This window comes from Procambarus clarkii, chromosome 82, assembly GCF_040958095.1.
Source record: "Procambarus clarkii isolate CNS0578487 chromosome 82, FALCON_Pclarkii_2.0, whole genome shotgun sequence".
NCBI classification, from domain to species: domain Eukaryota; kingdom Metazoa; phylum Arthropoda; class Malacostraca; order Decapoda; family Cambaridae; genus Procambarus; species Procambarus clarkii.
In genome coordinates, this window is record NC_091231.1 from 15,935,502 (window position 1) to 16,078,022 (window position 142,521).

The window sequence follows — 142,521 nt, forward strand, 5'->3', positions numbered from 1 at the left end:
TTTCGCCGCTAGCGGCCAAAAATCGGGCGATTTTTGCCGCTAACGGCCGAAAACCGCGGTATTTTGCGCAAAAACCATGCGATTTTCGCAGCTGGCGGGCAAAAATCGCGATTTTCGCCGCTACCGGCCAAAAATAGCGCGATTTTCGCCGCTAGCGGCCGGAAACCGTGCGATTTTCGCCGCTAGTGGCCAAAAACCATGCGATTTTCGCAGCTGGCGGGCAAAAATCGCGATTTTCGCCGCTACCGGCCAAAAATAGCGCGATTTTCGCCGCTAGCGGCCAAAAACCGTGCGATTTTCGCCGGTAGCGGCCAAAAATATCGCGATTTTCGCCGCTAGCGGCCAAAAACCATGCGATTTTTGCAGCTGGCGGGCAAAAATAGCGCTATTTTCGCCGCTACCGGCCAAAAACCGCGCGATTTTTGCTGCTACCGGCCAAAAATAGCGCGATTTTCGCCAATAGCGGCCAAAAACCGTGCTATTTTCGCGGCTAGCGGCCTAAAATCGGGCGATTTTTGCCGCTAACGGCCGAAAACCGCGCTATTTTGCGCAAAAACCATGCGATTTTTGCAGCTGGCGGGCAAAAATCGCGATTTTCGCCGCTACCGGCCAAAAATAGCGCGATTTTCGCCGCTAGCGGCCGGAAACCGTGCGATTTTCGCCGCTAGTGGCCAAAAACCATGCGATTTTCGCAGCTGGCGGGCAAAAATCGCGATTTTCGCCGCCGCTACCGGCCAAAAATAGCGCGATTTTCGCCGCTAGCGGCCAAAAACCGTGCGATTTTCGCCGGTAGCGGCCAAAAATATCGCGATTTTCGCCGCTAGCGGCCAAAAACCATGCGATTTTTGCAGCTGGCGGGCAAAAATAGCGCTATTTTCGCCGCTACCGGCCAAAAACCGCGCAATTTTCGCTGCTACCGGCCAAAAATAGCGCGATTTTCGCCAATAGCGGCCAAAAACCGTGCTATTTTCGCGGCTAGCGGCCTAAAATCGGGCGATTTTTGCCGCTAACGGCCGAAAACCGCGCTATTTTGCGCAAAAACCATGCGATTTTTGCAGCTGGCGGGCAAAAATCGCGATTTTCGCCGCTACCGGCCAAAAATAGCGCGATTTTCGCCGCTACCGGCCAAAAACTGCGCGATTTTCGTCGCTAGCGATCAAAAACCATGCGATTTTCGCAGCTGGCGGGCAAAAATCGCGATTTTCGCCGGTACCGGCCAAAAATAGCGCGATTTTCGCCGCTAGCAGCCAAAACCATGCGATTTTCGCAGCTGGCGGGCAAAAATTGCGATTTTCGCCGCTACCGGCCTAAAATAGCGTGATTTTCGCCGCTACCGGCAAAAAACCGCGCGATTTTGGCCGCTAGCGGCCAAAAAATATGCCATTTTCGCAGCTGGCGGGCAAAAATTGCGATATTTTCGCCGCTACCGGCCAAAAACCGCGCGATTTTCGCCGCTAGCGGCCAAAAACTATGCGATTTTCGCAGCTGGCGGGAAAAAATCGCGATTTTCGCCGCTACCGGCCAAAAATAGCGCAATTTTCGCCAATAGCGGCCAAAAACCGTGCGATTTTCGCCGCTAGCGGCCTAAAATCGGGCGATTTTTGCCGCTAACGGCCGATAACCGCGCTATTTTGCGCAAAAACAATGCAATTTTCGCAGCTGGCGAGCAAAAATCGCAATTTTCGCCGCTACCGGTCAAAAATAGTGCGATTTTCGCCGCTACCGGCCAAAAACTGCGCGATTTTCGCCGCTAGCGGCCAAAAAAAATGCGATTTTCGCAGCTAGCGGGCAAAAATCGCGATTTTTGCCGGTACCGGCCAAAAATAGCGCGATTTTCGCCGCTACCGGCCAAAAACCGCGCGATTTTCGCCGCTAGCAGCCAAAAACCATGCGATTTTCGCAGATGGCGGGCAAAAATCGCGATTTTCGCCGCTACCGGCCAAAAATAGCGCGATTTTCGCCGCTAGCGGCCAAAAATCGGGCGATTTTTGCCGCTAACGGCCGAAAACCGCGCTATTTTGCGCAAAAACCATGCGATTTTCGCAGCTGGCGGGCAAAAATCGCGATTTTCGCCGCTACCGGCCAAAAATAGCGCGATTTTCGCCGCTAGCGGCCAAAAATCGGGCGATTTTTGCCGCTAACGGCCGAAAACCGCGCTATTTTGCGCAAAAACCATGCGATTTTCGCAGCTGGCGGGCAAAAATCGCGATTTTCGCCGCTACCGGCCAAAAAAAGCGCGATTTTCGCCGCTACCGGCCAAAAACCGCGCGATTTTCGCTGCTAGCGGCCAAAAACTAAGCGATTTTCGCAGCTGGCGGGCAAAAATCGCGATTTTCGCCGCTACCGGCCAAAAATAGCGCGATTTTCGCAAATAGCGGCCAAAAACCGTGCGATTTTCGCCGCTAGCGGCCTAAAATCGGGCGATTTTTGCCGCTAACGGCCGAAAACCGCACTATTTTGCGCAAAAACCATGCGATTTTCGCAGCTGGCGTGCAAAAATCGCGATTTTCGCCGCTACCGGCCAAAAATAGCGCGATTTTCGCCGCTAGCGGCCAAAAACCATGCGATTTTCGCAGCTGGCGGGCAAAAATCGCGATTTTCGCCGCTACCGGCCAAAAATAGCGCGATTTTCGCCGCTACCGGCCAAAAATAGCGCGATTTTCGCCGCTAGCGGCCAAAAACCATGCGATTTTCGCAGCTGGCGGGCAAAAATTGCGATTTTCGCCGCTAGCGGCCAAAAACCATGCGATTTTTGCAGCTGGCGGGCAAATATAGCGCGATTTTCGCCGCTAGCGGCCAAAAACCATGCGATTTTTGCAGCTGGCGGGCAAATATAGCGCGATTTTCGCCGCTAGCGGCCAAAAACCATGCGATTTTCGCAGCTGGCGGGCAAAAATTGCGATTTTCGCCGCTAGCGGCCAAAAACCATGCGATTTTTGCAGCTGGCGGGCAAATATAGCGCGATTTTCGCCGCTAGCGGCCAAAAACCATGCGATTTTTGCAGCTGGCGGGCAAATATTGCGCTTTTTTTCGCCGCTACCGGCCAAAAAACGCGCGATTTTCGCCGCTAGCGGCCAAAAACTATGCGATTTTTGCAGCTGGCGGGCAAAAATCGCGATTTTCGCCGCTTCCGGCCAAAAATAGCGCGATTTTCGCCAATAGCGGCCAAAAACCGTGCGATTTTCGCCGCTAGCGGCCTAAAATCGGGCGATTTTTGCCGCTAACGGCCGAAAACCGCACTATTTTGCGCAAAAACCATGCGATTTTCGCAGCTGGCGGGCAAAAATTGCGATTTTCGCCGCTACCGGCCTAAAATAGCGTGATTTTCGCCGCTACCGGCAAAAAACCGCGCGATTTTGGCCGCTAGCGGCCAAAAAATATGCCATTTTCGCAGCTGGCGGGCAAAAATTGCGATATTTTCGCCGCTACCGGCCAAAAACCGCGCGATTTTCGCCGCTAGCGGCCAAAAACTATGCGATTTTCGCAGCTGGCGGGAAAAAATCGCGATTTTCGCCGCTACCGGCCAAAAATAGCGCAATTTTCGCCAATAGCGGCCAAAAACCGTGCGATTTTCGCCGCTAGCGGCCTAAAATCGGGCGATTTTTGCCGCTAACCGCGCTATTTTGCGCAAAAACAATGCAATTTTCGCAGCTGGCGAGCAAAAATCGCAATTTTCGCCGCTACCGGTCAAAAATAGTGCGATTTTCGCCGCTACCGGCCAAAAACTGCGCGATTTTCGCCGCTAGCGGCCAAAAAAAATGCGATTTTCGCAGCTAGCGGGCAAAAATCGCGATTTTTGCCGGTACCGGCCAAAAATAGCGCGATTTTCGCCGCTACCGGCCAAAAACCGCGCGATTTTCGCCGCTAGCAGCCAAAAACCATGCGATTTTCGCAGATGGCGGGCAAAAATCGCGATTTTCGCCGCTACCGGCCAAAAATAGCGCGATTTTCGCCGCTAGCGGCCAAAAATCGGGCGATTTTTGCCGCTAACGGCCGAAAACCGCGCTATTTTGCGCAAAAACCATGCGATTTTCGCAGCTGGCGGGCAAAAATCGCGATTTTCGCCGCTACCGGCCAAAAAAAGCGCGATTTTCGCCGCTACCGGCCAAAAACCGCGCGATTTTCGCTGCTAGCGGCCAAAAACTAAGCGATTTTCGCAGCTGGCGGGCAAAAATCGCGATTTTCGCCGCTACCGGCCAAAAATAGCGCGATTTTCGCAAATAGCGGCCAAAAACCGTGCGATTTTCGCCGCTAGCGGCCTAAAATCGGGCGATTTTTGCCGCTAACGGCCGAAAACCGCACTATTTTGCGCAAAAACCATGCGATTTTCGCAGCTGGCGTGCAAAAATCGCGATTTTCGCCGCTACCGGCCAAAAATAGCGCGATTTTCGCCGCTAGCGGCCAAAAACCATGCGATTTTCGCAGCTGGCGGGCAAAAATCGCTATTTTCGCCGCTACCGGCCAAAAATAGCGCGATTTTCGCCGCTAGCGGCCGGAAACCGTGCGATTTTCGCCGCTAGTGGCCAAAAACCATGCGATTTTCGCAGCTGGCGGGCAAAAATCGCGATTTTCGCCGCTACCGGCCAAAAATAGCGCGATTTTCGCCGCTAGCGGCCAAAAACCGTGCGATTTTCGCCGGTAGCGGCCAAAAATATCGCGATTTTCGCCGCTAGCGGCCAAAAACCATGCGATTTTTGCAGCTGGCGGGCAAAAATAGCGCTATTTTCGCCGCTACCGGCCAAAAACCGCGCGATTTTCGCTGCTACCGGCCAAAAATAGCGCGATTTTCGCGGCTAGCGGCCTAAAATCGGGCGATTTTTGCCGCTAACGGCCGAAAACCGCGCTATTTTGCGCAAAAACCATGCGATTTTTGCAGCTGGCGGGCAAAAATCGCGATTTTCGCCGCTACCGGCCAAAAATAGCGCGATTTTCGCCGCTACCGGCCAAAAACTGCGCGATTTTCGTCGCTAGCGATCAAAAACCATGCGATTTTCGCAGCTGGCGGGCAAAAATCGCGATTTTCGCCGGTACCGGCCAAAAATAGCGCGATTTTCGCCGCTAGCAGCCAAAAACCATGCGATTTTCGCAGCTGGCGGGCAAAAATTGCGATTTTCGCCGCTACCGGCCTAAAATAGCGTGATTTTCGCCCGCTACCGGCAAAAAACCGCGCGATTTTGGCCGCTAGCGGCCAAAAAATATGCCATTTTCGCAGCTGGCGGGCAAAAATTGCGATATTTTCGCCGCTACCGGCCAAAAACCGCGCGATTTTCGCCGCTAGCGGCCAAAAACTATGCGATTTTCGCAGCTGGCGGGAAAAAATCGCGATTTTCGCCGCTACCGGCCAAAAATAGCGCAATTTTCGCCAATAGCGGCCAAAAACCGTGCGATTTTCGCCGCTAGCGGCCTAAAATCGGGCGATTTTTGGCGCTAACGGCCGATAACCGCGCTATTTTGCGCAAAAACAATGCAATTTTTCGCAGCTGGCGAGCAAAAATCGCAATTTTCGCCGCTACCGGTCAAAAATAGTGCGATTTTCGCCGCTACCGGCCAAAAACTGCGCGATTTTCGCCGCTAGCGGCCAAAAAAAAATGCGATTTTAGCAGCTAGCGGGCAAAAATCGCGATTTTTTGCCGGTACCGGCCAAAAATAGCGCGATTTTCGCCGCTACCGGCCAAAAACCGCGCGATTTTCGCCGCTAGCAGCCAAAAACCATGCGATTTTCGCAGATGGCGGGCAAAAATCGCGATTTTCGCGCCGCTACCGGCCAAAAATAGCGCGATTTTCGCCGCTAGCGGCCAAAAATCGGGCGATTTTTGCCGCTAACGGCCGAAAACCGCGCTATTTTGCGCAAAAACCATGCGATTTTCGCAGCTGGCGGCAAAAATCGCGATTTTCGCCACTATCAGCCAAAAATAGCGCGATTTTTGCCGCTAGCGGCCCAAAATCGGGCGATTTTTGCCGCTAACGGCCGAAAACCGCGCTATTTTGCGCAAAACCATGCGATTTTCGCAGCTGGCGGGCAAAAATCGCGATTTTCGCCGCTACCGGCCAAAAAAAGCGCGATTTTCGCCGCTACCGGCCAAAAACCGCGCGATTTTCGCTGCTAGCGGCCAAAAACTAAGCGATTTTCGCATAGCTGGCGGGCCAAAAAATCGCGAATTTTCGCCGCTACGGCCAAAAATAGCGCGATTTTCGCAAATAGCGGCCAAAAACCGTGCGATTTTCGCCGCTAGCGGCCTAAAATCGGGCGATTTTTTGCCGCTAACGGCCGAAAACCGCACTATTTTGCGCAAAAACCATGCGATTTTCGCAGCTGGCGTGCAAAAATCGCGATTTTTTCGCCGCTACCGGCCAAAAAATAGCGCGGATTTTCGCCGCTAGCGGCCAAAAACCATGCGATTTTTTCGCAGCTGGCGGGCAAAAATCGCGATTTTTCGCCGCTACCGGCCAAAAATAGCGCGATTTTCGCCGCTACCGGCCAAAAATAGCGCGATTTTCGCCGCTAGCGGCCAAAAAACCATGCGATTTTTCGCAGCTGGCGGGCAAAAATTTCGGATTTTCGCCGCTAGCGTCCCAAAAACCATGCGATTTTTGCAGCTGGCGGGCCAAATATAGCGCGATTTTCGCCGCTAGCGGCCAAAAACCATGCGATTTTTTGCAGCTGGCGGGCAAATATAGCGCGATTTTCGCCGCTAGCGGCCAAAAAACCATGCGATTTTCGCAGCTGGCGGGCAAAAATTGCGATTTTTCGCCGCTAGCGGCCAAAAACCATGCGATTTTTGCAGCTGGCGGGCAAATATAGCGCGATTTTCGCCGCTAGCGGCCAAAAAACCATGCGATTTTTGCAGCTGGCGGGCAAATATAGCGCTTTTTTCGCCGCTACCGGCCAAAAAACGTGCGATTTTCGCCGCTAGCGGCCAAAAACTATGCGATTTTGCAGCTGGCGGGCAAAAATCGCGATTTTCCGCCGCTTCCGGCCAAAAATAGCCGCGATTTTCGCCAATAGCGGCCAAAAACCGTGCGATTTTCGCCGCTAGCGGCCAAAAAACCGTGCGATTTTCGCCGCTTGCGGCCAAAAAATCGGGCGATTTTTCGCAACTGGCGGGCAAAAATCGCGATTTTCGCCGCTACCGGCCAAAAATAGCGCGATTTTTGCCGCTAACGCGGCCGAAAACCGCGCTATTTTGCGCCAAAAACATGCGATTTTCGCAGCTGGCGTTCAAAAATCGCGATTTGCGCCGCTACCGGCCAAGAAACCCCCGCGATTTTCGCCGCTAGCGGCCAAAAACTATGCGATTTTCGCAGCTGGCGGGCAAAAATCGCGATTTTCGCCACAACCGGCCAAAATAGCGCGATTTTCGCCGCTACTTTGCCATAAACCGTGCGAATTTCGCCGCTACCTGCCAAAAACCGCGCGATTTTCACCGCTTGCGGCCAAAAACCATGCGATTTTCGCAGCTGGCGGGCAAAAATAGCGCGATTTTTGCCGCTACCGGCCAAAACCGCGCGACTTTTGCCGCTAGCGGCCAAAAACCATGCGATTTTTGCAGCTGGCGGGCAAAATAGGCGCTATTTTCGCCGCTACCGGCCAAAAACCGCGCGATTTTCGCCGCTAGCGGCCAAAAACTATGCGATTTTCGCAGCTGGCGGGCAAAAATCGCGATTTTCGCCGCTACCGGCCAAAATAGCGCGATTTTCGCCGCTAGCGGCCGAAAACCGTGCGATTTTCGCAGCTAGTGGCCAAAAATCGGGCGATTTTTGCCGGTAACGGCCGAAAACCGCGCTATTTTGCGCAAAAACCACGCGATTTTCGCAGCTGGCGGGCAAAAAATCGCGAATTTCGCAGCTAGCGGCCAAAATAGCGTGATTTTCGGCCGCTACCGGCCAAAAAAACGCGCGATTTTCGCCGCTAGCGGCCAAAAACCATGCGATTTTCGCAGCTGGCGGGCAAAAATCGCGATTTTCGCCGCTACCGGCCAAAAATAGCGCGATTTTCGCCGCTAGCACGCCAAGAACCGTGCGATTTTTCGCCGCTAGCGGCCAAAAAAATCGCGATTTTCGCCGCTAGCGGCCAAAAACCATGTGATTTTTTGCAGGCTGGCGGGCAAAAATAGCGCTATTTTCCGCCGTTACCCGGCCAAAAAACCGCGCAATTTTTCGCCGCTTACTACCCAAAAACTATGCGATTTTCGCAGCTGGCGGGCAAAAATCGCGATTTTCGCCGCTTCCGGCCAAAAATAGCGCGATTTTCGCCAATAGCCGCCAAAAACCGTGCGATTTTCGCCGCTAGCGGATTAAAATCGGGCGATTTTTGCCACTTAACGGCCGAAAACCGCGCTATTTTGCGCAGAAAACCATGCAATTTTCGCAGCTGGCGGGCAAAAATTGCGATTTTCCGCCGCTACCGGCCAAAAATAGCGCGATTTTCGCCGCTACCGGCAAAAAACCGCGCGATTTTCGCCGCTAGCGGCCCAAAAATCGGGCGATTTTTGCCGCTAACTGCCGAAAACTGCGCTATTTTCGACGCTAGCGGCCAGAAACCATGCGATTTTTGCCGCTACCGGCCAAAAACCTCGCGACTTTTGCCGCTAGCGGCCAAAAACCCATGCGATTTTGCAGCTGGCGGGCAAAAATAGCGCTATTTTCGCCGCTACCGGGCAAAAATCGACCGATTTTCGCCGCTAGCGGCCAAAAAAAGGGGCTATTTTCGCCGCAAGCGGCCAAAAATGGGGTGATTTTCGCCGCTATGGGCACAAAATCGTGCAAATTTCGCCGCTAGCGGCCAAAAACCAAGCGATTTTTGCAGCTGACGGGCAAAAATCGCGTGATTTTCGCCGCTACCGGCCAAAAACCGCGTGATTTTAGCCGCTAGCGGCCAAAAATCGTGCGATTTTTATAGCTGGCGGGCAAAAATCGCGCGATTTAAGCCGCTAGCGGCCAAAAACCATGCGATTTTCGCAGCTGGCGGGCAAAAATCGCGATTTCGCCGCTACCGGCCAAAAATAGCGCGATTTTCGCCGCTAGCAGCCAAAAACCGTGCGATTTCGCCGCTAGCGGCCAAAAAAATCGCGATTTTCGCCGCTAGCGGCCAAAAACCATGTGATTTTTGCAGCTGGCGGGCAAAAATAGCGCTATTTTCGCCGTTAACCGGCCAAAAACCGCGCAATTTTCGCCGCTACCCGAACCCAAAAAACTATGCGATTTTTCGCAGCTGGCGGGCAAAAAATCGCGATTTTCGCCGCTTCCGGCCAAAAATAGCGCGATTTCGCCATAGCTGCCAAAAACCGTGCGATTTCGCCGCTAGCGGATTAAAATCGGGCGATTTTGCCACTAAACGGCCGAAAACCGCGCTATTTTGCGCAGAAACCATGCAATTTTCGCAGCTGGCGGGCTAAAAAATCGCGATTTTCCGCCGCTACCGGCCAAAAATAGCGCGATTTTCGCCGCTACCGGCAAAAAAACCGCGCGATTTTCGGCCGCTAGCGGCCAAAAATCGGGCGATTTTTGCCGCTAACTGCCGAAAACTGCGCTATTTTCGACGCTAGCGGCCAGAAACCATGCGATTTTTGCCGCTACCGGCCAAAAACCTCGCGACTTTTGCGCTAGCGGCCAAAAACCATGCGATTTTGCAGCTGGCGGGCAAAAATAGCGCTATTTCGCCGCTACCGGGCAAAAATCGACCGATTTTCCGCCGCTAGCGGCCAAAAAAGGGGCTATTTTCGCCGCAAGCGGCCAAAAATGGGGTGATTTTCGCCGCTATGGGCACAAAATCGTGCAAATTTCGCCGCTAGCGGCCAAAAACCAAGCGATTTTTGCAGCTGACGGGCAAAAATCGCGTGATTTTCGCCGCTACCGGCCAAAAACCGCGTGATTTTAGCCGCTAGCGGCCAAAAATCGTGCGATTTTTATAGCTGGCGGGCAAAAAATCGCGCGATTTAAGCGCTAGCGGCCAAAAATCGTGCAAATTTCGCCGCTAGCGGCCAAAAAATCGTCCGAATTTCACCGCTAGCGGCCAAAAATCGCGCGATTTTCGCCGCTAGCGGCCAGAAACTATGCGATTTTTGCAGCTGGCGGGCAAAAATAGCGCGATTTTCGCCGCTACCGGCCAAAAAACCGCGCGATTTTCGCCGCTAGCGGCCAAAAAACCATGCGATTTTCGCAGCTGGCGGGCAAAAATCACGATTTCCGCCGCTGCCTGCCAAAAACCGCGCGATTTTCGCCGCTAGCGGCCAAAAACCATGCGATTTTCGCGGCTGGCGGGCAAAAATCAAGATTTTCGCCGCTAGCGGCCAAAAACTGTGCGATTTTCGCCGCTAGCGGCCAAAAATCGGGCGATTTTTGCCGCTAACGGCCGAAAACCGCGCTATTTTCGACCCTAGCGGCCAGAAACCATGCGATTTTTGCATCTGACGGGCAAAAATCGCGCGAATTTCGTCGCTACCTGCCAAAAATCGACCGATTTTCGCCGCTAGCGGCCAAAAAAGGGGCTATTTTCGCCGCTAGCGGCACAAAATCGTGCAAATTTCGCCACTAGCGGCCAAAAATCGTGCGAATTTCGCCGCTAGCGGCCAAAAAATAGCGCGATTTTCGCCTCTAGCGGCCAGAAACTATGCGGTTTTTGCAGCTGGCGGGCAAAAATAGCGCGATTTTCACCGCTACCGGCCAAAACCGCGCGATTTTCGCCGCTAGCGGCCAAAAACCATGCGATTTTCGCAGCTGGCGGGCAAAAATCGCGATTTTCGCCGCTACCGGCCAAAAATAGCGCGATTTTCGCCGCTAGCGGCCAAAAACCGTGCGATTTTCGCGCTTGCGGCCAAAAATCGGGCGATTTTCGCAACTGGCGGGCAAAAATCGCGATTTTCGCCGCTACCGGCCAAAATAGCGTGATTTTCGCCGCTAGCGGCCAAAAATCGGGCGATTTTTGCCGCTAACGGCCGAAAACCGCGCTATTTTGCGCAAAAAACATGCGATTTTCGCAGCTGGCGTTCAAAAATCGCGATTTGCGCCGCTACCCGGCCCAAAAACCCCGCGATTTTCGCCGCTAGCGGCCAAAAACCTATGCGATTTTCGCAGCTGGCGGGCAAAAATCGCGATTTTCGCCACAACCGGCCAAAAATAGCGCGATTTTCGCCGCTACTTGCCATAAACCGTGCGAATTTCGCCGCTACCTGCCAAAAACCGCGCGATTTTCACCGCTTGCGGCCAAAAACCATGCGATTTTCGCAGCTGGCGGGCAAAAATAGCGCGATTTTTGCCGCTAACGGCCAAAAACCGCGCGACATTTTGCCGCTAGCGGCCAAAAAACCATGCGATTTTTGCAGCTGGCGGGCAAAAATAGCGCTATTTTCGCCGCTACCGGCCAAAACCCGCGCGATTTTCGCCGCTAGCGGCCAAAAACTATGCGATTTTCGCAGCTGGCGGGCAAAAATCGCGATTTTCTCGCCGCTACCGGCCAAAAATAAGCGCGATTTTCCGCCGCTAGCGGGCCGGAAAAACCGTGCGATTTTCGCAGCTAGTGGCCAAAAATCGGGCGATTTTTGCCGGTAACGGCCGAAAACCGCGCTATTTTTGCGCAAAAACCACGCGATTTTCGCAGCTGGCGGGCAAAAATCGCGAATTTCGCAGCTAGCGCGCCAAAAATAGCGTGATTTTCGCCGCTACCGGCCAAAAAACGCGCGATTTTTCGCCGCTAGCGGCCAAAAACCATGCGATTTTCGCAGCTGGCGGGCAAAAATCGCGATTTTCGCCGCTACCGGCCAAAAATTGCGCGATTTTCGCCGCTAGCAGCCAAAAACCGTGCGATTTTCGCCGCTAGCGGCCAAAAAAATCGCGATTTTCGCCGCTAGCGGCCAAAAACCATGTGATTTTTGCAGCTGGCGGGCAAAAATAGCGCTATTTTCGCCGTTACCGGCCAAAAACCGCGCAATTTTCGCCGCTACCACCCAAAAACTATGCGATTTTCGCAGCTGGCGGGCAAAATCGCGATTTTCGCCGCTTCCGGCCAAAAATAGCGCGATTTTCGCCATAGCCGCCAAAAACCGTGCGATTTTCGCCGCTAGCGGATTAAATCGGGCGATTTTTGCCACTAACGGCCGAAAACCGCGCTATTTTGCGCAGAAACCATGCAATTTTCGCAGCTGGCGGGCAAAAATTGCGATTTTCGCCGCTACCGGCCAAAAATAGCGCGATTTTCGCCGCTACCGGCAAAAAACCGCGCGATTTTCGCCGCTAGCGGCCAAAAATCGGGCGATTTTTGCCGCTAACTGCCGAAAACTGCGCTATTTTCGACGCTAGCGGCCAGAAACCATGCGATTTTTGCCGCTACCGGCCAAAAACCTCGCGACTTTTGCCGCTAGCGGCCAAAAACCATGCGATTTTTGCAGCTGGCGGGCAAAAATAGCGCTATTTTCGCCGCTACCGGGCAAAAATCGACCGATTTTCGCCGCTAGCGGCCAAAAAAGGGGCTATTTTCGCCGCAAGCGGCCAAAAATGGGGTGATTTTCGCCGCTATGGGCACAAAATCGTGCAAATTTCGCCGCTAGCGGCCAAAAACCAAGCGATTTTTGCAGCTGACGGGCAAAATCGCGTGATTTTCGCCGCTACCGGCCAAAAACCGCGTGATTTTAGCCGCTAGCGGCCAAAAATCGTGCGATTTTTATAGCTGGCGGGCAAAAATCGCGCGATTTAAGCCGCTAGCGGCCAAAAACCATGCGATTTTCGCAGCTGGCGGGCAAAAATCGCGATTTTCGCCGCTACCGGCCAAAAATAGCGCGATTTTCGCCGCTAGCAGCCAAAAACCGTGCGATTTTCGCCCGCTAGCGGCCAAAAAAAATCGCGATTTTCGCCGCTAGCGGCCAAAAACCATGTGATTTTTGCAGCTGGCGGGCAAAAATAGCGCTATTTTCGCCGTTACCGGCCAAAAACCGCGCAATTTTCGCCGCTACCACCCAAAAACTATGCGATTTTCGCAGCTGGCGGGCAAAAATCGCGATTTTCGCCGCTTCCGGCCAAAAATAGCGCGATTTTCGCCAATAGCCGCCAAAAACCGTGCGATTTTCGCCGCTAGCGGATTAAAATCGGGCGATTTTTGCCACTAACGGCCGAAAACCGCGCTATTTTTGCGCAGAAACCATGCAATTTTCGCAGCTGGCGGGCAAAAATCGCGATTTTCGCCGCTACCGGCCAAAAATAGCGCGATTTTCGCCGCTACCGGCAAAAAACCGCGCGATTTTCGCCGCTAGCGGCCAAAAATCGGGCGATTTTTGCCGCTAACTGCCTGAAAACTGCGCTATTTTCGACGCTAGCGGCCAGAAACCATGCGATTTTTGCCGCTACCGGCCAAAAACCTCGCGACTTTTGCCGCTAGCGGCCAAAAACCATGCGATTTTTGCAGCTGGCGGGCAAAAATAGCGCTATTTTCGCCGCTACCGGGCAAAAATCGACCGATTTTTCGCCGCTAGCGGCCAAAAAAGGGGCTATTTTCGCCGCAAGCGGCCAAAAATGGGGTGATTTTCGCCGCTATGGGCACAAAATCGTGCAAATTTCGCCGCTACCGGCCAAAAACCGCGTGATTTTAGCCGCTAGCGGCCAAAAATCGTGCGATTTTTATAGCTAGCGGGCAAAAATCGCGCGATTTAAGCCGCTAGCGGCCAAAAATCTTGCAAATTTCGCCGCTAGCGGCCAAAAATCGTCCGAATTTCACCGCTAGCGGCCAAAAATCGCGCGATATTCGCCGCTAGCGGCCAGAAACTATGCGATTTTTGCAGCTGGCGGGCAAAAATAGCGCGATTTTCGCCCCTACCGGCCAAAAACCGCGCGATTTTCGCCGCTAGCGGCCAAAAACCATGCGATTTTCGCAGCTGGCGGGCAAAAATCACGATTTTCGCCGCTGCCTGCCAAAAACCGCGCGATTTTCGCCGCTAGCGGCCAAAAACCATGCGATTTTCGCGGCTGGCGGGCAAAAATCAAGATTTTCGCCGCTAGCGGCCAAAAACTGTGCGATTTTCGCCGCTAGCGGCCAAAAATCGGGCGATTTTTGCCGCTAACGGCCGAAAACCGCGCTATTTTCGACGCTAGCGGCCAGAAACCATGCGATTTTTGCATCTGACGGGCAAAAATCGCGCGAATTTCGTCGCTACCTGCCAAAAATCGACCGATTTTCGCCGCTAGCGGCCAAAAAAGGGGCTATTTTCGCCGCTAGCGGCACAAAATCGTGCAAATTTCGCCACTAGCGGCCAAAAATCGTGCGAATTTCGCCGCTAGCGGCCAAAAACCGTGAGATTTTCGCCGCTAGCGGCCAAAAATCGGGCGATTTTCGCCGCTAACGGCCGAAAACCGCGCTATTTTCGACGCTAGCGGCCAGAAACCATGCGATTTTTGCCGGTGGCGGGCAAAAATCGCGCGAATTTCGCCGCTACCTGCCAAAAATCGACCGATTTTCGCCGCTAGCGGCCAAAAAAGGGGCTATTTTCGCCGCAAGCGGCCAAAAATGGGGTGATTTTCGCCGCTACTTGCCATAAACCGTGCGAATTTCGCCGCTACCTGCCAAAAACCGCGCGATTTTCACCGCTTGCGGCCAAAAACCATGCGATTTTCGCAGCTGGCGGGCAAAAATAGCGCGATTTTTGCCGCTACCGGCCAAAAACCGCGCGACTTTTGCCGCTAGCGGCCAAAAACCATGCGATTTTTGCAGCTGGCGGGCAAAAATAGCGCTATTTTCGCCGCTACCGGCCAAAAACCGCGCGATTTTCGCCGCTAGCGGCCAAAAACTATGCGATTTTCGCAGCTGGCGGGCAAAAATCGCGATTTTCGCCGCTACCGGCCAAAAATAGCGCGATTTTCGCCGCTAGCGGCCGAAAACCGTGCGATTTTCGCAGCTAGTGGCCAAAAATCGGGCGATTTTTGCCGGTAACGGCCGAAAACCGCGCTATTTTGCGCAAAAAACCACGCGATTTTCGCAGCTGGCGGGCAAAAATCGCGAATTTCGCAGCTAGCGGCCAAAATAGCGTGATTTTCGCCGCTACCGGCCAAAAAAACGCGCGATTTTCGCCGCTAGCGGCCAAAAACCATGCGATTTTCGCAGCTGGCGGGCAAAAATCGCGATTTTCGCCGCTACCGGCCAAAAATAGCGCGATTTTCCGCCGCTAGCAGCCAAAAACCGTGCGATTTTCGCCGCTAGCGGCCAAAAAAATCGCGATTTTCGCCGCTAGCGGCCAAAAACCATGTGATTTTTGCAGCTGGCGGGCAAAAATAGCGCTATTTTCGCCGTTACCGGCCAAAAACCGCGCAATTTTCGCCGCTACTACCCAAAAACTATGCGATTTTCGCAGCTGGCGGGCAAAAATCGCGATTTTCGCCGCTTCCGGCCAAAAATAGCGCGATTTTCGCCAATAGCCGCCAAAAAACCGTGCGATTTTCGCCGCTAGCGGATTAAAATCGGGCGATTTTTGCCACTAACGGCCGAAAACCGCGCTATTTTGCGCAGAAAACCATGCAATTTTCGCAGCTGGCGGGCAAAAATTGCGATTTTCGCCGCTACCGGCCAAAAATAGCGCGATTTTCGCCGCTACCGGCAAAAAACCGCGCGATTTTCGCCGCTAGCGGCCAAAAATCGGGCGATTTTTGCCGCTAACTGCCGAAAACTGCGCTATTTTCGACGCTAGCGGCCAGAAACCATGCGATTTTTGCCGCTACCGGCCAAAAACCTCGCGACTTTTGCCGCTAGCGGCCAAAAACCATGCGATTTTTGCAGCTGGCGGGCAAAAATAGCGCTATTTTTCGCCGCTACCGGGCAAAAATCGACCGATTTTCGCCGCTAGCGGCCAAAAAAGGGGCTATTTTCGCCGCAAGCGGCCAAAAATGGGGTGATTTTCGCCGCTATGGGCACAAAATCGTGCAAATTTCGCCGCTAGCGGCCAAAAACCAAGCGATTTTTGCAGCTGACGGGCAAAAATCGCGTGATTTTCGCCGCTACCGGCCAAAAACCGCGTGATTTTAGCCGCTAGCGGCCAAAAATCGTGCGATTTTTATAGCTGGCGGGCAAAAATCGCGCGATTTAAGCCGCTAGCGGCCAAAAACCATGCGATTTTCGCAGCTGGCGGGCAAAAATCGCGATTTTCGCCGCTACCGGCCAAAAATAGCGCGATTTTCGCCGCTAGCAGCCAAAAACCGTGCGATTTTCGCCGCTAGCGGCCAAAAAAAATCGCGATTTTCGCCGCTAGCGGCCAAAAACCATGTGATTTTTGCAGCTGGCGGGCAAAAATAGCGCTATTTTCGCCGTTACCGGCCAAAAACCGCGCAATTTTCGCCGCTACCACCCAAAAACTATGCGATTTTCGCAGCTGGCGGGCAAAAATCGCGATTTTCGCCGCTTCCGGCCAAAAATAGCGCGATTTTCGCCAATAGCTGCCAAAAACCGTGCGATTTTCGCCGCTAGCGGATTAAAATCGGGCGATTTTTGCCACTAACGGCCGAAAACCGCGCTATTTTGCGCAGAAACCATGCAATTTTCGCAGCTGGCGGGCAAAAATCGCGATTTTCGCCGCTACCGGCCAAAAATAGCGCGATTTTCGCCGCTACCGGCAAAAAACCGCGCGATTTTCGCCGCTAGCGGCCAAAAATCGGGCGATTTTTGCCGCTAACTGCCGAAAACTGCGCTATTTTCGACGCTAGCGGCCAGAAACCATGCGATTTTTGCCGCTACCGGCCAAAAACCTCGCGACTTTTGCCGCTAGCGGCCAAAAAACCATGCGATTTTTGCAGCTGGCGGGCAAAAATAGCGCTATTTTCGCCGCTACCGGGCAAAAATCGACCGATTTTCGCCGCTAGCGGCCAAAAAAGGGGCTATTTTCGCCGCAAGCGGCCAAAAATGGGGTGATTTTCGCCGCTATGGGCACAAAATCGTGCAAATTTCGCCGCTAGCGGCCAAAAACCAAGCGATTTTTGCAGCTGACGGGCAAAAATCGCGTGATTTTCGCCGCTACCGGCCAAAAACCGCGTGATTTTAGCCGCTAGCGGCCAAAAATCGTGCGATTTTTATAGCTGGCGGGCAAAAATCGCGCGATTTAAGCCGCTAGCGGCCAAAAATCGTGCAAATTTCGCCGCTAGCGGCCAAAAATCGTCCGAATTTCACCGCTAGCGGCCAAAAATCGCGCGATTTTCGCCGCTAGCGGCCAGAAACTATGCGATTTTTGCAGCTGGCGGGCAAAAATAGCGCGATTTTCGCCGCTACCGGCCAAAAACCGCGCGATTTTCGCCGCTAGCGGCCAAAAACCATGCGATTTTCGCAGCTGGCGGGCAAAAATCACGATTTTCGCCGCTGCCTGCCAAAAACCGCGCGATTTTCGCCGCTAGCGGCCAAAAACCATGCGATTTTCGCGGCTGGCGGGCAAAAATCAAGATTTTCGCCGCTAGCGGCCAAAAACTGTGCGATTTTCGCCGCTAGCGGCCAAAAATCGGGCGATTTTTGCCGCTAACGGCCGAAAACCGCGCTATTTTCGACCCTAGCGGCCAGAAACCATGCGATTTTTGCATCTGACGGGCAAAAATCGCGCGAATTTCGTCGCTACCTGCCAAAAATCGACCGATTTTCGCCGCTAGCGGCCAAAAAAGGGGCTATTTTCGCCGCTAGCGGCACAAAATCGTGCAAATTTCGCCACTAGCGGCCAAAAATCGTGCGAATTTCGCCGCTAGCGGCCAAAAATAGCGCGATTTTCGCCGCTAGCGGCCAGAAACTATGCGGTTTTTGCAGCTGGCGGGCAAAAATAGCGCGATTTTCACCGCTACCGGCCAAAAACCGCGCGATTTTCGCCGCTAGCGGCCAAAAACCATGCGATTTTCGCAGCTGGCGGGCAAAAATCGCGATTTTCGCCGCTACCGGCCAAAAATAGCGCGATTTTCGCCGCTAGCGGCCAAAAACCGTGCGATTTTCGCCGCTTGCGGCCAAAAATCGGGCGATTTTCGCAACTGGCGGGCAAAAATCGCGATTTTCGCCGCTACCGGCCAAAAATAGCGTGATTTTCGCCGCTAGCGGCCAAAAATCGGGCGATTTTTGCCGCTAACGGCCGAAAACCGCGCTATTTTGCGCAAAAAACATGCGATTTTCGCAGCTGGCGTTCAAAAATCGCGATTTGCGCCGCTACCGGCCAAAAACCCCGCGATTTTCGCCGCTAGCGGCCAAAAACTATGCGATTTTCGCAGCTGGCGGGCAAAAATCGCGATTTTCGCCACAACCGGCCAAAAATAGCGCGATTTTCGCCGCTACTTGCCATAAACCGTGCGAATTTCGCCGCTACCTGCCAAAAACCGCGCGATTTTCACCGCTTGCGGCCAAAAACCATGCGATTTTCGCAGCTGGCGGGCAAAAATAGCGCGATTTTTGCCGCTACCGGCCAAAAACCGCGCGACTTTTGCCGCTAGCGGCCAAAAACCATGCGATTTTTGCAGCTGGCGGGCAAAAATAGCGCTATTTTCGCCGCTACCGGCCAAAAACCGCGCGATTTTCGCCGCTAGCGGCCAAAAACTATGCGATTTTCGCAGCTGGCGGGCAAAAATCGCGATTTTCGCCGCTACCGGCCAAAAATAGCGCGATTTTCGCCGCTAGCGGCCGAAAACCGTGCGATTTTCGCAGCTAGTGGCCAAAAATCGGGCGATTTTTGCCGGTAACGGCCGAAAACCGCGCTATTTTGCGCAAAAACCACGCGATTTTCGCAGCTGGCGGGCAAAAATCGCGAATTTCGCAGCTAGCGGCCAAAAATAGCGTGATTTTCGCCGCTACCGGCCAAAAAACGCGCGATTTTCGCCGCTAGCGGCCAAAAACCATGCGATTTTCGCAGCTGGCGGGCAAAAATCGCGATTTTCGCCGCTACCGGCCAAAAATTGCGCGATTTTCGCCGCTAGCAGCCAAAAACCGTGCGATTTTCGCCGCTAGCGGCCAAAAAAATCGCGATTTTCGCCGCTAGCGGCCAAAAACCATGTGATTTTTGCAGCTGGCGGGCAAAAATAGCGCTATTTTCGCCGTTACCGGCCAAAAACCGCGCAATTTTCGCCGCTACCACCCAAAAACTATGCGATTTTCGCAGCTGGCGGGCAAAAATCGCGATTTTCGCCGCTTCCGGCCAAAAATAGCGCGATTTTCGCCAATAGCCGCCAAAAACCGTGCGATTTTCGCCGCTAGCGGATTAAAATCGGGCGATTTTTGCCACTAACGGCCGAAAACCGCGCTATTTTGCGCAGAAACCATGCAATTTTCGCAGCTGGCGGGCAAAAATTGCGATTTTCGCCGCTACCGGCCAAAAATAGCGCGATTTTCGCCGCTACCGGCAAAAAACCGCGCGATTTTCGCCGCTAGCGGCCAAAAATCGGGCGATTTTTGCCGCTAACTGCCGAAAACTGCGCTATTTTCGACGCTAGCGGCCAGAAACCATGCGATTTTTGCCGCTACCGGCCAAAAACCTCGCGACTTTTGCCGCTAGCGGCCAAAAACCATGCGATTTTTGCAGCTGGCGGGCAAAAATAGCGCTATTTTCGCCGCTACCGGGCAAAAATCGACCGATTTTCGCCGCTAGCGGCCAAAAAAGGGGCTATTTTCGCCGCAAGCGGCCAAAAATGGGGTGATTTTCGCCGCTATGGGCACAAAATCGTGCAAATTTCGCCGCTAGCGGCCAAAAACCAAGCGATTTTTGCAGCTGACGGGCAAAAATCGCGTGATTTTCGCCGCTACCGGCCAAAAACCGCGTGATTTTAGCCGCTAGCGGCCAAAAATCGTGCGATTTTTATAGCTGGCGGGCAAAAATCGCGCGATTTAAGCCGCTAGCGGCCAAAAACCATGCGATTTTCGCAGCTGGCGGGCAAAAATCGCGATTTTCGCCGCTACCGGCCAAAAATAGCGCGATTTTCGCCGCTAGCAGCCAAAAACCGTGCGATTTTCGCCGCTAGCGGCCAAAAAAATCGCGATTTTCGCCGCTAGCGGCCAAAAACCATGTGATTTTTGCAGCTGGCGGGCAAAAATAGCGCTATTTTCGCCGTTACCGGCCAAAAACCGCGCAATTTTCGCCGCTACCACCCAAAAACTATGCGATTTTCGCAGCTGGCGGGCAAAAATCGCGATTTTCGCCGCTTCCGGCCAAAAATAGCGCGATTTTCGCCAATAGCCGCCAAAAACCGTGCGATTTTCGCCGCTAGCGGATTAAAATCGGGCGATTTTTGCCACTAACGGCCGAAAACCGCGCTATTTTGCGCAGAAACCATGCAATTTTCGCAGCTGGCGGGCAAAAATCGCGATTTTCGCCGCTACCGGCCAAAAATAGCGCGATTTTCGCCGCTACCGGCAAAAAACCGCGCGATTTTCGCCGCTAGCGGCCAAAAATCGGGCGATTTTTGCCGCTAACTGCCGAAAACTGCGCTATTTTCGACGCTAGCGGCCAGAAACCATGCGATTTTTGCCGCTACCGGCCAAAAACCTCGCGACTTTTGCCGCTAGCGGCCAAAAACCATGCGATTTTTGCAGCTGGCGGGCAAAAATAGCGCTATTTTCGCCGCTACCGGGCAAAAATCGACCGATTTTCGCCGCTAGCGGCCAAAAAAGGGGCTATTTTCGCCGCAAGCGGCCAAAAATGGGGTGATTTTCGCCGCTATGGGCACAAAATCGTGCAAATTTCGCCGCTACCGGCCAAAAACCGCGTGATTTTAGCCGCTAGCGGCCAAAAATCGTGCGATTTTTATAGCTAGCGGGCAAAAATCGCGCGATTTAAGCCGCTAGCGGCCAAAAATCTTGCAAATTTCGCCGCTAGCGGCCAAAAATCGTCCGAATTTCACCGCTAGCGGCCAAAAATCGCGCGATTTTCGCCGCTAGCGGCCAGAAACTATGCGATTTTTGCAGCTGGCGGGCAAAAATAGCGCGATTTTCGCCCCTACCGGCCAAAAACCGCGCGATTTTCGCCGCTAGCGGCCAAAAACCATGCGATTTTCGCAGCTGGCGGGCAAAAATCACGATTTTCGCCGCTGCCTGCCAAAAACCGCGCGATTTTCGCCGCTAGCGGCCAAAAACCATGCGATTTTCGCGGCTGGCGGGCAAAAATCAAGATTTTCGCCGCTAGCGGCCAAAAACTGTGCGATTTTCGCCGCTAGCGGCCAAAAATCGGGCGATTTTTGCCGCTAACGGCCGAAAACCGCGCTATTTTCGACGCTAGCGGCCAGAAACCATGCGATTTTTGCATCTGACGGGCAAAAATCGCGCGAATTTCGTCGCTACCTGCCAAAAATCGACCGATTTTCGCCGCTAGCGGCCAAAAAAGGGGCTATTTTCGCCGCTAGCGGCACAAAATCGTGCAAATTTCGCCACTAGCGGCCAAAAATCGTGCGAATTTCGCCGCTAGCGGCCAAAAACCGTGAGATTTTCGCCGCTAGCGGCCAAAAATCGGGCGATTTTCGCCGCTAACGGCCGAAAACCGCGCTATTTTCGACGCTAGCGGCCAGAAACCATGCGATTTTTGCCGGTGGCGGGCAAAAATCGCGCGAATTTCGCCGCTACCTGCCAAAAATCGACCGATTTTCGCCGCTAGCGGCCAAAAAAGGGGCTATTTTCGCCGCAAGCGGCCAAAAATGGGGTGATTTTCGCCGCTATGGGCACAAAATCGTGCAAAATTCGCCGCTAGCGGCCAAAAACCAAGCGATTTTTGCAGCTGACGGGCAAAAATCGCGTGATTTTCGCCGCTACCGGCGAAAATCGCGCGGTTTTTGGCCGGTAGCGGCGAAAATCGCGCTATATTTGCCCGCCAGCTGCAAAAATCGCATAGTTTCTCGCCGCTAGCGGCGAAAATCGCGCGATTTTTGACCGCTAGCGGCGAAAATCGCGCGATTTTTGGCCGCTAGCGGCGAAATTCGCACGATTTTTGGCCGCTAGCGGCGAAAATCGTGCGAATTTCGCCGCTAGCGGCCCAAAATCGCGCGATTTTCGCCGCTAGCGGTCAAAAATCGCGCGATTTTCGCCGCTAGCGGCCAGAAACTATGCGATTTTTGCAGCTGGCGGGCAAAAATAGCGCGATTTTCGCCGCTACCGGCCAAAAACCGCGCGATTTTCGCCGCTAGCGGCCAAAAACCATGCGATTTTCGCAGCTGGCGGGCAAAAATCGCGATTTTCGCCGCTTTCGGCCAAAAATAGCGCGATTTTCGCCGCTAGCGGCCAAAAACCATGTGATTTTTGCAGCTGGCGGGCAAAAATAGCGCTATTTTCGCCGTTACCGGCCAAAAACCGCGCAATTTTCGCCGCTACCACCCAAAAACTATGCGATTTTCGCAGCTGGCGGGCAAAAATCGCGATTTTCGCCGCTTCCGGCCAAAAATAGGGCGATTTTCGCCAATAGCCGCCAAAAACCGTGCGATTTTCGCCGCTAGCGGATTAAAATCGGGCGATTTTTGCCACTAACGGCCGAAAACCGCGCTATTTTGCGCAGAAACCATGCAATTTTCGCAGCTGGCGGGCAAAAATCGCGATTTTCGCCGCTACCGGCCAAAAATAGCGCGATTTTCGCCGCTACCGGCAAAAAACCGCGCGATTTTCGCCGCTAGCGGCCAAAAATCGGGCGATTTTTGCCGCTAACTGCCGAAAACTGCGCTATTTTCGACGCTAGCGGCCAGAAACCATGCGATTTTTGCCGCTACCGGCCAAAAACCTCGCGACTTTTGCCGCTAGCGGCCAAAAACCATGCGATTTTTGCAGCTGGCGGGCAAAAATAGCGCTATTTTCGCCGCTACCGGCCAAAAACCGCGCGATTTTCGCCGCTAGCGGCCAAAAACCATGCGATTTTCGCAGCTGGCGGGCAAAAATCACGATTTTCGCCGCTGCCTACCAAAAACCGCGCGATTTTCGCCGCTAGCGGCCAAAAACCATGCGATTTTCGCGGCTGGCGGGCAAAAATCAAGATTTTCGCCGCTAGCGGCCAAAAACTGTGCGATTTTCGCCGCTAGCGGCCAAAAATCGGGCGATTTTTGCCGCTAACGGCCGAAAACCGCGCTATTTTCGACCCTAGCGGCCAGAAACCATGCGATTTTTGCATCTGACGGGCAAAAATCGCGCGAATTTCGTCGCTACCTGCCAAAAATCGACCGATTTTCGCCGCTAGCGGCCAAAAAAGGGGCTATTTTCGCCGCTAGCGGCACAAAATCGTGCAAATTTCGCCACTAGCGGCCAAAAATCGTGCGAATTTCGCCGCTAGCGGCCAAAAATAGCGCGATTTTCGCCGCTAGCGGCCAGAAACTATGCGGTTTTTGCAGCTGGCGGGCAAAAATAGCGCGATTTTCACCGCTACCGGCCAAAAACCGCGCGATTTTCGCCGCTAGCGGCCAAAAACCATGCGATTTTCGCAGCTGGCGGGCAAAAATCGCAATTTTCGCCGCTACCGGCCAAAAATAGCGCGATTTTCGCCGCTAGCGGCCAAAAACCGTGCGATTTTCGCCGCTTGCGGCCAAAAATCGGGCGATTTTCGCAACTGGCGGGCAAAAATCGCGATTTTCGCCGCTACCGGCCAAAAATAGCGTGATTTTCGCCGCTAGCGGCCAAAAATCGGGCGATTTTTGCCGCTAACGGCCGAAAACCGCGCTATTTTGCGCAAAAAACATGCGATTTTCGCAGCTGGCGTTCAAAAATCGCGATTTGCGCCGCTACCGGCCAAAAACCCCGCGATTTTCGCCGCTAGCGGCCAAAAACTATGCGATTTTCGCAGCTGGCGGGCAAAAATCGCGATTTTCGCCACAACCGGCCAAAAATAGCGCGATTTTCGCCGCTACTTGCCATAAACCGTGCGAATTTCGCCGCTACCTGCCAAAAACCGCGCGATTTTCACCGCTTGCGGCCAAAAACCATGCGATTTTCGCAGCTGGCGGGCAAAAATAGCGCGATTTTTGCCGCTACCGGCCAAAAACCGCGCGACTTTTGCCGCTAGCGGCCAAAAACCATGCGATTTTTGCAGCTGGCGGGCAAAAATAGCGCTATTTTCGCCGCTACCGGCCAAAAACCGCGCGATTTTCGCCGCTAGCGGCCAAAAACTATGCGATTTTCGCAGCTGGCGGGCAAAAATCGCGATTTTCGCCGCTACCGGCCAAAAATAGCGCGATTTTCGCCGCTAGCGGCCGAAAACCGTGCGATTTTCGCAGCTAGTGGCCAAAAATCGGGCGATTTTTGCCGGTAACGGCCGAAAACCGCGCTATTTTGCGCAAAAACCACGCGATTTTCGCAGCTGGCGGGCAAAAATCGCGAATTTCGCAGCTAGCGGCCAAAAATAGCGTGATTTTCGCCGCTACCGGCCAAAAAAACGCGCGATTTTCGCCGCTAGCGGCCAAAAACCATGCGATTTTCGCAGCTGGCGGGCAAAAATCGCGATTTTCGCCGCTACCGGCCAAAAATAGCGCGATTTTCGCCGCTAGCAGCCAAAAACCGTGCGATTTTCGCCGCTAGCGGCCAAAAAAAATCGCGATTTTCGCCGCTAGCGGCCAAAAACCATGTGATTTTTGCAGCTGGCGGGCAAAAATAGCGCTATTTTCGCCGTTACCGGCCAAAAACCGCGCAATTTTCGCCGCTACCACCCAAAAACTATGCGATTTTCGCAGCTGGCGGGCAAAAATCGCGATTTTCGCCGCTTCCGGCCAAAAATAGCGCGATTTTCGCCAATAGCCGCCAAAAACCGTGCGATTTTCGCCGCTAGCGGATTAAAATCGGGCGATTTTTGCCACTAACGGCCGAAAACCGCGCTATTTTGCGCAGAAACCATGCAATTTTCGCAGCTGGCGGGCAAAAATTGCGATTTTCGCCGCTACCGGCCAAAAATAGCGCGATTTTCGCCGCTACCGGCCAAAAATAGCGCGATTTTCGCCGCTACCGGCAAAAAACCGCGCGATTTTCGCCGCTAGCGGCCAAAAATCGGGCGATTTTTGCCGCTAACTGCCGAAAACTGCGCTATTTTCGACGCTAGCGGCCAGAAACCATGCGATTTTTGCCGCTACCGGCCAAAAACCTCGCGACTTTTGCCGCTAGCGGCCAAAAACCATGCGATTTTTGCAGCTGGCGGGCAAAAATAGCGCTATTTTCGCCGCTACCGGGCAAAAATCGACCGATTTTCGCCGCTAGCGGCCAAAAAAGGGGCTATTTTCGCCGCAAGCGGCCAAAAATGGGGTGATTTTCGCCGCTATGGGCACAAAATCGTGCAAATTTCGCCGCTAGCGGCCAAAAACCAAGCGATTTTTGCAGCTGACGGGCAAAAATCGCGTGATTTTCGCCGCTACCGGCCAAAAACCGCGTGATTTTAGCCGCTAGCGGCCAAAAATCGTGCGATTTTTATAGCTGGCGGGCAAAAATCGCGCGATTTAAGCCGCTAGCGGCCAAAAACCATGCGATTTTCGCAGCTGGCGGGCAAAAATCGCGATTTTCGCCGCTACCGGCCAAAAATAGCGCGATTTTCGCCGCTAGCAGCCAAAAACCGTGCGATTTTCGCCGCTAGCGGCCAAAAAAATCGCGATTTTCGCCGCTAGCGGCCAAAAACCATGTGATTTTTGCAGCTGGCGGGCAAAAATAGCGCTATTTTCGCCGTTACCGGCCAAAAACCGCGCAATTTTCGCCGCTACCACCCAAAAACTATGCGATTTTCGCAGCTGGCGGGCAAAAATCGCGATTTTCGCCGCTTCCGGCCAAAAATAGCGCGATTTTCGCCAATAGCCGCCAAAAACCGTGCGATTTTCGCCGCTAGCGGATTAAAATCGGGCGATTTTTGCCACTAACGGCCGAAAACCGCGCTATTTTGCGCAGAAACCATGCAATTTTCGCAGCTGGCGGGCAAAAATCGCAATTTTCGCCGCTACCGGCCAAAAATAGCGCGATTTTCGCCGCTAGCGGCCAAAAACCGTGCGATTTTCGCCGCTTGCGGCCAAAAATCGGGCGATTTTCGCAACTGGCGGGCAAAAATCGCGATTTTCGCCGCTACCGGCCAAAAATAGCGTGATTTTCGCCGCTAGCGGCCAAAAATCGGGCGATTTTTGCCGCTAACGGCCGAAAACCGCGCTATTTTGCGCAAAAAAACATGCGATTTTCGCAGCTGGCGTTCAAAAATCGCGATTTGCGCCGCTACCGGCCAAAAACCCCGCGATTTTCGCCGCTAGCGGCCAAAAACTATGCGATTTTCGCAGCTGGCGGGCAAAAATCGCGATTTTCGCCACAACCGGCCAAAAATAGCGCGATTTTCGCCGCTACTTGCCATAAACCGTGCGAATTTCGCCGCTACCTGCCAAAAACCGCGCGATTTTCACCGCTTGCGGCCAAAAACCATGCGATTTTCGCAGCTGGCGGGCAAAAATAGCGCGATTTTTGCCGCTACCGGCCAAAAACCGCGCGACTTTTGCCGCTAGCGGCCAAAAACCATGCGATTTTTGCAGCTGGCGGGCAAAAATAGCGCTATTTTCGCCGCTACCGGCCAAAAACCGCGCGATTTTCGCCGCTAGCGGCCAAAAACTATGCGATTTTCGCAGCTGGCGGGCAAAAATCGCGATTTTCGCCGCTACCGGCCAAAAATAGCGCGATTTTCGCCGCTAGCGGCCGAAAACCGTGCGATTTTCGCAGCTAGTGGCCAAAAATCGGGCGATTTTTGCCGGTAACGGCCGAAAACCGCGCTATTTTGCGCAAAAACCACGCGATTTTCGCAGCTGGCGGGCAAAAATCGCGAATTTCGCAGCTAGCGGCCAAAAATAGCGTGATTTTCGCCGCTACCGGCCAAAAAACGCGCGATTTTCGCCGCTAGCGGCCAAAAACCATGCGATTTTCGCAGCTGGCGGGCAAAAATCGCGATTTTCGCCGCTACCGGCCAAAAATAGCGCGATTTTCGCCGCTAGCAGCCAAAAACCGTGCGATTTTCGCCGCTAGCGGCCAAAAAAATCGCGATTTTCGCCGCTAGCGGCCAAAAACCATGTGATTTTTGCAGCTGGCGGGCAAAAATAGCGCTATTTTCGCCGTTACCGGCCAAAAACCGCGCAATTTTCGCCGCTACCACCCAAAAACTATGCGATTTTCGCAGCTGGCGGGCAAAAATCGCGATTTTCGCCGCTTCCGGCCAAAAATAGCGCGATTTTCGCCAATAGCCGCCAAAAACCGTGCGATTTTCGCCGCTAGCGGATTAAAATCGGGCGATTTTTGCCACTAACGGCCGAAAACCGCGCTATTTTGCGCAGAAAACCATGCAATTTTCGCAGCTGGCGGGCAAAAATTGCGATTTTCGCCGCTACCGGCCAAAAATAGCGCGATTTTCGCCGCTACCGGCAAAAAACCGCGCGATTTTCGCCGCTAGCGGCCAAAAATCGGGCGATTTTTGCCGCTAACTGCCGAAAACTGCGCTATTTTCGACGCTAGCGGCCAGAAACCATGCGATTTTTGCCGCTACCGGCCAAAAACCTCGCGACTTTTGCCGCTAGCGGCCAAAAACCATGCGATTTTTGCAGCTGGCGGGCAAAAATAGCGCTATTTTCGCCGCTACCGGGCAAAAATCGACCGATTTTCGCCGCTAGCGGCCAAAAAAGGGGCTATTTTCGCCGCAAGCGGCCAAAAATGGGGTGATTTTCGCCGCTATGGGCACAAAATCGTGCAAATTTCGCCGCTAGCGGCCAAAAACCAAGCGATTTTTGCAGCTGACGGGCAAAAATCGCGTGATTTTCGCCGCTACCGGCCAAAAACCGCGTGATTTTAGCCGCTAGCGGCCAAAAATCGTGCGATTTTTATAGCTGGCGGGCAAAAATCGCGCGATTTAAGCCGCTAGCGGCCAAAAATCGTGCAAATTTCGCCGCTAGCGGCCAAAAATCGTCCGAATTTCACCGCTAGCGGCCAAAAATCGCGCGATTTTCGCCGCTAGCGGCCAGAAACTATGCGATTTTTGCAGCTGGCGGGCAAAAATAGCGCGATTTTCGCCGCTACCGGCCAAAAACCGCGCGATTTTCGCCGCTAGCGGCCAAAAACCATGCGATTTTCGCAGCTGGCGGGCAAAAATCACGATTTTCGCCGCTGCCTACCAAAAACCGCGCGATTTTCGCCGCTAGCGGCCAAAAACCATGCGATTTTTGCGGCTGGCGGGCAAAAATCAAGATTTTCGCCGCTAGCGGCCAAAAACTGTGCGATTTTCGCCGCTAGCGGCCAAAAATCGGGCGATTTTTGCCGCTAACGGCCGAAAACCGCGCTATTTTCGACCCTAGCGGCCAGAAACCATGCGATTTTTGCATCTGACGGGCAAAAATCGCGCGAATTTCGTCGCTACCTGCCAAAAATGGACCGATTTTCGCCGCTAGCGGCCAAAAAAGGGGCTATTTTCGCCGCTAGCGGCACAAAATCGTGCAAATTTCGCCACTAGCGGCCAAAAATCGTGCGAATTTCGCCGCTAGCGGCCAAAAATAGCGCGATTTTCGCCGCTAGCGGCCAGAAACTATGCGGTTTTTGCAGCTGGCGGGCAAAAATAGCGCGATTTTCACCGCTACCGGCCAAAAACCGCGCGATTTTCGCCGCTAGCGGCCAAAAACCATGCGATTTTCGCAGCTGGCGGGCAAAAATCGCGATTTTCGCCGCTACCAGCCAAAAATAGCGCGATTTTCGCCGCTAGCGGCCAAAAACCGTGCGATTTTCGCCGCTTGCGGCCAAAAATCGGGCGATTTTCGCAACTGGCGGGCAAAAATCGCGATTTTCGCCGCTACCGGCCAAAAATAGCGTGATTTTCGCCGCTAGCGGCCAAAAATCGGGCGATTTTTGCCGCTAACGGCCGAAAACCGCGCTATTTTGCGCAAAAAACATGCGATTTTCGCAGCTGGCGTTCAAAAATCGCGATTTGCGCCGCTACCAGCCAAAAACCCCGCGATTTTCGCCGCTAGCGGCCAAAAACTATGCGATTTTCGCAGCTGGCGGGCAAAAATCGCGATTTTCGCCACAACCGGCCAAAAATAGCGCGATTTTCGCCGCTACTTGCCATAAACCGTGCGAATTTCGCCGCTACCTGCCAAAAACCGCGCGATTTTCACCGCTTGCGGCCAAAAACCATGCGATTTTCGCAGCTGGCGGGCAAAAATAGCGCGATTTTTGCCGCTACCGGCCAAAAACCGCGCGACTTTTGCCGCTAGCGGCCAAAAACCATGCGATTTTTGCAGCTGGCGGGCAAAAATAGCGCTATTTTCGCCGCTACCGGCCAAAAACCGCGCGATTTTCGCCGCTAGCGGCCAAAAACTATGCGATTTTCGCAGCTGGCGGGCAAAAATCGCGATTTTCGCCGCTACCGGCCAAAAATAGCGCGATTTTCGCCGCTAGCGGCCGAAAACCGTGCGATTTTCGCAGCTAGTGGCCAAAAATCGGGCGATTTTTGCCGGTAACGGCCGAAAACCGCGCTATTTTGCGCAAAAACCACGCGATTTTCGCAGCTGGCGGGCAAAAATCGCGAATTTCGCAGCTAGCGGCCAAAAATAGCGTGATTTTCGCCGCTACCGGCCAAAAAACGCGCGATTTTCGCCGCTAGCGGCCAAAAACCATGCGATTTTCGCAGCTGGCGGGCAAAAATCGCGATTTTCGCCGCTACCGGCCAAAAATAGCGCGATTTTCGCCGCTAGCAGCCAAAAACCGTGCGATTTTCGCCGCTAGCGGCCAAAAAAAATCGCGATTTTCGCCGCTAGCGGCCAAAAACCATGTGATTTTTGCAGCTGGCGGGCAAAAATAGCGCTATTTTCGCCGTTACCGGCCAAAAACCGCGCAATTTTCGCCGCTACCACCCAAAAACTATGCGATTTTCGCAGCTGGCGGGCAAAAATCGCGATTTTCGCCGCTTCCGGCCAAAAATAGCGCGATTTTCGCCAATAGCCGCCAAAAACCGTGCGATTTTCGCCGCTAGCGGATTAAAATCGGGCGATTTTTGCCACTAACGGCCGAAAACCGCGCTATTTTGCGCAGAAACCATGCAATTTTCGCAGCTGGCGGGCAAAAATTGCGATTTTCGCCGCTACCGGCCAAAAATAGCGCGATTTTCGCCGCTACCGGCAAAAAACCGCGCGATTTTCGCCGCTAGCGGCCAAAAATCGGGCGATTTTTGCCGCTAACTGCCGAAAACTGCGCTATTTTCGACGCTAGCGGCCAGAAACCATGCGATTTTTGCCGCTACCGGCCAAAAACCTCGCGACTTTTGCCGCTAGCGGCCAAAAACCATGCGATTTTTGCAGCTGGCGGGCAAAAATAGCGCTATTTTCGCCGCTACCGGGCAAAAATCGACCGATTTTCGCCGCTAGCGGCCAAAAAAGGGGCTATTTTCGCCGCAAGCGGCCAAAAATGGGGTGATTTTCGCCGCTATGGGCTCAAAATCGTGCAAATTTCGCCGCTAGCGGCCAAAAACCAAGCGATTTTTGCAGCTGACGGGCAAAAATCGCGTGATTTTCGCCGCTACCGGCCAAAAACCGCGTGATTTTAGCCGCTAGCGGCCAAAAATCGTGCGATTTTTATAGCTGGCGGGCAAAAATCGCGCGATTTAAGCCGCTAGCGGCCAAAAACCATGCGATTTTCGCAGCTGGCGGGCAAAAATCGCGATTTTCGCCGCTACCGGCCAAAAATAGCGCGATTTTCGCCGCTAGCAGCCAAAAACCGTGCGATTTTCGCCGCTAGCGGCCAAAAAAATCGCGATTTTCGCCGCTAGCGGCCAAAAACCATGTGATTTTTGCAGCTGGCGGGCAAAAATAGCGCTATTTTCGCCGTTACCGGCCAAAAACCGCGCAATTTTCGCCGCTACCACCCAAAAACTATGCGATTTTCGCAGCTGGCGGGCAAAAATCGCGATTTTCGCCGCTTCCGGCCAAAAATAGCGCGATTTTCGCCAATAGCCGCCAAAAACCGTGCGATTTTCGCCGCTAGCGGATTAAAATCGGGCGATTTTTGCCACTAACGGCCGAAAACCGCGCTATTTTGCGCAGAAACCATGCAATTTTCGCAGCTGGCGGGCAAAAATCGCGATTTTCGCCGCTACCGGCCAAAAATAGCGCGATTTTCGCCGCTACCGGCAAAAAACCGCGCGATTTTCGCCGCTAGCGGCCAAAAATCGGGCGATTTTTGCCGCTAACTGCCGAAAACTGCGCTATTTTCGACGCTAGCGGCCAGAAACCATGCGATTTTTGCCGCTACCGGCCAAAAACCTCGCGACTTTTGCCGCTAGCGGCCAAAAACCATGCGATTTTTGCAGCTGGCGGGCAAAAATAGCGCTATTTTCGCCGCTACCGGGCAAAAATCGACCGATTTTCGCCGCTAGCGGCCAAAAAAGGGGCTATTTTCGCCGCAAGCGGCCAAAAATGGGGTGATTTTCGCCGCTATGGGCACAAAATCGTGCAAATTTCGCCGCTACCGGCCAAAAACCGCGTGATTTTAGCCGCTAGCGGCCAAAAATCGTGCGATTTTTATAGCTAGCGGGCAAAAATCGCGCGATTTAAGCCGCTAGCGGCCAAAAATCTTGCAAATTTCGCCGCTAGCGGCCAAAAATCGTCCGAATTTCACCGCTAGCGGCCAAAAATCGCGCGATTTTCGCCGCTAGCGGCCAGAAACTATGCGATTTTTGCAGCTGGCGGGCAAAAATAGCGCGATTTTCGCCCCTACCGGCCAAAAACCGCGCGATTTTCGCCGCTAGCGGCCAAAAACCATGCGATTTTCGCAGCTGGCGGGCAAAAATCACGATTTTCGCCGCTGCCTGCCAAAAACCGCGCGATTTTCGCCGCTAGCGGCCAAAAACCATGCGATTTTCGCGGCTGGCGGGCAAAAATCAAGATTTTCGCCGCTAGCGGCCAAAAACTGTGCGATTTTCGCCGCTAGCGGCCAAAAATCGGGCGATTTTTGCCGCTAACGGCCGAAAACCGCGCTATTTTCGACGCTAGCGGCCAGAAACCATGCGATTTTTGCATCTGACGGGCAAAAATCGCGCGAATTTCGTCGCTACCTGCCAAAAATCGACCGATTTTCGCCGCTAGCGGCCAAAAAAGGGGCTATTTTCGCCGCTAGCGGCACAAAATCGTGCAAATTTCGCCACTAGCGGCCAAAAATCGTGCGAATTTCGCTGCTAGCGGCCAAAAACCGTGAGATTTTCGCCGCTAGCGGCCAAAAATCGGGCGATTTTCGCCGCTAACGGCCGAAAACCGCGCTATTTTCGACGCTAGCGGCCAGAAACCATGCGATTTTTGCCGGTGGCGGGCAAAAATCGCGCGAATTTCGCCGCTACCTGCCAAAAATCGACCGATTTTCGCCGCTAGCGGCCAAAAAAGGGGCTATTTTCGCCGCAAGCGGCCAAAAATGGGGTGATTTTCGCCGCTATGGGCACAAAATCGTGCAAATTTCGCCGCTAGCGGCCAAAAACCAAGCGATTTTTGCAGCTGACGGGCAAAAATCGCGTGATTTTCGCCGCTACCGGCGAAAATCGCGCGGTTTTTGGCCGGTAGCGGCGAAAATCGCGCTATATTTGCCCGCCAGCTGCAAAAATCGCATAGTTTCTCGCCGCTAGCGGCGAAAATCGCGCGATTTTTGACCGCTAGCGGCGAAAATCGCGCGATTTTTGGCCGCTAGCGGCGAAATTCGCACGATTTTTGGCCGCTAGCGGCGAAAATCGTGCGAATTTCGCCGCTAGCGGCCCAAAATCGCGCGATTTTCGCCGCTAGCGGTCAAAAATCGCGCGATTTTCGCCGCTAGCGGCCAGAAACTATGCGATTTTTGCAGCTGGCGGGCAAAAATAGCGCGATTTTCGCCGCTACCGGCCAAAAACCGCGCGATTTTCGCCGCTAGCGGCCAAAAACCATGCGATTTTCGCAGCTGGCGGGCAAAAATCGCGATTTTCGCCGCTTTCGGCCAAAAATAGCGCGATTTTCGCCGCTAGCGGACAAAAACCGTGCGATTTTCGCCGCTTGCGGCCAAAAATCGGGCGATTTTTGCCGCTAACGGCCGAAAACTGTGCGATTTTCGCAGCTGGCGGGCAAAAATCGCGATTTTTGCCGCTACCGGCCAAAAATAGCGCGATTTTCGCCGCTAGCGGCCAAAAACCGTGAGATTTTCGCCGCTAGCGGCCAAAAATCGGGCGATTTTCGCCGCTAACGGCCGAAAACCGCGCTATTTTCGACGCTAGCGGCCAGAAACCATGCGATTTTTGCCGGTGGCGGGCAAAAATCGCGCGAATTTCGCCGCAACCTGCCAAAAATCGACCGATTTTCGCCGCTAGCGGCCAAAAAAGGGGCTATTTTCGCCGCAAGCGGCCAAAAATGGGGTGATTTTCGCCGCAATGGGCACAAAATCGTGCAAATTTCGCCGCTAGCGGCCAAAAACCAAGCGATTTTTGCAGCTGACGGGCAAAAATCGCGTGATTTTCGCCGCTATCGGCCAAAAACCGCGTGATTTTAGCCGCTAGCGGCCAAAAATCGTGCGATTTTTATAGCTGGCGGGCAAAAATCGCGCGATTTAAGCCGCTAGCGGCCAAAAATCGTGCAAATTTCGCCGCTAGCGGCCAAAAATCGCGCGATTTTCGCCGCTAGCGGCCAGAAACTATGCGATTTTTGCAGCTGGCGGGCAAAAATAGCGCGATTTTCGCCCCTACCGGCCAAAAACCGCGCGATTTTCGCCGCTAGCGGCCAAAAACCATGCGATTTTCGCAGCTGGCGGGCAAAAATCACGATTTTCGCCGCTGCCTGCCAAAAACCGCGCGATTTTCGCCGCTAGCGGCCAAAAACCATGCGATTTTCGCCGCTAGCGGCCAAAAACTGTGCGATTTTCGCCGCTAGCGGCCAAAAATCGGGCGATTTTTGCCGCTAACGGCCGAAAACCGCGCTATTTTCGACGCTAGCGGCCAGAAACCATGCGATTTTTGCATCTGACGGGCAAAAATCGCGCGAATTTCGTCGCTACCTGCCAAAAATCGACCGATTTTCGCCGCTAGCGGCCAAAAAAAGGGCTATTTTCGCCGCAAGCGGCACAAAATCGTGCAAATTTCGCCACTAGCGGCCAAAAATCGTGCGAATTTCGACGCTAGCGGCCAGAAACTATGCGGTTTTTGCAGCTGGCGGGCAAAAATAGCGCGATTTTCACGGCTACCGGCCAAAAACCGCGCGATTTTTGCCGCTAGCGGCCAAAAAGCATGCGATTTTCGCAGCTGGCGGGCAAAAATCGCGATTTTCGCCGTTACCGGCCAAAAATAGCGCGATTTTCGCCGCTAGCGGCCAAAAACCGTGCGATTTTCGCCGCTTGCGGCCAAAAATCGGGCGATTTTCGCAACTGGCGGGCAAAAATCGCGATTTTCGCCGCTACCGGCCAAAAATAGCGTGATTTTCGCCGCTAGCGGCCAAAAATCGGGCGATTTTCGCAACTGGCGGGCAAAAATCGCGATTTTCGCCGCTACCGGCCAAAAATAGCGTGATTTTCGCCGCTAACGGCCGAAAACCGCGCTATTTTGCGCAAAAACCATGCGATTTTCGCAGCTGGCGTTCAAAAATCGCGATTTGCGCCGCTACCGGCCAAAAACCCCGCGATTTTCGCCGCTAGCGGCCAAAAACCATGCGATTTTCGCAGCTGGCGGGCAAAAATCGCGATTTTCGCCACTACCGGCCAAAAATAGCGCGATTTTCGCCGCTACCTGCCATAAACCGTGCGAATTTCGCCGCTACCTGCCAAAAACCGCGCGATTTTCACCGCTTGCGGCCAAAAACCATGCGATTTTCGCAGCTGGCGGGCAAAAATAGCGCGATTTTTGCCGCTACCGGCCAAAAACCGCGCGACTTTTGCCGCTAGCGGCCAAAAACCATGCGATTTTTGCAGCTGGCGGGCAAAAATAGCGCTATTTTCGCCGCTACCGGCCAAAAACCGCGCGATTTTCGCCGCTAGCGGCCAAAAACCATGCGATTTTCGCAGCTGGCGGGCAAAAATCGCGATTTTCGCCGCTACCGGCCAAAAATAGCGCGATTTTCGCCGCTAGCGGCCAAAAACCGTGCGATTTTCGCAGCTAGTGGCCAAAAATCGGGCGATTTTTGCCGGTAACGGCCGAAAACCGCGCTATTTTGCGCAAAAACCACGCGATTTTCGCAGCTGGCGGGCAAAAATCGCGAATTTCGCAGCTAGCGGCCAAAAATAGCGTGATTTTCGCCGCTACCGGCCAAAAAACGCGCGATTTTCGCCGCTAGCGGCCAAAAACCATGCGATTTTCGCAGCTGGCGGGCAAAAATCGCGATTTTCGCCGCTACCGGCCAAAAATAGCGCGATTTTCGCCGCTAGCAGCCAAAAACCGTGCGATTTTCGCCGCTAGCGGCCAAAAAAATCGCGATTTTCGCCGCTAGCGGCCAAAAACCATGTGATTTTTGCAGCTGGCGGGCAAAAATAGCGCTATTTTCGCCGTTACCGGCCAAAAACCGCGCAATTTTCGCCGCTACCACCCAAAAACTATGCGATTTTCGCAGCTGGCGGGCAAAAATCGCGATTTTCGCCGCTTCCGGCCAAAAATAGCGCGATTTTCGCCAATAGCCGCCAAAAACCGTGCGATTTTCGCCGCTAGCGGATTAAAATCGGGCGATTTTTGCCACTAACGGCCGAAAACCGCGCTATTTTGCGCAGAAACCATGCAATTTTCGCAGCTGGCGGGCAAAAATTGCGATTTTCGCCGCTACCGGCCAAAAATAGCGCGATTTTCGCCGCTACCGGCAAAAAACCGCGCGATTTTCGCCGCTAGCGGCCAAAAATCGGGCGATTTTTGCCGCTAACTGCCGAAAACTGCGCTATTTTCGACGCTAGCGGCCAGAAACCATGCGATTTTTGCCGCTACCGGCCAAAAACCTCGCGACTTTTGCCGCTAGCGGCCAAAAACCATGCGATTTTTGCAGCTGGCGGGCAAAAATAGCGCTATTTTCGCCGCTACCGGGCAAAAATCGACCGATTTTCGCCGCTAGCGGCCAAAAAAGGGGCTATTTTCGCCGCAAGCGGCCAAAAATGGGGTGATTTTCGCCGCTATGGGCACAAAATCGTGCAAATTTCGCCGCTAGCGGCCAAAAACCAAGCGATTTTTGCAGCTGACGGGCAAAAATCGCGTGATTTTCGCCGCTACCGGCCAAAAACCGCGTGATTTTAGCCGCTAGCGGCCAAAAATCGTGCGATTTTTATAGCTGGCGGGCAAAAATCGCGCGATTTAAGCCGCTAGCGGCCAAAAACCATGCGATTTTCGCAGCTGGCGGGCAAAAATCGCGATTTTCGCCGCTACCGGCCAAAAATAGCGCGATTTTCGCCTCTAGCAGCCAAAAACCGTGCGATTTTCGCCGCTAGCGGCCAAAAAAATCGCGATTTTCGCCGCTAGCGGCCAAAAACCATGTGATTTTTGCAGCTGGCGGGCAAAAATAGCGCTATTTTCGCCGTTACCGGCCAAAAACCGCGCAATTTTCGCCGCTACCACCCAAAAACTATGCGATTTTCGCAGCTGGCGGGCAAAAATCGCGATTTTCGCCGCTTCCGGCCAAAAATAGCGCGATTTTCGCCAATAGCCGCCAAAAACCGTGCGATTTTCGCCGCTAGCGGATTAAAATCGGGCGATTTTTGCCACTAACGGCCGAAAACCGCGCTATTTTGCGCAGAAACCATGCAATTTTCGCAGCTGGCGGGCAAAAATCGCGATTTTCGCCGCTACCGGCCAAAAATAGCGCGATTTTCGCCGCTACCGGCAAAAAACCGCGCGATTTTCGCCGCTAGCGGCCAAAAATCGGGCGATTTTTGCCGCTAACTGCCGAAAACTGCGCTATTTTCGACGCTAGCGGCCAGAAACCATGCGATTTTTGCCGCTACCGGCCAAAAACCTCGCGACTTTTGCCGCTAGCGGCCAAAAACCATGCGATTTTTGCAGCTGGCGGGCAAAAATAGCGCTATTTTCGCCGCTACCGGGCAAAAATCGACCGATTTTCGCCGCTAGCGGCCAAAAAAGGGGCTATTTTCGCCGCAAGCGGCCAAAAATGGGGTGATTTTCGCCGCTATGGGCACAAAATCGTGCAAATTTCGCCGCTACCGGCCAAAAACCGCGTGATTTTAGCCGCTAGCGGCCAAAAATCGTGCGATTTTTATAGCTAGCGGGCAAAAATCGCGCGATTTAAGCCGCTAGCGGCCAAAAATCTTGCAAATTTCGCCGCTAGCGGCCAAAAATCGTCCGAATTTCACCGCTAGCGGCCAAAAATCGCGCGATTTTCGCCGCTAGCGGCCAGAAACTATGCGATTTTTGCAGCTGGCGGGCAAAAATAGCGCGATTTTCGCCCCTACCGGCCAAAAACCGCGCGATTTTCGCCGCTAGCGGCCAAAAACCATGCGATTTTCGCAGCTGGCGGGCAAAAATCACGATTTTCGCCGCTGCCTGCCAAAAACCGCGCGATTTTCGCCGCTAGCGGCCAAAAACCATGCGATTTTCGCGGCTGGCGGGCAAAAATCAAGATTTTCGCCGCTAGCGGCCAAAAACTGTGCGATTTTCGCCGCTAGCGGCCAAAAATCGGGCGATTTTTGCCGCTAACGGCCGAAAACCGCGCTATTTTCGACGCTAGCGGCCAGAAACCATGCGATTTTTGCATCTGACGGGCAAAAATCGCGCGAATTTCGTCGCTACCTGCCAAAAATCGACCGATTTTCGCCGCTAGCGGCCAAAAAAGGGGCTATTTTCGCCGCTAGCGGCACAAAATCGTGCAAATTTCGCCACTAGCGGCCAAAAATCGTGCGAATTTCGCTGCTAGCGGCCAAAAACCGTGAGATTTTCGCCGCTAGCGGCCAAAAATCGGGCGATTTTCGCCGCTAACGGCCGAAAACCGCGCTATTTTCGACGCTAGCGGCCAGAAACCATGCGATTTTTGCCGGTGGCGGGCAAAAATCGCGCGAATTTCGCCGCTACCTGCCAAAAATCGACCGATTTTCGCCGCTAGCGGCCAAAAAAGGGGCTATTTTCGCCGCAAGCGGCCAAAAATGGGGTGATTTTCGCCGCTATGGGCACAAAATCGTGCAAATTTCGCCGCTAGCGGCCAAAAACCAAGCGATTTTTGCAGCTGACGGGCAAAAATCGCGTGATTTTCGCCGCTACCGGCGAAAATCGCGCGGTTTTTGGCCGGTAGCGGCGAAAATCGCGCTATATTTGCCCGCCAGCTGCAAAAATCGCATAGTTTCTCGCCGCTAGCGGCGAAAATCGCGCGATTTTTGACCGCTAGCGGCGAAAATCGCGCGATTTTTGGCCGCTAGCGGCGAAATTCGCACGATTTTTGGCCGCTAGCGGCGAAAATCGTGCGAATTTCGCCGCTAGCGGCCCAAAATCGCGCGATTTTCGCCGCTAGCGGTCAAAAATCGCGCGATTTTCGCCGCTAGCGGCCAGAAACTATGCGATTTTTGCAGCTGGCGGGCAAAAATAGCGCGATTTTCGCCGCTACCGGCCAAAAACCGCGCGATTTTCGCCGCTAGCGGCCAAAAACCATGCGATTTTCGCAGCTGGCGGGCAAAAATCGCGATTTTCGCCGCTTTCGGCCAAAAATAGCGCGATTTTCGCCGCTAGCGGACAAAAACCGTGCGATTTTCGCCGCTTGCGGCCAAAAATCGGGCGATTTTTGCCGCTAACGGCCGAAAACTGTGCGATTTTCGCAGCTGGCGGGCAAAAATCGCGATTTTTGCCGCTACCGGCCAAAAATAGCGCGATTTTCGCCGCTAGCGGCCAAAAACCGTGAGATTTTCGCCGCTAGCGGCCAAAAATCGGGCGATTTTCGCCGCTAACGGCCGAAAACCGCGCTATTTTCGACGCTAGCGGCCAGAAACCATGCGATTTTTGCCGGTGGCGGGCAAAAATCGCGCGAATTTCGCCGCAACCTGCCAAAAATCGACCGATTTTCGCCGCTAGCGGCCAAAAAAGGGGCTATTTTCGCCGCAAGCGGCCAAAAATGGGGTGATTTTCGCCGCAATGGGCACAAAATCGTGCAAATTTCGCCGCTAGCGGCCAAAAACCAAGCGATTTATGCAGCTGACGGGCAAAAATCGCGTGATTTTCGCCGCTATCGGCCAAAAACCGCGTGATTTTAGCCGCTAGCGGCCAAAAATCGTGCGATTTTTATAGCTGGCGGGCAAAAATCGCGCGATTTAAGCCGCTAGCGGCCAAAAATCGTGCAAATTTCGCCGCTAGCGGCCAAAAATCGCGCGATTTTCGCCGCTAGCGGCCAGAAACTATGCGATTTTTGCAGCTGGCGGGCAAAAATAGCGCGATTTTCGCCCCTACCGGCCAAAAACCGCGCGATTTTCGCCGCTAGCGGCCAAAAACCATGCGATTTTCGCAGCTGGCGGGCAAAAATCACGATTTTCGCCGCTGCCTGCCAAAAACCGCGCGATTTTCGCCGCTAGCGGCCAAAAACCATGCGATTTTCGCCGCTAGCGGCCAAAAACTGTGCGATTTTCGCCGCTAGCGGCCAAAAATCGGGCGATTTTTGCCGCTAACGGCCGAAAACCGCGCTATTTTCGACGCTAGCGGCCAGAAACCATGCGATTTTTGCATCTGACGGGCAAAAATCGCGCGAATTTCGTCGCTACCTGCCAAAAATCGACCGATTTTCGCCGCTAGCGGCCAAAAAAAGGGCTATTTTCGCCGCAAGCGGCACAAAATCGTGCAAATTTCGCCACTAGCGGCCAAAAATCGTGCGAATTTCGACGCTAGCGGCCAGAAACTATGCGGTTTTTGCAGCTGGCGGGCAAAAATAGCGCGATTTTCACGGCTACCGGCCAAAAACCGCGCGATTTTTGCCGCTAGCGGCCAAAAAGCATGCGATTTTCGCAGCTGGCGGGCAAAAATCGCGATTTTCGCCGTTACCGGCCAAAAATAGCGCGATTTTCGCCGCTAGCGGCCAAAAACCGTGCGATTTTCGCCGCTTGCGGCCAAAAATCGGGCGATTTTCGCAACTGGCGGGCAAAAATCGCGATTTTCGCCGCTACCGGCCAAAAATAGCGTGATTTTCGCCGCTAGCGGCCAAAAATCGGGCGATTTTCGCAACTGGCGGGCAAAAATCGCGATTTTCGCCGCTACCGGCCAAAAATAGCGTGATTTTCGCCGCTAACGGCCGAAAACCGCGCTATTTTGCGCAAAAACCATGCGATTTTCGCAGCTGGCGTTCAAAAATCGCGATTTGCGCCGCTACCGGCCAAAAACCCCGCGATTTTCGCCGCTAGCGGCCAAAAAACCATGCGATTTTCGCAGCTGGCGGGCAAAAATCGCGATTTTCGCCACTACCGGCCAAAAATAGCGCGATTTTCGCCGCTACCTGCCATAAACCGTGCGAATTTCGCCGCTACCTGCCAAAAACCGCGCGATTTTCACCGCTTGCGGCCAAAAACCATGCGATTTTCGCAGCTGGCGGGCAAAAATAGCGCGATTTTTGCCGCTACCGGCCAAAAACCGCGCGACTTTTGCCGCTAGCGGCCAAAAACCATGCGATTTTTGCAGCTGGCGGGCAAAAATAGCGCTATTTTCGCCGCTACCGGCCAAAAACCGCGCGATTTTCGCCGCTAGCGGCCAAAAACCATGCGATTTTCGCAGCTGGCGGGCAAAAATCGCGATTTTCGCCGCAACCGGCCAAAAATAGCGCGATTTTCGCCGCTAGCGGCCAAAAAACCGTGCGATTTTCGCAGCTAGTGGCCAAAAATCGGGCGATTTTTGCCGGTAACGGCCGAAAACCGCGCTATTTTGCGCAAAAACCACGCGATTTTCGCAGCTGGCGGGCAAAAATCGCGAATTTCGCAGCTAGCGGCCAAAAATAGCGTGATTTTCGCCGCTAGCGGCGAAAAACCATGCGATTTTCGCAGCTGGCGGCCAAAAATCCCGATTTTCCGCCGCTAGCGGCCAAAAATCGGGCGATTTTTGCCGCTAACGGCCGAAAACCGCGCTATTTTCGACGCTAGCGGCCAGAAACCATGCGATTTTTGCATCTGACGGGCAAAAATCGCGCGAATTTCGTCGCTACCTGCCAAAAATCGACCGATTTTCGCCGCTAGCGGCCAAAAAAAGGGCTATTTTCGCCGCAAGCGGCACAAAATCGTGCAAATTTCGCCACTAGCGGCCAAAAATCGTGCGAATTTCGACGCTAGCGGCCAGAAACTATGCGGTTTTTGCAGCTGGCGGGCAAAAATAGCGCGATTTTCACGGCTACCGGCCAAAAACCGCGCGATTTTTGCCGCTAGCGGCCAAAAAGCATGCGATTTTCGCAGCTGGCGGGCAAAAATCGCGATTTTCGCCGTTACCGGCCAAAAATAGCGCGATTTTCGCCGCTAGCGGCCAAAAACCGTGCGATTTTCGCCGCTTGCGGCCAAAAATCGGGCGATTTTCGCAACTGGCGGGCAAAAATCGCGATTTTCGCCGCTACCGGCCAAAAATAGCGTGATTTTCGCCGCTAGCGGCCAAAAATCGGGCGATTTTCGCAACTGGCGGGCAAAAATCGCGATTTTCGCCGCTACCGGCCAAAAATAGCGTGATTTTCGCCGCTAACGGCCGAAAACCGCGCTATTTTGCGCAAAAACCATGCGATTTTCGCAGCTGGCGTTCAAAAATCGCGATTTGCGCCGCTACCGGCCAAAAACCCCGCGATTTTCGCCGCTAGCGGCCAAAAACCATGCGATTTTCGCAGCTGGCGGGCAAAAATCGCGATTTTCGCCACTACCGGCCAAAAATAGCGCGATTTTCGCCGCTACCTGCCATAAACCGTGCGAATTTCGCCGCTACCTGCCAAAAACCGCGCGATTTTCACCGCTTGCGGCCAAAAACCATGCGATTTTCGCAGCTGGCGGGCAAAAATAGCGCGATTTTTGCCGCTACCGGCCAAAAACCGCGCGACTTTTGCCGCTAGCGGCCAAAAACCATGCGATTTTTGCAGCTGGCGGGCAAAAATAGCGCTATTTTCGCCGCTACCGGCCAAAAACCGCGCGATTTTCGCCGCTAGCGGCCAAAAACCATGCGATTTTCGCAGCTGGCGGGCAAAAATCGCGATTTTCGCCGCAACCGGCCAAAAATAGCGCGATTTTCGCCGCTAGCGGCCAAAAACCGTGCGATTTTCGCAGCTAGTGGCCAAAAATCGGGCGATTTTTGCCGGTAACGGCCGAAAACCGCGCTATTTTGCGCAAAAAACCACGCGATTTTCGCAGCTGGCGGGCAAAAATCGCGAATTTCGCAGCTAGCGGCCAAAAATAGCGTGATTTTCGCCGCTAGCGGCGAAAAAACCATGCGATTTTCGCAGCTGGCGGCCAAAAATCCCGATTTTCGCCGCTAGCGGCCAAAAATCGGGCGATTTTTGCCGCTAACGGCCGAAAACCGCGCTATTTTCGACGCTAGCGGCCAGAAACCATGCGATTTTTGCATCTGACGGGCAAAAATCGCGCGAATTTCGTCGCTACCTGCCAAAAATCGACCGATTTTCGCCGCTAGCGGCCAAAAAAAGGGCTATTTTCGCCGCAAGCGGCACAAAATCGTGCAAATTTCGCCACTAGCGGCCAAAAATCGTGCGAATTTCGACGCTAGCGGCCAGAAACTATGCGGTTTTTGCAGCTGGCGGGCAAAAATAGCGCGATTTTCACGGCTACCGGCCAAAAACCGCGCGATTTTTGCCGCTAGCGGCCAAAAAGCATGCGATTTTCGCAGCTGGCGGGCAAAAATCGCGATTTTCGCCGTTACCGGCCAAAAATAGCGCGATTTTCGCCGCTAGCGGCCAAAAACCGTGCGATTTTCGCCGCTTGCGGCCAAAAATCGGGCGATTTTCGCAACTGGCGGGCAAAAATCGCGATTTTCGCCGCTACCGGCCAAAAATAGCGTGATTTTCGCCGCTAGCGGCCAAAAATCGGGCGATTTTCGCAACTGGCGGGCAAAAATCGCGATTTTCGCCGCTACCGGCCAAAAATAGCGTGATTTTCGCCGCTAACGGCCGAAAACCGCGCTATTTTGCGCAAAAACCATGCGATTTTCGCAGCTGGCGTTCAAAAATCGCGATTTGCGCCGCTACCGGCCAAAAACCCCGCGATTTTCGCCGCTAGCGGCCAAAAACCATGCGATTTTCGCAGCTGGCGGGCAAAAATCGCGATTTTCGCCACTACCGGCCAAAAATAGCGCGATTTTCGCCGCTACCTGCCATAAACCGTGCGAATTTCGCCGCTACCTGCCAAAAACCGCGCGATTTTCACCGCTTGCGGCCAAAAACCATGCGATTTTCGCAGCTGGCGGGCAAAAATAGCGCGATTTTTGCCGCTACCGGCCAAAAACCGCGCGACTTTTGCCGCTAGCGGCCAAAAACCATGCGATTTTTGCAGCTGGCGGGCAAAAATAGCGCTATTTTCGCCGCTACCGGCCAAAAACCGCGCGATTTTCGCCGCTAGCGGCCAAAAACCATGCGATTTTCGCAGCTGGCGGGCAAAAATCGCGATTTTCGCCGCAACCGGCCAAAAATAGCGCGATTTTCGCCGCTAGCGGCCAAAAACCGTGCGATTTTCGCAGCTAGTGGCCAAAAATCGGGCGATTTTTGCCGGTAACGGCCGAAAACCGCGCTATTTTGCGCAAAAACCACGCGATTTTCGCAGCTGGCGGGCAAAAATCGCGAATTTCGCAGCTAGCGGCCAAAAATAGCGTGATTTTCGCCGCTAGCGGCGAAAAACCATGCGATTTTCGCAGCTGGCGGCCAAAAATCCCGATTTTCGCCGCTACCGGCCAAAAAAAGCGCGATTTTCGCCGCTAGCAGCCAAAAACCGTGCGATTTTCGCCGCTAGCGGCCAAAAAAGTCGCGATTTTCGCCGCTAGCGGCCAAAAACCATGCGATTTTTGCAGCTGGAGGGCAAAAATAGCGCTATTTTCGCCGTTACCGGCCAAACACCGCGCAATTTTCGCCGCTAGCACCCAAAAACTATGCGATTTTCGCAGCTGGCGGGCAAAAATCGCGATTTTCGCCGCTACCGGCTAAAAATAGCGCGATTTTCGCCAATAGCCGCCAAAAACCGTGCGATTTTCGCCGCTAGCGGATTAAAATCGGGCGATTTTTGCCACTAACGGCCGAAAACCGCGCTATTTTGCGCAGAAACCATGCAATTTTCGCAGCTGGTGGGCAAAAATCGCGATTTTCGCCGCTACCGGCCAAAAATAGCGCGATTTTTGCCGCTACCGGCAAAAAACCGCGCGATTTTCGCCGCTAGCGGCCAAAAATCGGGCGATTTTTGCCGCTAACTGCCGAAAACCGCGCTATTTTCCACGCTAGCGGCCAGAAACCATGCGATTTTTGCTGCTACCGGCCAAAAACCTGGCGACTTTTGCCGCTAGCGGCCAAAAACCATGCGATTTTTGCAGCTGGCGGGCAAAAATAGCGCTATTTTCGCCGCTACCGGCCAAAAACCGCGCGATTTTCACCGCTAGCGGCCAAAAACTATGCGATTTTCGCAGCGGGCGGGCAAAAATCGCGATTTTCGCCGCTACCGGCCAAAAATAGCGCGATTTTCGCCAATAGCGGCCAAAAACCGTGCGATTTTCGCGGCTAGCGGCCTAAAATCGGGCGATTTTTGCCGCTAAGGGCCGAAAACCGCGCTATTTTGCGCAAAAACCATGCGATTTTTGCAGCTGGCGGGCAAAAATAGCGCGATTTTCGCCGCTACCGGCCAAAAACTGCGCGATTTTCGTCGCTAGCGATCAAAAACCATGCGATTTTCGCAGCTGGCGGGCAAAAATCGCGATTTTCGCCGGTACCGGCCGAAAATAGCGCGATTTTCGCCGCTAGCAGCCAAAAACCATGCGATTTTCGCAGATGGCGGGCAAAAATCGCGATTTTCGCCGCTACCGGCCAAAAATAGCGCGATTTTCGCCGCTAGCGGCCAAAAATCGGGCGATTTTTGCCGCTAACGGCCGAAAACCGCGCTATTTTGCGCAAAAACCATGCGATTTTCGCAGCTGGCGGGCAAAAATCGCGATTTTCGCCGCTACCGGCCAAAAATAGCGCGATTTTCGCCGCTAGCGGCCAAAAATCGGGCGATTTTTGCCGCTAACGGCCGAAAACCGCGCTATTTTGCGCAAAAAACCATGCGATTTTCGCAGCTGGCGGGCAAAAATCGCGATTTTCGCCGCTACCGGCCAAAAAAAGCGCGATTTTCGCCGCTACCGGCCAAAAACCGCGCGATTTACGCCGCTACCGGCCAAAAACCATGCGATTTTTGCAGCTGGCGGGCAAAAATAGCGATATTTTCGCCGCTACCGGCCAAAAACCGCGCGATTTTCGCTGCTAGCGGCCAAAAACTAAGCGATTTTCGCAGCTGGCGGGCAAAAATCGCGATTTTCGCCGCTACCGGCCAAAAATAGCGCGATTTTCGCAAATAGCGGCCAAAAACCGTGCGATTTTCGCCGCTAGCGGCCTAAAATCGGGCGATTTTTGCCGCTAACGGCCGAAAACCGCACTATTTTGCGCAAAAACCATGCGATTTTCGCAGCTGGCGTGCAAAAATCGCGATTTTCGCCGCTACCGGCCAAAAATAGCGCGATTTTCGCCGCTAGCGGCCAAAAACCATGCGATTTTCGCAGCTGGCGGGCAAAAATCGCGATTTTCGCCGCTACCGGCCAAAAATAGCGCGATTTTCGCCGCTACCGGCCAAAAATAGCGCGATTTTCGCCGCTAGCGGCCAAAAACCATGCGATTTTTGCAGCTGGCGGGCAAATATAGCGCGATTTTCGCCGCTAGCGGCCAAAAACCATGCGATTTTTGCAGCTGGCGGGCAAATATAGCGCGATTTTCGCCGCTAGCGGCCAAAAACCATGCGATTTTCGCAGCTGGCGGGCAAAAATTGCGATTTTCGCCGCTAGCGGCCAAAAACCATGCGATTTTTGCAGCTGGCGGGCAAATATAGCGCGATTTTCGCCGCTAGCGGCCAAAAACTATGCGATTTTTGCAGCTGGCGGGCAAAACGCGCGATTTTCGCCGCTAGCGGCCAAAAACTATGCGATTTTTGCAGCTGGCGGGCAAAAATCGCGATTTTCGCCGCTTCCGGCCAAAAATAGCGCGATTTTCGCCAATAGCGGCCAAAAACCGTGCGATTTTCGCCGCTAGCGGCCTAAAATCGGGCGATTTTTGCCGCTAACGGCCGAAAACCGCACTATTTTGCGCAAAAACCATGCGATTTTCGCAGCTGGCGGGCAAAAATTGCGATTTTCGCCGCTACCGGCCTAAAATAGCGTGATTTTCGCCGCTACCGGCAAAAAAACCGCGCGATTTTGGCCGCTAGCGGCCAAAAAATATGCCATTTTCGCAGCTGGCGGGCAAAAATTGCGATATTTTCGCCGCTACCGGCCAAAAACCGCGCGATTTTCGCCGCTAGCGGCCAAAAACTATGCGATTTTCGCAGCTGGCGGGAAAAAATCGCGATTTTCGCCGCTACCGGCCAAAAATAGCGCAATTTTCGCCAATTGCGGGCCAAAAACCGTGCGATTTTCGCCGCTAGCGGCCTAAAATCGGGCGATTTTTGCCGCTAACGGCCGATAACCGCGCTATTTTGGGCAAAAACAATGCAATTTTCGCAGCTGGCGAGCAAAAATCGCAATTTTCGCCCCTACCGGTCAAAAATAGTGCGATTTTCGCCGCTACCGGCCAAAAACTGCGCGATTTTCGCCGCTAGCGGCCAAAAAAAATGCGATTTTCGCAGCTAGCGGGCAAAAATCGCGATTTTTGCCGGTACCGGCCAAAAATAGCGCGATTTTCGCCGCTACCGGCCAAAAACCGCGCGATTTTCGCCGCTAGCGGCCGAAAACCATGCGATTTTCGCAGCTGGTGGGCAAAAATCGCGATTTTCGCCGTTACCTGCCAAAAATAGCGCGATTTTCGCCGCTAGGGGCCAAAAATCGGGCGATTTTTGCCGCTAACGGCCGAAAACCGCGTTATTTTGCGCAAAAACCATGCGATTTTCGAAGCTGGCGGGCAAAAATAGCGCAATTTTGGCCGCTAGCGGCCGAAAACTGTGCGATTTTCGCCGCTAGCGGCCAAAAATCGGGCGATTTTTGCCGCTAACGGCCGAAAACCGCGGTATTTTGCGCAAAAACCATGCGATTTTCGCAGCTGGCGGGCAAAAATCGCGATTTTCGCCGCTACCGGCCAAAAATAGCGCGATTTTCGCCGCTAGCGGCCGGAAACCGTGCGATTTTCGCCGCTAGTGGCCAAAAACCATGCGATTTTCGCAGCTGGCGGGCAAAAATCGCGATTTTCGCCGCTACCGGCCAAAAATAGCGCGATTTTCGCCGCTTGCGGCCAAAAACCGTGCGATTTTCGCCGGTAGCGGCCAAAAATATCGCGATTTTCGCCGCTAGCGGCCAAAAACCATGCGATTTTTGCAGCTGGCGGGCAAAAATAGCGCTATTTTCGCCGCTACCGGCCAAAAACCGCGCGATTTTCGCTGCTACCGGCCAAAAATAGCGCGATTTTCGCCAATAGCGGCCAAAAACCGTGCTATTTTCGCGGCTAGCGGCCTAAAATCGGGCGATTTTTGCCGCTAACGGCCGAAAACCGCGCTATTTTGCGCAAAAACCATGCGATTTTTGCAGCTGGCGGGCAAAAATCGCGATTTTCGCCGCTACCGGCCAAAAGTAGCGCGATTTTCGCCGCTACCGGCCAAAAACTGCGCGATTTTCGTCGCTAGCGATCAAAAACCATGCGATTTTCGCAGCTGGCGGGCAAAAATCGCGATTTTCGCCGGTACCGGCCAAAAATAGCGCGATTTTCGCCGCTAGCAGCCAAAAACCATGCGATTTTCGCAGCTGGCGGGCAAAAATTGCGATTTTCGCCGCTACCGGCCTAAAATAGCGTGATTTTCGCCGCTACCGGCAAAAAACCGCGCGATTTTGGCCGCTAGCGGCCAAAAAATATGCCATTTTCGCAGCTGGCGGGCAAAAATTGCGATATTTTCGCCGCTACCGGCCAAAAACCGCGCGATTTTCGCCGCTAGCGGCCAAAAACTATGCGATTTTCGCAGCTGGCGGGAAAAAAATCGCGATTTTCGCCGCTACCGGCCAAAAATAGCGCAATTTTCGCCAATAGCGGCCAAAAACCGTGCGATTTTCGCCGCTAGCGGCCTAAAATCGGGCGATTTTTGCCGCTAACGGCCGATAACCGCGCTATTTTGCGCAAAAACAATGCAATTTTCGCAGCTGGCGAGCAAAAATCGCAATTTTCGCCGCTACCGGTCAAAAATAGTGCGATTTTCGCCGCTACCGGCCAAAAACTGCGCGATTTTCGCCGCTAGCGGCCAAAAAAAATGCGATTTTCGCAGCTAGCGGGCAAAAATCGCGATTTTTGCCGGTACCGGCCAAAAATAGCGCGATTTTCGCCGCTACCGGCCAAAAACCGCGCGATTTCCGCCGCTAGCAGCCAAAAACCATGCGATTTTCGCAGATGGCGGGCAAAAATCGCGATTTTCGCCGCTACCGGCCAAAAATAGCGCGATTTTCGCCGCTAGCGGCCAAAAATCGGGCGATTTTTGCCGCTAACGGCCGATAACCGCGCTATTTTGCGCAAAAACCATGCGATTTTCGCAGCTGGCGGGCAAAAATCGCGATTTTCGCCGCTACCGGCCAAAAATAGCGCGATTTTCGCCGCTAGCGGCCAAAAATCGGGCGATTTTTGCCGCTAACGGCCGAAAACCGCGCTATTTTGCGCAAAAACCATGCGATTTTCGCAGCTGGCGGGCAAAAATCGCGATTTTCGCCGCTACCGGCCAAAAAAAGCGCGATTTTCGCCGCTACCGGCCAAAAACCGCGCGATTTTCGCTGCTAGCGGCCAAAAACTAAGCGATTTTCGCAGCTGGCGGGCAAAAATCGCGATTTTCGCCGCTACCGGCCAAAAATAGCGCGATTTTCGCAAATAGCGGCCAAAAACCGTGCGATTTTCGCCGCTAGCGGCCTAAAATCGGGCGATTTTTGCCGCTAACGGCCGAAAACCGCACTATTTTGCGCAAAAACCATGCGATTTTCGCAGCTGGCGTGCAAAAATCGCGATTTTCGCCGCTACCGGCCAAAAATAGCGCGATTTTCGCCGCTAGCGGCCAAAAACCATGCGATTTTCGCAGCTGGCGGGCAAAAATCGCGATTTTCGCCGCTACCGGCCAAAAATAGCGCGATTTTCGCCGCTACCGGCCAAAAATAGCGCGATTTTCGCCGCTAGCGGCCAAAAACCATGCGATTTTCGCAGCTGGCGGGCAAAAATTGCGATTTTCGCCGCTAGCGGCCAAAAACCATGCGATTTTTGCAGCTGGCGGGCAAATATAGCGCGATTTTCGCCGCTAGCGGCCAAAAACCATGCGATTTTTGCAGCTGGCGGGCAAATATAGCGCGATTTTCGCCGCTAGCGGCCAAAAACCATGCGATTTTCGCAGCTGGCGGGCAAAAATTGCGATTTTCGCCGCTAGCGGCCAAAAACCATGCGATTTTTGCAGCTGGCGGGCAAATATAGCGCGATTTTCGCCGCTAGCGGCCAAAAACCATGCGATTTTTGCAGCTGGCGGGCAAATATAGCGCTTTTTTTCGCCGCTACCGGCCAAAAAACGCGCGATTTTCGCCGCTAGCGGCCAAAAACTATGCGATTTTTGCAGCTGGCGGGCAAAAATCGCGATTTTCGCCGCTTCCGGCCAAAAATAGCGCGATTTTCGCCAATAGCGGCCAAAAACCGTGCGATTTTCGCCGCTAGCGGCCTAAAATCGGGCGATTTTTGCCGCTAACGGCCGAAAACCGCACTATTTTGCGCAAAAACCATGCGATTTTCGCAGCTGGCGGGCAAAAATTGCGATTTTCGCCGCTACCGGCCTAAAATAGCGTGATTTTCGCCGCTACCGGCAAAAAACCGCGCGATTTTGGCCGCTAGCGGCCAAAAAATATGCCATTTTCGCAGCTGGCGGGCAAAAATTGCGATATTTTCGCCGCTACCGGCCAAAAACCGCGCGATTTTCGCCGCTAGCGGCCAAAAACTATGCGATTTTCGCAGCTGGCGGGAAAAAAATCGCGATTTTCGCCGCTACCGGCCAAAAATAGCGCAATTTTCGCCAATAGCGGCCAAAAACCGTGCGATTTTCGCCGCTAGCGGCCTAAAATCGGGCGATTTTTGCCGCTAACGGCCGATAACCGCGCTATTTTGCGCAAAAACAATGCAATTTTCGCAGCTGGCGAGCAAAAATCGCAATTTTCGCCGCTACCGGTCAAAAATAGTGCGATTTTCGCCGCTACCGGCCAAAAACTGCGCGATTTTCGCCGCTAGCGGCCAAAAAAAATGCGATTTTCGCAGCTAGCGGGCAAAAATCGCGATTTTTGCCGGTACCGGCCAAAAATAGCGCGATTTTCGCCGCTACCGGCCAAAAACCGCGCGATTTTCGCCGCTAGCAGCCAAAAACCATGCGATTTTCGCAGATGGCGGGCAAAAATCGCGATTTTCGCCACTACCGGCCAAAAATAGCGCGATTTTCGCCGCTAGCGGCCAAAAATCGGGCGATTTTTGCCGCTAACGGCCGAAAACCGCGCTATTTTGCGCAAAAACCATGCGATTTTCGCAGCTGGCGGGCAAAAATCGCGATTTTCGCCGCTACCGGCCAAAAATAGCGCGATTTTCGCCGCTAGCGGCCAAAAATCGGGCGATTTTTGCCGCTAACGGCCGAAAACCGCGCTATTTTGCGCAAAAACCATGCGATTTTCGCAGCTGGCGGGCAAAAATCGCGATTTTCGCCGCTACCGGCCAAAAAAAGCGCGATTTTCGCCGCTACCGGCCAAAAACCGCGCGATTTTCGCTGCTAGCGGCCAAAAACTAAGCGATTTTTGCAGCTGGCGGGCAAAAATCGCGATTTTCGCCGCTACCGGCCAAAAATAGCGCGATTTTCGCAAATAGCGGCCAAAAACCGTGCGATTTTCGCCGCTAGCGGCCTAAAATCGGGCGATTTTTGCCGCTAACGGCCGAAAACCGCACTATTTTGCGCAAAAACCATGCGATTTTCGCAGCTGGCGTGCAAAAATCGCGATTTTCGCCGCTACCGGCCAAAAATAGCGCGATTTTCGCCGCTAGCGGCCAAAAACCATGCGATTTTCGCAGCTGGCGGGCAAAAATCGCTATTTTCGCCGCTACCGGCCAAAAATAGCGCGATTTTCGCCGCTAGCGGCCGGAAACCGTGCGATTTTCGCCGCTAGTGGCCAAAAACCATGCGATTTTCGCAGCTGGCGGGCAAAAATCGCGATTTTCGCCGCTACCGGCCAAAAATAGCGCGATTTTCGCCGCTAGCGGCCAAAAACCGTGCGATTTTCGCCGGTAGCGGCCAAAAATATCGCGATTTTCGCCGCTAGCGGCCAAAAACCATGCGATTTTTGCAGCTGGCGGGCAAAAATAGCGCTATTTTCGCCGCTACCGGCCAAAAACCGCGCGATTTTCGCTGCTACCGGCCAAAAATAGCGCGATTTTCGCCAATAGCGGCCAAAAACCGTGCTATTTTCGCGGCTAGCGGCCTAAAATCGGGCGATTTTTGCCGCTAACGGCCGAAAACCGCGCTATTTTGCGCAAAAACCATGCGATTTTTGCAGCTGGCGGGCAAAAATCGCGATTTTCGCCGCTACCGGCCAAAAATAGCGCGATTTTCGCCGCTACCGGCCAAAAACTGCGCGATTTTCGTCGCTAGCGATCAAAAACCATGCGATTTTCGCAGCTGGCGGGCAAAAATCGCGATTTTCGCCGGTACCGGCCAAAAATAGCGCGATTTTCGCCGCTAGCAGCCAAAAACCATGCGATTTTCGCAGCTGGCGGGCAAAAATTGCGATTTTCGCCGCTACCGGCCTAAAATAGCGTGATTTTCGCCGCTACCGGCAAAAAAACCGCGCGATTTTGGCTGCTAGCGGCCAAAAAATATGCCATTTTCGCAGCTGGCGGGCAAAAATTGCGATATTTTCGCCGCTACCGGCCAAAAACCGCGCGATTTTCGCCGCTAGCGGCCAAAAACTATGCGATTTTCGCAGCTGGCGGGAAAAAATCGCGATTTTCGCCGCTACCGGCCAAAAATAGCGCAATTTTCGCCAATAGCGGCCAAAAACCGTGCGATTTTCGCCGCTAGCGGCCTAAAATCGGGCGATTTTTGCCGCTAACGGCCGATAACCGCGCTATTTTGCGCAAAAACAATGCAATTTTCGCAGCTGGCGAGCAAAAATCGCAATTTTCGCCGCTACCGGTCAAAAATAGTGCGATTTTCGCCGCTACCGGCCAAAAACTGCGCGATTTTCGCCGCTAGCGGCCAAAAAAAATGCGATTTTAGCAGCTAGCGGGCAAAAATCGCGATTTTTGCCGGTACCGGCCAAAAATAGCGCGATTTTCGCCGCTACCGGGCAAAAACCGCGCGATTTTCGCCGCTAGCAGCCAAAAACCATGCGATTTTCGCAGATGGCGGGCAAAAATCGCGATTTTCGCCGCTACCGGCCAAAAATAGCGCGATTTTCGCCGCTAGCGGCCAAAAATCGGGCGATTTTTGCCGCTAACGGCCGAAAACCGCGCTATTTTGCGCAAAAACCATGCGATTTTCGCAGCTGGCGGGCAAAAATCGCGATTTTCGCCGCTACCGGCCAAAAATAGCGCGATTTTCGCCGCTAGCGGCCAAAAATCGGGCGATTTTTGCCGCTAACGGCCGAAAACCGCGCTATTTTGCGCAAAAACCATGCGATTTTCGCAGCTGGCGGGCAAAAATCGCGATTTTCGCCGCTACCGGCCAAAAAAAGCGCGATTTTCGCCGCTACCGGCCAAAAACCGCGCGATTTTCGCTGCTAGCGGCCAAAAACTAAGCGATTTTCGCAGCTGGCGGGCAAAAATCGCGATTTTCGCCGCTACCGGCCAAAAATAGCGCGATTTTCGCAAATAGCGGCCAAAAACCGTGCGATTTTCGCCGCTAGCGGCCTAAAATCGGGCGATTTTTGCCGCTAACGGCCGAAAACCGCACTATTTTGCGCAAAAACCATGCGATTTTCGCAGCTGGCGTGCAAAAATCGCGATTTTCGCCGCTACCGGCCAAAAATAGCGCGATTTTCGCCGCTAGCGGCCAAAAACCATGCGATTTTCGCAGCTGGCGGGCAAAAATCGCGATTTTCGCCGCTACCGGCCAAAAATAGCGCGATTTTCGCCGCTACCGGCCAAAAATAGCGCGATTTTCGCCGCTAGCGGCCAAAAACCATGCGATTTTCGCAGCTGGCGGGCAAAAATTGCGATTTTCGCCGCTAGCGGCCAAAAACCATGCGATTTTTGCAGCTGGCGGGCAAATATAGCGCGATTTTCGCCGCTAGCGGCCAAAAACCATGCGATTTTTGCAGCTGGCGGGCAAATATAGCGCGATTTTCGCCGCTAGCGGCCAAAAACCATGCGATTTTCGCAGCTGGCGGGCAAAAATTGCGATTTTCGCCGCTAGCGGCCAAAAACCATGCGTTTTTTTGCAGCTGGCGGGCAAATATAGCGCGATTTTCGCCGCTAGCGGCCAAAAACCATGCGATTTTTGCAGCTGGCGGGCAAATATAGCGCTTTTTTCGCCGCTACCGGCCAAAAAACGCGCGATTTTCGCCGCTAGCGGCCAAAAACTATGCGATTTTTGCAGCTGGCGGGCAAAAATCGCGATTTTCGCCGCTTCCGGCCAAAAATAGCGCGATTTTCGCCAATAGCGGCCAAAAACCGTGCGATTTTCGCCGCTAGCGGCCTAAAATCGGGCGATTTTTGCCGCTAACGGCCGAAAACCGCACTATTTTGCGCAAAAACCATGCGATTTTCGCAGCTGGCGGGCAAAAATTGCGATTTTCGCCGCTACCGGCCTAAAATAGCGTGATTTTCGCCGCTACCGGCAAAAAACCGCGCGATTTTGGCCGCTAGCGGCCAAAAAATATGCCATTTTCGCAGCTGGCGGGCAAAAATTGCGATATTTTCGCCGCTACCGGCCAAAAACCGCGCGATTTTCGCCGCTTGCGGCCAAAAACTATGCGATTTTCGCAGCTGGCGGGAAAAAATCGCGATTTTCGCCGCTACCGGCCAAAAATAGCGCAATTTTCGCCAATAGCGGCCAAAAACCGTGCGATTTTCGCCGCTAGCGGCCTAAAATCGGGCGATTTTTGCCGCTAACGGCCGATAACCGCGCTATTTTGCGCAAAAACAATGCAATTTTCGCAGCTGGCGAGCAAAAATCGCAATTTTCGCCGCTACCGGTCAAAAATAGTGCGATTTTCGCCGCTACCGGCCAAAAACTGCGCGTCTTTCGCCGCTAGCGGCCAAAAAAAATGCGATTTTCGCAGCTAGCGGGCAAAAATCGCGATTTTCGCCGCTACCGGCCAAAAATAGCGCGATTTTCGCCGCTACCGGCCAAAAATAGCGCGATTTTCGCCGCTAGCGGCCAAAAACCATGCGATTTTCGCAGCTGGCGGGCAAAAATTGCGATTTTCGCCGCTAGCGGCCAAAAACCATGCGATTTTTGCAGCTGGCGGGCAAATATAGCGCGATTTTCGCCGCTAGCGGCCAAAAACCATGCGATTTTTGCAGCTGGCGGGCAAATATAGCGCGATTTTCGCCGCTAGCGGCCAAAAACCATGCGATTTTCGCAGCTGGCGGGCAAAAATTGCGATTTTCGCCGCTAGCGGCCAAAAACCATGCGATTTTTGCAGCTGGCGGGCAAATATAGCGCGATTTTCGCCGCTAGCGGCCAAAAACCATGCGATTTTTGCAGCTGGCGGGCAAATATAGCGCTTTTTTCGCCGCTACCGGCCAAAAAACGCGCGATTTTCGCCGCTAGCGGCCAAAAACTATGCGATTTTTGCAGCTGGCGGGCAAAAATCGCGATTTTCGCCGCTTCCGGCCAAAAATAGCGCGATTTTCGCCAATAGCGGCCAAAAACCGTGCGATTTTCGCCGCTAGCGGCCTAAAATCGGGCGATTTTTGCCGCTAACGGCCGAAAACCGCACTATTTTGCGCAAAAACCATGCGATTTTCGCAGCTGGCGGGCAAAAATTGCGATTTTCGCCGCTACCGGCCTAAAATAGCGTGATTTTCGCCGCTACCGGCAAAAAACCGCGCGATTTTGGCCGCTAGCGGCCAAAAAATATGCCATTTTCGCAGCTGGCGGGCAAAAATTGCGATATTTTCGCCGCTACCGGCCAAAAACCGCGCGATTTTCGCCGCTAGCGGCCAAAAACTATGCGATTTTCGCAGCTGGCGGGAAAAAATCGCGATTTTCGCCGCTACCGGCCAAAAATAGCGCAATTTTCGCCAATAGCGGCCAAAAACCGTGCGATTTTCGCCGCTAGCGGCCTAAAATCGGGCGATTTTTGCCGCTAACGGCCGATAACCGCGCTATTTTGCGCAAAAACAATGCAATTTTCGCAGCTGGCGAGCAAAAATCGCAATTTTCGCCGCTACCGGTCAAAAATAGTGCGATTTTCGCCGCTACCGGCCAAAAACTGCGCGATTTTCGCCGCTAGCGGCCAAAAAAAATGCGATTTTCGCAGCTAGCGGGCAAAAATCGCGATTTTTGCCGGTACCGGCCAAAAATAGCGCGATTTTCGCCGCTACCGGCCAAAAACCGCGCGATTTTCGCCGCTAGCGGCCAAAAACCATGCGATTTTCGCAGCTGGTGGGCAAAAATCGCGATTTTCGCCGTTACCTGCCAAAAATAGCGCGATTTTCGCCGCTAGGGGCCAAAAATCGGGCGATTTTTGCCGCTAACGGCCGAAAACCGCGTTATTTTGCGCAAAAACCATGCGATTTTCGAAGCTGGCGGGCAAAAATAGCGCAATTTTGGCCGCTAGCGGCAGAAAACCGTGCGATTTTCGCCGCTAGCGGCCAAAAATCGGGCGATTTTTGCCGCTAACGGCCGAAAACCGCGGTATTTTGCGCAAAAACCATGCGATTTTCGCAGCTGGCGGGCAAAAATCGCGATTTTCGCCGCTACCGGCCAAAAATAGCGCGATTTTCGCCGCTAGCGGCCGGAAACCGTGCGATTTTCGCCGCTAGTGGCCAAAAACCATGCGATTTTCGCAGCTGGCGGGCAAAAATCGCGATTTTCGCCGCTACCGGCCAAAAATAGCGCGATTTTCGCCGCTAGCGGCCAAAAACCGTGCGATTTTCGCCGGTAGCGGCCAAAAATATCGCGATTTTCGCCGCTAGCGGCCAAAAACCATGCGATTTTTGCAGCTGGCGGGCAAAAATAGCGCTATTTTCGCCGCTACCGGCCAAAAACCGCGCGATTTTCGCTGCTACCGGCCAAAAATAGCGCGATTTTCGCCAATAGCGGCCAAAAACCGTGCTATTTTCGCGGCTAGCGGCCTAAAATCGGGCGATTTTTGCCGCTAACGGCCGAAAACCGCGCTATTTTGCGCAAAAACCATGCGATTTTCGCAGCTGGCGGGCAAAAATCGCGATTTTCGCCGCTACCGGCCAAAAATAGCGCGATTTTCGCCGCTAGCGGCCGGAAACCGTGCGATTTTCGCCGCTAGTGGCCAAAAACCATGCGATTTTCGCAGCTGGCGGGCAAAAATCGCGATTTTCGCCGCTACCGGCCAAAAATAGCGCGATTTTCGCCGCTAGCGGCCAAAAACCGTGCGATTTTCGCCGGTAGCGGCCAAAAATATCGCGATTTTCGCCGCTAGCGGCCAAAAACCATGCGATTTTTGCAGCTGGCGGGCAAAAATAGCGCTATTTTCGCCGCTACCGGCCAAAAACCGCGCGATTTTCGCTGCTACCGGCCAAAAATAGCGCGATTTTCGCCAATAGCGGCCAAAAACCGTGCTATTTTCGCGGCTAGCGGCCTAAAATCGGGCGATTTTTGCCGCTAACGGCCGAAAACCGCGCTATTTTGCGCAAAAACCATGCGATTTTTGCAGCTGGCGGGCAAAAATCGCGATTTTCGCCGCTACCGGCCAAAAATAGCGCGATTTTCGCCGCTACCGGCCAAAAACTGCGCGATTTTCGTCGCTAGCGATCAAAAACCATGCGATTTTCGCAGCTGGCGGGCAAAAATCGCGATTTTCGCCGGTACCGGCCAAAAATAGCGCGATTTTCGCCGCTAGCAGCCAAAAACCATGCGATTTTCGCAGCTGGCGGGCAAAAATTGCGATTTTCGCCGCTACCGGCCTAAAATAGCGTGATTTTCGCCGCTACCGGCAAAAAACCGCGCGATTTTGGCCGCTAGCGGCCAAAAAATATGCCATTTTCGCAGCTGGCGGGCAAAAATTGCGATATTTTCGCCGCTACCGGCCAAAAACCGCGCGATTTTCGCCGCTAGCGGCCAAAAACTATGCGATTTTCGCAGCTGGCGGGAAAAAATCGCGATTTTCGCCGCTACCGGCCAAAAATAGCGCGATTTTCGCAAATAGCGGCCAAAAACCGTGCGATTTTCGCCGCTAGCGGCCTAAAATCGGGCGATTTTTGCCGCTAACGGCCGAAAACCGCACTATTTTGCGCAAAAACCATGCGATTTTCGCAGCTGGCGTGCAAAAATCGCGATTTTCGCCGCTACCGGCCAAAAATAGCGCAATTTTCGCCAATAGCGGCCAAAAACCGTGCGATTTTCGCCGCTAGCGGCCTAAAATCGGGCGATTTTTGCCGCTAACGGCCGATAACCGCGCTATTTTGCGCAAAAACAATGCAATTTTCGCAGCTGGCGAGCAAAAATCGCAATTTTCGCCGCTACCGGTCAAAAATAGTGCGATTTTCGCCGCTACCGGCCAAAAACTGCGCGATTTTCGCCGCTAGCGGCCAAAAAAAATGCGATTTTCGCAGCTAGCGGGCAAAAATCGCGATTTTTGCCGGTACCGGCCAAAAATAGCGCGATTTTCGCCGCTACCGGCCAAAAACCGCGCGATTTTCGCCGCTAGCAGCCAAAAACCATGCGATTTTCGCAGATGGCGGGCAAAAATCGCGATTTTCGCCGCTACCGGCCAAAAATAGCGCGATTTTCGCCGCTAGCGGCCAAAAATCGGGCGATTTTTGCCGCTAACGGCCGAAAACCGCGCTATTTTGCGCAAAAACCATGCGATTTTCGCAGCTGGCGGGCAAAAATCGCGATTTTCGCCGCTACCGGCCAAAAATAGCGCGATTTTCGCCGCTAGCGGCCAAAAATCGGGCGATTTTTGCCGCTAACGGCCGAAAACCGCGCTATTTTGCGCAAAAACCATGCGATTTTCGCAGCTGGCGGGCAAAAATCGCGATTTTCGCCGCTACCGGCCAAAAAAAGCGCGATTTTCGCCGCTACCGGCCAAAAACCGCGCGATTTACGCCGCTACCGGCCAAAAACCATGCGATTTTTGCAGCTGGCGGGCAAAAATAGCGATATTTTCGCCGCTACCGGCCAAAAACCGCGCGATTTTCGCTGCTAGCGGCCAAAAACTAAGCGATTTTCGCAGCTGGCGGGCAAAAATCGCGATTTTCGCCGCTACCGGCCAAAAATAGCGCGATTTTCGCAAATAGCGGCCAAAAACCGTGCGATTTTCGCCGCTAGCGGCCTAAAATCGGGCGATTTTTGCCGCTAACGGCCGAAAACCGCACTATTTTGCGCAAAAACCATGCGATTTTCGCAGCTGGCGTGCAAAAATCGCGATTTTCGCCGCTACCGGCCAAAAATAGCGCGATTTTCGCCGCTAGCGGCCAAAAACCATGCGATTTTCGCAGCTGGCGGGCAAAAATCGCGATTTTCGCCGCTACCGGCCAAAAATAGCGCGATTTTCGCCGCTACCGGCCAAAAATAGCGCGATTTTCGCCGCTAGCGGCCAAAAACCATGCGATTTTCGCAGCTGGCGGGCAAAAATTGCGATTTTCGCCGCTAGCGGCCAAAAACCATGCGATTTTTGCAGCTGGCGGGCAAATATAGCGCGATTTTCGCCGCTACCGGCCAAAAATAGCGCGATTTTCGTTGCTAGCGGCCGGAAACCGTGCGATTTTCGCCGCTAGTGGCCAAAAACCATGCGATTTTCGCAGCTGGCGGGCAAAAATCGCGATTTTCGCCGCTACCGGCCAAAAATAGCGCGATTTTCGCCGCTAGCGGCCAAAAACCGTGCGATTTTCGCCGGTAGCGGCCAAAAATATCGCGATTTTCGCCGCTAGCGGCCAAAAACCATGCGATTTTTGCAGCTGGCGGGCAAAAATAGCGCTATTTTCGCCGCTACCGGCCAAAAACCGCGCGATTTTCGCTGCTACCGGCCAAAAATAGCGCGATTTTCGCCAATAGCGGCCAAAAACCGTGCTATTTTCGCGGCTAGCGGCCTAAAATCGGGCGATTTTTGCCGCTAACGGCCGAAAACCGCGCTATTTTGCGCAAAAACCATGCGATTTTTGCAGCTGGCGGGCAAAAATCGCGATTTTCGCCGCTACCGGCCAAAAATAGCGCGATTTTCGCCGCTACCGGCCAAAAACTGCGCGATTTTCGTCGCTAGCGATCAAAAACCATGCGATTTTCGCAGCTGGCGGGCAAAAATCGCGATTTTCGCCGGTACCGGCCAAAAATAGCGCGATTTTCGCCGCTAGCAGCCAAAAACCATGCGATTTTCGCAGCTGGCGGGCAAAAATTGCGATTTTCGCCGCTACCGGCCTAAAATAGCGTGATTTTCGCCGCTACCGGCAAAAAACCGCGCGATTTTGGCCGCTAGCGGCCAAAAAATATGCCATTTTCGCAGCTGGCGGGCAAAAATTGCGATATTTTCGCCGCTACCGGCCAAAAACCGCGCGATTTTCGCCGCTAGCGGCCAAAAACTATGCGATTTTCGCTGCTGGCGGGAAAAAATCGCGATTTTCGCCGCTACCGGCCAAAAATAGCGCAATTTTCGCCAATAGCGGCCAAAAACCGTGCGATTTTCGCCGCTAGCGGCCTAAAATCGGGCGATTTTTGCCGCTAACGGCCGATAACCGCGCTATTTTGCGCAAAAACAATGCAATTTTCGCAGCTGGCGAGCAAAAATCGCAATTTTCGCCGCTACCGGTCAAAAATAGTGCGATTTTCGCCGCTACCGGCCAAAAACTGCGCGATTTTCGCCGCTAGCGGCCAAAAAAATGCGATTTTCGCAGCTAGCGGGCAAAAATCGCGATTTTTGCCGGTACCGGCCAAAAATAGCGCGATTTTCGCCGCTACCGGCCAAAAACCGCGCGATTTTCGCAGCTAGCAGCCAAAAACCATGCGATTTTCGCTGATGGCGGGCAAAAATCGCGATTTTCGCCGCTACCGGCCAAAAATAGCGCGATTTTCGCCGCTAGCGGCCAAAAATCGGGCGATTTTTGCCGCTAACGGCCGAAAACCGCGCTATTTTGCGCAAAAACCATGCGATTTTCGCAGCTGGCGGGCAAAAATCGCGATTTTCGCCGCTACCGGCCAAAAATAGCGCGATTTTCGCCGCTAGCGGCCAAAAATCGGGCGATTTTTGCCGCTAACGGCCGAAAACCGCGCTATTTTGCGCAAAAACCATGCGATTTTCGCAGCTGGCGGGCAAAAATCGCGATTTTCGCCGCTACCGGCCAAAAAAAGCGCGATTTTCGCCGCTACCGGCCAAAAACCGCGCGATTTACGCCGCTACCGGCCAAAAACCATGCGATTTTTGCAGCTGGCGGGCAAAAATAGCGATATTTTCGCCGCTACCGGCCAAAAACCGCGCGATTTTCGCTGCTAGCGGCCAAAAACTAAGCGATTTTCGCAGCTGGCGGGCAAAAATCGCGATTTTCGCCGCTACCGGCCAAAAATAGCGCGATTTTCGCAAATAGCGGCCAAAAACCGTGCGATTTTCGCCGCTAGCGGCCTAAAATCGGGCGATTTTTGCCGCTAACGGCCGAAAACCGCACTATTTTGCGCAAAAACCATGCGATTTTCGCAGCTGGCGTGCAAAAATCGCGATTTTCGCCGCTACCGGCCAAAAATAGCGCGATTTTCGCCGCTAGCAGCCAAAAACCATGCGATTTTCGCAGCTGGCGGGCAAAAATTGCGATTTTCGCCGCTACCGGCCTAAAATAGCGTGATTTTCGCCGCTACCGGCAAAAAACCGCGCGATTTTGGCCGCTAGCGGCCCAAAACCATGCGATTTTCGCAGCTGGCGGGCAAAAATTGCGATATTTTCGCCGCTACCGGCCAAAAACCGCGCGATTTTCGCCGCTAGCGGCCAAAAACTATGCGATTTTCGCAGCTGGCGGGAAAAAATCGCGATTTTCGCCGCTACCGGCCAAAAATAGCGCAATTTTCGCCAATAGCGGCCAAAAACCGTGCGATTTTCGCCGCTAGCGGCCAAAAATCGGGCGATTTTTGCCGCTAACGGCCGAAAACCGCGCTATTTTGCGCAAAAACCATGCGATTTTCGCAGCTGGCGGGCAAAAATCGCGATTTTCGCCGCTACCGGCCAAAAAAAGCGCGATTTTCGCCGCTACCGGCGAAAAACCGCGCGATTTACGCCGCTACCGGCCAAAAACAATGCGATTTTTGCAGCTGGCGGGCAAAAATAGCGATATTTTCGCCGCTACCGGCCAAAAACCCACTGTGACCCACTGTCAACCATATTTAATAAATCAATAGAGTCAGGCAGAGTGCCAGAGTTTTGGAAAGTTGCTAATGTGATACCAGTTTTTAAGAAAGGAGATAGATCACTTGCGTCTAACTATCGACCAATTAGCCTAACGTCTATTGTGGGAAAGTTACTCGAATCTATAATAGCAAATAAAATTCGTCTTCATCTTGAAAAACATAAATTAATAATTGAGTCGCAACATGGTTTTATAAATGGCCGTTCATGTTTAACAAATTTGTTATCTTTTTATTCTAGCATTGTTGAGGCAGTTGATAGTGGTAAGGATTGCGATGTTGTTGTTGTTACTCGAATCTTTGTGACCCACTGTCAACCATATTTAATAAATCAATAGAGTCAGGCAGAGTGCCAGAGTTTTGGAAAGTTGCTAATGTGATACCAGTTTTTAAGAAAGGAGATAGATCACTTGCGTCTAACTATCGACCAATTAGCCTAACGTCTATTGTGGGAAAGTTACTCGAATCTATAATAGCAAATAAAATTCGTCTTCATCTTGAAAAACATAAATTAATAATTGAGTCGCAACATGGTTTTATAAATGGCCGTTCATGTTTAACAAATTTGTTATCTTTTTATTCTAGCATTGTTGAGGCAGTTGATAGTGGTAAGGATTGCGATGTTGTATACCTTGACTTTAGCAAAGCTTTTGATACAGTGCCACATGAAAGACTGATTAAAAAAATAGAGTCTCATGGTATTGGGGGTGCTATATTAAGCTGGATTAGGGCATGGCTATACCAAAGGAAACAGAGAGTTAGTATAAATGGAATCAAGTCAGAGTGGGAAAATGTTGTAAGTGGAGTGCCTCAAGGCTCTGTCCTGGGACCTCTGTTGTTTATAATATATATAAATGATTTAGATTCAGGTTTGAGTAGCAACATTTGCAAATTTGCCGATGATACGAAAATCGGTAGGGAAATTAATTCGGAGGAGGACTCACTATCACTTCAAGTTGATCTAGATAGGGTTTTGAAATGGTCAAAGGATTGGCAGATGCAGTTTAATGCTGATAAATGTAAAGTTCTGAGGTTAGGTAATGATGATAGAGTTACAAGATACGAGCTAGATGGTGTTGTGATTGCGAAGTCGGATTGCGAAAGGGATCTGGGAGTTATGATTAGTAAGAATTTAAAACAAAAGGATCAATGCATAAATGTTCGTAATAAGGCAAATCGGACACTTGGATTTATTAATCGCAGCGTTAGTAACAAGACACCTGGTGTGGTTCTCAAGCTATATCTTGCTCTAGTTAGGCCCCATTTAGATTATGCAGTTCAGTTTTGGTCACCATATTATAGAATGGATATAAATTCACTTGAACGTGTCCAGCGTAGGATGACTAAGTTAATTCCCCAAATTAGAAATCTTTCATATGAAGAAAGATTAACAAAGCTTAAGTTGCATTCACTGGAAAGGCGAAGAGTTAGGGGTGACATGATAGAGGTTTACAAGTGGATGAATGGACATAACCGGGGGGATATCAATAGGGTATTAAAAGTATCAACACAGGACAGAACACGAAACAATGGATATAAATTGGATAAGTTTAGATTTAGGAAAGACTTGGGTAAATACTGGTTCAGTAACAGGGTTGTTGATTTGTGGAACCAATTGCCGCGTAACATTGTGGAGGTGGGGTCCCTCGATTGTTTCAAGCACGGGTTGGACAAGTATATGAGTGGGATTGGGTGGTTATAGAATAGGAGCTGCCTCGTATGGGCCAATAGGCCTTCTGCAGTTACCTTTGTTCTTATGTTCTTCTTAAAAACCGCGCGATTTTCGCTGCTAGCGGCCAAAAACTAAGCGATTTTCGCAGCTGGCGGGCAAAAATCGCGATTTTCGCCGCTACCGGCCAAAAATAGCGCGATTTTCGCAAATAGCGGCCAAAAACCGTGCGATTTTCGCCGCTAGCGGCCTAAAATCGGGCGATTTTTGCCGCTAACGGCCGAAAACCGCACTATTTTGCGCAAAAACCATGCGATTTTCGCAGCTGGCGTGCAAAAATCGCGATTTTCGCCGCTACCGGCCAAAAATAGCGCGATTTTCGCCGCTAGCGGCCAAAAACCATGCGATTTTCGCAGCTGGCGGGCAAAAATCGCGATTTTCGCCGCTACCGGCCAAAAATAGCGCGATTTTCGCCGCTACCGGCCAAAAATAGCGCGATTTTCGCCGCTAGCGGCCAAAAACCATGCGATTTTCGCAGCTGGCGGGCAAAAATTGCGATTTTCGCCGCTAGCGGCCAAAAACCATGCGATTTTTGCAGCTGGCGGGCAAATATAGCGCGATTTTCGCCGCTAGCGGCCAAAAACCATGCGATTTTTGCAGCTGGCGGGCAAATATAGCGCGATTTTCGCCGCTAGCGGCCAAAAACCATGCGATTTTCGCAGCTGGCGGGCAAAAATTGCGATTTTCGCCGCTAGCGGCCAAAAACCATGCGATTTTTGCAGCTGGCGGGCAAATATAGCGCGATTTTCGCCGCTAGCGGCCAAAAACCATGCGATTTTTGCAGCTGGCGGGCAAATATAGCGCTTTTTTCGCCGCTACCGGCCAAAAAACGCGCGATTTTCGCCGCTAGCGGCCAAAAACTATGCGATTTTTGCAGCGGGCGGGCAAAAATCGCGATTTTCGCCGCTTCCGGCCAAAAATAGCGCGATTTTCGCCAATAGCGGCCAAAAACCGTGCGATTTTCGCCGCTAGCGGCCTAAAATCGGGCGATTTTTGCCGCTAACGGCCGAAAACCGCACTATTTTGCGCAAAAACCATGCGATTTTCGCAGCTGGCGGGCAAAAATTGCGATTTTCGCCGCTACCGGCCTAAAATAGCGTGATTTTCGCCGCTACCGGCAAAAAAACCGCGCGATTTTGGCCGCTAGCGGCCAAAAAATATGCCATTTTCGCAGCTGGCGGGCAAAAATTGCGATATTTTCGCCGCTACCGGCCAAAAACCGCGCGATTTTCGCCGCTAGCGGCCAAAAACTATGCGATTTTCGCAGCTGGCGGGAAAAAATCGCGATTTTCGCCGCTACCGGCCAAAAATAGCGCAATTTTCGCCAATAGCGGCCAAAAACCGTGCGATTTTCGCCGCTAGCGGCCTAAAATCGGGCGATTTTTGCCGCTAACGGCCGATAACCGCGCTATTTTGCGCAAAAACAATGCAATTTTCGCAGCTGGCGAGCAAAAATCGCAATTTTCGCCGCTACCGGTCAAAAATAGTGCGATTTTCGCCGCTACCGGCCAAAAACTGCGCGATTTTCGCCGCTAGCGGCCAAAAAAAAATGCGATTTTCGCAGCTAGCGGGCAAAAATCGCGATTTTTGCCGGTACCGGCCAAAAATAGCGCGATTTTCGCCGCTACCGGCCAAAAACCGCGCGATTTTCGCCGCTAGCGGCCAAAAACCATGCGATTTTCGCAGCTGGTGGGCAAAAATCGCGATTTTCGCCGTTACCTGCCAAAAATAGCGCGATTTTCGCCGCTAGGGGCCAAAAATCGGGCGATTTTTGCCGCTAACGGCCGAAAACCGCGTTATTTTGCGCAAAAACCATGCGATTTTCGAAGCTGGCGGGCAAAAATAGCGCAATTTTGGCCGCTAGCGGCCGAAAACCGTGCGATTTTCGCCGCTAGCGGCCAAAAATCGGGCGATTTTTGCCGCTAACGGCCGAAAACCGCGGTATTTTGCGCAAAAACCATGCGATTTTCGCAGCTGGCGGGCAAAAATCGCGATTTTCCCCGCTACCGGCCAAAAATAGCGCGATTTTCGCCGCTAGCGGCCGGAAACCGTGCGATTTTCGCCGCTAGTGGCCAAAAACCATGCGATTTTCGCAGCTGGCGGGCAAAAATCGCGATTTTCGCCGCTACCGGCCAAAAATAGCGCGATTTTCGCCGCTAGCGGCCAAAAACCGTGCGATTTTCGCCGGTAGCGGCCAAAAATATCGCGATTTTCGCCGCTAGCGGCCAAAAACCATGCGATTTTTGCAGCTGGCGGGCAAAAATAGCGCTATTTTCGCCGCTACCGGCCAAAAACCGCGCGATTTTCGCTGCTACCGGCCAAAAATAGCGCGATTTTCGCCAATAGCGGCCAAAAACCGTGCTATTTTCGCGGCTAGCGGCCTAAAATCGGGCGATTTTTGCCGCTAACGGCCGAAAACCGCGCTATTTTGCGCAAAAACCATGCGATTTTTGCAGCTGGCGGGCAAAAATCGCGATTTTCGCCGCTACCGGCCAAAAATAGCGCGATTTTCGCCGCTACCGGCTAAAAACTGCGCGATTTTCGTCGCTAGCGATCAAAAACCATGCGATTTTCGCAGCTGGCGGGCAAAAATCGCGATTTTCGCCGGTACCGGCCAAAAATAGCGCGATTTTCGCCGCTAGCAGCCAAAAACCATGCGATTTTCGCAGCTGGCGGGCAAAAATTGCGATTTTCGCCGCTACCGGCCTAAAATAGCGTGATTTTCGCCGCTACCGGCAAAAAACCGCGCGATTTTGGCCGCTAGCGGCCAAAAAATATGCCATTTTCGCAGCTGGCGGGCAAAAATTGCGATATTTTCGCCGCTACCGGCCAAAAACCGCGCGATTTTCGCCGCTAGCGGCCAAAAACTATGCGATTTTCGCAGCTGGCGGGAAAAAATCGCGATTTTCGCCGCTACCGGCCAAAAATAGCGCAATTTTCGCCAATAGCGGCCAAAAACCGTGCGATTTTCGCCGCTAGCGGCCTAAAATCGGGCGATTTTTGCCGCTAACGGCCGATAACCGCGCTATTTTGCGCAAAAACAATGCAATTTTCGCAGCTGGCGAGCAAAAATCGCAATTTTCGCCGCTACCGGTCAAAAATAGTGCGATTTTCGCCGCTACCGGCCAAAAACCGCGCGATTTTCGCCGCTAGCAGCCAAAAACCATGCGATTTTCGCAGCTGGCGGGCAAAAATCGCGATTTTCGCCGCTACCGGCCAAAAATAGCGCGATTTTCGCCGCTAGCGGCCAAAAACCGTGCGATTTTCGCCGGTAGCGGCCAAAAATATCGCGATTTTCGCCGCTAGCGGCCAAAAACCATGCGATTTTTGCAGCTGGCGGGCAAAAATAGCGCTATTTTCGCCGCTACCGGCCAAAAACCGCGCGATTTTCGCTGCTACCGGCCAAAAATAGCGCGATTTTCGCCAATAGCGGCCAAAAACCGTGCTATTTTCGCGGCTAGCGGCCTAAAATCGGGCGATTTTTGCCGCTAACGGCCGAAAACCGCGCTATTTTGCGCAAAAACCATGCGATTTTTGCAGCTTGCGGGCAAAAATCGCGATTTTCGCCGCTACCGGCCAAAAATAGCGCGATTTTCGCCGCTACCGGCCAAAAACTGCGCGATTTTCGTCGCTAGCGATCAAAAACCATGCGATTTTCGCTGCTGGCGGGCAAAAATCGCGATTTTCGCCGGTACCGGCCAAAAATAGCGCGATTTTCGCCGCTAGCAGCCAAAAACCATGCGATTTTCGCAGCTGGCGGGCAAAAATTGCGATTTTCGCCGCTACCGGCCTAAAATAGCGTGATTTTCGCCGCTACCGGCAAAAAACCGCGCGATTTTGGCCGCTAGCGGCCAAAAAATATGCCATTTTCGCAGCTGGCGGGCAAAAATTGCGATATTTTCGCCGCTACCGGCCAAAAACCGCGCGATTTTCGCCGCTAGCGGCCAAAAACTATGCGATTTTCGCAGCTGGCGGGAAAAAATCGCGATTTTCGCCGCTACCGGCCAAAAATAGCGCAATTTTCGCCAATAGCGGCCAAAAACCGTGCGATTTTCGCCGCTAGCGGCCAAAAATCGGGCGATTTTTGCCGCTAACGGCCGAAAACCGCGCTATTTTGCGCAAAAACCATGCGATTTTCGCAGCTGGCGGGCAAAAATCGCGATTTTCGCCGCTACCGGCCAAAAAAAGCGCGATTTTCGCCGCTACCGGCCAAAAACCGCGCGATTTACGCCGCTACCGGCCAAAAACCATGCGATTTTTGCAGCTGGCGGGCAAAAATAGCGATATTTTCGCCGCTACCGGCCAAAAACCGCGCGATTTTCGCTGCTAGCGGCCAAAAACTAAGCGATTTTCGCAGCTGGCGGGCAAAAATCGCGATTTTCGCCGCTACCGGCCAAAAATAGCGCGATTTTCGCAAATAGCGGCCAAAAACCGTGCGATTTTCGCCGCTAGCGGCCTAAAATCGGGCGATTTTTGCCGCTAACGGCCGAAAACCGCGCTATTTTGCGCAAAAACCATGCGATTTTCGCAGCTGGCGTGCAAAAATCGCGATTTTCGCCGCTACCGGCCAAAAATAGCGCGATTTTCGCCGCTAGCGGCCAAAAACCATGCGATTTTCGCAGCTGGCGGGCAAAAATCGCGATTTTCGCCGCTACCGGCCAAAAATAGCGCGATTTTCGCCGCTACCGGCCAAAAATAGCGCGATTTTCGCCGCTAGCGGCCAAAAACCATGCGATTTTCGCAGCTGGCGGGCAAAAATTGCGATTTTCGCCGCTAGCGGCCAAAAACCATGCGATTTTTGCAGCTGGCGGGCAAATATAGCGCGATTTTCGCCGCTAGCGGCCAAAAACCATGCGATTTTTGCAGCTGGCGGGCAAATATAGCGCGATTTTCGCCGCTAGCGGCCAAAAACCATGCGATTTTCGCAGCTGGCGGGCAAAAATTGCGATTTTCGCCGCTAGCGGCCAAAAACCATGCGATTTTTGCAGCTGGCGGGCAAATATAGCGCGATTTTCGCCGCTAGCGGCCAAAAACCATGCGATTTTTGCAGCTGGCGGGCAAATATAGCGCTTTTTTCGCCGCTACCGGCCAAAAAACGCGCGATTTTCGCCGCTAGCGGCCAAAAACTATGCGATTTTTGCAGCTGGCGGGCAAAAATCGCGATTTTCGCCGCTTCCGGCCAAAAATAGCGCGATTTTCGCCAATAGCGGCCAAAAACCGTGCGATTTTCGCCGCTAGCGGCCTAAAATCGGGCGATTTTTGCCGCTAACGGCCGAAAACCGCACTATTTTGCGCAAAAACCATGCGATTTTCGCAGCTGGCGGGCAAAAATTGCGATTTTCGCCGCTACCGGCCTAAAATAGCGTGATTTTCGCCGCTACCGGCAAAAAACCGCGCGATTTTGGCCGCTAGCGGCCAAAAAATATGCCATTTTCGCAGCTGGCGGGCAAAAATTGCGATATTTTCGCCGCTACCGGCCAAAAACCGCGCGATTTTCGCCGCTAGCGGCCAAAAACTATGCGATTTTCGCAGCTGGCGGGAAAAAATCGCGATTTTCGCCGCTACCGGCCAAAAATAGCGCAATTTTCGCCAATAGCGGCCAAAAACCGTGCGATTTTCGCCGCTAGCGGCCTAAAATCGGGCGATTTTTGCCGCTAACGGCCGATAACCGCGCTATTTTGCGCAAAAACAATGCAATTTTCGCACCTGGCGAGCAAAAATCGCAATTTTCGCCGCTACCGGTCAAAAATAGTGCGATTTTCGCCGCTACCGGCCAAAAACTGCGCGATTTTCGCCGCTAGCGGCCAAAAAAAATGCGATTTTCGCAGCTAGCGGGCAAAAATCGCGATTTTTGCCGGTACCGGCCAAAAATAGCGCGATTTTCGCCGCTACCGGCCAAAAACCGCGCGATTTTCGCCGCTAGCGGCCAAAAACCATGCGATTTTCGCAGCTGGTGGGCAAAAATCGCGATTTTCGCCGTTACCTGCCAAAAATAGCGCGATTTTCGCCGCTAGGGGCCAAAAATCGGGCGATTTTTGCCGCTAACGGCCGAAAACCGCGTTATTTTGCGCAAAAACCATGCGATTTTCGAAGCTGGCGGGCAAAAATAGCGCAATTTTGGCCGCTAGCGGCCGAAAACCGTGCGATTTTCGCCGCTAGCGGCCAAAAATCGGGCGATTTTTGCCGCTAACGGCCGAAAACCGCGGTATTTTGCGCAAAAACCATGCGATTTTCGCAGCTGGCGGGCAAAAATCGCGATTTTCGCCGCTACCGGCCAAAAATAGCGCGATTTTCGCCGCTAGCGGCCGGAAACCGTGCGATTTTCGCCGCTAGTGGCCAAAAACCATGCGATTTTCGCAGCTGGCGGGCAAAAATCGCGATTTTCGCCGCTACCGGCCAAAAATAGCGCGATTTTCGCCGCTAGCGGCCAAAAACCGTGCGATTTTCGCCGGTAGCGGCCAAAAATATCGCGATTTTCGCCGCTAGCGGCCAAAAACCATGCGATTTTTGCAGCTGGCGGGCAAAAATAGCGCTATTTTCGCCGCTACCGGCCAAAAACCGCGCGATTTTCGCTGCTACCGGCCAAAAATAGCGCGATTTTCGCCAATAGCGGCCAAAAACCGTGCTATTTTCGCGGCTAGCGGCCTAAAATCGGGCGATTTTTGCCGCTAACGGCCGAAAACCGCGCTATTTTGCGCAAAAACCATGCGATTTTTGCAGCTGGCGGGCAAAAATCGCGATTTTCGCCGCTACCGTCCAAAAATAGCGCGATTTTCGCCGCTACCGGCCAAAAACTGCGCGATTTTCGTCGCTAGCGATCAAAAACCATGCGATTTTCGCAGCTGGCGGGCAAAAATCGCGATTTTCGCCGGTACCGGCCAAAAATAGCGCGATTTTCGCCGCTAGCAGCCAAAAACCATGCGATTTTCGCAGCTGGCGGGCAAAAATTGCGATTTTCGCCGCTACCGGCCTAAAATAGCGTGATTTTCGCCGCTACCGGCAAAAAACCGCGCGATTTTGGCCGCTAGCGGCCAAAAAATATGCCATTTTCGCAGCTGGCGGGCAAAAATTGCGATATTTTCGCCGCTACCGGCCAAAAACCGCGCGATTTTCGCCGCTAGCGGCCAAAAACTATGCGATTTTCGCAGCTGGCGGGAAAAAATCGCGATTTTCGCCGCTACCGGCCAAAAATAGCGCAATTTTCGCCAATAGCGGCCAAAAACCGTGCGATTTTCGCCGCTAGCGGCCTAAAATCGGGCGATTTTTGCCGCTAACGGCCGATAACCGCGCTATTTTGCGCAAAAACAATGCAATTTTCGCAGCTGGCGAGCAAAAATCGCAATTTTCGCCGCTACCGGTCAAAAATAGTGCGATTTTCGCCGCTACCGGCCAAAAACTGCGCGATTTTCGCCGCTAGCGGCCAAAAAAAATGCGATTTTCGCAGCTAGCGGGCAAAAATCGCGATTTTTGCCGGTACCGGCCAAAAATAGCGCGATTTTCGCCGCTACCGGCCAAAAACCGCGCGATTTTCGCCGCTAGCGGCCAAAAACCATGCGATTTTCGCAGCTGGTGGGCAAAAATCGCGATTTTCGCCGTTACCTGCCAAAAATAGCGCGATTTTCGCCGCTAGGGGCCAAAAATCGGGCGATTTTTGCCGCTAACGGCCGAAAACCGCGTTATTTTGCGCAAAAACCATGCGATTTTCGAAGCTGGCGGGCAAAAATAGCGCAATTTTGGCCGCTAGCGGCCGAAAACCGTGCGATTTTCGCCGCTAGCGGCCAAAAATCGGGCGATTTTTGCCGCTAACGGCCGAAAACCGCGGTATTTTGCGCAAAAACCATGCGATTTTCGCAGCTGGCGGGCAAAAATCGCGATTTTCGCCGCTACCGGCCAAAAATAGCGCGATTTTCGCCGCTAGCGGCCGGAAACCGTGCGATTTTCGCCGCTAGTGGCCAAAAACCATGCGATTTTCGCAGCTGGCGGGCAAAAATCGCGATTTTCGCCGCTACCGGCCAAAAATAGCGCGATTTTCGCCGCTAGCGGCCAAAAACCGTGCGATTTTCGCCGGTAGCGGCCAAAAATATCGCGATTTTCGCCGCTAGCGGCCAAAAACCATGCGATTTTTGCAGCTGGCGGGCAAAAATAGCGCTATTTTCGCCGCTACCGGCCAAAAACCGCGCGATTTTCGCTGCTACCGGCCAAAAATAGCGCGATTTTCGCCAATAGCGGCCAAAAACCGTGCTATTTTCGCGGCTAGCGGCCTAAAATCGGGCGATTTTTGCCGCTAACGGCCGAAAACCGCGCTATTTTGCGCAAAAACCATGCGATTTTTGCAGCTGGCGGGCAAAAATCGCGATTTTCGCCGCTACCGTCCAAAAATAGCGCGATTTTCGCCGCTACCGGCCAAAAACTGCGCGATTTTCGTCGCTAGCGATCAAAAACCATGCGATTTTCGCAGCTGGCGGGCAAAAATCGCGATTTTCGCCGGTACCGGCCAAAAATAGCGCGATTTTCGCCGCTAGCAGCCAAAAACCATGCGATTTTCGCAGCTGGCGGGCAAAAATTGCGATTTTCGCCGCTACCGGCCTAAAATAGCGTGATTTTCGCCGCTACCGGCAAAAAACCGCGCGATTTTGGCCGCTAGCGGCCAAAAAATATGCCATTTTCGCAGCTGGCGGGCAAAAATTGCGATATTTTCGCCGCTACCGGCCAAAAACCGCGCGATTTTCGCCGCTAGCGGCCAAAAACTATGCGATTTTCGCAGCTGGCGGGAAAAAATCGCGATTTTCGCCGCTACCGGCCAAAAATAGCGCAATTTTCGCCAATAGCGGCCAAAAACCGTGCGATTTTCGCCGCTAGCGGCCTAAAATCGGGCGATTTTTGCCGCTAACGGCCGATAACCGCGCTATTTTGCGCAAAAACAATGCAATTTTCGCAGCTGGCGAGCAAAAATCGCAATTTTCGCCGCTACCGGTCAAAAATAGTGCGATTTTCGCCGCTACCGGCCAAAAACTGCGCGATTTTCGCCGCTAGCGGCCAAAAAAAATGCGATTTTCGCAGCTAGCGGGCAAAAATCGCGATTTTTGCCGGTACCGGCCAAAAATAGCGCGATTTTCGCCGCTACCGGCCAAAAACCGCGCGATTTTCGCCGCTAGCAGCCAAAAACCATGCGATTTTCGCAGATGGCGGGCAAAAATCGCGATTTTCGCCGCTACCGGCCAAAAATAGCGCGATTTTCGCCGCTAGCGGCCAAAAATCGGGCGATTTTTGCCGCTAACGGCCGAAAACCGCGCTATTTTGCGCAAAAAACCATGCGATTTTCGCAGCTGGCGGGCAAAAATCGCGATTTTCGCCGCTACCGGCCAAAAATAGCGCGATTTTCGCCGCTAGCGGCCAAAAATCGGGCGATTTTTGCCGCTAACGGCCGAAAACCGCGCTATTTTGCGCAAAAACCATGCGATTTTCGCAGCTGGCGGGCAAAAATCGCGATTTTCGCCGCTACCGGCCAAAAAAAGCGCGATTTTCGCCGCTACCGGCCAAAAACCGCGCGATTTACGCCGCTACCGGCCAAAAACCATGCGATTTTTGCAGCTGGCGGGCAAAAATAGCGATATTTTCGCCGCTACCGGCCAAAAACCGCGCGATTTTCGCTGCTAGCGGCCAAAAACTAAGCGATTTTCGCAGCTGGCGGGCAAAAATCGCGATTTTCGCCGCTACCGGCCAAAAATAGCGCGATTTTCGCAAATAGCAGCCAAAAACCGTGCGATTTTCGCCGCTAGCGGCCTAAAATCGGGCGATTTTTGCCGCTAACGGCCGAAAACCGCACTATTTTGCGCAAAAACCATGCGATTTTCGCAGCTGGCGTGCAAAAATCGCGATTTTCGCCGCTACCGGCCAAAAATAGCGCGATTTTCGCCGCTAGCGGCCAAAAACCATGCGATTTTCGCAGCTGGCGGGCAAAAATCGCGATTTTCGCCGCTACCGGCCAAAAATAGCGCGATTTTCGCCGCTACCGGCCAAAAATAGCGCGATTTTCGCCGCTAGCGGCCAAAAACCATGCGATTTTCGCAGCTGGCGGGCAAAAATTGCGATTTTCGCCGCTAGCGGCCAAAAACCATGCGATTTTTGCAGCTGGCGGGCAAATATAGCGCGATTTTCGCCGCTAGCGGCCAAAAACCATGCGATTTTTGCAGCTGGCGGGCAAATATAGCGCGATTTTCGCCGCTAGCGGCCAAAAACCATGCGATTTTCGCAGCTGGCGGGCAAAAATTGCGATTTTCGCCGCTAGCGGCCAAAAACCATGCGATTTTTGCAGCTGGCGGGCAAATATAGCGCGATTTTCGCCGCTAGCGGCCAAAAACCATGCGATTTTTGCAGCTGGCGGGCAAATATAGCGCTTTTTTCGCCGCTACCGGCCAAAAAACGCGCGATTTTCGCCGCTAGCGGCCAAAAACTATGCGATTTTCGCAGCTGGCGGGAAAAAATCGCGATTTTCGCCGCTACTGGCCAAAAATAGCGCAATTTTCGCCAATAGCGGCCAAAAACCGTGCGATTTTCGCCGCTAGCGGCCTAAAATCGGGCGATTTTTGCCGCTAACGGCCGATAACCGCGCTATTTTGCGCAAAAACAATGCAATTTTCGCAGCTGGCGAGCAAAAATCGCAATTTTCGCCGCTACCGGTCAAAAATAGTGCGATTTTCGCCGCTACCGGCCAAAAACTGCGCGATTTTCGCCGCTAGCGGCCAAAAAAAATGCGATTTTCGCAGCTAGCGGGCAAAAATCGCGATTTTTGCCGGTACCGGCCAAAAATAGCGCGATTTTCGCCGCTACCGGCCAAAAACCGCGCGATTTTCGCCGCTAGCGGCCAAAAACCATGCGATTTTCGCAGCTGGTGGGCAAAAATCGCGATTTTCGCCGTTACCTGCCAAAAATAGCGCGATTTTCGCCGCTAGGGGCCAAAAATCGGGCGATTTTTGCCGCTAACGGCCGAAAACCGCGTTATTTTGCGCAAAAACCATGCGATTTTCGAAGCTGGCGGGCAAAAATAGCGCAATTTTGGCCGCTAGCGGCCGAAAACCGTGCGATTTTCGCCGCTAGCGGCCAAAAATCGGGCGATTTTTGCCGCTAACGGCCGAAAACCGCGGTATTTTGCGCAAAAACCATGCGATTTTCGCAGCTGGCGGGCAAAAATCGCGATTTTCGCCGCTACCGGCCAAAAATAGCGCGATTTTCGCCGCTAGCGGCCGGAAACCGTGCGATTTTCGCCGCTAGTGGCCAAAAACCATGCGATTTTCGCAGCTGGCGGGCAAAAAACGCGATTTTCGCCGCTACCGGCCAAAAATAGCGCGATTTTCGCCGCTAGCGGCCAAAAACCGTGCGATTTTCGCCGGTAGCGGCCAAAAATATCGCGATTTTCGCCGCTAGCGGCCAAAAACCATGCGATTTTTGCAGCTGGCGGGCAAAAATAGCGCTATTTTCGCCGCTACCGGCCAAAAACCGCGCGATTTTCGCTGCTACCGGCCAAAAATAGCGCGATTTTCGCCAATAGCGGCCAAAAACCGTGCTATTTTCGCGGCTAGCGGCCTAAAATCGGGCGATTTTTGCCGCTAACGGCCGAAAACCGCGCTATTTTGCGCAAAAACCATGCGATTTTTGCAGCTGGCGGGCAAAAATCGCGATTTTCGCCGCTACCGATCAAAAATAGCGCGATTTTCGCCGCTACCGGCCAAAAACTGCGCGATTTTCGTCGCTAGCGATCAAAAACCATGCGATTTTCGCAGCTGGCGGGCAAAAATCGCGATTTTCGCCGGTACCGGCCAAAAATAGCGCGATTTTCGCCGCTAGCAGCCAAAAACCATGCGATTTTCGCAGCTGGCGGGCAAAAATTGCGATTTTCGCCGCTACCGGCCTAAAATAGCGTGATTTTCGCCGCTACCGGCAAAAAACCGCGCGATTTTGGCCGCTAGCGGCCAAAAAATATGCCATTTTCGCAGCTGGCGGGCAAAAATTGCGATATTTTCGCCGCTACCGGCCAAAAACCGCGCGATTTTCGCCGCTAGCGGCCAAAAACTATGCGATTTTCGCAGCTGGCGGGAAAAAATCGCGATTTTCGCCGCTACCGGCCAAAAATAGCGCAATTTTCGCCAATAGCGGCCAAAAACCGTGCGATTTTCGCCGCTAGCGGCCTAAAATCGGGCGATTTTTGCCGCTAACGGCCGATAACCGCGCTATTTTGCGCAAAAACAATGCAATTTTCGCAGCTGGCGAGCAAAAATCGCAATTTTCGCCGCTACCGGTCAAAAATAGTGCGATTTTCGCCGCTACCGGCCAAAAACTGCGCGATTTTCGCCGCTAGCGGCCAAAAAAAAATGCGATTTTCGCAGCTAGCGGGCAAAAATCGCGATTTTTGCCGGTACCGGCCAAAAATAGCGCGATTTTCGCCGCTACCGGCCAAAAACCGCGCGATTTTCGCCGCTAGCAGCCAAAAACCATGCGATTTTCGCAGATGGCGGGCAAAAATCGCGATTTTCGCCGCTACCGGCCAAAAATAGCGCGATTTTCGCCGCTAGCGGCCAAAAATCGGGCGATTTTTGCCGCTAACGGCCGAAAACCGCGCTATTTTGCGCAAAAACCATGCGATTTTCGCAGCTGGCGGGCAAAAATCGCGATTTTCGCCGCTACCGGCCAAAAATAGCGCGATTTTCGCCGCTAGCGGCCAAAAATCGGGCGATTTTTGCCGCTAACGGCCGAAAACCGCGCTATTTTGCGCAAAAACCATGCGATTTTCGCAGCTGGCGGGCAAAAATCGCGATTTTCGCCGCTACCGGCCAAAAAAAGCGCGATTTTCGCCGCTACCGGCCAAAAACCGCGCGATTTACGCCGCTACCGGCCAAAAACCATGCGATTTTTGCAGCTGGCGGGCAAAAATAGCGATATTTTCGCCGCTACCGGCCAAAAACCGCGCGATTTTCGCTGCTAGCGGCCAAAAACTAAGCGATTTTCGCAGCTGGCGGGCAAAAATCGCGATTTTCGCCGCTACCGGCCAAAAATAGCGCGATTTTCGCAAATAGCAGCCAAAAACCGTGCGATTTTCGCCGCTAGCGGCCTAAAATCGGGCGATTTTTGCCGCTAACGGCCGAAAACCGCACTATTTTGCGCAAAAACCATGCGATTTTCGCAGCTGGCGTGCAAAAATCGCGATTTTCGCCGCTACCGGCCAAAAATAGCGCGATTTTCGCCGCTAGCGGCCAAAAACCATGCGATTTTCGCAGCTGGCGGGCAAAAATCGCGATTTTCGCCGCTACCGGCCAAAAATAGCGCGATTTTCGCCGCTACCGGCCAAAAATAGCGCGATTTTCGCCGCTAGCGGCCAAAAACCATGCGATTTTCGCAGCTGGCGGGCAAAAATTGCGATTTTCGCCGCTAGCGGCCAAAAACCATGCGATTTTTGCAGCTGGCGGGCAAATATAGCGCGATTTTCGCCGCTAGCGGCCAAAAACCATGCGATTTTTGCAGCTGGCGGGCAAATATAGCGCGATTTTCGCCGCTAGCGGCCAAAAACCATGCGATTTTCGCAGCTGGCGGGCAAAAATTGCGATTTTCGCCGCTAGCGGCCAAAAACCATGCGATTTTTGCAGCTGGCGGGCAAATATAGCGCGATTTTCGCCGCTAGCGGCCAAAAACCATGCGATTTTTGCAGCTGGCGGACAAATATAGCGCTTTTTTCGCCGCTAACGGCCAAAAAACGCGCGATTTTCGCCGCTAGCGGCCAAAAACTATGCGATTTTCGCAGCTGGCGGGAAAAAATCGCGATTTTCGCCGCTACTGGCCAAAAATAGCGCAATTTTCGCCAATAGCGGCCAAAAACCGTGCGATTTTCGCCGCTAGTGGCCTAAAATCGGGCGATTTTTGCCGCTAACGGCCGATAACCGCGCTATTTTGCGCAAAAACAATGCAATTTTCGCAGCTGGCGAGCAAAAATCGCAATTTTCGCCGCTACCGGTCAAAAATAGTGCGATTTTCGCCGCTACCGGCCAAAAACTGCGCGATTTTCGCCGCTAGCGGCCAAAAAAAAATGCGATTTTCGCAGCTAGCGGGCAAAAATCGCGATTTTTGCCGGTACCGGCCAAAAATAGCGCGATTTTCGCCGCTACCGGCCAAAAACCGCGCGATTTTCGCCGCTAGCGGCCAAAAACCATGCGATTTTCGCAGCTGGTGGGCAAAAATCGCGATTTTCGCCGTTACCTGCCAAAAATAGCGCGATTTTCGCCGCTAGGGGCCAAAAATCGGGCGATTTTTGCCGCTAACGGCCGAAAACCGCGTTATTTTGCGCAAAAACCATGCGATTTTCGAAGCTGGCGGGCAAAAATAGCGCAATTTTGGCCGCTAGCGGCCGAAAACCGTGCGATTTTCGCCGCTAGCGGCCAAAAATCGGGCGATTTTTGCCGCTAACGGCCGAAAACCGCGGTATTTTGCGCAAAAACCATGCGATTTTCGCAGCTGGCGGGCAAAAATCGCGATTTTCGCCGCTACCGGCCAAAAATAGCGCGATTTTCGCCGCTAGCGGCCGGAAACCGTGCGATTTTCGCCGCTAGTGGCCAAAAACCATGCGATTTTCGCAGCTGGCGGGCAAAAATCGCGATTTTCGCCGCTACCGGCCAAAAATAGCGCGATTTTCGCCGCTAGCGGCCAAAAACCGTGCGATTTTCGCCGCTAGCGGCCAAAAATATCGCGATTTTCGCCGCTAGCGGCCAAAAATATCGCGATTTTCGCCGCTAGCGGCCAAAAACCATGCGATTTTTGCAGCTGGCGGGCAAAAATAGCGCTATTTTCGCCGCTACCGGCCAAAAACCGCGCGATTTTCGCTGCTACCGGCCAAAAATAGCGCGATTTTCGCCAATAGCGGCCAAAAACCGTGCTATTTTCGCGGCTAGCGGCCTAAAATCGGGCGATTTTTGCCGCTAACGGCCGAAAACCGCGCTATTTTGCGCAAAAACCATGCGATTTTTGCAGCTGGCGGGCAAAAATCGCGATTTTCGCCGCTACCGGCCAAAAATAGCGCGATTTTCGCCGCTACCGGCCAAAAACTGCGCGATTTTCGTCGCTAGCGATCAAAAACCATGCGATTTTCGCAGCTGGCGGGCAAAAAACGCGATTTTCGCCGGTACCGGCCAAAAATAGCGCGATTTTCGCCGCTAGCAGCCAAAAACCATGCGATTTTCGCAGCTGGCGGGCAAAAATCGCGATTTTCGCCGCTACCGGCCAAAAATAGCGCGATTTTCGCCGCTAGCGGCCAAAAATCGGGCGATTTTTGCCGCTAACGGCCGAAAACCGCGCTATTTTGCGCAAAAACCATGCGATTTTCGCAGCTGGCGGGCAAAAATCGCGATTTTCGCCGCTACCGGCCAAAAAAAGCGCGATTTTCGCCGCTACCGGCCAAAAACCGCGCGATTTACGCCGCTACCGGCCAAAAACCGTGCGATTTTCGCCGCTAGCGGCCAAAAACCATGCGATTTTTGCAGCTGGCGGGCAAATATAGCGCGATTTTCGCCGCTAGCGGCCAAAAACCATGCGATTTTTGCAGCTGGCGGGCAAATATAGCGCTTTTTTCGCCGCTACCGGCCAAAAAAACGCGCGATTTTCGCCGCTAGCGGCCAAAAACTATGCGATTTTTGCAGCTGGCGGGCAAAAATCGCGATTTTCGCCGCTAGCGGCCAAAAACTATGCGATTTTTGCAGCTGGCGGGCAAAAATCGCGATTTTCGCCGCTTCCGGCCAAAAATAGCGCGATTTTCGTCAATAGCGGCCAAAAACCGTGCGATTTTCGCCGCTAGCGGCCTAAAATCGGGCGATTTTTGCCGCTAACGGCCGAAAACCGCACTATTTTGCGCAAAAACCATGCGATTTTCGCAGCTGGCGGGCAAAAATCGCGATTTTTGCCGCTACCGGCCTAAAATAGCGTGATTTTCGCCGCTACCGGCAAAAAACCGCGCGATTTTGGCCGCTAGCGGCCAAAAAATATGCCATTTTCGCAGCTGGCGGGCAAAAATTGCGATTTTTGCCGCTACCAGCCAAAAATAGCGCGATTTGGCCGTTAGCGGCCAAAAACCGTGCGATTTTCGCCGCTAGAGGCCAAAAATCGGGCGATTTTTGCCGCTAACGGCCGAAAACCGCGCTATTTTGCGCAAAAACCATGCGATTTTTGCAGCTGGCCGGCAAAAATTGCGATTTTCGCCGCTACCGGCCAAAAATAGCGTGATTTTCGCCGCTACCGGCCAAAAACCGCGCGATTTACGCCGCTAGCGGCCAAAACCATGCGATTTTTGCAGCTGGCGGGCAAAAATAGCGATATTTTCGCCGCTACCGGCCAAAAACCGCGCGATTTTCGCCGCTAGCGGCCAAAAACTATGCGATTTTCGCAGCTGGCGGGAAAAAATCGCGATTTTCGCCGCTACCGGCCAAAAATAGCGCAATTTTCGCAAATAGCGGCCAAAAACCGTGCGATTTTCGCCGCTAGCGGCCTAAAATCGGGCGATTTTTGCCGCTAACGGCCGAAAACCGCGCTATGTTGCGCAAAAACAATGCAATTTTCGCAGCTGGCGAGCAAAAATCGCAATTTTCGCCGCTACCGGTCAAAAATAGCGCGATTTTCGCCGCTACCGGCCAAAAACTGCGCGATTTTCGCCGCTAGCGGCCAAAAAAAATGCGATTTTCGCAGCTAGCGGGCAAAAATCGCGATTTTTGCCGGTACCGGCCAAAAATAGCGCGATTATCGCCGCTACCGGCCAAAAACCGCGCGATTTTCGCCGCTAGCGGCCAAAAACCATGCGATTTTCGCAGCTGGTGGGCAAAAATCGCGATTTTCGCCGTTACCTGCCAAAAATAGCGCGATTTTCGCCGCTAGCGGCCAAAAATCGTCCGATTTTTGCCGCTAACGGCCGAAAACCACGTTATTTTGCGCAAAAACCATGCGATTTTCGAAGCTGGCTGGCAAAAATAGCGCGATTTTGGCCGCTAGCGGCCGAAAACCGTGCGATTTTCGCCGCTAGCGGCCAAAAATCGGGCGATTTTTGCCGCTAACGGCCGAAAACCGCGGTATTTTGCGCAAAAACCATGCGATTTTCGCAGCTGGCGGGCAAAAATCGCGATTTTCACCGCTACCGGCCAAAAATAGCGCGATTTTCGCCGCTACCGGCCAAAAACATCGCGATTTTCGCTGCTAGCGGCCAAAAACTATGCGATTTTCGCAGCTGGTGGGCAAAAATCGCGATTTTCGCCGCTACCGGCCAAAAATAGCGCGATTTTCGCCAATAGCGGCCAAAAACCGTGCTATTTTCGCAGCTAGCGGCCTAAAATCGGGCGATTTTTGCCGCTAACGGCCGAAAACCGCGCTATTTTGCGCAAAAACCATGCGATTTTCGCAGCTGGCGGGCAAAAATCGCGATTTTCGCCGCTACCGGCCAAAAATAGCGCGATTTTCGCCGCTAGCGGCCCAAAACCATGCGATTTTCGCAGCTGGCGGGCAAAAATGGCGATTTTCGCCGCTACCGGCCAAAAATAGCGCGATTTTCACCGCTAGCGGCCAAAAACCGTGCGATTTTCGCCGCTAGCGGCCAAAAATTGCGCGATTTTTGCCGCTACCGGCCAAAAACCATGCGATTTTTGCAGCTGGCGGGCAAAAATAGCGCTATTTTCGCCGCTACCGGCCAAAAACATCGCGATTTTCGCTGCTAGCGGCCAAAAACTATGCGATTTTCGCAGCTGGCGGGCAAAAATCGCGATTTTCGCCGCTTCCGGCCAAAAATAGCGCGATTTTCGCCAATAGCAGCCAAAAACCGTGCGATTTTCGCCGCTAGCGGCCTAAAATCGGGCGATTTTTGCCGCTAACGGCCGAAAACTGCACTATTTTGCGCAAAAACCATGCGATTTTCGCAGCTGGCGGGCAAAAATCGCGATTTTCGCCGCTACCGGCCTAAAATGGCGTGATTTTCGCCGCTACCGGCAAAAAACCGCGCGATTTTGGCCGCTAGCGGCCAAAAAATATGCCATTTTCGCAGCTGGCGGGCAAAAATTGCGATTTTTCCCGCTACCGGCCAAAAATAGCGCGATTTGGCCGTTAGCGGCCAAAAACCGTGCGATTTTCGCCGCTAGCGGCCAAAAATCGGGCGATTTTTGCCGCTAACGGCCGAAAACCGCGGTATTTTGCGCAAAAAACCATGCGATTTTCGCAGCTGGCGGGCAAAAATCGCGATTTTCGCCGCTACCGGCCAAAAATAGCGCGATTTTCGCCGCTACCGGCCAAAAACATCGCGATTTTCGCTGCTAGCGGCCAAAAACTATGCGATTTTCGCAGCTGGCGGGCAAAAATCGCGATTTTCGCCGCTACCGGCCAAAAATAGCGCGATTTTCGCCAATAGCGGCCAAAAACCGTGCTATTTTCGCAGCTAGCGGCCTAAAATCGGGCTATTTTTGCCGCTAACGGCCGAAAACCGCGCTATTTTGCGCAAAAACCATGCGATTTTCGCAGATGGCGGGTAAAAATCGCGATTTTCGCCGCTACCGGCCAAAAACATCGCGATTTTCGCTGCTAGCGGCCAAAAACTATGCAATTTTCGCAGCTGGCGGGGAAAAATCGCGATTTTCGCCGCTACCGGCCAAAAATAGCGCGATTTTCGCCAATAGCGGCCAAAAAACCGTGCGATTTTCGCTGCTAGCGGCCAAAAATTGCGCGATTTTCGCCGCTAGCGGCCAAAAACTATGCGATTTTTGCAGCTGGCGGGCAAAAATAGCGCTATTTTCGCCGGTACCGTACCAAAAATCGCGCGATTTTCGCCGCTAGCGGCCAAAAACCATGCGATTTTCGCAGCTGGCGGGCAAAAATCGCCATTTTCGCCGCTACCGGCCAAATATAGCGCGATTTTCGCCGCTAGCGGCCAAAAACCGTGCGATTTTCGCCGCTAGCGGCCAAAAATTGCGCGATTTTCGCCGCTAGCGGCCAAAAACCATGCGATTTTTGCAGCTGGCGGGCAAAAATAGCGCTATTTTTGCCGCTACCGGCCAAAAATCGCGCGATTTTCACCGCTAGCGGCCAAAAACTCTGCGATTTTCGCAGCGGGCGGGCAAAAATCGCGATTTTCGCCGCTATCCGCCAAAAATAGCGGGATTTTCGCCAATAGCGGCCAAAAACCGTGCGATTTTCGCGGCTAGCGGCCTAAAATCGGGCGATTTTTGCCGCTAATGGCCGAAAACCGCGTTTTTTTTGCGCAAAAACCATGCGATTTTTGAAGCTGGCGGGCAAAAATCGCGATTTTCGCCGCTACCGGCCAAAAATAGCGCGATTTTCGCCGCTACCGGCCAAAAACTGCGCGATTTTCGTCGCTAGCGGCCAAAAACCATGCGATTTTCGCAGCTGGCGGGCAAAAATCGCGAATTTCGCCGGTACCGGCCAAAAATAGCGCGATTTTCGCCGCTAGCAGCCAAAAACCATGCGTTTTCGCAGCTGGCGGGCAAAAATCGCGATTTTCGCCGCTACCGGCCAAAAACCGCGCGATTTTCGCCGCTAGCGGCCAAAAACTATGCGATTTTCGCAGCTGGCGGGCAAAAATCGCGATTTTCGCCGCTACCGGCCAAAAATAGCGCGATTTTCGCCAATAGCGGCCAAAAACCGTGCGATTTTCGCCGCTAGCGGCCTAAAATCGGGCGATTTTTGCCGCTAGCGGCCGAAAACCGCGCTATTTTGCGCAAAAACTATGCGATTTTCGAAGCTGGCGGGCAAAAATAGCGCAATTTTGGCCGCTAGCGGCCGAAAACCGTGCGATTTTCGCCGCTAGCGGCCAAAAATCGGGCGATTTTTGCCGCTAACGGCCGAAAACCGCGGTATTTTGCGCAAAAACCATGCGATTTTCGCAGCTGGCGGGCAAAAATCGCGATTTTCGCCGCTACCGGCCAAAAATAGCGCGATTTTCGCCGCTAGCGGCCGGAAACCGTGCGATTTTCGCCGCTAGTGGCCAAAAACCATGCGATTTTCCCAGCTGGCGGGCAAAAATCGCGATTTTCGCCGCTACCGGCCAAAAATAGCGCGATTTTCGCCGCTAGCGGCCAAAAACCGTGCGATTTTCGCCGCTAGCGGCCAAAAATATCGCGATTTTCGCCGCTAGCGGCCAAAAATATCGCGATTTTCGCCGCTAGCGGCCAAAAACCATGCGATTTTTGCAGCTGGCGGGCAAAAATAGCGCTATTTTCGCCGCTACCGGCCAAAAACCGCGCGATTTTCGCTGCTACCGGCCAAAAATAGCGCGATTTTCGCCAATAGCGGCCAAAAACCGTGCTATTTTCGCGGCTAGCGGCCTAAAATCGGGCGATTTTTGCCGCTAACGGCCGAAAACCGCGCTATTTTGCGCAAAAACCATGCGATTTTTGCAGCTGGCGGGCAAAAATCGCGATTTTCGCCGCTACCGGCCAAAAATAGCGCGATTTTCGCCGCTACCGGCCAAAAACTGCGCGATTTTCGTCGCTAGCGATCAAAAACCATGCGATTTTCGCAGCTGGCGGGCAAAAAAACGCGATTTTCGCCGGTACCGGCCAAAAATAGCGCGATTTTCGCCGCTAGCAGCCAAAAACCATGCGATTTTCGCAGCTGGCGGGCAAAAATCGCGATTTTCGCCGCTACCGGCCAAAAATAGCGCGATTTTCGCCGCTACCGGCCAAAAATCGGGCGATTTTTGCCGCTAACGGCCGAAAACCGCGCTATTTTGCGCAAAAAACCATGCGATTTTCGCAGCTGGCGGGCAAAAATCGCGATTTTCGCCGCTACCGGCCAAAAAAAGCGCGATTTTCGCCGCTACCGGCCAAAAACCGCGCGATTTACGCCGCTACCGGCCAAAAACCGTGCGATTTTCGCCGCTAGCGGCCAAAAACCATGCGATTTTTGCAGCTGGCGGGCAAATATAGCGCGATTTTCGCCGCTAGCGGCCAAAAACCATGCGATTTTTGCAGCTGGCGGGCAAATATAGCGCTTTTTTCGCCGCTACCGGCCAAAAAAACGCGCGATTTTCGCCGCTAGCGGCCAAAAACTATGCGATTTTTGCAGCTGGCGGGCAAAAATCGCGATTTTCGCCGCTAGCGGCCAAAAACTATGCGATTTTTGCAGCTGGCGGGCAAAAATCGCGATTTTCGCCGCTTCCGGCCAAAAATAGCGCGATTTTCGTCAATAGCGGCCAAAAACCGTGCGATTTTCGCCGCTAGCGGCCTAAAATCGGGCGATTTTTGCCGCTAACGGCCGAAAACCGCACTATTTTGCGCAAAAACCATGCGATTTTCGCAGCTGGCGGGCAAAAATCGCGATTTTTGCCGCTACCGGCCTAAAATAGCGTGATTTTCGCCGCTACCGGCAAAAAACCGCGCGATTTTGGCCGCTAGCGGCCAAAAAATATGCCATTTTCGCAGCTGGCGGGCAAAAATTGCGATTTTTGCCGCTACCAGCCAAAAATAGCGCGATTTGGCCGTTAGCGGCCAAAAACCGTGCGATTTTCGCCGCTAGAGGCCAAAAATCGGGCGATTTTTGCCGCTAACGGCCGAAAACCGCGCTATTTTGCGCAAAAACCATGCGATTTTTGCAGCTGGCCGGCAAAAATTGCGATTTTCGCCGCTACCGGCCAAAAATAGCGTGATTTTCGCCGCTACCGGCCAAAAACCGCGCGATTTACGCCGCTAGCGGCCAAAACCATGCGATTTTTGCAGCTGGCGGGCAAAAATAGCGATATTTTCGCCGCTACCGGCCAAAAACCGCGCGATTTTCGCCGCTAGCGGCCAAAAACTATGCGATTTTCGCAGCTGGCGGGAAAAAATCGCGATTTTCGCCGCTACCGGCCAAAAATAGCGCAATTTTCGCAAATAGCGGCCAAAAACCGTGCGATTTTCGCCGCTAGCGGCCTAAAATCGGGCGATTTTTGCCGCTAACGGCCGAAAACCGCGCTATGTTGCGCAAAAACAATGCAATTTTCGCAGCTGGCGAGCAAAAATCGCAATTTTCGCCGCTACCGGTCAAAAATAGCGCGATTTTCGCCGCTACCGGCCAAAAACTGCGCGATTTTCGCCGCTAGCGGCCAAAAAAAAATGCGATTTTCGCAGCTAGCGGGCAAAAATCGCGATTTTTGCCGGTACCGGCCAAAAATAGCGCGATTATCGCCGCTACCGGCCAAAAACCGCGCGATTTTCGCCGCTAGCGGCCAAAAACCATGCGATTTTCGCAGCTGGTGGGCAAAAATCGCGATTTTCGCCGTTACCTGCCAAAAATAGCGCGATTTTCGCCGCTAGCGGCCAAAAATCGTCCGATTTTTGCCGCTAACGGCCGAAAACCACGTTATTTTGCGCAAAAACCATGCGATTTTCGAAGCTGGCTGGCAAAAATAGCGCGATTTTGGCCGCTAGCGGCCGAAAACCGTGCGATTTTCGCCGCTAGCGGCCAAAAATCGGGCGATTTTTGCCGCTAACGGCCGAAAACCGCGGTATTTTGCGCAAAAACCATGCGATTTTCGCAGCTGGCGGGCAAAAATCGCGATTTTCACCGCTACCGGCCAAAAATAGCGCGATTTTCGCCGCTACCGGCCAAAAACATCGCGATTTTCGCTGCTAGCGGCCAAAAACTATGCGATTTTCGCAGCTGGTGGGCAAAAATCGCGATTTTCGCCGCTACCGGCCAAAAATAGCGCGATTTTCGCCAATAGCGGCCAAAAACCGTGCTATTTTCGCAGCTAGCGGCCTAAAATCGGGCGATTTTTGCCGCTAACGGCCGAAAACCGCGCTATTTTGCGCAAAAACCATGCGATTTTCGCAGCTGGCGGGCAAAAATCGCGATTTTCGCCGCTACCGGCCAAAAATAGCGCGATTTTCGCCGCTAGCGGCCCAAAACCATGCGATTTTCGCAGCTGGCGGGCAAAAATGGCGATTTTCGCCGCTACCGGCCAAAAATAGCGCGATTTTCACCGCTAGCGGCCAAAAACCGTGCGATTTTCGCCGCTAGCGGCCAAAAATTGCGCGATTTTTGCCGCTACCGGCCAAAAACCATGCGATTTTTGCAGCTGGCGGGCAAAAATAGCGCTATTTTCGCCGCTACCGGCCAAAAACATCGCGATTTTCGCTGCTAGCGGCCAAAAACTATGCGATTTTCGCAGCTGGCGGGCAAAAATCGCGATTTTCGCCGCTTCCGGCCAAAAATAGCGCGATTTTCGCCAATAGCAGCCAAAAACCGTGCGATTTTCGCCGCTAGCGGCCTAAAATCGGGCGATTTTTGCCGCTAACGGCCGAAAACTGCACTATTTTGCGCAAAAACCATGCGATTTTCGCAGCTGGCGGGCAAAAATCGCGATTTTCGCCGCTACCGGCCTAAAATGGCGTGATTTTCGCCGCTACCGGCCAAAAACCGCGCGATTTTGGCCGCTAGCGGCCAAAAAATATGCCATTTTCGCAGCTGGCGGGCAAAAATTGCGATTTTTCCCGCTACCGGCCAAAAATAGCGCGATTTGGCCGTTAGCGGCCAAAAACCGTGCGATTTTCGCCGCTAGCGGCCAAAAATCGGGCGATTTTTGCCGCTAACGGCCGAAAACCGCGGTATTTTGCGCAAAAACCATGCGATTTTCGCAGCTGGCGGGCAAAAATCGCGATTTTCGCCGCTACCGGCCAAAAATAGCGCGATTTTCGCCGCTACCGGCCAAAAACATCGCGATTTCGCTGCTAGCGGCCAAAAACTATGCGATTTTCGCAGCTGGCGGGCAAAAATCGCGATTTTCGCCGCTACCGGCCAAAAATAGCGCGATTTTCGCCAATAGCGGCCAAAAACCGTGCTATTTTCGCAGCTAGCGGCCTAAAATCGGGCTATTTTTTGCCGCTAACGGCCGAAAACCGCGCTATTTTGCGCAAAAAACCATGCGATTTTCGCAGATGGCGGGTAAAAATCGCGATTTTCGCCGCTACCGGCCAAAAACATCGCGATTTTCGCTGCTAGCGGCCAAAAACTATGCAATTTTCGCAGCTGGCGGGGAAAAATCGCGATTTTCGCCGCTACCGGCCAAAAATAGCGCGATTTTCGCCAATAGCGGCCAAAAACCGTGCGATTTTCGCTGCTAGCGGCCAAAAATTGCGCGATTTTCGCCGCTAGCGGCCAAAAACTATGCGATTTTTGCAGCTGGCGGGCAAAAATAGCGCTATTTTCGCCGGTACCGTACCAAAAATCGCGCGATTTTCGCCGCTAGCGGCCAAAAACCATGCGATTTTCGCAGCTGGCGGGCAAAAATCGCCATTTTCGCCGCTACCGGCCAAATATAGCGCGATTTTCGCCGCTAGCGGCCAAAAACCGTGCGATTTTCGCCGCTAGCGGCCAAAAATTGCGCGATTTTCGCCGCTAGCGGCCAAAAACCATGCGATTTTTGCAGCTGGCGGGCAAAAATAGCGCTATTTTTGCCGCTACCGGCCAAAAATCGCGCGATTTTCACCGCTAGCGGCCAAAAACTCTGCGATTTTCGCAGCGGGCGGGCAAAAATCGCGATTTTCGCCGCTATCCGCCAAAATAGCGGGATTTTCGCCAATAGCGGCCAAAAACCGTGCGATTTTCGCGGCTAGCGGCCTAAAATCGGGCGATTTTTGCCGCTAATGGCCGAAAACCGCGTTTTTTTGCGCAAAAACCATGCGATTTTTGAAGCTGGCGGGCAAAAATCGCGATTTTCGCCGCTACCGGCCAAAAATAGCGCGATTTTCGCCGCTACCGGCCAAAAACTGCGCGATTTTCGTCGCTAGCGGCCAAAAACCATGCGATTTTCGCAGCTGGCGGGCAAAAATCGCGAATTTCGCCGGTACCGGCCAAAAATAGCGCGATTTTCGCCGCTAGCAGCCAAAAACCATGCGTTTTCGCAGCTGGCGGGCAAAAATCGCGATTTTCGCCGCTACCGGCCAAAAACCGCGCGATTTTCGCCGCTAGCGGCCAAAAACTATGCGATTTTCGCAGCTGGCGGGCAAAAATCGCGATTTTCGCCGCTACCGGCCAAAAATAGCGCGATTTTCGCCAATAGCGGCCAAAAACCGTGCGATTTTCGCCGCTAGCGGCCTAAAATCGGGCGATTTTTGCCGCTAGCGGCCGAAAACCGCGCTATTTTGCGCAAAAACTATGCGATTTTTGCCGGTAGCGGCCAAAAATAGCGCGATTTTCGCCGCTAGTGGCCGAAAACCGTGCGATTTTCGCCGCTAATGGCTAAAAATTGCGCGATTTTCGCCGCTAGCGGCCAAAAACCATGCGATTTTTACAGCTGGCGGGCAAAAATAGCGCTATTTTCGCCGCTACCGGCTAAAAATTGCGCGATTTTCGCCGCTAGCGGCCAAAAACCATGCGATTTTCGCAGCTGGCGGGCAAAAATCGCGATTTTCGCCGCTACCGGCCTAAAATGGCGTGATTTTCGCCGCTACCGGCAAAAAACCGCGCGATTTTGGCCGCTAGCGGCTAAAAAATATGCCATTTTCGCAGCTGGCGGCAAAAATTGCGATTTTTCCCGCTACCGGCCAAAAATAGCGCGATTTGGCCGTTAGCGGCCAAAAACCGTGCGATTTTCGCCGGTAGCGGCCAAAAATCGGGCGATTTTTGCCGGTAACGGCCGAAAACCGCGGTATTTTGCGCAAAAACCATGCGATTTTCGCAGCTGGCGGGCAAAAATCGCGATTTTCGCCGCTACCGGCCAAAAATAGCGCGATTTTCGCCGCTACCGGCCAAAAACATCGCGATTTTCGCTGCTAGCGGCCAAAAACTATGCGATTTTCGCAGCTGGCGGGCAAAAATCGCGATTTTCGCCGCTACCGGCCAAAAATAGCGCGATTTTCGCCAATAGCGGCCAAAAACCGTGCTATTTTCGCAGCTAGCGGCCTAAAATCGGGCTATTTTTGCCGCTAACGGCCGAAAAACCGCGCTATTTTGCGCAAAAACCATGCGATTTTCGCAGATGGCGGGCAAAAATCGCGATTTTCGCCGCTACCGGCCAAAAACATCGCGATTTTCGCTGCTAGCGGCCAAAAACTATGCAATTTTCGCAGCTAGCGGGGAAAAAATCGCGATTTTCGCCGCTACCGGCCAAAAATAGCGCGATTTTCGCCAATAGCGGCCAAAAACCGTGCGATTTTCGCTGCTAGCGGCCAAAAATTGCGCGATTTTCGCCGCTAGCGGCCAAAAACTATGCGATTTTTGCAGCTGGCGGGCAAAAATAGCGCAATTTTCGCAAATAGCGGCCAAAAACCGTGCGATTTTCGCCGCTAGCGGCCTAAAATCGGGCGATTTTTGCCGCTAACGGCCGAAAACCGCGCTATTTTGCGCAAAAACAATGCAATTTTCGCAGCTGGCGAGCAAAAATCGCAATTTTCGCCGCTACCGGTCAAAAATAGCGCGATTTTCGCCGCTACCGGCCAAAAACTGCGCGATTTTCGCCGCTAGCGGCCAAAAAAAATGCGATTTTCGCAGCTAGCGGGCAAAAATCGCGATTTTTGCCGGTACCGGCCAAAAATTGCGCGATTATCGCCGCTACCGGCCAAAAACCGCGCGATTTTCGCCGCTAGCGGCCAAAAACCATGCGATTTTCGCAGCTGGTGGGCAAAAATCGCGATTTTCGCCGTTACCTGACAAAAATAGAGCGATTTTCGCCGCTAGCGGCCAAAAATCGTCCGATTTTTTGCCGCTAACGGCCGAAAACCGCGTTATTTTGCGCAAAAAACCATGCGATTTTTCGAAGCTGGCTGGCAAAAATAGCGCGATTTTGGCCGCTAGCGGCCGAAAACCGTGCGATTTTCGCCGCTAGCGGCCAAAAATCGGGCGATTTTTGCCGCTAACGGCCGAAAACCGCGGTATTTTGCGCAAAAACCATGCGATTTTCGCAGCTGGCGGGCAAAAATCGCGATTTTCACCGCTACCGGCCAAAAATAGCGCGATTTTCGCCGCTACCGGCCAAAAACATCGCGATTTTCGCTGCTAGCGGCCAAAAACTATGCGATTTTCGCAGCTGGCGGGCAAAAATCGCGATTTTCGCCGGTACCGGCCAAAAATAGCGCGATTTTCGCCGCTAGCAGCCAAAAACCATGCGATTTTCGCAGCTGGCGGGCAAAAAATTGCGATTTTCGCCGCTACCGGCCGAAAATAGCGTGATTTTCGCCGCTACCGGCAAAAAAACCGCGCGATTTTGGCCGCTAGCGGCCAAAAAATATGCCATTTTCGCAGCTGGCGGGCAAAAATTGCGATATTTTCGCCGCTACCGGCCAAAAAACCGCGCGATTTTCGCCGCTAGCGGCCAAAAACTATGCGATTTTCGCAGCTGGCGGGAAAAAATCGCGATTTTCGCCGCTACCGGCCAAAAATAGCGCGATTTTCGCCAATAGCGGCCAAAAACCGTGCTATTTCGCAGCTAGCGGCCTAAAATCGGGCTATTTTTGCCGCTAACGGCCGAAAACCGCGCTATTTTGCGCAAAAAACCATGCGATTTTCGCAGATGGCGGGCAAAAATCGCGATTTTCGCCGCTACCGGCCAAAAACATCGCGATTTTCGCTGCTAGCGGCCAAAAACTATGCAATTTTCGCAGCTAGCGGGGAAAAAATCGCGATTTTCGCCGCTACCGGCCAAAAATAGCGCGATTTTCGCCAATAGCGGCCAAAAACCGTGCGATTTTCGCTGCTAGCGGCCAAAAATTGCGCGATTTTCGCCGCTAGCGGCCAAAAACTATGCGATTTTTGCAGCTGGCGGGCAAAAAATAGCGCAATTTTCGCAAATAGCGGCCAAAAACCGTGCGATTTTCGCCGCTAGCGGCCTAAAATCGGGCGATTTTTGCCGCTAACGGCCGAAAACCGCGCTATTTTGCGCAAAAACAATGCAATTTTCGCAGCTGGCGAGCAAAAATCGCAATTTTCGCCGCTACCGGTCAAAAATAGCGCGATTTTCGCCGCTACCGGCCAAAAACTGCGCGATTTTCGCCGCTAGCGGCCAAAAAAAAATGCGATTTTCGCAGCTAGCGGGCAAAAATCGCGATTTTTGCCGGTACCGGCCAAAAATTGCGCGATTATCGCCGCTACCGGCCAAAAACCGCGCGATTTTCGCCGCTAGCGGCCAAAAACCATGCGATTTTCGCAGCTGGTGGGCAAAAATCGCGATTTTCGCCGTTACCTGACAAAAATAGAGCGATTTTCGCCGCTAGCGGCCAAAAATCGTCCGATTTTTGCCGCTAACGGCCGAAAACCGCGTTATTTTGCGCAAAAACCATGCGATTTTCGAAGCTGGCTGGCAAAAATAGCGCGATTTTGGCCGCTAGCGGCCGAAAACCGTGCGATTTTCGCCGCTAGCGGCCAAAAATCGGGCGATTTTTGCCGCTAACGGCCGAAAACCGCGGTATTTTGCGCAAAAAACCATGCGATTTTCGCAGCTGGCGGGCAAAAATCGCGATTTTCACCGCTACCGGCCAAAAATAGCGCGATTTTCGCCGCTACCGGCCAAAAACATCGCGATTTTCGCTGCTAGCGGCCAAAAACTATGCGATTTTCGCAGCTGGCGGGCAAAAATCGCGATTTTCGCCGGTACCGGCCAAAAATAGCGCGATTTTCGCCGCTAGCAGCCAAAAACCATGCGATTTTCGCAGCTGGCGGGCAAAAATTGCGATTTTCGCCGCTACCGGCCGAAAATAGCGTGATTTTCGCCGCTACCGGCAAAAAACCGCGCGATTTTGGCCGCTAGCGGCCAAAAAATATGCCATTTTCGCAGCTGGCGGGCAAAAATTGCGATATTTTCGCCGCTACCGGCCAAAAACCGCGCGATTTTCGCCGCTAGCGGCCAAAAACTATGCGATTTTCGCAGCTGGCGGGAAAAAATCGCGATTTTCGCCGCTACCGGCCAAAAATAGCGCAATTTTCGCCAATAGCGGCCAAAAACCGTGCGATTTTCGCCGCTAGCGGCCTAAAATCGGGCGATTTTTGCCGCTAACGGCCGATAACCGCGCTATTTTGCGCAAAAACAATGCAATTTTCGCAGCTGGCGAGCAAAAATCGCAATTTTCGCCGCTACCGGTCAAAAATAGTGCGATTTTCGCCGCTACCGGCCAAAAACTGCGCGATTTTCGCCGCTAGCGGCCAAAAAAAAATGCGATTTTCGCAGCTAGCGGGCAAAAAATCGCGATTTTTGCCGGTACCGGCCAAAAATAGCGCGATTTTCGCCGCTACCGGCCAAAAACCGCGCGATTTTCGCCGCTAGCAGCCAAAAACCATGCGATTTTCGCAGATGGCGGGCAAAAAATCGCGATTTTCGCCGCTACCGGCCAAAAATAGCGCGATCTTCGCCGCTAGCGGCCAAAAATCGGGCGATTTTTGCCGCTAACGGCCGAAAACCGCGCTATTTTGCGCAAAAACCATGCGATTTTCGCAGCTGGCGGGCAAAAATCGCGATTTTCGCCGCTACCGGCCAAAAATAGCGCGATTTTCGCCGCTAGCGGCCAAAAATCGGGCGATTTTTGCCGCTAACGGCCGAAAACCGCGCTATTTTGCGCAAAAACCATGCGATTTTCGCAGCTGGCGGGCAAAAATCGCGATTTTCGCCGCTACCGGCCAAAAAAAGCGCGATTTTCGCCGCTACCCGGCCAAAAAACCGCGCGATTTACGCCGCTACCGGCCAAAAACCATGCGATTTTTGCAGCTGGCGGGCAAAAATAGCGATATTTTCGCCGCTACCGGCCAAAAACCGCGCGATTTTCGCTGCTAGCGGCCAAAAACTAAGCGATTTTCGCAGCTGGCGGGCAAAAATCGCGATTTTCGCCGCTACCGGCCAAAAATAGCGCGATTTTCGCAAATAGCAGCCAAAAACCGTGCGATTTTCGCCGCTAGCGGCCTAAAATCGGGCGATTTTTGCCGCTAACGGCCGAAAACCGCACTATTTTGCGCAAAAAACCATGCGATTTTCGCAGCTGGCGTGCAAAAAATCGCGATTTTCGCCGCTACCGGCCAAAAATAGCGCGATTTTCGCCGCTAGCGGCCAAAAAACCATGCGATTTTCGCAGCTGGCGGGCAAAAATCGCGATTTTCGCCGCTACCGGCCAAAAATAGCGCGATTTTCGCCGCTACCGGCCAAAAATAGCGCGATTTTCGCCGCTAGCGGCCAAAAACCATGCGATTTTCGCAGCTGGCGGGCAAAAATTGCGATTTTCGCCGCTAGCGGCCAAAAAACATGCGATTTTTGCAGCTGGCGGGCAAATATAGCGCGATTTTCGCCGCTAGCGGCCAAAAACCATGCGATTTTTGCAGCTGGCGGGCAAATATAGCGCGATTTTCGCCGCTAGCGGCCAAAAACCATGCGATTTTCGCAGCTGGCGGGCAAAAATTGCGATTTTCGCCGCTAGCGGCCAAAAACCATGCGATTTTTGCAGCTGGCGGGCAAATATAGCGCGATTCTCGCCGCTAGCGGCCAAAAAACCATGCGATTTTTTGCAGCTGGCGGGCAAATATAGCGCTTTTTTCGCCGCTACCGGCCAAAAAAACGCGCGATTTTCGCCGCTAGCGGCCAAAAACTATGCGATTTTCGCAGCTGGCGGGAAAAAATCGCGATTTTTCGCCGCTACCGGCCAAAAATAGCGCCAATTTTCGCCAATAGCGGCCAAAAACCGTGCGATTTTCGCCGCTAGCGGCCTAAAATCGGGCGATTTTTGCCGCTAACGGCCGATAACCGCGCTATTTTGCGCAAAAACAATGCAATTTTCGCAGCTGGCGAGCAAAAATCGCAATTTTCGCCGCTACCGGTCAAAAATAGTGCGATTTTCGCCGCTACCGGCCAAAAACTGCGCGATTTTCGCCGCTAGCGGCCAAAAAAAAATGCGATTTTCGCAGCTAGCGGGCAAAAATCGGGCGATTTTTGCCGCTAACGCCGAAAACCGCGGTATTTTTGCGCAAAAAACCATGCGATTTTCGCAGCTGGCGGGCAAAAATCGCGATTTGCGCCGCTACCGGCCAAAAATAGCGCGATTTTCGCCGCTAGCGGCCGGAAACCGTGCGATTTTCGCCGCTAGTGGCCAAAAACCATGCGATTTTCGCAGCTGGCGGGCAAAAATCGCGATTTTCGCCGCTACCGGCCAAAAATAGCGCGATTTTCGCCGCTAGCGGCCAAAAACCGTGCGATTTTCGCCGCTAGCGGCCAAAAATATCGCGATTTTCGCCGCTAGCGGCCAAAAATATCGCGATTTTTCGCCGCTAGCGGCCAAAAAACCATGCGATTTTTGCAGCTGGCGGGCAAAAATAGCGCTATTTTCGCCGCTACCGGCCAAAAACCGCGCGATTTTCGCTGCTACCGGCCAAAAATAGCGCGATTTTCGCCAATAGCGGCCAAAAACCGTGCTATTTTCGCGGCTAGCGGCCTAAAATCGGGCGATTTTTGCCGCTAACGGCCGAAAACCGCGCTATTTTGCGCAAAAACCATGCGATTTTTGCAGCTGGCGGGCAAAAATCGCGATTTTCGCCGCTACCGGCCAAAAATAGCGCGATTTTCGCCGCTACCGGCCAAAAACTGCGCGATTTTCGTCGCTAGCGATAAAAAACCATGCGATTTTCGCAGCTGGCGGGCAAAAAAACGCGATTTTCGCCGGTACCGGCCAAAAATAGCGCGATTTTCGCCGCTAGCAGCCAAAACCATGCGATTTTCGCAGCTGGCGGGCAAAAATCGCGATTTTCGCTGCTACCGGCCAAAAATAGCGCAATTTTCGCCGCTAGCGGCCAAAAATCGGGCGATTTTTGCCGCTAACGGCCGAAAACCGCGCTATTTTGCGCAAAAACCATGCGATTTTCGCAGCTGGCGGGCAAAAATCGCGATTTTCGCCGCTACCGGCCAAAAAAAGCGCGATTTTCGCCGCTACCGGCCAAAAACCGCGCGATTTACGCCGCTACCGGCCAAAAACCGTGCGATTTTCGCCGCTAGCGGCCAAAAACCATGCGATTTTTGCAGCTGGCGGGCAAATATAGCGCGATTTTCGCCGCTAGCGGCCAAAAACCATGCGATTTTTGCAGCTGGCGGGCAAATATAGCGCTTTTTTTCGCCGCTACCGGCCAAAAAACGCGCGATTTTCGCCGCTAGCGGCCAAAAACTATGCGATTTTTGCAGCTGGCGGGCAAAAATCGCGATTTTCGCCGCTAGCGGCCAAAAACTATGCGATTTTTGCAGCTGGCGGGCAAAAATCGCGATTTTCGCCGCTTCCGGCCAAAAATAGCGCGATTTTCGTCAATAGCGGCCAAAAACCGTGCGATTTTCGCCGCTAGCGGCCTAAAATCGGGCGATTTTTGCCGCTAACGGCCGAAAACCGCACTATTTTGCGCAAAAACCATGCGATTTTCGCAGCTGGCGGGCAAAAATCGCGATTTTTGCCGCTACCGGCCTAAAATAGCGTGATTTTCGCCGCTACCGGCAAAAAAACCGCGCGATTTTGGCCGCTAGCGGCCAAAAAATATGCCATTTTCGCAGCTGGCGGGCAAAAATTGCGATTTTTTGCCGCTACCAGCCAAAAATAGCGCGATTTGGCCGTTAGCGGCCAAAAACCGTGCGATTTTCGCCGCTAGAGGCCAAAAATCGGGCGATTTTTGCCGCTAACGGCCGAAAACCGCGCTATTTTGCGCAAAAACCATGCGATTTTTGCAGCTGGCCGGCAAAAAATTGCGATTTTCGCCGCTACCGGCCAAAAATAGCGTGATTTTCGCCGCTACCTGGCCAAAAACCGCGCGATTTACGCCGCTAGCGGCCAAAACCATGCGATTTTTGCAGCTGGCGGGCAAAAATAGCGATATTTTCGCCGCTACCGGCCAAAAACCGCGCGATTTTCGCCGCTAGCGGCCAAAAACTATGCGATTTTCGCAGCTGGCGGGAAAAAATCGCGATTTTCGCCGCTACCGGCCAAAAATAGCGCAATTTTCGCAAATAGCGGCCAAAAAACCGTGCGATTTTCGCCGCTAGCGGCCTAAAATCGGGCGATTTTTGCCGCTAACGGCCGAAAACCGCGCTATGTTGCGCAAAAAACAATGCAATTTTCGCAGCTGGCGAGCAAAAATCGCAATTTTCGCCGCTACCGGTCAAAAATAGCGCGATTTTCGCCGCTACCGGCCAAAAACTGCGCGATTTTCGCCGCTAGCGGCCAAAAAAAATGCGATTTTCGCAGCTAGCGGGCAAAAATCGCGATTTTTGCCGGTACCGGCCAAAAATAGCGCGATTATCGCCGCTACCGGCCAAAAACCGCGCGATTTTCGCCGCTAGCGGCCAAAAACCATGCGATTTTCGCAGCTGGTGGGCAAAAATCGCGATTTTCGCCGTTACCTGCCAAAAATAGCGCGATTTTCGCCGCTAGCGGCCAAAAATCGTCCGATTTTTGCCGCTAACGGCCGAAAACCACGTTATTTTGCGCAAAAACCATGCGATTTTCGAAGCTGGCTGGCAAAAATAGCGCGATTTTGGCCGCTAGCGGCCGAAAAACCGTGCGATTTTCGCCGCTAGCGGCCAAAAATCGGGCGATTTTTGCCGCTAACGGCCGAAAACCGCGGTATTTTGCGCAAAAAACCATGCGATTTTCGCAGCTGGCGGGCAAAAATCGCGATTTTCACCGCTACCGGCCAAAAATAGCGCGATTTTCGCCGCTACCGGCCAAAAACATCGCGATTTTCGCTGCTAGCGGCCAAAAACTATGCGATTTTCGCAGCTGGTGGGCAAAAAATCGCGATTTTCGCCGCTACCGGCCAAAAATAGCGCGATTTTCGCCAATAGCGGCCAAAAACCGTGCTATTTTCGCAGCTAGCGGCCTAAAATCGGGCGATTTTTGCCGCTAACGGCCGAAAACCGCGCTATTTTGCGCAAAAACCATGCGATTTTCGCAGCTGGCGGGCAAAAATCGCGATTTTCGCCGCTACCGGCCAAAAATAGCGCGATTTTCGCCGCTAGCGGCCCAAAACCATGCGATTTTCGCAGCTGGCGGGCAAAAATGGCGATTTTCGCCGCTACCGGCCAAAAATAGCGCGATTTTCACCGCTAGCGGCCAAAAACCGTGCGATTTTCGCCGCTAGCGGCCAAAAATTGCGCGATTTTTGCCGCTACCGGCCAAAAACCATGCGATTTTTGCAGCTGGCGGGCAAAAATAGCGCTATTTTCGCCGCTACCGGCCAAAAACATCGCGATTTTCGCTGCTAGCGGCCAAAAACTATGCGATTTTCGCAGCTGGCGGGCAAAAATCGCGATTTTCGCCGCTTCCGGCCAAAAATAGCGCGATTTTCGCCAATAGCAGCCAAAAACCGTGCGATTTTCGCCGCTAGCGGCCTAAAATCGGGCGATTTTTGCCGCTAACGGCCGAAAACTGCACTATTTTGCGCAAAAACCATGCGATTTTCGCAGCTGGCGGGCAAAAATCGCGATTTTCGCCGCTACCGGCCTAAAATGGCGTGATTTTCGCCGCTACCGGCAAAAAAACCGCGCGATTTTGGCCGCTAGCGGCCAAAAAATATGCCATTTTCGCAGCTGGCGGGCAAAAATTGCGATTTTTCCCGCTACCGGCCAAAAATAGCGCGATTTGGCCGTTAGCGGCCAAAAACCGTGCGATTTTCGCCGCTAGCGGCCAAAAATCGGGCGATTTTTGCCGCTAACGGCCGAAAACCGCGGTATTTTGCGCAAAAACCATGCGATTTTCGCAGCTGGCGGGCAAAAAATCGCGATTTTCGCCGCTACCGGCCAAAAATAGCGCGATTTTCGCCGCTACCGGCCAAAAACATCGCGATTTTCGCTGCTAGCGGCCAAAAAACTATGCGATTTTCGCAGCTGGCGGGCAAAAAATCGCGATTTTCGCCGCTACCGGCCAAAAATAGCGCGATTTTCGCCAATAGCGGCCAAAAACCGTGCTATTTTCGCAGCTAGCGGCCTAAAATCGGGCTATTTTTGCCGCTAACGGCCGAAAACCGCGCTATTTTGCGCAAAAACCATGCGATTTTCGCAGATGGCGGGTAAAAATCGCGATTTTCGCCGCTACCGGCCAAAAACATCGCGATTTTCGCTGCTAGCGGCCAAAAACTATGCAATTTTCGCAGCTGGCGGGGAAAAATCGCGATTTTCGCCGCTACCGGCCAAAAATAGCGCGATTTTCGCCAATAGCGGCCAAAAACCGTGCGATTTTCGCTGCTAGCGGCCAAAAATTGCGCGATTTTCGCCGCTAGCGGCCAAAAACTATGCGATTTTTGCAGCTGGCGGGCAAAAATAGCGCTATTTTCGCCGGTACCGTACCAAAAATCGCGCGATTTTCGCCGCTAGCGGCCAAAAAACCATGCGATTTTCGCAGCTGGCGGGCAAAAATCGCCATTTTCGCCGCTACCGGCCAAATATAGCGCGATTTTCGCCGCTAGCGGCCAAAAACCGTGCGATTTTCGCCGCTAGCGGCCAAAAATTGCGCGATTTTCGCCGCTAGCGGCCAAAAACCATGCGATTTTTGCAGCTGGCGGGCAAAAATAGCGCTATTTTTGCCGCTACCGGCCAAAAATCGCGCGATTTTCACCGCTAGCGGCCAAAAACTCTGCGATTTTCGCAGCGGGCGGGCAAAAATCGCGATTTTCGCCGCTATCCGCCAAAAATAGCGGGATTTTCGCCAATAGCGGCCAAAAACCGTGCGATTTTCGCGGCTAGCGGCCTAAAATCGGGCGATTTTTGCCGCTAATGGCCGAAAACCGCGTTTTTTTGCGCAAAAACCATGCGATTTTTGAAGCTGGCGGGCAAAAATCGCGATTTTCGCCGCTACCGGCCAAAAATAGCGCGATTTTCGCCGCTACCGGCCAAAAACTGCGCGATTTTCGTCGCTAGCGGCCAAAAAACCATGCGATTTTCGCAGCTGGCGGGCAAAAATCGCGAATTTCGCCGGTACCGGCCAAAAATAGCGCGATTTTCGCCGCTAGCAGCCAAAAACCATGCGTTTTCGCAGCTGGCGGGCAAAAATCGCGATTTTCGCCGCTACCGGCCAAAAACCGCGCGATTTTCGCCGCTAGCGGCCAAAAACTATGCGATTTTCGCAGCTGGCGGGCAAAAATCGCGATTTTCGCCGCTACCGGCCAAAAATAGCGCGATTTTCGCCAATAGCGGCCAAAAACCGTGCGATTTTCGCCGCTAGCGGCCTAAAATCGGGCGATTTTTGCCGCTAGCGGCCGAAAACCGCGCTATTTTGCGCAAAAACTATGCGATTTTCGAAGCTGGCGGGCAAAAATAGCGCAATTTTGGCCGCTAGCGGCCGAAAACCGTGCGATTTTCGCCGCTAGCGGCCAAAAATCGGGCGATTTTTGCCGCTAACGGCCGAAAACCGCGGTATTTTGCGCAAAAACCATGCGATTTTCGCAGCTGGCGGGCAAAAATCGCGATTTTCGCCGCTACCGGCCAAAAATAGCGCGATTTTCGCCGCTAGCGGCCGGAAACCGTGCGATTTTCGCCGCTAGTGGCCAAAAACCATGCGATTTTCCCAGCTGGCGGGCAAAAATCGCGATTTTCGCCGCTACCGGCCAAAAATAGCGCGATTTTCGCCGCTAGCGGCCAAAAACCGTGCGATTTTCGCCGCTAGCGGCCAAAAATATCGCGATTTTCGCCGCTAGCGGCCAAAAATATCGCGATTTTCGCCGCTAGCGGCCAAAAACCATGCGATTTTTGCAGCTGGCGGGCAAAAATAGCGCTATTTTCGCCGCTACCGGCCAAAAACCGCGCGATTTTCGCTGCTACCGGCCAAAAATAGCGCGATTTTCGCCAATAGCGGCCAAAAAACCGTGCTATTTTCGCGGCTAGCGGCCTAAAATCGGGCGATTTTTGCCGCTAACGGCCGAAAACCGCGCTATTTTGCGCAAAAACCATGCGATTTTTGCAGCTGGCGGGCAAAAATCGCGATTTTCGCCGCTACCGGCCAAAAATAGCGCGATTTTCGCCGCTACCGGCCAAAAACTGCGCGATTTTCGTCGCTAGCGATCAAAAACCATGCGATTTTCGCAGCTGGCGGGCAAAAAACGCGATTTTCGCCGGTACCGGCCAAAAATAGCGCGATTTTCGCCGCTAGCAGCCAAAAAACCATGCGATTTTCGCAGCTGGCGGGCAAAAATCGCGATTTTCGCCGCTACCGGCCAAAAATAGCGCGATTTTCGCCGCTAGCGGCCAAAAATCGGGCGATTTTTTGCCGCTAACGGCCGAAAACCGCGCTATTTTGCGCAAAAACCATGCGATTTTCGCAGCTGGCGGGCAAAAATCGCGATTTTCGCCGCTACCGGCCAAAAAAAGCGCGATTTTCGCCGCTACCGGCCAAAAACCGCGCGATTTACGCCGCTACCGGCCAAAAACCGTGCGATTTTCGCCGCTAGCGGCCAAAAACCATGCGATTTTTGCAGCTGGCGGGCAAATATAGCGCGATTTTCGCCGCTAGCGGCCAAAAACCATGCGATTTTTGCAGCTGGCGGGCAAATATAGCGCTTTTTTTCGCCGCTACCGGCCAAAAAACGCGCGATTTTCGCCGCTAGCGGCCAAAAACTATGCGATTTTTGCAGCTGGCGGGCAAAAATCGCGATTTTCGCCGCTAGCGGCCAAAAAACTATGCGATTTTTGCAGCTGGCGGGCAAAAATCGCGATTTTCGCCGCTTCCGGCCAAAAATAGCGCGATTTTCGTCAATAGCGGCCAAAAACCGTGCGATTTTCGCCGCTAGCGGCCTAAAATCGGGCGATTTTTGCCGCTAACGGCCGAAAACCGCACTATTTTGCGCAAAAACCATGCGATTTTCGCAGCTGGCGGGCAAAAATCGCGATTTTTGCCGCTACCGGCCTAAAATAGCGTGATTTTCGCCGCTACCGGCAAAAAACCGCGCGATTTTGGCCGCTAGCGGCCAAAAAATATGCCATTTTCGCAGCTGGCGGGCAAAAAATTGCGATTTTTTGCCGCTACCAGCCAAAAATAGCGCGATTTGGCCGTTAGCGGCCAAAACCGTGCGATTTTCGCCGCTAGAGGCCAAAAATCGGGCGATTTTTGCCGCTAACGGCCGAAAACCGCGCTATTTTGCGCAAAAACCATGCGATTTTTGCAGCTGGCCGGCAAAAATTGCGATTTTCGCCGCTACCGGCCAAAAATAGCGTGATTTTCGCCGCTACCGGCCAAAAACCGCGCGATTTACGCCGCTAGCGGCCAAAACCATGCGATTTTTGCAGCTGGCGGGCAAAAATAGCGATATTTTCGCCGCTACCGGCCAAAAACCGCGCGATTTTCGCCGCTAGCGGCCAAAAACTATGCGATTTTCGCAGCTGGCGGGAAAAAAATCGCGATTTTCGCCGCTACCGGCCAAAAATAGCGCAATTTTCGCAAATAGCGGCCAAAAACCGTGCGATTTTCGCCGCTAGCGGCCTAAAATCGGGCGATTTTTGCCGCTAACGGCCGAAAACCGCGCTATGTTGCGCAAAAACAATGCAATTTTCGCAGCTGGCGAGCAAAAATCGCAATTTTCGCCGCTACCGGTCAAAAATAGCGCGATTTTCGCCGCTACCGGCCAAAAACTGCGCGATTTTCGCCGCTAGCGGCCAAAAAAAAAATGCGATTTTCGCAGCTAGCGGGCAAAAATCGCGATTTTTGCCGGTACCGGCCAAAAATAGCGCGATTATCGCCGCTACCGGCCAAAAACCGCGCGATTTTCGCCGCTAGCGGCCAAAAACCATGCGATTTTCGCAGCTGGTGGGCAAAAATCGCGATTTTCGCCGTTACCTGCCAAAAATAGCGCGATTTTCGCCGCTAGCGGCCAAAAATCGTCCGATTTTTGCCGCTAACGGCCGAAAACCACGTTATTTTGCGCAAAAACCATGCGATTTTCGAAGCTGGCTGGCAAAAATAGCGCGATTTTGGCCGCTAGCGGCCGAAAACCGTGCGATTTTCGCCGCTAGCGGCCAAAAATCGGGCGATTTTTGCCGCTAACGGCCGAAAACCGCGGTATTTTGCGCAAAAACCATGCGATTTTCGCAGCTGGCGGGCAAAAATCGCGATTTTCACCGCTACCGGCCAAAAATAGCGCGATTTTCGCCGCTACCGGCCAAAAACATCGCGATTTTCGCTGCTAGCGGCCAAAAACTATGCGATTTTCGCAGCTGGTGGGCAAAAATCGCGATTTTCGCCGCTACCGGCCAAAAATAGCGCGATTTTCGCCAATAGCGGCCAAAAACCGTGCTATTTTCGCAGCTAGCGGCCTAAAATCGGGCGATTTTTGCCGCTAACGGCCGAAAACCGCGCTATTTTGCGCAAAAACCATGCGATTTTCGCAGCTGGCGGGCAAAAATCGCGATTTTCGCCGCTACCGGCCAAAAATAGCGCGATTTTCGCCGCTAGCGGCCCAAAACCATGCGATTTTCGCAGCTGGCGGGCAAAAATGGCGATTTTCGCCGCTACCGGCCAAAAATAGCGCGATTTTCACCGCTAGCGGCCAAAAACCGTGCGATTTTCGCCGCTAGCGGCCAAAAATTGCGCGATTTTTGCCGCTACCGGCCAAAAACCATGCGATTTTTGCAGCTGGCGGGCAAAAATAGCGCTATTTTCGCCGCTACCGGCCAAAAACATCGCGATTTTCGCTGCTAGCGGCCAAAAACTATGCGATTTTCGCAGCTGGCGGGCAAAAATCGCGATTTTCGCCGCTTCCGGCCAAAAATAGCGCGATTTTCGCCAATAGCAGCCAAAAACCGTGCGATTTTCGCCGCTAGCGGCCTAAAATCGGGCGATTTTTGCCGCTAACGGCCGAAAACTGCACTATTTTGCGCAAAAACCATGCGATTTTCGCAGCTGGCGGGCAAAAATCGCGATTTTCGCCGCTACCGGCCTAAAATGGCGTGATTTTCGCCGCTACCGGCCAAAAACCGCGCGATTTTGGCCGCTAGCGGCCAAAAAATATGCCATTTTCGCAGCTGGCGGGCAAAAATTGCGATTTTTCCCGCTACCGGCCAAAAATAGCGCGATTTGGCCGTTAGCGGCCAAAAACCGTGCGATTTTCGCCGCTAGCGGCCAAAAATCGGGCGATTTTTGCCGCTAACGGCCGAAAACCGCGGTATTTTGCGCAAAAACCATGCGATTTTCGCAGCTGGCGGGCAAAAATCGCGATTTTCGCCGCTACCGGCCAAAAATAGCGCGATTTTCGCCGCTACCGGCCAAAAACATCGCGATTTTCGCTGCTAGCGGCCAAAAACTATGCGATTTTCGCAGCTGGCGGGCAAAAATCGCGATTTTCGCCGCTACCGGCCAAAAATAGCGCGATTTTCGCCAATAGCGGCCAAAAACCGTGCTATTTTCGCAGCTAGCGGCCTAAAATCGGGCTATTTTTGCCGCTAACGGCCGAAAACCGCGCTATTTTGCGCAAAAACCATGCGATTTTCGCAGATGGCGGGTAAAAATCGCGATTTTCGCCGCTACCGGCCAAAAACATCGCGATTTTCGCTGCTAGCGGCCAAAAACTATGCAATTTTCGCAGCTGGCGGGGAAAAATCGCGATTTTCGCCGCTACCGGCCAAAAATAGCGCGATTTTCGCCAATAGCGGCCAAAAACCGTGCGATTTTCGCTGCTAGCGGCCAAAAATTGCGCGATTTTCGCCGCTAGCGGCCAAAAACTATGCGATTTTTGCAGCTGGCGGGCAAAAATAGCGCTATTTTCGCCGGTACCGTACCAAAAATCGCGCGATTTTCGCCGCTAGCGGCCAAAAACCATGCGATTTTCGCAGCTGGCGGGCAAAAATCGCCATTTTCGCCGCTACCGGCCAAATATAGCGCGATTTTCGCCGCTAGCGGCCAAAAACCGTGCGATTTTCGCCGCTAGCGGCCAAAAATTGCGCGATTTTCGCCGCTAGCGGCCAAAAACCATGCGATTTTTGCAGCTGGCGGGCAAAAATAGCGCTATTTTTGCCGCTACCGGCCAAAAATCGCGCGATTTTCACCGCTAGCGGCCAAAAACTCTGCGATTTTCGCAGCGGGCGGGCAAAAATCGCGATTTTCGCCGCTATCCGCCAAAAATAGCGGGATTTTCGCCAATAGCGGCCAAAAACCGTGCGATTTTCGCGGCTAGCGGCCTAAAATCGGGCGATTTTTGCCGCTAATGGCCGAAAACCGCGTTTTTTTGCGCAAAAACCATGCGATTTTTGAAGCTGGCGGGCAAAAATCGCGATTTTCGCCGCTACCGGCCAAAAATAGCGCGATTTTCGCCGCTACCGGCCAAAAACTGCGCGATTTTCGTCGCTAGCGGCCAAAAACCATGCGATTTTCGCAGCTGGCGGGCAAAAATCGCGAATTTCGCCGGTACCGGCCAAAAATAGCGCGATTTTCGCCGCTAGCAGCCAAAAACCATGCGTTTTCGCAGCTGGCGGGCAAAAATCGCGATTTTCGCCGCTACCGGCCAAAAACCGCGCGATTTTCGCCGCTAGCGGCCAAAAACTATGCGATTTTCGCAGCTGGCGGGCAAAAATCGCGATTTTCGCCGCTACCGGCCAAAAATAGCGCGATTTTCGCCAATAGCGGCCAAAAACCGTGCGATTTTCGCCGCTAGCGGCCTAAAATCGGGCGATTTTTGCCGCTAGCGGCCGAAAACCGCGCTATTTTGCGCAAAAACTATGCGATTTTTGCCGGTAGCGGCCAAAAATAGCGCGATTTTCGCCGCTAGTGGCCGAAAACCGTGCGATTTTCGCCGCTAATGGCTAAAAATTGCGCGATTTTCGCCGCTAGCGGCCAAAAACCATGCGATTTTTACAGCTGGCGGGCAAAAATAGCGCTATTTTCGCCGCTACCGGCTAAAAATTGCGCGATTTTCGCCGCTAGCGGCCAAAAACCATGCGATTTTCGCAGCTGGCGGGCAAAAATCGCGATTTTCGCCGCTACCGGCCTAAAATGGCGTGATTTTCGCCGCTACCGGCAAAAAACCGCGCGATTTTGGCCGCTAGCGGCTAAAAAATATGCCATTTTCGCAGCTGGCGGGCAAAAATTGCGATTTTTCCCGCTACCGGCCAAAAATAGCGCGATTTGGCCGTTAGCGGCCAAAAACCGTGCGATTTTCGCCGGTAGCGGCCAAAAATCGGGCGATTTTTGCCGGTAACGGCCGAAAACCGCGGTATTTTGCGCAAAAACCATGCGATTTTCGCAGCTGGCGGGCAAAAATCGCGATTTTCGCCGCTACCGGCCAAAAATAGCGCGATTTTCGCCGCTACCGGCCAAAAACATCGCGATTTTCGCTGCTAGCGGCCAAAAACTATGCGATTTTCGCAGCTGGCGGGCAAAAATCGCGATTTTCGCCGCTACCGGCCAAAAATAGCGCGATTTTCGCCAATAGCGGCCAAAAACCGTGCTATTTTCGCAGCTAGCGGCCTAAAATCGGGCTATTTTTGCCGCTAACGGCCGAAAACCGCGCTATTTTGCGCAAAAACCATGCGATTTTCGCAGATGGCGGGCAAAAATCGCGATTTTCGCCGCTACCGGCCAAAAACATCGCGATTTTCGCTGCTAGCGGCCAAAAACTATGCAATTTTCGCAGCTAGCGGGGAAAAATCGCGATTTTCGCCGCTACCGGCCAAAAATAGCGCGATTTTCGCCAATAGCGGCCAAAAACCGTGCGATTTTCGCTGCTAGCGGCCAAAAATTGCGCGATTTTCGCCGCTAGCGGCCAAAAACTATGCGATTTTTGCAGCTGGCGGGCAAAAATAGCGCAATTTTCGCAAATAGCGGCCAAAAACCGTGCGATTTTCGCCGCTAGCGGCCTAAAATCGGGCGATTTTTGCCGCTAACGGCCGAAAACCGCGCTATTTTGCGCAAAAACAATGCAATTTTCGCAGCTGGCGAGCAAAAATCGCAATTTTCGCCGCTACCGGTCAAAAATAGCGCGATTTTCGCCGCTACCGGCCAAAAACTGCGCGATTTTCGCCGCTAGCGGCCAAAAAAAATGCGATTTTCGCAGCTAGCGGGCAAAAATCGCGATTTTTGCCGGTACCGGCCAAAAATTGCGCGATTATCGCCGCTACCGGCCAAAAACCGCGCGATTTTCGCCGCTAGCGGCCAAAAACCATGCGATTTTCGCAGCTGGTGGGCAAAAATCGCGATTTTCGCCGTTACCTGACAAAAATAGAGCGATTTTCGCCGCTAGCGGCCAAAAATCGTCCGATTTTTGCCGCTAACGGCCGAAAACCGCGTTATTTTGCGCAAAAACCATGCGATTTTCGAAGCTGGCTGGCAAAAATAGCGCGATTTTGGCCGCTAGCGGCCGAAAACCGTGCGATTTTCGCCGCTAGCGGCCAAAAATCGGGCGATTTTTGCCGCTAACGGCCGAAAACCGCGGTATTTTGCGCAAAAACCATGCGATTTTCGCAGCTGGCGGGCAAAAATCGCGATTTTCACCGCTACCGGCCAAAAATAGCGCGATTTTCGCCGCTACCGGCCAAAAACATCGCGATTTTCGCTGCTAGCGGCCAAAAACTATGCGATTTTCGCAGCTGGCGGGCAAAAATCGCGATTTTCGCCGGTACCGGCCAAAAATAGCGCGATTTTCGCCGCTAGCAGCCAAAAACCATGCGATTTTCGCAGCTGGCGGGCAAAAATTGCGATTTTCGCCGCTACCGGCCGAAAATAGCGTGATTTTCGCCGCTACCGGCAAAAAACCGCGCGATTTTGGCCGCTAGCGGCCAAAAAATATGCCATTTTCGCAGCTGGCGGGCAAAAATTGCGATATTTTCGCCGCTACCGGCCAAAAACCGCGCGATTTTCGCCGCTAGCGGCCAAAAACTATGCGATTTTCGCAGCTGGCGGGAAAAAATCGCGATTTTCGCCGCTACCGGCCAAAAATAGCGCGATTTTCGCCAATAGCGGCCAAAAACCGTGCTATTTTCGCAGCTAGCGGCCTAAAATCGGGCTATTTTTGCCGCTAACGGCCGAAAACCGCGCTATTTTGCGCAAAAACCATGCGATTTTCGCAGATGGCGGGCAAAAATCGCGATTTTCGCCGCTACCGGCCAAAAACATCGCGATTTTCGCTGCTAGCGGCCAAAAACTATGCAATTTTCGCAGCTAGCGGGGAAAAATCGCGATTTTCGCCGCTACCGGCCAAAAATAGCGCGATTTTCGCCAATAGCGGCCAAAAACCGTGCGATTTTCGCTGCTAGCGGCCAAAAATTGCGCGATTTTCGCCGCTAGCGGCCAAAAACTATGCGATTTTTGCAGCTGGCGGGCAAAAATAGCGCAATTTTCGCAAATAGCGGCCAAAAACCGTGCGATTTTCGCCGCTAGCGGCCTAAAATCGGGCGATTTTTGCCGCTAACGGCCGAAAACCGCGCTATTTTGCGCAAAAACAATGCAATTTTCGCAGCTGGCGAGCAAAAATCGCAATTTTCGCCGCTACCGGTCAAAAATAGCGCGATTTTCGCCGCTACCGGCCAAAAACTGCGCGATTTTCGCCGCTAGCGGCCAAAAAAAATGCGATTTTCGCAGCTAGCGGGCAAAAATCGCGATTTTTGCCGGTACCGGCCAAAAATTGCGCGATTATCGCCGCTACCGGCCAAAAACCGCGCGATTTTCGCCGCTAGCGGCCAAAAACCATGCGATTTTCGCAGCTGGTGGGCAAAAATCGCGATTTTCGCCGTTACCTGACAAAAATAGAGCGATTTTCGCCGCTAGCGGCCAAAAATCGTCCGATTTTTGCCGCTAACGGCCGAAAACCGCGTTATTTTGCGCAAAAACCATGCGATTTTCGAAGCTGGCTGGCAAAAATAGCGCGATTTTGGCCGCTAGCGGCCGAAAACCGTGCGATTTTCGCCGCTAGCGGCCAAAAATCGGGCGATTTTTGCCGCTAACGGCCGAAAACCGCGGTATTTTGCGCAAAAACCATGCGATTTTCGCAGCTGGCGGGCAAAAATCGCGATTTTCACCGCTACCGGCCAAAAATAGCGCGATTTTCGCCGCTACCGGCCAAAAACATCGCGATTTTCGCTGCTAGCGGCCAAAAACTATGCGATTTTCGCAGCTGGCGGGCAAAAATCGCGATTTTCGCCGGTACCGGCCAAAAATAGCGCGATTTTCGCCGCTAGCAGCCAAAAACCATGCGATTTTCGCAGCTGGCGGGCAAAAATTGCGATTTTCGCCGCTACCGGCCGAAAATAGCGTGATTTTCGCCGCTACCGGCAAAAAACCGCGCGATTTTGGCCGCTAGCGGCCAAAAAATATGCCATTTTCGCAGCTGGCGGGCAAAAATTGCGATATTTTCGCCGCTACCGGCCAAAAACCGCGCGATTTTCGCCGCTAGCGGCCAAAAACTATGCGATTTTCGCAGCTGGCGGGAAAAAATCGCGATTTTCGCCGCTACCGGCCAAAAATAGCGCAATTTTCGCCAATAGCGGCCAAAAACCGTGCGATTTTCGCCGCTAGCGGCCTAAAATCGGGCGATTTTTGCCGCTAACGGCCGATAACCGCGCTATTTTGCGCAAAAACAATGCAATTTTCGCAGCTGGCGAGCAAAAATCGCAATTTTCGCCGCTACCGGTCAAAAATAGTGCGATTTTCGCCGCTACCGGCCAAAAACTGCGCGATTTTCGCCGCTAGCGGCCAAAAAAAATGCGATTTTCGCAGCTAGCGGGCAAAAATCGCGATTTTTGCCGGTACCGGCCAAAAATAGCGCGATTTTCGCCGCTACCGGCCAAAAACCGCGCGATTTTCGCCGCTAGCAGCCAAAAACCATGCGATTTTCGCAGATGGCGGGCAAAAATCGCGATTTTCGCCGCTACCGGCCAAAAATAGCGCGATCTTCGCCGCTAGCGGCCAAAAATCGGGCGATTTTTGCCGCTAACGGCCGAAAACCGCGCTATTTTGCGCAAAAACCATGCGATTTTCGCAGCTGGCGGGCAAAAATCGCGATTTTCGCCGCTACCGGCCAAAAATAGCGCGATTTTCGCCGCTAGCGGCCAAAAATCGGGCGATTTTTGCCGCTAACGGCCGAAAACCGCGCTATTTTGCGCAAAAACCATGCGATTTTCGCAGCTGGCGGGCAAAAATCGCGATTTTCGCCGCTACCGGCCAAAAAAAGCGCGATTTTCGCCGCTACCGGCCAAAAACCGCGCGATTTACGCCGCTACCGGCCAAAAACCATGCGATTTTTGCAGCTGGCGGGCAAAAATAGCGATATTTTCGCCGCTACCGGCCAAAAACCGCGCGATTTTCGCTGCTAGCGGCCAAAAACTAAGCGATTTTCGCAGCTGGCGGGCAAAAATCGCGATTTTCGCCGCTACCGGCCAAAAATAGCGCGATTTTCGCAAATAGCAGCCAAAAACCGTGCGATTTTCGCCGCTAGCGGCCTAAAATCGGGCGATTTTTGCCGCTAACGGCCGAAAACCGCACTATTTTGCGCAAAAACCATGCGATTTTCGCAGCTGGCGTGCAAAAATCGCGATTTTCGCCGCTACCGGCCAAAAATAGCGCGATTTTCGCCGCTAGCGGCCAAAAACCATGCGATTTTCGCAGCTGGCGGGCAAAAATCGCGATTTTCGCCGCTACCGGCCAAAAATAGCGCGATTTTCGCCGCTACCGGCCAAAAATAGCGCGATTTTCGCCGCTAGCGGCCAAAAACCATGCGATTTTCGCAGCTGGCGGGCAAAAATTGCGATTTTCGCCGCTAGCGGCCAAAAAACATGCGATTTTTGCAGCTGGCGGGCAAATATAGCGCGATTTTCGCCGCTAGCGGCCAAAAACCATGCGATTTTTGCAGCTGGCGGGCAAATATAGCGCGATTTTCGCCGCTAGCGGCCAAAAACCATGCGATTTTCGCAGCTGGCGGGCAAAAATTGCGATTTTCGCCGCTAGCGGCCAAAAACCATGCGATTTTTGCAGCTGGCGGGCAAATATAGCGCGATTCTCGCCGCTAGCGGCCAAAAACCATGCGATTTTTGCAGCTGGCGGGCAAATATAGCGCTTTTTTCGCCGCTACCGGCCAAAAAACGCGCGATTTTCGCCGCTAGCGGCCAAAAACTATGCGATTTTCGCAGCTGGCGGGAAAAAATCGCGATTTTCGCCGCTACCGGCCAAAAATAGCGCAATTTTCGCCAATAGCGGCCAAAAACCGTGCGATTTTCGCCGCTAGCGGCCTAAAATCGGGCGATTTTTGCCGCTAACGGCCGATAACCGCGCTATTTTGCGCAAAAACAATGCAATTTTCGCAGCTGGCGAGCAAAAATCGCAATTTTCGCCGCTACCGGTCAAAAATAGTGCGATTTTCGCCGCTACCGGCCAAAAACTGCGCGATTTTCGCCGCTAGCGGCCAAAAAAAATGCGATTTTCGCAGCTAGCGGGCAAAAATCGGGCGATTTTTGCCGCTAACGGCCGAAAACCGCGGTATTTTGCGCAAAAACCATGCGATTTTCGCAGCTGGCGGGCAAAAATCGCGATTTGCGCCGCTACCGGCCAAAAATAGCGCGATTTTCGCCGCTAGCGGCCGGAAACCGTGCGATTTTCGCCGCTAGTGGCCAAAAACCATGCGATTTTCGCAGCTGGCGGGCAAAAATCGCGATTTTCGCCGCTACCGGCCAAAAATAGCGCGATTTTCGCCGCTAGCGGCCAAAAACCGTGCGATTTTCGCCGCTAGCGGCCAAAAATATCGCGATTTTCGCCGCTAGCGGCCAAAAATATCGCGATTTTCGCCGCTAGCGGCCAAAAACCATGCGATTTTTGCAGCTGGCGGGCAAAAATAGCGCTATTTTCGCCGCTACCGGCCAAAAACCGCGCGATTTTCGCTGCTACCGGCCAAAAATAGCGCGATTTTCGCCAATAGCGGCCAAAAACCGTGCTATTTTCGCGGCTAGCGGCCTAAAATCGGGCGATTTTTGCCGCTAACGGCCGAAAACCGCGCTATTTTGCGCAAAAACCATGCGATTTTTGCAGCTGGCGGGCAAAAATCGCGATTTTCGCCGCTACCGGCCAAAAATAGCGCGATTTTCGCCGCTACCGGCCAAAAACTGCGCGATTTTCGTCGCTAGCGATAAAAAACCATGCGATTTTCGCAGCTGGCGGGCAAAAAACGCGATTTTCGCCGGTACCGGCCAAAAATAGCGCGATTTTCGCCGCTAGCAGCCAAAAACCATGCGATTTTCGCAGCTGGCGGGCAAAAATCGCGATTTTCGCCGCTACCGGCCAAAAATAGCGCGATTTTCGCCGCTAGCGGCCAAAAATCGGGCGATTTTTGCCGCTAACGGCCGAAAACCGCGCTATTTTGCGCAAAAACCATGCGATTTTCGCAGCTGGCGGGCAAAAATCGCGATTTTCGCCGCTACCGGCCAAAAAAAGCGCGATTTTCGCCGCTACCGGCCAAAAACCGCGCGATTTACGCCGCTACCGGCCAAAAACCGTGCGATTTTCGCCGCTAGCGGCCAAAAACCATGCGATTTTTGCAGCTGGCGGGCAAATATAGCGCGATTTTCGCCGCTAGCGGCCAAAAACCATGCGATTTTTGCAGCTGGCGGGCAAATATAGCGCTTTTTTCGCCGCTACCGGCCAAAAAACGCGCGATTTTCGCCGCTAGCGGCCAAAAACTATGCGATTTTTGCAGCTGGCGGGCAAAAATCGCGATTTTCGCCGCTAGCGGCCAAAAACTATGCGATTTTTGCAGCTGGCGGGCAAAAATCGCGATTTTCGCCGCTTCCGGCCAAAAATAGCGCGATTTTCGTCAATAGCGGCCAAAAACCGTGCGATTTTCGCCGCTAGCGGCCTAAAATCGGGCGATTTTTGCCGCTAACGGCCGAAAACCGCACTATTTTGCGCAAAAACCATGCGATTTTCGCAGCTGGCGGGCAAAAATCGCGATTTTTGCCGCTACCGGCCTAAAATAGCGTGATTTTCGCCGCTACCGGCAAAAAACCGCGCGATTTTGGCCGCTAGCGGCCAAAAAATATGCCATTTTCGCAGCTGGCGGGCAAAAATTGCGATTTTTGCCGCTACCAGCCAAAAATAGCGCGATTTGGCCGTTAGCGGCCAAAAACCGTGCGATTTTCGCCGCTAGCGGCCAAAAATCGGGCGATTTTTGCCGCTAACGGCCGAAAACCGCGCTATTTTGCGCAAAAACCATGCGATTTTTGCAGCTGGCCGGCAAAAATTGCGATTTTCGCCGCTACCGGCCAAAAATAGCGTGATTTTCGCCGCTACTGGCCAAAAACCGCGCGATTTACGCCGCTAGCGGCCAAAACCATGCGATTTTTGCAGCTGGCGGGCAAAAATAGCGATATTTTCGCCGCTACCGGCCAAAAACCGCGCGATTTTCGCCGCTAGCGGCCAAAAACTATGCGATTTTCGCAGCTGGCGGGAAAAAAATCGCGATTTTCGCCGCTACCGGCCAAAAATAGCGCAATTTTCGCAAATAGCGGCCAAAAACCGTGCGATTTTCGCCGCTAGCGGCCTAAAATCGGGCGATTTTTGCCGCTAACGGCCGAAAACCGCGCTATGTTGCGCAAAAACAATGCAATTTTCGCAGCTGGCGAGCAAAAATCGCAATTTTCGCCGCTACCGGTCAAAAATAGCGCGATTTTCGCCGCTACCGGCCAAAAACTGCGCGATTTTCGCCGCTAGCGGCCAAAAAAAATGCGATTTTCGCAGCTAGCGGGCAAAAATCGCGATTTTTGCCGGTACCGGCCAAAAATAGCGCGATTATCGCCGCTACCGGCCAAAAACCGCGCGATTTTCGCCGCTAGCGGCCAAAAACCATGCGATTTTCGCAGCTGGTGGGCAAAAATCGCGATTTTCGCCGTTACCTGCCAAAAATAGCGCGATTTTCGCCGCTAGCGGCCAAAAATCGTCCGATTTTTGCCGCTAACGGCCGAAAACCGCGTTATTTTGCACAAAAACCATGCGATTTTCGAAGCTGGCTGGCAAAAATAGCGCGATTTTGGCCGCTAGCGGCCGAAAACCGTGCGATTTTCGCCGCTAGCGGCCAAAAATCGGGCGATTTTTGCCGCTAACGGCCGAAAACCGCGGTATTTTGCGCAAAAACCATGCGATTTTCGCAGCTGGCGGGCAAAAATCGCGATTTTCACCGCTACCGGCCAAAAATAGCGCGATTTTCGCCGCTACCGGCCAAAAACATCGCGATTTTCGCTGCTAGCGGCCAAAAACTATGCGATTTTCGCAGCTGGTGGGCAAAAATCGCGATTTTCGCCGCTACCGGCCAAAAATAGCGCGATTTTCGCCAATAGCGGCCAAAAACCGTGCTATTTTCGCAGCTAGCGGCCTAAAATCGGGCGATTTTTGCCGCTAACGGCCGAAAACCGCGCTATTTTGCGCAAAAACCATGCGATTTTCGCAGCTGGCGGGCAAAAATCGCGATTTTCGCCGCTACCGGCCAAAAATAGCGCGATTTTCGCCGCTAGCGGCCCAAAACCATGCGATTTTCGCAGCTGGCGGGCAAAAATGGCGATTTTCGCCGCTACCGGCCAAAAATAGCGCGATTTTCACCGCTAGCGGCCAAAAACCGTGCGATTTTCGCCGCTAGCGGCCAAAAATTGCGCGATTTTCGCCGCTACCGGCCAAAAACCATGCGATTTTTGCAGCTGGCGGGCAAAAATAGCGCTATTTTCGCCGCTACCGGCCAAAAACATCGCGATTTTCGCTGCTAGCGGCCAAAAACTATGCGATTTTCGCAGCTGGCGGGCAAAAATCGCGATTTTCGCCGCTTCCGGCCAAAAATAGCGCGATTTTCGCCAATAGCAGCCAAAAACCGTGCGATTTTCGCCGCTAGCGGCCTAAAATCGGGCGATTTTTGCCGCTAACGGCCGAAAACCGCACTATTTTGCGCAAAAACCATGCGATTTTCGCAGCTGGCGGGCAAAAATCGCGATTTTCGCCGCTACCGGCCTAAAATGGCGTGATTTTCGCCGCTACCGGCAAAAAACCGCGCGATTTTGGCCGCTAGCGGCCAAAAAATATGCCATTTTCGCAGCTGGCGGGCAAAAATTGCGATTTTTCCCGCTACCGGCCAAAAATAGCGCGATTTGGCCGTTAGCGGCCAAAAACCGTGCGATTTTCGCCGCTAGCGGCCAAAAATCGGGCGATTTTTGCCGCTAACGGCCGAAAACCGCGGTATTTTGCGCAAAAACCATGCGATTTTCGCAGCTGGCGGGCAAAAATCGCGATTTTCGCCGCTACCGGCCAAAAATAGCGCGATTTTCGCCGCTACCGGCCAAAAACATCGCGATTTTCGCTGCTAGCGGCCAAAAACTATGCGATTTTCGCAGCTGGCGGGCAAAAATCGCGATTTTCGCCGCTACCGGCCAAAAATAGCGCGATTTTCGCCAATAGCGGCCAAAAACCGTGCTATTTTCGCAGCTAGCGGCCTAAAATCGGGCTATTTTTGCCGCTAACGGCCGAAAACCGCGCTATTTTGCGCAAAAACCATGCGATTTTCGCAGATGGCGGGTAAAAATCGCGATTTTCGCCGCTACCGGCCAAAAACATCGCGATTTTCGCCGCTAGCGGCCAGAAACTATGCGATTTTTGCAGCTGGCGGGCAAAAATAGCGCGATTTTCGCCGCTACCGGCCAAAAACCGCGCGATTTTCGCCGCTAGCGGCCAAAAACCATGCGATTTTCGCAGCTGGCGGGCAAAAATCGCGATTTTCGCCGCTTTCGGCCAAAAATAGCGCGATTTTCGCCGCTAGCGGACAAAAACCGTGCGATTTTCGCCGCTTGCGGCTAAAAATCGGGCGATTTTTGCCGCTAACGGCCGAAAACCGTGCGATTTTCGCAGCTGGCGGGCAAAAATCGCGATTTTTGCCGCTACCGGCCAAAAATAGCGCGATTTTCGCCGCTAGCGGCCAAAAACCGTGAGATTTTCGCCGCTAGCGGCCAAAAATCGGGCGATTTTCGCCGCTAACGGCCGAAAACCGCGCTATTTTCGACGCTAGCGGCCAGAAACCATGCGATTTTTGCCGGTGGCGGGCAAAAATCGCGCGAATTTCGCCGCAACCTGCCAAAAATCGACCGATTTTCGCCGCTAGCGGCCAAAAAAGGGGCTATTTTCGCCGCAAGCGGCCAAAAATGGGGTGATTTTCGCCGCAATGGGCACAAAATCGTGCAAATTTCGCCGCTAGCGGCCAAAAACCAAGCGATTTTTGCAGCTGACGGGCAAAAATCGCGTGATTTTCGCCGCTATCGGCCAAAAACCGCGTGATTTTAGCCGCTAGCGGCCAAAAATCGTGCAAATTTCGCCGCTAGCGGCCAAAAATCGCGCGATTTTCGCCGCTAGCGGCCAAAAACCGCGCGATTTTCGCCGCTAGCGGCCAAAAACCATGCGATTTTCGCAGCTGGCGGGCAAAAATCACGATTTTCGCCGCTGCCTGCCAAAAACCGCGCGATTTTCGCCGCTAGCGGCCAAAAACCATGCGATTTTCGCCGCTAGCGGCCAAAAACTGTGCGATTTTCGCCGCTAGCGGCCAAAAATCGGGCGATTTTTGCCGCTAACGGCCGAAAATCGCGCTATTTTCGACGCTAGCGGCCAGAAACCATGCGATTTTTGCCGGTGGCGGGCAAAAATCGCGCGAATTTCGCCGCAACCTGCCAAAAATCGACCGATTTTCGCCGCTAACGGCCAAAAAAGGGGCTATTTTCGCCGCAAGCGGCCAAAAAAGGGGTGATTTTCGCCGCTATGGGCACAAAATCGTGCAAATTTCGCCGCTAGCGGCCAAAAACCAAGCGATTTTTGCAGCTGACGGGCAAAAATCGCGTGATTTTCGCCGCTAACGGCCAAAAACCGCGTGATTTTAGCCGCTAGCGGCCAAAAATCGTGCGATTTTTATAGCTGGCGGGCAAAAATCGCGCGATTTAAGCCGCTAGCGGCCAAAAATCGTGCAAATTTCGCCGCTAGCGGCCAAAAATCGTCCGAATTTCACCGCTAGCGGCCAAAAATCGCGCGATTTTCGCCGCTAGCGGCCAGAAACTATGCGATTTTTGCAGCTGGCGGGCAAAAATAGCGCGATTTTCGCCCCTACCGGCCAAAAACCGCGCGATTTTCGCCGCTAGCGGCCAAAAAGCATGCGATTTTCGCAACTGGCGGGCAAAAATCACGATTTTCGCCGCTGCCTGCCAAAAACCGCGCGATTTTCGCCGCTAGCGGCCAAAAACCATGCGATTTTCGCGGCTGGCGGGCAAAAATCAAGATTTTCGCCGCTAGCGGCCAAAAACTGTGCGAATTTCGTCGCTACCTGCCAAAAATCGACCGATTTTCGCCGCTAGCGGCCAAAAAAGGGGCTATTTTCGCCGCAAGCGGCACAAAATCGTGCAAATTTCGCCACTAGCGGCCAAAAATCGTGCGAATTTCGACGCTAGCGGCCAGAAACTATGCGGTTTTTGCAGCTGGCGGGCAAAAATAGCGCGATTTTCACGGCTACCGGCCAAAAACCGCGCGATTTTTGCCGCTAGCGGCCAAAAAGCATGCGATTTTCGCAGCTGGCGGGCAAAAATCGCGATTTTCGCCGTTACCGGCCAAAAATAGCGCGATTTTCGCCGCTAGCGGCCAAAAACCGTGCGATTTTCGCCGCTTGCGGCCAAAAATCGGGCGATTTTCGCAACTGGCGGGCAAAAATCGCGATTTTCGCCGCTACCGGCCAAAAATAGCGTGATTTTCGCCGCTAGCGGCCAAAAATCGGGCGATTTTCGCAACTGGCGGGAAAAATCGCGATTTTCGCCGCTACCGGCCAAAAATAGCGTGATTTTCGCCGCAAACGGCCGAAAACCGCGCTATTTTGCGCAAAAACCATGCGATTTTCGCAGCTGGCGTTCAAAAATCGCGATTTGCGCCGCTACCGGCCAAAAACCCCGCGATTTTCGCCGCTAGCGGCCAAAAACCATGCGATTTTCGCAGCTGGCGGGCAAAAATCGCGATTTTCGCCACTACCGGCCAAAAATAGCGCGATTTTCGCCGCTACCTGCCATAAACCGTGCGAATTTCGCCGCTACCTGCCAAAAACCGCGCGATTTTCACCGCTTGCGGCCAAAAACCATGCGATTTTCGCAGCTGGCGGGCAAAAATAGCGCGATTTTTGCCGCTACCGGCCAAAAACCGCGCGACTTTTGCCGCTAGCGGCCAAAAACCATGCGATTTTTGCAGCTGGCGGGCAAAAATAGCGGTATTTTCGCCGCTACCGGCCAAAAACCGCGCGATTTTCGCCGCTAGCGGCCAAAAACCATGCGATTTTCGCAGCTGGCGGGCAAAAATCGCGATTTTCGCCGCTACCGGCCAAAAATAGCGCGATTTTCGCCGCTAGCGGCCAAAAACCGTGCGATTTTCGCAGCTAGTGGCCAAAAATCGGGCGATTTTTGCCGGTAACGGCCGAAAACCGCGCTATTTTGCGCAAAAACCACGCGATTTTCGCAGCTGGCGGACAAAAACCGTGCGATTTTCGCCGCTTGCGGCCAAAAATCGGGCGATTTTTGCCGCTAACGGCCGAAAACCGTGCGATTTTCGCAGCTGGCGGGCAAAAATCGCGATTTTTGCCGCTACCGGCCAAAAATAGCGCGATTTTCGCCGCTAGCGGCCAAAAACCGTGAGATTTTCGCCGCTAGCGGCCAAAAATCGGGCGATTTTCGCCGCTAACGGCCGAAAACCGCGCTATTTTCGACGCTAGCGGCCAGAAACCATGCGATTTTTGCCGGTGGCGGGCAAAAATCGCGCGAATTTCGCCGCTACCTGCCAAAAATCGACCGATTTTCGCCGCTAGCGGCCAAAAAAGGGGCTATTTTCGCCGCAAGCGGCCAAAAATGGGGTGATTTTCGCCGCTATGGGCACAAAATCGTGCAAATTTCGCCGCTAGCGGCCAAAAACCAAGCGATTTTTGCAGCTGACGGGCAAAAATCGCGTGATTTTCGCCGCTACCGGCGAAAATCGCGCGGTTTTTGGCCGGTAGCGGCGAAAATCGCGCTATTTTTGCCCGCCAGCTGCAAAAATCGCATAGTTTCTGGCCGCTAGCGGCGAAAATCGCGCGATTTTTGACCGCTAGCGGCGAAAATCGCGCGATTTTTGGCCGCTAGCGGCGAAATTCGCACGATTTTTGGCCGCTAGCGGCGAAAATCGTGCGAATTTCGCCGCTAGCGGCCCAAAATCGCGCGATTTTCGCCGCTAGCGGTCAAAAATCGCGCGATTTTCGCCGCTAGCGGCCAGAAACTATGCGATTTTTGCAGCTGGCGGGCAAAAATAGCGCGATTTTCGCCGCTACCGGCCAAAAACCGCGCGATTTTCGCCGCTAGCGGCCAAAAACCATGCGATTTTCGCAGCTGGCGGGCAAAAATCGCGATTTTCGCCGCTTTCGGCCAAAAATAGCGCGATTTTCGCCGCTAGCGGACAAAAACCGTGCGATTTTCGCCGCTTGCGGCCAAAAATCGGGCGATTTTTGCCGCTAACGGCCGAAAACCGTGCGATTTTCGCAGCTGGCGGGCAAAAATCGCGATTTTTGCCGCTACCGGCCAAAAATAGCGCGATTTTCGCCGCTAGCGGCCAAAAACCGTGAGATTTTCGCCGCTAGCGGCCAAAAATCGGGCGATTTTCGCCGCTAACGGCCGAAAACCGCGCTATTTTCGACGCTAGCGGCCAGAAACCATGCGATTTTTGCCGGTGGCGGGCAAAAATCGCGCGAATTTCGCCGCAACCTGCCAAAAATCGACCGATTTTCGCCGCTAGCGGCCAAAAAAGGGGCTATTTTCGCCGCAAGCGGCCAAAAATGGGGTGATTTTCGCCGCAATGGGCACAAAATCGTGCAAATTTCGCCGCTAGCGGCCAAAAACCAAGCGATTTTTGCAGCTGACGGGCAAAAATCGCGTGATTTTCGCCGCTATCGGCCAAAAACCGCGTGATTTTAGCCGCTAGCGGCCAAAAATCGTGCGATTTTTATAGCTGGCGGGCAAAAATCGCGCGATTTAAGCCGCTAGCGGCCAAAAATCGTGCAAATTTCGCCGCTAGCGGCCAAAAATCGCGCGATTTTCGCCGCTAGCGGCCAAAAACCGCGCGATTTTCGCCGCTAGCGGCCAAAAACCATGCGATTTTCGCAGCTGGCGGGCAAAAATCACGATTTTCGCCGCTGCCTGCCAAAAACCGCGCGATTTTCGCCGCTAGCGGCCAAAAACCATGCGATTTTCGCCGCTAGCGGCCAAAAACTGTGCGATTTTCGCCGCTAGCGGCCAAAAATCGGGCGATTTTTGCCGCTAACGGCCGAAAATCGCGCTATTTTCGACGCTAGCGGCCAGAAACCATGCGATTTTTGCCGGTGGCGGGCAAAAATCGCGCGAATTTCGCCGCAACCTGCCAAAAATCGACCGATTTTCGCCGCTAACGGCCAAAAAAGGGGCTATTTTCGCCGCAAGCGGCCAAAAAAGGGGTGATTTTCGCCGCTATGGGCACAAAATCGTGCAAATTTCGCCGCTAGCGGCCAAAAACCAAGCGATTTTTGCAGCTGACGGGCAAAAATCGCGTGATTTTCGCCGCTAACGGCCAAAAACCGCGTGATTTTAGCCGCTAGCGGCCAAAAATCGTGCGATTTTTATAGCTGGCGGGCAAAAATCGCGCGATTTAAGCCGCTAGCGGCCAAAAATCGTGCAAATTTCGCCGCTAGCGGCCAAAAATCGTCCGAATTTCACCGCTAGCGGCCAAAAATCGCGCGATTTTCGCCGCTAGCGGCCAGAAACTATGCGATTTTTGCAGCTGGCGGGCAAAAATAGCGCGATTTTCGCCCCTACCGGCCAAAAACCGCGCGATTTTCGCCGCTAGCGGCCAAAAAGCATGCGATTTTCGCAACTGGCGGGCAAAAATCACGATTTTCGCCGCTGCCTGCCAAAAACCGCGCGATTTTCGCCGCTAGCGGCCAAAAACCATGCGATTTTCGCGGCTGGCGGGCAAAAATCAAGATTTTCGCCGCTAGCGGCCAAAAACTGTGCGAATTTCGTCGCTACCTGCCAAAAATCGACCGATTTTCGCCGCTAGCGGCCAAAAAAGGGGCTATTTTCGCCGCAAGCGGCACAAAATCGTGCAAATTTCGCCACTAGCGGCCAAAAATCGTGCGAATTTCGACGCTAGCGGCCAGAAACTATGCGGTTTTTGCAGCTGGCGGGCAAAAATAGCGCGATTTTCACGGCTACCGGCCAAAAACCGCGCGATTTTTGCCGCTAGCGGCCAAAAAGCATGCGATTTTCGCAGCTGGCGGGCAAAAATCGCGATTTTCGCCGTTACCGGCCAAAAATAGCGCGATTTTCGCCGCTAGCGGCCAAAAACCGTGCGATTTTCGCCGCTTGCGGCCAAAAATCGGGCGATTTTCGCAACTGGCGGGCAAAAATCGCGATTTTCGCCGCTACCGGCCAAAAATAGCGTGATTTTCGCCGCTAGCGGCCAAAAATCGGGCGATTTTCGCAACTGGCGGGAAAAATCGCGATTTTCGCCGCTACCGGCCAAAAATAGCGTGATTTTCGCCGCAAACGGCCGAAAACCGCGCTATTTTGCGCAAAAACCATGCGATTTTCGCAGCTGGCGTTCAAAAATCGCGATTTGCGCCGCTACCGGCCAAAAACCCCGCGATTTTCGCCGCTAGCGGCCAAAAACCATGCGATTTTCGCAGCTGGCGGGCAAAAATCGCGATTTTCGCCACTACCGGCCAAAAATAGCGCGATTTTCGCCGCTACCTGCCATAAACCGTGCGAATTTCGCCGCTACCTGCCAAAAACCGCGCGATTTTCACCGCTTGCGGCCAAAAACCATGCGATTTTCGCAGCTGGCGGGCAAAAATAGCGCGATTTTTGCCGCTACCGGCCAAAAACCGCGCGACTTTTGCCGCTAGCGGCCAAAAACCATGCGATTTTTGCAGCTGGCGGGCAAAAATAGCGGTATTTTCGCCGCTACCGGCCAAAAACCGCGCGATTTTCGCCGCTAGCGGCCAAAAACCATGCGATTTTCGCAGCTGGCGGGCAAAAATCGCGATTTTCGCCGCTACCGGCCAAAAATAGCGCGATTTTCGCCGCTAGCGGCCAAAAACCGTGCGATTTTCGCAGCTAGTGGCCAAAAATCGGGCGATTTTTGCCGGTAACGGCCGAAAACCGCGCTATTTTGCGCAAAAACCACGCGATTTTCGCAGCTGGCGGAAAAAAATCGCGAATTTCGCAGCTAGCGGCCAAAAATAGCGTGATTTTCGCCGCTAGCGGCGAAAAACCATGCGATTTTCGCAGCTGGCGGCCAAAAATAGCGCGATTTTCGACGCTAGCGGCCAGAAACCATGCGATTTTTGCTGCTACCGGCCAAAAACCTGGCGACTTTTGCCGCTAGCGGCCAAAAACCATGCGATTTTCGCCGCTACCGGCCAAAAATAGCGCGATTTTCGCCGCTACCGGCCAAAAACTGCGCGATTTTCGTCGCTAGCGATCAAAAACCATGCGATTTTCGCAGCTGGCGGGCAAAAATCGCGATTTTCGCCGGTACCGGCCAAAAATAGCGCGATTTTCGCCGCTAGCAGCCAAAAACCATGCGATTTTCGCAGCTGGCGGGCAAAAATCGCGATTTTCGCCGCTACCGGCCAAAAATAGCGCGATTTTCGCCGCTAGCGGCCAAAAATCGGGCGATTTTTGCCGCTAACGGCCGAAAACCGCGCTATTTTGCGCAAAAACCATGCGATTTTCGCAGCTGGCGGGCAAAAATCGCGATTTTCGCCGCTACTGGCCAAAAAAAGCGCGATTTTCGCCGCTACCGGCCAAAAACCGCGCGATTTACGCCGCTACCGGCCAAAAACCATGCGATTTTTGCAGCTGGCGGGCAAAAATAGCGATATTTTCGCCGCTACCGGCCAAAAACCGCGCGATTTTCGCTGCTAGCGGCCAAAAACTAAGCGATTTTCGCAGCTGGCGGGCAAAAATCGCGATTTTCGCCGCTACCGGCCAAAAATAGCGCGATTTTCGCCAATAGCGGCCAAAAACCGTGCGATTTTCGCCGCTAGCGTCCTAAAATCGGGCGATTTTTGCCGCTAACGGCCGAAAACCGCACTATTTTGCGCAAAAACCATGCGATTTTCGCAGCTGGCGTGCAAAAATCGCGATTTTCGCCGCTACCGGCCAAAAATAGCGCGATTTTCGCCGCTAGCGGCCAAAAACCATGCGATTTTCGCAGCTGGCGGGCAAAAATCGCGATTTTCGCCGCTACCGGCCAAAAATAGCGCGATTTTCGCCGCTAGCGGCCAAAAACCATGCGATTTTCGCAGCTGGCGATCAAAAATTGCGATTTTCGCCGCTAGCGGCCAAAAACCATGCGATTTTTGCAGCTGGCGGGCAAATATAGCGCGATTTTCGCCGCTAGCGGCCAAAAACCATGCGATTTTTGCAGCTGGCGGGCAAATATAGCGCTTTTTTCGACGCTACCGGCCAAAAAACGCGCGATTTTCGCCGCTAGCGGCCAAAAACTATGCGATTTTTGCAGCTGGCGGGCAAAAATCGCGATTTTCGCCGCTTCCGGCCAAAAATAGCGCGATTTTCGCCAATAGCCGCCAAAAACCGTGCGATTTTCGCCACTAGCTGATTAAAATCGGGCGATTTTTGCCACTAACGGCCGAAAACCGCGCTATTTTGCGCAGAAATCATGCAATTTTCGCAGCTGGTGGGCAAAAATCGCGATTTTCGCCGCTACCGGCCAAAAATAGCGCGATTTTCGCCAATAGCCGCCAAAAACCGTGCGATTTTCGCCACTAGCGGATTAAAATCGGGCGATTTTTGCCACTAACTGCCGAAAACCGCGCTATTTTCGACGCTAGCGGCCAGAAACCATGCGATTTTTGCTGCTACCGGCCAAAAACCTGGCGACTTTTGCCGCTAGCGGCCAAAAACCATGCGATTTTTGCAGCTGGCGGGCAAAAATAGCGCTATTTTCGCCGCTACCGGCCAAAAACCGCGCGATTTTCACCGCTAGCGGCCAAAAACTATGCGATTTTCGCAGCGGGCGGGCAAAAATCGCGATTTTCGCCGCTACCGGCCAAAAATAGCGCGATTTTCGCCAATAGCGGCCAAAAACCGTGCGATTTTCGCGGCTAGCGGCCTAAAATCGGGCGATTTTTGCCGCTAACGGCCGAAAACCGCGCTATTTTGCGCAAAAACCATGCGATTTTTGCAGCTGGCGGGCAAAAATCGCGATTTTCGCCGCTACCGGCCAAAAATAGCGCGATTTTCGCCGCTACCGGCCAAAAACTGCGCGATTTTCGTCGCTAGCGATCAAAAACCATGCGATTTTCGCAGCTGGCGGGCAAAAATCGCGATTTTCGCCGGTACCGGCCAAAAATAGCGCGATTTTCGCCGCTAGCGGCCAAAAACCATGCGATTTTCGCAGCTGGCGGGCAAAAATCGCGATTTTCGCCGCTACCGGCCAAAAACATCGCGATTTTCGCTGCTAGCGGCCAAAAACTATGCGATTTTCGCAGCTGGCGGGCAAAAATCGCGATTTTCGCCGCTACCGGCCGAAAATAGCGCGATTTTCGCCAATAGCGGCCAAAAAACGTGCGATTTTCGCCGCTAGTGGCCTAAAATCGGGCGATTTTTGCCGCTAACGGCCGAAAACCGCACTATTTTGCGCAAAAAACCATGCGATTTTCGCAGCTGGCGTGCAAAAATCGCGATTTTCGCCGCTACCGGCCAAAAATAGCGCGATTTTCGCCGCTAGCGGCCAAAAACCATGCGATTTTCGCAGCTGGCGGGCAAAAATCGCGATTTTCGCCGCTACCGGCCAAAAATAGCGAGATTTTCGCCGCTAGCGGCCAAAAACCATGCGATTTTCGCAGCTGGCGGGCAAAAATTGCGATTTTCGCTGCTAGCGGCCAAAAACCATGCGATTTTTGCAGCTGGCGGGCAAATATAGCGCGATTTTTGCCGCTAGCGGCCAAAAACCATGCGATTTTTGCAGCTGGCGGGCAAATATAGCGCTATTTTCGTCGCTACCGGCCAAAAACCGCGCGATTTTCGCTGCTAGCGGCCAAAAACTATGCGATTTTCGCAGCTGGCGGGCAAAAATCGCGATTTTCGCCGCTACCGGCCAAAAATAGCGCGATTTTCGCCAATAGCGGCCAAAAACCGTGCGATTTTCGCCGCTAGCGGCCTAAAATCGGGCGATTTTTGCCGCTAACGGCCGAAAACCGCACTATTTTGCGCAAAAACCATGCGATTTTCGCAGCTGGCGTGCAAAAATCGCGATTTTCGCCGCTAGCGGCCAAAAACCATGCGATTTTCGCAGCTGGCGGGCAAAAATCGCGATTTTCGCCGCTACCGGCCAAAAATAGCGCGATTTTCGCCGCTAGCAGCCAAAAACCATGCGATTTTCGCAGCTGGCGGGCAAATATCGCGATTTTCGCCGCTACCGGCCAAAAATAGCGCGATTTTCGCCAATAGCGGCCAAAAATCGGGCGATTTTTGCCGCTAACGGCCGAAAACCGCGCTATTTTGCGCAAAAACCATGCGATTTTCGAAGCTGGCGGGCAAAAATAGCGCGATTTTCGCCGCTAGCGGCCGAAAACAGTGCGATTTTCGCCGCTAGCGGCCAAAAATCGGGCGATTTTTGCCGCTAACGGCCGAAAACAGCGGTATTTTGCGCAAAAACCATGCGATTTTCGCAGCTGGCGGGCAAAAATCGCGATTTTCGCCGCTACCGGCCAAAAATAGCGCGATTTTCGCCGCTACCGGCCAAAAACCGCGCGATTTTCGCCGCTAGCGACCAAAAACCATGCGATTTTCGCAGCTGGCGGGCAAAAATCGCGATTTTCGCCACTACCGGCCAAAAACATCGCGATTTTCGCTGCTAGCGGCCAAAAACTATGCGATTTTCGCAGCTGGCGGGCAAAAATCGCGATTTTCGCCGCTACCGGCCAAAAATAGCGCGATTTTCGCCAATAGCGGCCAAAAACCGTGCGATTTTCGCCGCTAGCGGCCTAAAATCGCGCGATTTTTGCCGCTAACGGCCGAAAACCGCACTATTTTGCGCAAAAACCATGCGATTTTCGCAGCTGGCGTGCAAAAATCGCGATTTTCGCCGCTACCGGCCAAAAATAGCGCGATTTTCGCCGCTAGCAGCCAAAAACCATGCGATTTTCGCAGCTGGCGGGCAAATATCGCGATTTTCGCCGCTACCGGCCAAAAATAGCGCGATTTTCGCCAATAGCGGCCAAAAATCGGGCGATTTTTGCCGCTAACGGCCGAAAACAGCGGTATTTTGCGCAAAAACCATGCGATTTTCGCAGCTGGCGGGCAAAAATCGCGATTTTCGCCGCTACCGGCCAAAAATTGCGCGATTTTCGCCGCTACCGGCCAAAAACCGCGCGATTTTCGCCGCTAGCGGCCAAAAACCATGCGATTTTCGCAGCTGGCGGGCAAAAATCGCGATTTTCGCCACTACCGGCCAAAAACATCGCGATTTTCGCTGCTAGCGGCCAAAAACTATGCGATTTTCGCAGCTGGCGGGCAAAAATCGCGATTTTCGCCGCTACCGGCCAAAAATAGCGCGATTTTCGCCAATAGCGGCCAAAAACCGTGCGATTTTCGCCGCTAGCGGCCTAAAATCGGGCGATTTTTGCCGCTAACGGCCGAAAACCGCACTATTTTGCGCAAAAACCATGCGATTTTCGCAGCTGGCGTGCAAAAATCGCGATTTTCGCCGCTACCGGCCAAAAATAGCGCGATTTTCGCCACTAGCGGCCAAAAACCATGCGATTTTCGGAGCTGGCGGGCAAAAATCGCGATTTTCGCCGCTACCGGCCAAAAATAGCGAGATTTTCGCCGCTAGCGGCCAAAAACCATGCGATTTTCGCAGCTGGCGGGCAAAAATTGCGATTTTCGCCGCTAGCGGCCAAAAACTATGCGATTTTTTCAGCTGGCGGGCAAATATAGCGCGATTTTCGCCGCTAGCGGCCAAAAACCATGCGATTTTTGCAGCTGGCGGGCAAAAATCGCGATTTTCGCCGCTACCGGCCAAAAATAGCGCGATTTTCACCGCTAGCGGCCAAAAATCGGGCGATTTTTGCCGCTAACGGGCGAAAACAGCGGTATTTTGCGCAAAAACCATGCGATTTTCGCAGCTGGCGGGCAAAAATCGCGATTTTCGCCGCTACCGGCCTAAAATAGCGCGATTTTCGCCGCTACCGGCCAAAAACCGCGCGATTTTCGCCGCTAGCGGCCAAAAACCATGCGATTTTCGCAGCTGGCGGGCAAAAATCGCGATTTTCGCCGCTACCGGCCAAAAACATCGCGATTTTCGCTGCTAGCGGCCAAAAACTATGCGATTTTCGCAGCTGGCGGGCAAAAATCGCGATTTTCGCCGCTACCGGCCGAAAATAGCGCGATTTTCGCCAATAGCGGCCAAAAAACGTGCGATTTTCGCCGCTAGTGGCCTAAAATCGGGCGATTTTTGCCGCTAACGGCCGAAAACCGCACTATTTTGCGCAAAAACCATGCGATTTTCGCAGCTGGCGTGCAAAAATCGCGATTTTCGCCGCTACCGGCCAAAAATAGCGCGATTTTCGCCGCTAGCGGCCAAAAACCATGCGATTTTCGCAGCTGGCGGGCAAAAATCGCGATTTTCGCCGCTACCGGCCAAAAATAGTGAGATTTTCGCCGCTAGCGGCCAAAAACCATGCGATTTTCGCAGCTGGCGGGCAAAAATTGCGATTTTCGCTGCTAGCGGCCAAAAACCATGCGATTTTTGCAGCTGGCGGGCAAATATAGCGCGATTTTCGCCGCTAGCGGCCAAAAACCATGCGATTTTTGCAGCTGGCGGGCAAATATAGCGCTATTTTCGTCGCTACCGGCCAAGAACCGCGCGATTTTCGCTGCTAGCGGCCAAAAACTATGCGATTTTCGCAGCTGGCGGGCAAAAATCGCGATTTTCGCCGCTACCGGCCAAAAATAGCGCGATTTTCGCCAATAGCGGCCAAAAACCGTGCGATTTTCGCCGCTAGCGGCCTAAAATCGGGCGATTTTTGCCGCTAACGGCCGAAAACCGCACTATTTTGCGCAAAAACCATGCGATTTTCGCAGCTGGCGTGCAAAAATCGCGATTTTCGCCGCTACCGGCCAAAAATAGCGCGATTTTCGCCGCTAGCGGCCAAAAACCATGCGATTTTCGCAGCTGGCGGGCAAAAATCGCGATTTTCGCCGCTACCGGCCAAAAATAGCGCGATTCTCGCCGCTAGCAGCCAAAAACCATGCGATTTTCGCAGCTGGCGGGCAAATATCGCGATTTTCGCCGCTACCGGCCAAAAATAGCGCGATTTTCGCCAATAGCGGCCAAAAATCGGGCGATTTTTGCCGCTAACGGCCGAAAACCGCGCTATTTTGCGCAAAAACCATGCGATTTTCGAAGCTGGCGGGCAAAAATAGCGCGATTTTCGCCGCTAGCGGCCGAAAACAGTGCGATTTTCGCCGCTAGCGGCCAAAAATCGGGCGATTTTTGCCGCTAACGGCCGAAAACAGCGGTATTTTGCGCAAAAACCATGCGATTTTCGCAGCTGGCGGGCAAAAATCGCGATTTTCGCCGCTACCGGCCAAAAATAGCGCGATTTTCGCCGCTACCGGCCAAAAACCGCGCGATTTTCGCCGCTAGCGGCCAAAAACCATGCGATTTTCGCAGCTGGCGGGCAAAAATCGCGATTTTCGCCACTACCGGCCAAAAACATCGCGATTTTCGCTGCTAGCGGCCAAAAACTATGCGATTTTCGCAGCTGGCGGGCAAAAATCGCGATTTTCGCCGCTACCGGCCAAAAATAGCGCGATTTTCGCCAATAGCGGCCAAAAACCGTGCGATTTTCGCCGCTAGCGGCCTAAAATCGGGCGATTTTTGCCGCTAACGGCCGAAAACCGCACTATTTTGCGCAAAAACCATGCGATTTTCGCAGCTGGCGTGCAAAAATCGCGATTTTCGCCGCTACCGGCCAAAAATAGCGCGATTTTCGCCGCTAGCAGCCAAAAACCATGCGATTTTCGCAGCTGGCGGGCAAATATCGCGATTTTCGCCGCTACCGGCCAAAAATAGCGCGATTTTCGCCAATAGCGGCCAAAAATCGGGCGATTTTTGCCGCTAACGGCCAAAAACCGCGCTATTTTGCGCAAAAACCATGCGATTTTCGAAGCTGGCGGGCAAAAATAGCGCGATTTTCGCCGCTAGCGGCCGAAAACAGTGCGATTTTCGCCGCTAGCGGCCAAAAATCGGGCGATTTTTGCCGCTAACGGCCGAAAACAGCGGTATTTTGCGCAAAAACCATGCGATTTTCGCAGCTGGCGGGCAAAAATCGCGATTTTCGCCGCTACCGGCCAAAAATAGCGCGATTTTCGCCGCTACCGGCCAAAAACCGCGCGATTTTCGCCGCTAGCGGCCAAAAACCATGCGATTTTCGCAGCTGGCGGGCAAAAATCGCGATTTTCGCCACTACCGGCCAAAAACATCGCGATTTTCGCTGCTAGCGGCCAAAAACTATGCGATTTTCGCAGCTGGCGGGCAAAAATCGCGATTTTCGCCGCTACCGGCCAAAAATAGCGCGATTTTCGCCAATAGCGGCCAAAAACCGTGCGATTTTCGCCGCTAGCGGCCTAAAATCGGGCGATTTTTGCCGCTAACGGCCGAAAACCGCACTATTTTGCGCAAAAACCATGCGATTTTCGCAGCTGGCGTGCAAAAATCGCGATTTTCGCCGCTACCGGCCAAAAATAGCGCGATTTTCGCCGCTAGCGGCCAAAAACCATGCGATTTTCGCAGCTGGCGGGCAAAAATCGCGATTTTCGCCGCTACCGGCCAAAAATAGCGCGATTCTCGCCGCTAGCAGCCAAAAACCATGCGATTTTCGCAGCTGGCGGGCAAATATCGCGATTTTCGCCGCTACCGGCCAAAAATAGCGCGATTTTCGCCAATAGCGGCCAAAAATCGGGCGATTTTTGCCGCTAACGGCCGAAAACCGCGCTATTTTGCGCAAAAACCATGCGATTTTCGAAGCTGGCGGGCAAAAATAGCGCGATTTTCGCCGCTAGCGGCCGAAAACAGTGCGATTTTCGCCGCTAGCGGCCAAAAATCGGGCGATTTTTGCCGCTAACGGCCGAAAACAGCGGTATTTTGCGCAAAAACCATGCGATTTTCGCAGCTGGCGGGCAAAAATCGCGATTTTCGCCGCTACCGGCCAAAAATAGCGCGATTTTCGCCAATAGCGGCCAAAAACCGTGCGATTTTCGCCGCTAGCGGCCTAAAATCGGGCGATTTTTGCCGCTAACGGCCGAAAACCGCACTATTTTGCGCAAAAACCATGCGATTTTCGCAGCTGGCGTGCAAAAATCGCGATTTTCGCCGCTACCGGCCAAAAATAGCGCGATTTTCGCCGCTAGCGGCCAAAAACCATGCGATTTTCGCAGCTGGCGGGCAAAAATCGCGATTTTCGCCGCTACCGGCCAAAAATAGCGCGATTCTCGCCGCTAGCAGCCAAAAACCATGCGATTTTCGCAGCTGGCGGGCAAATATCGCGATTTTCGCCGCTACCGGCCAAAAATAGCGCGATTTTCGCCAATAGCGGCCAAAAATCGGGCGATTTTTGCCGCTAACGGCCGAAAACCGCGCTATTTTGCGCAAAAACCATGCGATTTTCGAAGCTGGCGGGCAAAAATAGCGCGATTTTCGCCGCTAGCGGCCGAAAACAGTGCGATTTTCGCCGCTAGCGGCCAAAAATCGGGCGATTTTTGCCGCTAACGGCCGAAAACAGCGGTATTTTGCGCAAAAACCATGCGATTTTCGCAGCTGGCGGGCAAAAATCGCGATTTTCGCCGCTACCGGCCAAAAATAGCGCGATTTTCGCCGCTACCGGCCAAAAACCGCGCGATTTTCGCCGCTAGCGGCCAAAAACCATGCGATTTTCGCAGCTGGCGGGCAAAAATCGCGATTTTCGCCACTACCGGCCAAAAACATCGCGATTTTCGCTGCTAGCGGCCAAAAACTATGCGATTTTCGCAGCTGGCGGGCAAAAATCGCGATTTTCGCCGCTACCGGCCAAAAATAGCGCGATTTTCGCCAATAGCGGCCAAAAACCGTGCGATTTTCGCCGCTAGCGGCCTAAAATCGGGCGATTTTTGCCGCTAACGGCCGAAAACCGCACTATTTTGCGCAAAAACCATGCGATTTTCGCAGCTGGCGTGCAAAAATCGCGATTTTAGCCGCTACCGGCCAAAAATAGCGCGATTTTCGCCGCTAGCGGCCAAAAACCATGCGATTTTCGGAGCTGGCGGGCAAAAATCGCGATTTTCGCCGCTACCGGCCAAAAATAGCGAGATTTTCGCCGCTAGCGGCCAAAAACCATGCGATTTTCGCAGCTGGCGGGCAAAAATTGCGATTTTCGCCGCTAGCGGCCAAAAACTATGCGATTTTTGCAGCTGGCGGGCAAATATAGCGCGATTTTCGCCGCTAGCGGCCAAAAACCATGCGATTTTTGCAGCTGGCGGGCAAATATAGCGCTATTTTCGCCGCTACCGGCCAAAAACCGCGCGATTTTCGCTGCTAGCAGCCAAAAACTATGCGATTTTCGCAGCTGGCGGGCAAAAATCGCGATTTTCGCCGCTACCGGCCAAAAATAGCGCGATTTTCACCGCTAGCGGCCAAAAATCGGGCGATTTTTGCCGCTAACGGGCGAAAACAGCGGTATTTTGCGCAAAAACCATGCGATTTTCGCAGCTGGCGGGCAAAAATCGCGATTTTCGCCGCTACCGGCCTAAAATAGCGCGATTTTCGCCGCTACCGGCCAAAAACCGCGCGATTTTCGCCGCTAGCGGCCAAAAAACCATGCGATTTTCGCAGCTGGCGGGCAAAAATCGCGATTTTCGCCGCTACCGGCCAAAAACATAGCGATTTTCGCTGCTAGCGGCCAAAAACTATGCGATTTTCGCAGCTGGCGGGCAAAAATCGCGATTTTCGCCGCTACCGGCCGAAAATAGCGCGATTTTCGCCAATAGCGGCCAAAAAACGTGCGATTTTCGCCGCTAGTGGCCTAAAATCGGGCGATTTTTGCCGCTAACGGCCGAAAACCGCACTATTTTGCGCAAAAACCATGCGATTTTCGCAGCTGGCGTGCAAAAATCGCGATTTTCGCCGCTACCGGCCAAAAATAGCGCGATTTTCGCCGCTAGCGGCCAAAAACCATGCGATTTTCGCAGCTGGCGGGCAAAAATCGCGATTTTCGCCGCTACCGGCCAAAAATAGCGAGATTTTCGCTGCTAGCGGCCAAAAACCATGCGATTTTCGCAGCTGGCGGGCAAAAATTGCGATTTTCGCTGCTAGCGGCCAAAAACCATGCGAGTTTTGCAGCTGGCGGGCAAATATAGCGCGATTTTCGCCGCTAGCGGCCAAAAACCATGCGATTTTTGCAGCTGGCGGGCAAATATAGCGCTATTTTCGTCGCTACCGGCCAAAAACCGCGCGATTTTCGCTGCTAGCGGCCAAAAACTATGCGATTTTCGCAGCTGGCTTGCAAAAATCGCGATTTTCGCTGCTACCGGCCAAAAATAGCGCGATTTTCGCCGCTAGCGGCCAAAAACCATGCGATTTTCGCAGCTGGCGGGCAAAAATCGCGATTTTCGCCGCTACCGGCCAAAAATAGCGCGATTTTCGCCGCTAGCAGCCAAAAACCATGCGATTTTCGCAGCTGGCGGGCAAATATCGCGATTTTCGCCGCTACCGGCCAAAAATAGCGCGATTTTCGCCAATAGCGGCCAAAAATCGGGCGATTTTTGCCGCTAACGGCCGAAAACCGCGCTATTTTGCGCAAAAACCATGCGATTTTCGAAGCTGGCGGGCAAAAATAGCGCGATTTTCGCCGCTAGCGGCCGAAAACAGTGCGATTTTCGCCGCTAGCGGCCAAAAATCGGGCGATTTTTGCCGCTAACGGCCGAAAACAGCGGTATTTTGCGCAAAAAACCATGCGATTTTCGCAGCTGGCGGGCAAAAATCGCGATTTTCGCCGCTACCGGCCAAAAATAGCGCGATTTTCGCCGCTACCGGCCAAAAACCGCGCGATTTTCGCCGCTAGCGGCCAAAAACCATGCGATTTTCGCAGCTGGCGGGCAAAAATCGCGATTTTCGCCACTACCGGCCAAAAACATCGCGATTTTCGTTGCTAGCGGCCAAAAACTATGCGATTTTCGCAGCTGGCGGGCAAAAATCGCGATTTTCGCCGCTACCGGCCAAAAATAGCGCGATTTTCGCCAATAGCGGCCAAAAACCGTGCGATTTTCGCCGCTAGCGGCCTAAAATCGGGCGATTTTTGCCGCTAACGGCCGAAAACCGCACTATTTTGCGCAAAAACCATGCGATTTTCGCAGCTGGCGTGCAAAAATCGCGATTTTCGCCGCTACCGGCCAAAAATAGCGCGATTTTCGCCGCTAGCAGCCAAAAACCATGCGATTTTCGCAGCTGGCGGGCAAATATCGCGATTTTCGCCGCTACCGGCCAAAAATAGCGCGATTTTCGCCAATAGCGGCCAAAAATCGGGCGATTTTTGCCGCTAACGGCCGAAAACCGCGCTATTTTGCGCAAAAACCATGCGATTTTCGAAGCTGGCGGGCAAAAATAGCGCGATTTTCGCCGCTAGCGGCCGAAAACAGTGCGATTTTCGCCGCTAGCGGCCAAAAATCGGGCGATTTTTGCCGCTAACGGCCGAAAACAGCGGTATTTTGCGCAAAAACCATGCGATTTTCGCAGCTGGCGGGCAAAAATCGCGATTTTCGCCGCTACCGGCCAAAAATAGCGCGATTTTCGCCGCTACCGGCCAAAAACCGCGCGATTTTCGCCGCTAGCGGCCAAAAACCATGCGATTTTCGCAGCTGGCGGGCAAAAATCGCGATTTTCGCCACTACCGGCCAAAAACATCGCGATTTTCGCTGCTAGCGGCCAAAAACTATGCGATTTTCGCAGCTGGCGGGCAAAAATCGCGATTTTCGCCGCTACCGGCCAAAAATAGCGCGATTTTCGCCAATAGCGGCCAAAAACCGTGCGATTTTCGCCGCTAGCGGCCTAAAATCGGGCGATTTTTGCCGCTAACGGCCGAAAACCGCACTATTTTGCGCAAAAACCATGCGATTTTCGCAGCTGGCGTGCAAAAATCGCGATTTTCGCCGCTACCGGCCAAAAATAGCGCGATTTTCGCCGCTAGCGGCCAAAAACCATGCCATTTTCGGAGCTGGCGGGCAAAAATCGCGATTTTCGCCGCTACCGGCCAAAAATAGCGAGATTTTCGCCGCTAGCGGCCAAAAACCATGCGATTTTCGCAGCTGGCGGGCAAAAATTGCGATTTTCGCCGCTAGCGGCCAAAAACTATGCGATTTTTGCAGCTGGCGGGCAAATATAGCGCGATTTTCGCCGCTAGCGGCCAAAAACCATGCGATTTTTGCAGCTGGCGGGCAAAAATCGCGATTTTCGCCGCTACCGGCCAAAAATAGCGCGATTTTCACCGCTAGCGGCCAAAAATCGGGCGATTTTTGCCGCTAACGGGCGAAAACAGCGGTATTTTGCGCAAAAACCATGCGATTTTCGCAGCTGGCGGGCAAAAATCGCAATTTTCGCCGCTACCGGCCTAAAATAGCGCGATTTTCGCCGCTACCGGCCAAAAACCGCGCGATTTTCGCAGCTGGCGGGCAAAAATCGCGATTTTCGCCGCTACCGGCCAAAAATAGCGCGATTTTCGCCGCTACCGGCCAAAAACCGCGCGATTTTCGCCGCTAGCGGCCAAAAACCATGCGATTTTCGCAGCTGGCGGGCAAAAATCGCGATTTTCGCCACTACCGGCCAAAAACATCGCGATTTTCGCTGCTAGCGGCCAAAAACTATGCGATTTTCGCAGCTGGCGGGCAAAAATCGCGATTTTCGCCGCTACCGGCCAAAAATAGCGCGATTTTCGCCAATAGCGGCCAAAAACCATGCGATTTTCGCCGCTAGCGGCCTAAAATCGGGCGATTTTTGCCGCTAACGGCCGAAAACCGCACTATTTTGCGCAAAAACCATGCGATTTTCGCAGCTGGCGTGCAAAAATCGCGATTTTCGCCGCTACCGGCCAAAAATAGCGCGATTTTCGCCGCTAGCGGCCAAAAACCATGCGATTTTCGGAGCTGGCGGGCAAAAATCGCGATTTTCGCCGCTACCGGCCAAAAATAGCGAGATTTTCGCCGCTAGCGGCCAAAAACCATGCGATTTTCGCAGCTGGCGGGCAAAAATTGCGATTTTCGCCGCTAGCGGCCAAAAACTATGCGATTTTTGCAGCTGGCGGGCAAATATAGCGCGATTTTCGCCGCTAGCGGCCAAAAACCATGCGATTTTCGCAGCTGGCGGGCAAAAATTGCGATTTTCGCCGCTAGCGGCCAAAAACTATGCGATTTTTGCAGCTGGCGGGCAAATATAGCGCGATTTTCGCCGCTAGCGGCCAAAAACCATGCGATTTTTGCAGCTGGCGGGCAAAAATCGCGATTTTCGCCGCTACCGTCCAAAAATAGCGCGATTTTCGCCGCTAGCGGCCAAAAACCATGCGATTTTCGCAGCTGGCGGGCAAAAATCGCGATTTTCGCCGCTACCGGCCAAAAATAGCGCGATTTTCGCCGCTAGCGGCCAAAAACCATGCGATTTTCGCAGCTGGCGGGCAAAAATTGCGATTTTCGCCGCTAGCGGCCAAAAACCATGCGATTTTTGCAGCTGGCGGGCAAATATAGCGCTATTTTCGCCGCTACCGACCAAAAACCGCGCGATTTTCGCTGCTAGCGGCCAAAAAAACTATGCGATTTTCGCAGCTGGCGGGCAAAAATCGCGTTTTTCGCCGCTACCGGCCAAAAATGGCGCGATTTTCGCCAATAGCGGCCAAAAACCGTGCGATTTTCGCCGCTAGCGGCCTAAAATCGGGCGATTTTTGCCGCTAACGGCCGAAAACCGCACTATTTTGCGCAAAAACCATGCGATTTTCGCAGCTGGCGTGCAAAAATCGCGCCTGTTTCTGAAGAAACCCTCACAGCTCAAAGTGACCTCCTTAAAAAGCTTGAAAAACAGATTAATCTCCTTCAGACTCACCAGGCGGCTTCCGAAGATGACCAAGAGCAACAACAACTTCATGACTCCCTGATAATTAGCTCTACTGATCTACCTGTTGAACAACAAGGTGAGGATTGCTGTAACATAGCCAACACCCTAATTAATTCAAAGATCAGTGTCAATGTTCAAATCAAATCGGCTATTAGGATAGATAAAAACAATCCCCGTAACTGTAGGAGAATGCTCATCAAACTTGCAAATCCCTCTGCGAAGTTTGACCTCATGCAAACAGCTGCTAAGCAAAAAACCAACCTCTATATAAATGAGTGTCTTACTAAGCAGCGTGGATCCCTCCTCTACAGGCTGCGGCAAGTTCGCAAACAAAACCCTGGTCTTATCAAGCAGTGCTACACAAGGAATGGTACGATTTTTGCGAAGAAAGAAGCTACAGGAAAAAGATATGAAATAAAATGTGACCAACAACTCCTGGCCTTCTTAAGTGATTGTGGTACAGTATATCTGAAAACCTGAACCCGACCAATGCCAGTACTTAAAATAACTCTTTCAGTGCCTGAGCCTAACCTAACTTAATCTAACTTTGTCTAAGGTGCTGTCTCTGCCTTACCATTTACCTGATGTTCTCCTATTCATATAATTTCCTAAATAATCCATCAAGTCTCCATGCACTTATGCAAGCATCTACCTCAGTTTCATTGTAAAATTTTACTCTTAAATCTAATCTTACCCTATTCCATTTATATTTTAATTTTATTTGTATTGATCTATGTCATTTATTGAAATCAATTATTGATCTCATTTTTGTTCTTTTAATTAAGTTCATACTAATTATAAGTTAAAACTAAGCTTAATAAAATTTATTATCTTTAAGATTATTTTACTTTACAATTATCATTTGTCAAATTTTTTTATATATTCATCTTGACAGTCTCTACTGATTTTTTGTTCTCTCCACCAAACTTGTGTATCCTCCATGGCTATCTAGTGACCTTAATTCTACCTCTAATTGTTTCAATTCCTTGTTTGCTTGCATTTATTGTTGTGTCTTGCCATAATTATTCTCTAATTTAGCAGACTCAATACTTTGTAAGCTCTTATTGTATTGTTATATTTTTATATTGTGTTTTGCTATAATTACTTCCTATTTTACAGCAGATTTGTTTTTCATCTGTTCATGTAATTGCTTATCTTATTGTATTGTGACATTCTTTTCTATATTGATATATATTTTCTGTCTATTGTTACTTACAGTGTACCTGAGAGTACCTGTAAGCAATCTACCTCATTTTTCATTTTTGCTCAATTTTTTTGGTATTGCTTAGTCTTGTTTATATTTTTGTTTTGTATATCTATATCTTGTGTTTTGTATAGTCCATGTTTATATGTTTTTTTCTTTAATCTCATTCATTACCTAGGTTTCCTAGCCTAGCCATACTCCCTTACTCCATTGTACCCCTGTAAGCCCCTTTTGTGTTTGTTTGGTACAGTATTGTGTACATTTATTTCTTTTTGTTTTTCTTGTTTTTCCGGCAATCAGCTTTTTTTATGCAGTCAAGTATAGACCCAGAACTTAACCTCTTATCCACTATCTATGACAATAATCACTTTAATGATCTAAATTGCAGATATTTTGCAGCACATGATGTAAACAATGTATTAACTCATAGTCACAATATCTCTGTAATCAATTTGAACGTTAGATCCCTAGGCAAACACTTCGATGATGTTAGTGCCTTGATTGAAGCTATTGAAAACAATTTCTCTTTTATTATACTTACTGAAACATGGTTGAAAGATGATACTACTCAACTCTTTAACATGCCTAACTACTCAGCAATCCACAACTGTCGTCAACTTCAGAGAGGTGCTGGCACTGCTCTTTACTACCACCAAGAACTAACATGCTTAAAAGAAATTAGAACTAGAGACTGCTATGGGGAGTATATCTTCGCCAGCTTCAGAGTCAAGGGTGCAGAGTCTATCCTGTCTGTGGGTGCAGTTTATAGAATTCCTAACACTGATGTGTCCGAATTCAACTCAAACCTTAGAAATCTAATACTTGATAACAGACTGAACAAAAACCACCTAATTATCGCAGGGGACTTTAATATTGACCTCTGCGAGCCAGAACACCCTACTGCTGTTAGCTTCCTCAACTGTATGAATTCCTGCTTCCTCATACCCTTAATCACAAGACCTACTAGAATCACTGATAGCACTGCCACGACTCTTGATCACATCTGGACAAATATAACCTCTCCGCTTACTTCAGGTATAATCACCGATAGCACTACAGACCATTACCCCACATTTCTCTTAACTAACATTAGCAAACCACCTCTTGAGTCAAGAGAGATACGTTTTAGACTACACAATGAAACTGCTATAGACAATTTTATAACTGCTACTGATAATGTCAACTGGGAGTCCGAGTTAGGTAACATAGAGGACATCAACCTAGCAGTTCAATCTTTTCTTCAAATAACTCTTAGCCTTTATAATACCCACTGTCCTATGCTTACAAAACAAGTCACAACCAAAAGGCTTACAAAGGGAATACTTAAATCTATTAATAAAAAACATGACCTTGAGAAAAAGTATAGGTTAGGGATTGTCTCCAAAGAATTCTCAAAGAATTACTCATTATTGCTATCTAAGATAATTAGACGAGCCAAAACTAAATACTACGAAGATAAATTTACCCAAATAAAGAGCAACATTAAACAAACATGGAGAACAATTTCACAAATATTGGGATCCAAAGTCTTTAAATAACAAACCGACTCTCCTGTCTAATAACGATGGTCAGCTTTCAGCCTCTGATTCTGCTATTGAGTTCAATAGGTTCTTCTCTTCCATTGGTTCATCCCTTGCTAATGATATTCCATCTTCCAGTACTGACATTAAGGACTATCTTACAGGGAACTATCCCCAGTCTCTGTACCTAAAGCCTATTAATTCCATTGACGTCAATGAGATAATCCTTTCCCTTAAAACCAAGTCTGGTGCCCTTGAGGAGATACCAACTCTAATCTACAAAAAAGCCTCCAGATCTTTAGCCCCTGCTATTGCTTTGCTCTTCAACAAGTCACTTGAACTCCAAACCTTTCCAGATATTCTAAAAAAGCGAGAGTAACGCCTGTCCACAAATGTGGTGATCTCACAGATGTTAACAACTACAGACCTATATCAATCCTGCCAAACTTGTCAAAAATTTTTGAAAAACTAATCTATAAGCAGCTTTACTCATATCTAGCCAAACTCAATATACTTAGCCCTTGCCAATATGGCTTCAGGCCCAAAAAAAGCACTAACGATGCACTTATTAGTATGCTTAACTCGATTCATACAGCTCTTGATAAAAATGAGTTCCCTGTTGGGTTATTTGTGGACCTGCGTAAAGCTTTCGATACTGTCAACCACCAAAACCTTCTTCTTAAATTACATCATTATGGTGTCAGAGGACACTCCCTACAATACCTCAAATCCTACCTTACTGACAGGCTCCAATGTGTTTCTGTGAATAATACAATTTCGCCCACCCTACCCATCAACATTGGTGTTCCCCAGGGCAGCATACTTGGCCCTCTCCTCTTTCTCATCTACATTAATGACCTTCCAAATGCCTCCCAACACCTCAAACCAATCCTATTTGCTGACGACACAACCTTCATTTACTCCAGTCCTGATCCCCTTGCTCTAAATGCCTCAGTAAATACTGAGCTAAATAAAGTCCATCTGTGGCTAACTGCCAACAAACTCACCCTTAACATTGACAAAACTTTCTATATTCTGTTTGGCAATAAATCCTCTAATCAAATAAATCTCAAAATAAACAATACCCAAATTTGTAAAAAATTAGATGGCAAATTCCTTGGCATTCTCATTGACCACAAGCTGAATTTCCAGGGACACATTCTAAACATATCAAAAAAAGTTTCAAAAACTGTGGGCATTCTTTCTAAGATCAGATATTATGTACCACGCCCTGCCCTGGTGACTCTCTATTACTCCCTTATCTATCCATATCTCAACTATGGTATTTGTGCTTGGGGCTCTACTACCCAAAATCACTTACGTCCTCTAATTACTCAACACAAAGCTGCTATTAGGACAATATCCAATTCTGGCCCCAGACATCACTCGGTACCCCTATTCAAATCCCTGAATATGTTAGACATTAAGTCACTGCACATTCTCTCATGTGTACTATACATATACAAAACGCTAAATTGTAATGCCAATCCTGATCTCAAAAGCTTCATAGAAGGTTGTAACAGAACCCATGAGCACCACACCAGAAATAAATACAGTTTTGATATTCCTAGAGTACGACTTAATCAAACCAGAAATGCTCTACAAATCAAGGGGCCCAGGATGTGGAATGACCTTCCCAACCATGTTAAAGACAGTACCTCTCTCAACCAGTTTAAGTTAAAAACGAAGCTATACCTAAAAAATTCCCTGTAACCTACCTTACCTCTCTATTGTCAACCCATGTATGTTTTTTGTTTTTTTTTTTGTTTTGCAAATCAACGCTGTTTTAATGTAATTTTCTGTAATAATTTGTAATTGTATTTGTGCTGTTTTTTCAACAATGTTCCCCCCTCTTTTACCTATATTTTTATTTGTACTCAACGCATTTTTTTCTTTTTACCCATTAGTTTTAAGCTTTAGTCAGTAGTGTTTTTTCCTGCCCGAAACGCTTTGCGTAATAGTGGCTTTAGGCATTGTATGTACTAGCTCCTATCTATAAAGCCAACAAACTTTGTAAAATCTCTTTATGTATGTACCTTTGCCTAAATAAAAATTATTATTATTATTATTACTATTATTATTATTTTCGCCGCTACCGGCCAAAAATAGCGCGATTTTCGCCGCTAGCGGCCAAAAATCATGCGATTTTCGCAGCTGGCGGGCAAAAATCGCGATTTTCGCCGCTACCGGCCAAAAATAGCGCGATTTTCACCGCTAGCGGCCAAAAACCGTGCGATTTTCGCCGCTAGCGGCCAAAAATTGCGCGATTTTCGCCGCTAGCGGCCAAAAACCATGCGATTTTTGCAGCTGGCGGGCAAAAATAGCGCTATTTTCGCCGCTACCGGCCAAAAACATCGCGATTTTCGCTGCTAGCGGCCAAAAACTATGCGATTTTCGCAGCTGGCGGGCAAAAATCGCGATTTTCGCCGCTACCGGCCAAAAATAGCGTAATTTTCGCCAATAGCGGCCAAAAACCGTGCGAATTTCGCGGCTAGCGGCCTAAAATCGGGCGATTTTTGCCGAAAACCGCGCTATTTTGCGCAAAAACCATGCGATTTTCGCAGCTGGCGGGCAAAAATCGCGATTTTCGCCGCTACCGGCAAAAAATAGCGTGATTTTCGCCGCTACCGGCAAAAAACCCGCGCGATTTTCGTCGCTAGCGGCCAAAAACCATGCGATTTTCGCAGCTGGCGGGCAAAAATCTCGATTTTCGCCGCTACCGGCCAAAAATAGCGCGATTTTCGCCGCTAGCGGCCCCTAAAATCGGGTGATTTTTGCCGCTAACGGCCGAAAACAGCGCTATTTTGCGCAAAAACCATGCGATTTTCGCAGCTGGCGGGCAAAAATCGCGATTTTCGCCGCTACCGGCCAAAAATAGCGCGATTTTCGCCGCTAGCGGCCAAAAATCGGGCGATTTTTGCCGCTAACGGCCGAAAACCGCGCTATTTTGCGCAAAAACCATGAGATTTTCGAAGCTGGCGGGCAAAAATAGCGCGATTTTCGCCGCTAGCGGCCGAAAACCGTGCGATTTTCGCCGCTAGCGGCCAAAAATCGGGCGAATATTGCCGCTAACGGCCGAAAACCGCGGTATTTTGCGCAAAAACCATGCGATTTTCGCAGCTGGCGGGCAAAAATCGCGATTTTCGCCGCTACCGGCCAAAAATAGCGCGATTTTCGCCGCTAGCGGCCAAAAACCGCGCGATTTTCGCCGCTAGCGGCCAAAAACCATGCGATTTTCGCAGCTGGCGGGCAAAAATCGCGATTTTCGCCGCTACCGGCCAAAAACATCGCGATTTTCGCTGCTAGCGGCCAAAAACTATGCGATTTTCGCAGCTGGCGGGCAAAAATCGCGATTTTCGCCGCTACCGGCCAAAAATAGCGCGATTTTCGCCAATAGTGGCCAAAAACCGTGCTATTTTCGCAGCTAGCGGCCTAAAATCGGGCGATTTTTGCCGCTAACGGCCGAAAACCGCGCTATTTTGCGCAAAAACCATGCGATTTTCGCAGCTGGCGGGCAAAAATCGCGATTTTCGCCGCTACCGGCCAAAAATATCGCGATTTTCGCTGCTAGCGGCCAAAAACTATGCGATTTTCGCAGCTGGCAGGCAAAAATCGCGATTTTCGCCGCTACCGGCCAAAAATAGCGCGATTTTCGCCAATAGCGGCCAAAAACCGTGCTATTTTCGCCGCTAACGGCCTAAAATCGGGCGATTTTTGCCGCTAACGGCCGAAAACCTCGCTATTTTGCGCAAAAACCATGCGATTTTCGCAGCTGGCGGGCAAAAATCGCGATTTTCGCCGCTACCGGCCAAAAATAGCGCGATTTTCGCCGCTAGCGGCCAAACACCATGCGATTTTCGCAGCTGGCGGGCAAAAATTGTGATTTTCGCCGCTAGCGGCCAAAAACCATGCGATTTTTGCAGCTGGCGGGCAAATATAGCGCGATTTTCGCCGCTAGCGGCCAAAAACCATGCGATTTTCGCAGCTGGCAGGCAAAAATCGCGATTTTCGCCGCTACCGGCCAAAAATAGCGCGATTTTCGCCAATAGCGGCCAAAAACCGTGCTATTTTCGCCGCTAGCGGCCTAAAATCGGGCGATTTTTGCCGCTAACGGCCGAAAACCTCGCTATTTTGCGCAAAAACCATGCGATTTTCGCAGCTGGCGGGCAAAAATCGCGATTTTCGCCGCTACCGGCCAAAAATAGCGTGATTTTCGCCGCTAGCGGCCAAAAACCATGCGATTTTCGCAGCTGGCGGGCAAAAATCGCGATTTTCGCCGCTACCGGCCAAAAATAGCGCGATTTTCACCGCTAGCGGCCAAAAACCGTGCGATTTTCGCCGCTAGCGGCCAAAAATTGCGCGATTTTCGCCTCTAGCGGCCAAAAACCATGCGATTTTTGCAGCAGGCGGGCAAAAAT